The sequence below is a fragment of the Hyperoodon ampullatus genome, assembly GCF_949752795.1.
Source record: "Hyperoodon ampullatus genome assembly, chromosome: 19".
In the NCBI taxonomy this organism is placed as follows: Eukaryota; Metazoa; Chordata; class Mammalia; order Artiodactyla; family Ziphiidae; genus Hyperoodon; species Hyperoodon ampullatus.
Window position 1 is genome coordinate 25,730,951 of NC_136932.1, and position 102,695 is coordinate 25,833,645.

Consider the following 102,695-nt stretch of genomic DNA (forward strand, 5'->3'; position numbering starts at 1 on the left):
TTCTCAGTTCATGTTACGTGCATCTAGCAGTGACATCAGATTTGAAGAGATGGGTAAGAGGTGTGGTCAGGGTCAGCTGGGACCACACTTCTCAGAGATCATCTCCTTCCAGTCTGACAGCAGCTCTGGTAACGGAGGAGCACTGAGTGACACGCCCCAGAGCTGTTCCCTACCCCACCGTTTGCCACCGGCCCAGCTCTCTGGCCACAACAAGATCTTGAAGAAGGTTTTGGCAAAGGACGGCAATGATTTTAATGTCTTTGTCACCCAGAAGCTCCACAGTCATAGGTTCCTATGGGGCAGAATGATACCACTTCTTTAGTCAAGTCAAAATTAGAAGTGTGGCTTCTGGAAGCTGACTGCCAAGGTGCAGGATCGGGCTCCCTCCTGCACAACCCTGGGAGAAGGACTCACCTTCTCTGAGCCTTCATTACCTCCTCGGTTAAATGAGACCAATCATATTACCTATGTCAAAGAGTTCTGGAGAAAATCAGATGCGTTAGTACGCGGTAGGCATTTAGGATGGAGCCTGATGCTCACGAAGAGCTGAGGAAACCTTAGCTCTTGGAAGCCTCGTGTCAATGCCTTGCCTGGGCTTCTTGAATCTGTGCAACAGCCCCATGATGAGGCAGGTGCTTCGTTCCCCATTTCACCAGGGCCCAGAGAGGTGTGGCCACCGACTCCAATGACCTTCCCTTTCCTCTTCATGAGAAACGGCCTCAGAGAGGAAAGCAGCAAAGATCCAGCAGCTCTTCCATAACAAAGAGAGTGGGATCACCAAAAGAGGAAGTAGAGTGCTAATATTCGGTCGATTTCCATGATCCAGAAAGGTGTCTGCAGAATAAAGCAAGCTCTCCCACCCAGTGGCAAGCGCAGCCCCAAGGGGGCCAAGAGCAGCCTCAGCCCCTACCCCAGTGGGCAGCCCGGAGCCACAGGAAGCCGGAGATGAAAAGAAAGGTGGTGTCAGAAGTCGCCAGACCTACCCTGATCCAAAGCTTTCATTCCGCGGCAGCGTGCTTGGCAGCAAAGTTCTGCAGGAGAGGCTGCCTTTTCTTCGAGCTCCTGCGCAGGGCGGTTATATTTTAGGAATGAAAAGGTCCGCTTTGGTAAGAGCACAAATGATCCACGTTTGCGGCAGAACAAGCGGTCACTGACCATCTTGTCCAGCCCCGTTCTCAAACGTTTCCACCTCCTGCACTGCCGACACCTTCCTTGGAGTTCTGCTCAGTTTCAGAGGCTGGCTGTGGACAAAGGAACCTCTCAGCCTGTTTGTCATGTCAACTGTTTTGAAAAGAATGTTCTCAGAATAACCGGCTAACTGTCAGCATGCAGGGCCGGAAGCTTTGGCCAAGTCAGGTCGTTAATACCAATACACTCATCAGCGAGCGGGGCTGGTTCCCGAACAAATTCTAGAGGGGGAGACCACCCAGTATGGTGACCTGAGCGAGCGCAGGCCTAACGGGATCTAGCTTGAAAACACATGGGTTTGAATAAGCCCACAGGTCCAGGAGGGTAGCAGTCCAAGGCCAAAGCTGTCACGAAGAAGCCACCGCTCCTGAACCGGGGGTGGCCCCTGTCCTCCACTCTGGCCAACCAGGACGGACGATGGGGGAAGCAGCCTGGGAGGGTGGGGGGCTTCTGAGGCCGGTGGCTTCCATCACCTGCCATCGGCCCAGCTCACCTCCACCTTCCCGGGGAAATGGGGAGTCTGCTTCGGCCCACCAGAGTTGCAAGGTGCAGGCATTTCCTAACCTCTCCAGCTCCGTGTGACTTTGAACTCGATTTCATCTGGATAAATACAAGGAGTGGGGGAGGAAGCAGATGTGGGCAGAGGAACTTCGAAGACCCTGAGTTTCTGCCACTCCCGGGGGGGGGGTGGTTGCAGTGTGTAGCTGACAGAGCCTGGTGGTGCCCGGGCTCAGTGGGTTACTCTCTGTTTAGCTGCAGGTTCTTCTTCTACAAACTGGCGGGGGGAAGCATCCACCTGCCACAGCTGCTGTCGTGATAAATGAACTATGTGCACACAGGCGCTGGCACACAGAGGGCACTCACGAAAGGCCGCTTCCCCTCCCTCTGCACTTCTAGGGGCTGGCCCGGCGTGGAGACTGAGTCCGCCACTGCCTCACTGCGGCAGAGCTGGAAGAGCACGTATCCAGCTCCAATCACCTTGCCTGAGACAGAAGTGATACGTTAACGAAATGGAATAAACTCGAATACATAAAGCCGAGTACCATTTTCTGATCTGCGCTCTCCCTCAAAGGATTCTGCTGAAATACTGAAGAAAAAGAAAAAGGTCATTCTTGTGGCGTACCTAATCTGATGGGGAGAGGCTGTCAGGACCAGGATCTGGGGGCATTCTTCTCGGATTCTGAGCAGATTGGATGGGTTGCAGATAAGCCTCCACACTGAGCCAGGCCCCGGAACCTTCTAAGACTCATCCCCAGCCCTTTGCTATAAAAACTCAAAATCACTCTTTATGTCTGTTCACCTGACATACCTCCCAGGCTCCCCAAATCTCCCTATTAAGCCTTGTGAAATCAGCCAAACCACCCGCTTGGGGCATGGAAATGAGATATGACAAAACGTTGCCACACAAGGTCATTATTTCTGGAGGACAAAGGTGGAAAACCAAGCTTTTGATAAAGGCTTTCGGAGCCGCTGCTGAACAACGACCGAGCGCCCCAAACCAGCCAAGGGCGTCTCCCTTCCTGCTCCCCTTCCTCTGCCTGTGACCGCAAAGGCAGCCGCCTCATGGCTTTGATATGCATCTTAATGGGGTGGGAGCGGCTAATACTGTATTCCTCTCCCACAGCCGCTGCCCGGCCGCGTCACCCTGCAGTTGGGATTGTCAGACGGTTCTGAGCTCATTGAAGCTTTGTATTCACAGCCAAAGTAAAAAGCCAAGAATTGTGGGAACTACCCAAGTGATCTGCTGAGGGGGAAGGAAACCACTTTGTTTTGAAAAAGACAGCTTTGGAGAGCCGGTCTAAATACCTCCACCTTCTCAGCTGTCCAGAGAGGTAATAATGTGTATGATGCTTTGTCCTCTCCCCGCAAGAGGAAAACGTATCCTGAGTGGCCCCCTGGGGGAAGATGCCGAGCATCCAGCCTCTCCAGAACAAGAGCGGTCCAGAGCCTCCTCCAGAGAGAGCGAAGGACACATCACCCCTTAGCTCTGGAAATGTCACCCGGGAGAAACTCCAGGGACCTCAGGTGAGACTTACATACTGCCATTTAGAGTTCTCTAACCCGGCTGAGCAGAAATCCCAGATTTAAATTGTGCTCGCCCAGGCATGATGAATGGTCTCAGACGGTCTTGGGTTTGTTCTAAGTCCCCTCGCTGGCAGCCAAGCCCTTCTGTGACTCCACACCCTCGCTATCTCAGGACGAGGCATGCTTGCCAGCTGGGGATCCACAGATAGAAAAGCAAACCACCAAGCTCCCATTGGAGTCCCCTCCCCTCTAGTGAATTAACAGGTAAAAATAACACGGTCAAGCAACACTCAACAAGCGCAAAGAGGCTGTTCAGTGTCCTTGGAAAACTCTGGCCTTGAGGTCATCGGGGTCTGAGCTGGGGTCTTTCAAGGTGTGAGACCTTGAGGAAGTTACCCTCTAGGGGATGTATTTTACATTTTCTGTTATTCTCACTATTACCCCCCTTACAACACCTCAGGAATCCGAGGCACAGAGAAGTAATTTGTTTGGTGGTCTCCAAAGAAAGGTAGAAAAGGGAACATCTACTGCTCATTCCATGAAGGGTTGCCAAGTGGATGCGGTATGCAAGGCTACTTTATTTGACCCTTAAAACAATTCTGGAAGGGGGGCTGGAGACCTGTCTTTCTCCCCAGTGGTGCTGGCTTGTCCAAGATCACCTTGCTAGTTAGTCGTGGAACCAGCACAACATGGCGACTGTCTTGGCTACTAGTTGGGCGCTTTTTCAACTCTCCCACACCCTCCTCTGAGAACGGCGGGGTGGGAGCTGGTCTAACAGTGCTCCGATGAACAAAGTTCTCCCTCCGTGGGACTAACCCAAAGGTCGCTTGTTTGGAGGTGGACCCCATCATCCAGACGTCACCTCTCCGACCTCAGAGGAGATTGAGGGAAGCTAGTCGCCCCACCCACCCACTCCCACAGATCAGATCAGTTGCTCTCTAAGTCCCTGAGGAAGGCTGCAAGCAGAACAGACGGGAGGGCTTGTCCCCGAGTGACTCAGGGGCTGACTTAGGGTGTCAGTTTTCTCACCATGTTTCATGGACGCCTAGGTCCACAGGGGTGCTTTGGGGGCTGCAGGGGATGGTGTGGGGGGTGGGTACAGGTACCTTGGGTCCCCCATTCAACCAGAGCAATGCCAGCTATCGCCTACAGGGCTAACTGGTGGGAGACCTGGCTTGTTTACAGTGGGCCTCTGTTTAAGATTTAATGTGAAGCAAAGATTTGCTGCTTTTTTAAAAAAAGAAGAGAAAGAAGAAGAAGAAAAGAGAAGCTTGAGATCCACCTTTCTGGGAGCTTCTGAGAACAGAACCCAGAATTTACCCTCGTGGATATTAGGGGCAGAGGCAGGCAGCCCTGTTCTGGGCCAGAGTGAGTGGTCTCACACCTGGTGCACACCTTCAGACACACGCTGGGTACCTGCTGTGTGCAGAACCTGGGACCAGGTGGTGGGTGGGTGACAGTGAAATACACATGATGGCTCTTGTCCTTTGAGACTTGGAAGAAGCAGAATAAACACCCCAAAGGCAGGAGAAGGGGCCAACAAGTTGTAATTAATGCAGCTATATTATCTTGGAATTTCCCCCCTCTTATTTACAGGCTCTATTTTCCCCAATCAGAGTACCATTTTCCAGGAGGCCAAGAAACACTGCTCGCTCAGCAAATGTTTCTTTTTTTTTTTTTTTTTATAAATTTATTTATTAATTTGTTTTTATTTTTGGCTGTATTGGGTCTCCGTTGCTGCTCATGGGCTTTCTCTAGTTGAGGCAAGCAGGGGCTACTCTTCGCTGCGGTACGCGGGCCTCTCATTGTCTTGGCTTCTCTTGTTGCAGAGCACAGGCTCTAGAGTGCAGGCTCAGTTGCTCCGTGGCATGTGGGATCCTCCCAGGCCAGGGCTCGAACCCGCGTCCCCTGCATTGGCAGGCGGATTCTTAACCACTGCGCTACCAGGGAAGCCCAGCAAATGTTTCTTAAACACTTCCCATATATGTCAGGTATGGGAAAGGCTCACAATCTCATGGAAGAGAGACCAGTAATTCCAGCATGGGGTAATTAACTTTCTTTGGGTAGTAGGGGCCACGGAAAGTGCCAAAAGGAGGTGAAATTTGCATCTTGCAAGAAGAAAGCAGCTCTCCGTAGACCTCCTTTCCTGGGGTCCAGCGCTGCATCCTGCAAGACACCCGTCGGTGATGCCAGCGATGTGAGCCTTGGGAGGGGATGAAGTAAAGGCACGCTGGACATCCAGGTGCTGGTCTCTGAGAGCCTCCTAGAGGGAAGAGTTTGGAGCTGGGTCTTAAAGGAGGAGGAGCCCGGTTGGCTCCGGAGAAGGGAGCGTGTCCAGGCTGGGATCGTGCCAGAAGCAGTGGAAATTAAGTGAAGCCAGCAGGGCCTGAGGCAGAGTCTGGCAATGAAGGGAGGAGGTGAGGGAAAGCCAGTTAAGCTCGAGTAGAGCGAGAGGGAAAAAGAAATAAAGGCATTGAAGAGGGAGCTGGGAGAGAGAGGGAACCAGCTGGGGGCGGAGACGCTTGAATCCAGTACAAGTGGGGTGTTCCTGGACTGGCAGACATGTACCATCAGAAATGTACTGGGGGAGGAGCGTCGCAGCTTCCAGCACAGTTTCTCCGTCCATCCATAAAACAGGGATCAGGTGTTCTTCCCAAAGCGCCGCTGGCTGACACCTCCCTTCTGCCTCGACTGTAAAGTCTGGGTCCTGCAGCCCCTGCCGGCGGATCTGCAGGAGCTGGTGGCCCGCAGCCACCTAGGTGGGGGGAGGGAAGTGGCTGGGGCCTGGCCTGTCTCCCAGCTGTGACCCCCATCTGGGGCTTCTGGAAATCTGACCTGAACACTCCCACTCCCACGCTCACGCCTATAAATTCGTCACCAGGTAAAGGCGCGGATAATGCACGGGGAAGGAGGGACACACACACGCACACCACATATTAAAGAGCCCCCAGGGCCATGTAAGGAAGGCGGGGTGTCCTGGGCTGGGCTGGGAAAGCGGGGAGGCTGCCACGCCGTCTCCCCTCGATCCTCCTGGGGAACCCGTGCCCTGGCTCCCTGCGCTCTAATAATGTGAACGAACCGGAGAGGAGAGCGGAGCGCACACGAGCGCGGACAGCGGAGAGGCGCGGAGGGAGAGAAAATCCGGGCCGGGCGAGAAGGAAGAGCGGGGAGCGCACACCCTGCGGGGGCCGAGGCTCGAGGGGCGGCGCCGAGAGGCGCGGGGCGCGGCGGCGGCGGCGGCGGCGGCGGCGACGCGGAGGGCGCGGGGCGGAGGCGCGGGCCGAGCGGGGAGGGCGGGCCGAGAGGGAGGAGCCCCGGTCGCCGCCGCCCGCCCGCCCGCCCGGCGGCCCGCGCAGCCCGCACTCGCCGCCGCGCCTCGGAGTTTGAGCCCCGGCGCGGCGCCGCCCCCCGGCCCTCGGCCCCCAAGCCCCGGCGCCCCCGGAACGGCGCGCGGAGCGAGGAGGGCGGGCGGGCGGCCGGCGGGCGGCGGAGCATGAGGCGCCCACCATGGTGCGATGCGACCGCGGGCTGCAGATGCTGCTGACCACGGCCGGAGCCTTCGCCGCCTTCGCGCTCATGGCCATCGCCATCGGCACCGACTACTGGCTCTACTCCAGCGCGTACATCTGCAACGGCACCAACCTGACCATGGACGACGGGCCCCCGCCCCGCCGCACCCGCGGCGACCTCACCCACTCGGGGCTGTGGCGGGTGTGCTGCATCGAAGGTACGGCCGGCCCCGGCACCCCCTCGCCACGCGCGCGCGCGCCCAGGCGCACGCACACACACACACCACACACACGCACACGCACACACCCTGCTCGGGGAGCCGGCCGGGAAGGGGTGGGCGCGGCCCTGGCTCCGCGCGAGACACAAAGGAGCCGGAGCGAGCGGGCGGGTCCCCTCGCGGCCAGCTGTGCAGCACCTCGTGGTCCCTCCCGATGGGGACGCCCCCCGCCCCCAACACACCGGCCCTACAAACTCTCCGCTGGCACACGCACACCCCCTCTCACACAGACACAATGAAACACACCGAAACTCACGCGCGCGCGCGCAGCCCGAGACCGGAGCGATCCCGAGGGGCCGCGCCAGCGCCCCCGGGGGAGGCGGAGGCTGGCGAGGGGGCGGGAGGAAGCTAGAGTTGGGGGGAGCGGACGGCCGAGGAGGGAGGGAGCTGGGGGAGAGGTTGCTTGGCAACCGGTGTCTGCGCGATTGCTATGGGAACTGGCCATCCTGGGGCGGGGCCGGCCGGGGGCGGGGAGCGCCAGGGCCGCTCCGCGCTCGCTCGAGGCCTGGCCGAGGGGTGGGAGGGGGGCTGGGCTCCGACCGGGTCTGGGGACCCGGGTCGCCCGAGCCTGACGCTTGCCGAGACCTTGCTCCGCCACGTACTCCTCCAGGGGCCACCGGCCCACTCCTCCCCGCTCGGTGGGGAGGGGAGGGGAGCGTCACCAATTCTCCCCCCACCCCGACTAGGGCAGCGAGCCCGCCGCCGTCGTCCCAAGGCCGGGAATCTGCAGTAGAACTGGGGCGCGCAGGGGCGACCCGCGGACCGCGAACTGCCTGGGAGGGGCGTGGCCGCCCGGTCCCGGCAGGAGGGACGCGGCGCTGAGCCCTCCAGGTGCGCGGCCGGGTCCTGCAGTAGGTGTTGTACGGATGGAATGCCTCTGGGGGCCGGGACTGGGTGTCCCCGGACTGCGGGGACCGCTCCCTCCGGGGGAGGGACCCGGACTCCTCCAGTGGCGACGTGCGCCAGACTTCAGCGCCTCCCGCCCGCCCCGCTGCGGAACTTGGACTAACAGGTGGCTTTGTCCGGGCGGTCTGTTCCCCTCCAGGTTGTGCACGGGTTCGCCGCTTGGTCTTGGCTTTCAGACCGGAAAAGGGGTGGGGGACGTTGGTGGAGGCTTCCTCTCAAAAATCCTTGGACAGAGTTTCCTCCTCCTTTTTCTGTAACCTTTCCGCGTGTGTCAACTCCGCCTTCCGTGGTCGGGGAGGTTCTCCCGCACCCCCAGCCTTCCTTCCTGCAGTTCCAGCCCCTGCGAAGAGTTCGGCGGGGTGGCGTCTTCCTGGAGGTTGGTAGGCAGCTCTGGAAGAGATGGCCCTTCTTCTGGCCGTATTTGGGGTCGGGTGAAAGGAGGCTTTGTAAAGCAGGGTCGCCAGGTGAGGTGGCGCTTGCTCCCTTTCTCCCTCACCCCCATGAGGCCGGTTCTCATCTGGAATCCTGCCCACCTCTGCCCCCCACTTTCTCTCCCAAACGAAGCTGCTTTGACCTTTGAATTTGGAGCTTATTGCCCGGACTGAGTGGAGTCTTCCAGGAGCGGGAATGTGCAATCAATAGTTTGGGAAACAGCCACACAAAGGACCGGCGGGCCCACCATCACACCCTCCTCTTTTCTTTTCAAAAACATCATTTTTGGTGTGCAGATGCTCAGATCAAGAACACCTACTCCTCTCATCTGGAGGATGTACCCATGTCACTGCCTGCCACGGCACCTGAGTTAGACACAGAACAAGGGTGGCTGGGCCCCCGTGTTCTACCTCGCAGGCCCCACTGGGTGCTGTATATGTGGTCCAGTAAGTGAAGCCCCTGTCATCACCCAAGCCCACGCATGTGGGCCCCAGGCCTTCCAGGTTCCCGGTCGAAATTGGAACTCACTCCTCCATGCCGGCGAGCCTGGCCCCTGCAGAGTGGCTCGAATGCCTCCTTTATTAATTTCTCATCCTAATTAGGATTGATGCCGCACTTAGCATCTTGCCAGCTGCCTTGAGCCGTTTGCACTCGATGCTCATCAAGAGAGCCCCAAGCTGATCTGGGCAGCAGGCTCTGCTGGCGGAGGGAGGGTGGGGAGCTGCCATCTGGGGACTTCACCCCAAGAACTGGGCTGCCTCTGTCATCCCCAAGGAGCTCAGGGGTTCTGGGGGCCAAACCAGGCCACTTCCAAGGGCCAGGACATTCTTGGACCAAGCCAGGGCTGAGAGAACTGGCTCAGGATCCCTCGGGGTGCTCTAGAATCATCCTGGCAGTCCTTCAGCCGGGGTGGAAACTGCCAGCTTATCTCACAAAAGCACATCGCAGAGTCCGACGGCCGTCTGCCATCTATGACGTCTCCACCTGCCCGCGAGCGTCCAGGCCGAGACCCGGACGACACATTAACCCCAGGCCACTCCCTGTGGACATGGTCACCTCAGTATTGGCTTCTGTGTGTACAATGCATTATTTCCACCTGCTCTCTAGCAAAGTACCCCAAAGCATTTCATGGGAAAAAATGAAAAGCTCAAACCTCTAAGCTGAAACTAAAGAAATACTGCAGCAGGCAGCTAATAAAACAACAGTTGTGGGCTCCCCTGGTGGCGCAGTGGTTGAGAGTCTGCCTGCCGATGCAGGGGACACGGGTTCGTGCCCCGGTCCGGGAAGATCCCACATGCCGCGGAGTGACTGGGCCCGTGAGCCATGGCCGCTGAGCCTGCGTGTCCGGAGCCTGTGCTCCGCGACGGGAGAGGCCACAGCAGTGAGAGGCCCGCGTACCGCAAAAAAACCCAAACCAAACCAAACCAAAAAACCCCACCAGTTGTGACAGTGGGACTCTGAAGTGTTTGCTGGCACCTCACAAACAGCAGATTCAGTTCCCTGGCTGTTTCACAGGAATGATGTTGTGAGGTCAGGAGAGCAGCCCTCTGTGTACCTAAGGTGTCCGTGCAGGCTGGCAGGGCTGTGGGCAGAAGCCTGCTGCTCCCAGACTCACCACGGCTGACATCACCCTTTTCCGCCCCCAAAGCCGGGTCTCCCCGCTGCCCCTCTATAGGACAAGTGTCAAAATCCTCCAGCGCACAGAGCCTTGTGCACGTTACTGCATGGCACACTCATAACAGCCCTGAGAGGGTGCCCTCTTCACCTCCACCTGCAGCGTGGGGAACAGAGGCTCAGAGAGGGCAAGGCACTTGCCCAGAGGCACCCAGGTAGGAGGCTGCAGGGCCAGCGTCGAGCCTTTGTCTCACTACAAAGCTCTGCCCACTGTGTTGTCCTGCCCTTTCCCAAACATCTTCTGGGTTCCCATTAAAAATAGAACCAAGTACTTGCCTATCCAGTGGAGGAGCCCAGCTCTGAGGCTGGCTTGCGGCAGCATGAAGGCATTTGGAAGTGAGAATGTACAACTGATACACAAATTGCATAACACACACTCTCTTCTCGCTTCTCTCTGTTTCTGTCTTTGTCTCTGTGTGTCTGTCTCTGTCTGTCTGTCTGTCTCTCTTTTCCTACCATGTTCTGGACTAGCCTGTTCCCACCACAAACAGCCATCTGCTCCCTCCGTCTCCTAGAACCCCGCCTCCTTCTTTCTTTGCATCTTTGGTGACATTCAGCCCAAGGCTGGGGACACAGGAAAGGAGTAACAAATCTTTGTGGACTTCTCCACCAAAGCTACCACCCACCAACATTTGTTCAGTCTCTAACGCATTCTGGAATCAGGCAAGGTGTAGAAGGTAAACAGGCATTCCGGAGCATGCACTGTGTGCCAGGGACCGGAGACCTCGTGTAGACACGGGAAGGGAAGGGGAGACTCTGGGCCCCGAGGGCAGCAGCTTATGCGGCAAAGCCCCTGTGCCCACTGGGAGCTCGAGACATTCACAGGGGCTGCCAGACACCAGGGTCCCCGAGCGAGCCAGTCACTGTGCTGTCATTGTGCTCTGGGCCCACAATACAGGGTCCTGGCAAAGTTCAGCCTCAGCAGCACCACCCGCCCAGGTCCCCCATAGACGGAGCTGCCGTCAGCACACTCGCAGCTCGGTCAGAGCCTTGAGATGGCAGTCTCAGTGCCAGGGGTGGCCCCGGGCCTGCTGCTTTGTGTCAGCTCTGTCCTGGGCACCTACTGGGGAGCAGGTAGGGAGACCCTGGCCCCTGCGAGTGAGAGGCTCCTTTGCCCCATCATGCTCACTCCCACTACCCGCCCCCCGCGGGCAGCATCTCTCACCAATGAGTGTACCCAAACGTCAGTCACACCACGGCCCCCAGAGGAAGAGAAGGTACTTGCACTGCACCCCAGGGGCGGGGGAGGAGAGGACAGCCATCGGTGACTACCCCGGGGCACCAGCCACCCCAGGCCCTGCCCAGCTCCTGGGGGGCATGCTTTTCTGGCACATCTGGAACCCTCTCATGGCCGGTCAGCTGGGAAGCTCTGCCTTACCCCACACTCCAGACACAGGCCTGTTCAGGGAGGTTTGGATCTGAATTCCATCCTTTCCCCTCCTGCCCCAGGCCAGGCACTGGGCTGGGCGCTCTTCCTGTCTTTCATTTTCTCTTGAAGTAACTCACAGGCAGCCTGTCCAGTCAGGCCCAGGGGCGTGCGAGCAGAGAGCAGGCTCCCTTCCCGCAGCACCTAGCCAATCAGCTGGTCCCCTCGTCCGCAGGCCCTCCTTTGCCCTCCAGCGTTGCTCATAACAGCCATCACGTCAACCTCCGTGCAGGACTTAACATTAGTTCGTATAATTGCCAGCAACTCTGCAAGGTAAATCTTAATTCTCTGCCTTTTTTGTTTTGTTTTGTTTTGTTTTATTTTTTTCGGTACGCGGGCCTCTCACTGTTGTGGCCTCTCCGTTGCGGAGCCCAGGCTCCGGACGCGCAGGCTCAGCGGCCATGGCTCACGGGCTTAGCCGCTCCGCGGCATGTGGGATCCTCCCAGTCCTGGGGCACGAACCCGTGTCCCCTGCATCGGCAGGTGGACTCTCAACCACTGCGCCACCAGGGAAGCCCAATTCTCTGCCTTTTATAGGTGGAGAAAATGAGGCTTAAGATAGCCACGGCTCCTGGGTGTCAGGGATGCCTGCTGCTGTCTGGATCACGGTTGAGGCTGAGCAGATAAGCCCAGCTTTCCCCCAGCCAGGGGATGCCCTTTGAACCACACAGATTTGGGAAGGGACAGGTAAGGGGGCTGCCTTAGTCAGCTCGGCTGCCATAACAAAATGTGATAGACTCAATGGCTTAAACCACAGACATTATTTCTTACAGTTCTGGAGGCTGGAAGTCCAAGGTCAAGGTGCTGGGCCATTCGGTTGCTGGTGAGAGCTGCTTCCTGGCAAACGGCCACCTTATCCCTGTGTCCTCATGTGACGGAGAGAGCTCTCTGTTCTCTCCTTGTAAGGGCACTAATCCCATCATGAGGACCCCACCCTCATGACCTCATCTCTCTAGTCACCTCCCAAAGCCCCACCTCTGAATACGTCAGGGGTTAGAGCTTCAACATATGGATTTGGGGAGGACGCAAGCGTTCAGTCTGTGACAGGGCTGCTCGTCCGTCTGTCCCTGCTCTGTAGCTGGTGCCCAGTCCCTCATCATTCAGGAAGGGGCCCTGGCAGTCCCTTCTCATGTCTACCTTCCCTTAATGTCCTGCTCTGTCTCTTCACCCTCTGTTCTTCACTCTTTTCTCTCTTCTGACAAGAAAGACCCAGCTGGAGCCAGCTGACTTAGTGAAGAGAAGCTGGGGATCTTGGTGGACCCCAGCCGGACTTAATGGTCTCGCAGCAGAGCCGGCTTTGGAGGAGCCCCGTGTCAGGGGCTTCAGAAAGGCTCAGTAGGAAACCAGCAGCTCTTTAAAATAAATCTCCTGGTGTCAGTCTGCTCAGACGACCAAGACTCTGGGGATATCTAGGATGTAGTAACAGATGCAGAGTAGGAAGGGGCCTCAGGTCATGAGATCCAGGGTGTCAGAGAGCCTGGTGGGCCTCTGTCTCCTCATCTGAAAGTGGGGCCTGGCTGATCTGGAACATTCCTCCCACCTTTGTCTTTCAGCCACACAAGCCCCAGAGAGCCCTGCCCACAGCCTCGAGGTAGAACCAGGTTCAGTGTGGCCTTGATGTGGCCCACAGGAAGCCGGGTTCTACAGGTGGAAGAGCCTTTGAGATTAGTTCAGTGACTCTCAACCTTATTTCTGCTAAGACACACATGTAAAGGATATGTCACCTGCCTGCTGGGCATGCCTCATCCATCCATCCATCCACCCATCCCTTCATTTATTCATGCTCACGGAGCACTGCTCTGTGTCAGACGTGTGGGGCTCTGAGTCACAGGGGTGGGCAGGACGGATGTGGCCCCTGATCTCTTGGAGCCGAAGTTCTAATGGGGTAGCTGACGCTTCCAGGTACTGATGAGTGTTTTGGCGGAAACAGAGCCGGGTCGGGGGGTGCTGGGAGAGGCTGGGGAGGGTGGCCATTGGTCAGAGGCCATGAAGGAGGTGTCAGAGAAGGACCGGAGGGAGCGCTTCCAGGAAGAGGAAGAGGCAGACGAGGCCCCGAGGCAGGAAAGAACCTGGTGCGGGCGGCGGAGCTCGAGGGGTGGGGGCGGGGGGGCAGGGCTCCATCCCTGCGGAGGGGCTGGGAGAGGCTTCGAGGTCAGGGTCAGCACCCTGCTTTATCTGCTTTTTATGACAAGGGATCTGTGCTTGGGGAGGGGAGGGGATGGCGTTGGGATCTGATTTACGTTTTCAGAAAGTCTGCTGGCTACTTTTGGAGAACGGAGATTCGAGGAGGCAGGGAGGCCGCCAGGAGGCCAGTGTGGGCGTTGCTGCAGGTGCCCGGACTGGAAGCCTGGGGCCAAGTGGCAGCAGCAGAGATGGGGGGACGTGGGGGGAAGGCTGGGGCGGGGGCAGGGATTGAGCATAACTGCCTGGACCGGGGGCTCGGTAGCTGGCGAGACAGCCGTGCTCTGTCCACATGGGGAAGACGGAAGAAGGAGCGGGGTTGGGAGAGGAAATAAGTGTGAGCCCGTGGGGGTCCCAGGTTTTCACACTACTGCCCAGCCTCCCACAGCCAAAAGCGTGCTGGAAAGTTCCGTAGAGCACAGCTCAGGGGAGCCACGGTAGCTTGTACCCATCCAGGTGTTGTGGGTTCACCACCGCTGCCCTCACGGCAGGGCAGGATTTCTCATCCTCGGTACCTTGGAAAGTTGGAACGGGATCCTTTTTTCTGTGGGGCTGCCCTGTATGTTGTAGAAGGTTAGCAGCGTCTCTGGCCTCTACCCACTAGAAGCCAGCTACAGCCCCGCCTCACCAAGCTGTGACAACCACAGACGTCTCCAGACTTTGCCAAAAGTCTCCTGGATGGTGGAGGGGGCCCAGGCAAGATTGCCCCCCATGGAGAACCGCTGCTCTAAGGGAAGTGCCATTTCGGTTGAGGGCAAGGGCTGATCTGATTCCCGTCAACTAAAAGGAACTCCACTTATTTCTCGTTCCTTCGAGAAAACACACGGAACCTCGGGGGGAAGGGGGTGTCGGGGAGCATCTCTATTAAGGGGATGACGTGGCATCTGCTTTAGGTGACCGCAGATGTAACTGGTACCCGGCTCCATTCCTTTCTTAAGAGTCGTGAATTGCAGGTGACCCAGCTCATCCTGCCTGTGACGCCCCAGCAGGTGTCCACATGGGTGGGCACTACAGATGTGGCTGGATCCTCCCACTCTGCAAGCAAAGGAAACCAAGGCTGGAGAGGAAGAGGGACTTACTCAAGGTCACACAGCTGGTTAGTGACAGAGCCGGGAGCAGAAGGAGGTTTGGGGCTGCCTGCTTAGGGCTCTGCCCACCCAGCCTCCCTGAGGGCCGGCACCTGGGTGAAGACCAGGCAACTAGGAACCACCGTAGCACGAGGTGAGCAGCAAGAAATACAGAAGGACGAAGGGACTCCCTCCCCCTGGGCCTTTCTCTGCCGTCCTTGCCCCATGGCAAGGGCTCCCTGAGCATCGGGACGGGGCTGGGCTCCAGACAACCCTCCAAATGAAGCTCCAGGGTCTTTGCAAAGCAGACGGTACCTCCCCTCAGAGACCCACGGCTCCCAGCTGGCCGGAGGATGCGGGGTGTGACCTCACACTTAGCCATGCCTGGCCTTGACATCAGGCCTCCTCCTCCGCCCCTCCCCCTTCCCTGGAGCCAGGATGGAGGCAGGGGAGCTGCCCTGTTGGGATGCTGGAACCAGAGATGTGCTTGGGTCAGAAGAGCCCTCTGGCTGTTTCTGCTCCCCAAAACATCAGGAACTCTCCATCACCCCCACATCTACCCACCCCAAACTTCTATCTGTCCTTCAAGTCAGCGTCCTCCGTAAAGTTAACCCCAGCTCTTTCTTCGGGCTCCTTGAGCATTCTGTCCCCCAGCTGCAAAAGGCCTAACTGCCCACGGGCTTGAAAGGGCTTTGGATTCTAACTGGAGCCGCTCTCGCCCCTCCCCCACTCGTCACTCCCCTCCCCCACCTCCGCGATTGCAGACCTAAAGCAAGGTCCCCACTGTCACAGCATCCAACCCTCTGTGCCTCGTACCTCACCAAGCCCACGGAGGCAGAGGTGCCCAGCAAGTGCCGTTTATGTGTCCTCCCCCCACCCCGTTACAACCCCTTGCCCCGCCATTGCCCCTTTTACAAAAGAGAGTGCTCAGAGGCCCAGGGGAGTTTCTGGACTCAAGCCCAGCTCCACAGCCTGGAAGGAAAACAAATTATTAAAAATTGTTAGCCTCCCTAGCTCACCCGCCATCAGCCTGTCACCTCCTGGCCCTGGGGAGACAGACAGGGGCTGCGCGCTTGTCTCAGCTCACTTTTTCCAACCTCTGTTAGTCCACATGGAAGTGGCAGTGTCAGGTGGCTGGCACTGAAGCCACATGGACCTGGGTTTGAGTTCAGGCTCTGCCATTAGTCAGCTGTGTGTCTCAGATAAATTAGCTAACCTCTCTGAACTGCGGTTCCTTCACTGTAAAATAGAGGCATCACTGAATCAACCCCTGGGATTGTTGTAAAGGTTTTATGAGAAAATGCGTGCAAAATAGCCCTCACGGCGCCTGGCATCTTGTAGATATTCAAGGTGTGATTGCCTTCCCCTTATTTCCATATTTCCTGAAACTTGGAAGTTTTCCCTGAAAAAATAAGTCACCCCACCTTTGCAGCTGAGCTGAGTGGGGCCCCAGGTCAGCTCACTGGCCTCCAGGGTCTGGGAATGGAGGAAGCTGAGTGTCCCCGGGGATGTTCAGGCCACTGTAGAACATGGTGTTCTTTCATCACCTCTCAGAGGCAAAACCACGCTGAATGGCTTCTGCGAGCCGTAAAATCAGAACCAGAGGGCTCTCAATTAAGAGTCGAAGGGTCTAGCACCAAGGCAGCGCCCAGAGCGCTTCCCCCCATTCCACTTCCTGGCAGGCACCGGGGCTACAGCTGTGACCTCCAGTGTTGCGGGATCAGGGCTGTGATAAAGGAGGAGAGGGTGCTGGGTGTGGAAACCCTGGGGCAGGAGTCAGGAGACCTGTGCCTGGTTCTGGTTCTGTGACTAACATCCAGACAGTCTTCTGGGTATCCCTTAACCTCCTAGAGCCTTTGATTGCTTGGTTGTCAAATGGGCAAATGACACCTGTCTTTCCCTTCATCCGTCTCTCATCCCTCCCTCCATCCTCCCTCCTCTCTACCTCTGTCTCCCTCTTTCCCCCTCTTCCCTCCATCCTCCTGTGCCCTCCCAGGGTTGTGCGAATACCCAATGAGAGGGTACTTGGGAAAGTGCTGTGAAAAGCACGGTGGCTGCGCTGCCACAGAGGCGCTGCAGAGGGTACAGGATTTCGGGCTCATTTTCTTGGAAACACTTGGCTTGGCCTCTTTTCACCCTGACACCTCAGCGAGGACCCGCATGCTGGTGGCAGCCTCACCCGTCGGATGCACTGCTGCTGGCTTGTTCTCACCTCCAGAGAATCAGCCGGTCCCCTCTCCCCCCGACTTGATCATTCGTGCTCAGGACACACTGATGACCTGCTTTGTGCTCATCCCAGAGCTGGCCACCGCAGAGATGAGAAAAAACACCTTTCCTGCGACATCCCCTTGGGATTCCTTACAGACTGCCCAGACCCACCCACAGCTTTCCCTCCACCTGGCTCCCAGCCGCTGTCATGTCTTGCCTGGATGCCCCAAGGAGTGTCCTGACCTGTCTTCCCGCCCCTCCCTCCCGCCCACCCCCATGCTAGCCCTTCTTCACACACAGCCAGAAAAAGCTTGGAAAAATGGAAATCAGATCACGTCATTCCCTAACTCGATGGCCGTCAATGGGGCCACATCCCACTTGGGATAAAGTCAGGCTCCTTCCCTGATCTGCGAAGCTCCACAGATCTAGCCCCACACACCTCTGACACCTCCCACCAGGGGCTTCACTGTACAGAAGAGTCAGGTCAGGTGATCTCTGAACTAAGTCTGCGTGATGGTTAATGGGACCGGGGCTGGGTGTGTGGCAGGGGAGTCAACGAGATCTGCGTTTGAATCCTGCTCTGCCCTGTGTTAGCTCTGTGACCTTGGGCAGATTCCTTGGCTTCTCTGAGCCTCTGTTTTCTCATCTGTAAAACGGAGATACAGCGGTAGACACCCCCAGCCGATGGAGCCAATCCCCAAGACACAACCAAAGAGGAGTGCCCTGAAGTGGGGGAACAGGAGACTCCTCGGCTTCGGATGGGCTGAGCGCACAAGGCTGAGGGCCCCCCCTCTGCAGGGTGGAGGCGGGGCTGGCCTGGACACAGGGACATGGCAGTCACCTGCTTGATGGATGGAAACAGCTCCCCTTGTGATGAGATGTCAGGCTGTGACTGTTGACCCTAGTGTCTCGGTTTCCTGATGGGACCAATGGCACTGGGGCATTTGTATTGTCTGAACCAAAGTTCTAGACAAAAGAGCAGAGGACAGATTCTCTCATGTTGTTGTATATGATGTAGGAAGTGTTACTGAGATCCTGAAATGTTGGCATTCTTAGATTTGGTGAGGAGATGGTGGAGTAGAAGGGAGAACGATCCAGAAAATTTTAAATCAAGACTGCCCTAGAAAAACCCAAACCCTAGGACAGGAATAAAGACGCAGACGTAGAGAATGGACTTGAGGACACAGGGAGGGGGAAGGGTAAGCTGAGACGAAGTGAGAGAGTGGCATGGACATATATACACTACCAAATGTAAACTAGATAGCTAGTGGGAAGCAGGTGCATAGCACAGGGAGATCAGCTCAGTGCTTTGTGACCACCTAGAGGGGTGGGATAGGGAGGGTGGGAGGGAGATGCAAGAGGGAGGAGATATGGGGATATATGTATACGAATAGCTGATTCACTTCGTTATACAGCAGAAACTAACACAACATGGTAAAGCAATTATACTCCAATAAAGATATTAAAAAACAAACAAAAAAACCCAGACCCTAATAATGGGTCAGGTGCAAAGGATATAGAATGATTGGTGTCACCAGGGCTGTATTCGTGCACCTTTGCGTCATTTCAGGCTCTGCTGTCGCCATCTTGAAATTCTCAATGATTTTTGAACGAGAGGACCCCCATTTTCATTTTGCACTGGACCCCCCCAAAATTCCATAGCCAGGCCTGGGTGTGCTGTTCTGTCCCGAGAGGAGAGAAGACTTTGATTGGAGGAAGGGTGGGCCGGGGAAGCTGGGACTGGAGGGAGTGATGCTGGAGGGTCCTGGGTTTGCACAGAAGTTGGCGGCTGGGGTGGGGGGCAGGGGGGTGTTACTGGAACCACCTCTCTCTCGTTTCCTCCAAGGGCCCCCGCAAACAGTACGCAGGGCCGGGGCTGCCTTGGAGATTGGAGAGCACCTTGTTAGCGTTTATGGGGCATCTGCTGAGTGCCTGGCTTCGTGCTGGACACTGTGGGTACAGAAAGGCCTTGGGGAGCCTACTGTCGGGTGCTGGGGAAGCCACGGGAGAAGAGGCGGCAAAGTGAGGACAGAGCCTCAGAACACATCCGGATGTCAGGGCCTGCTCCCAGGGGTTCCGCTAAGGCCTGTCTCTTAGGGTCGTCCGGAGGATCAAGTGGAAAACACTCACGGCGCTCTGCGTACGCCTGCTTCGCCATAGGCGCGAAACACACAGCAGCGCTTATGAGTGGCGTCTTGGAGGACGTCTGGTGGACGTGGGGCGGAGGGCCCGGAGCCCGGGTGCGTCGGGCTTTGAGTCCAGGCTCTACCTCCCAATGGCGTCTCTGAGCCTCAGTTGCTTTCTCGGCAAAACGGGTACGTTAGCAACACCTCCTGTGCAGATTTGCTTGCGGGGGTGGGGGTGGGGCCGAGGTGAGCTGTTGGTGCTGGGCCTGGGGCTGGAACACATGCCTGACCCCCAGAGGCTTCCCTGCACCTGGGGCTACGGGAGGGCCCACCGTGAGGGTGGGTCTCGAGGATCACACCACGAGTTGGGAGGGGAATGGGACTCCCCGAGGACATCTCAGGACACCCAGGCTTCCTTCCAGGGGCCGGACAGTCCAGCCAAGGCCGTGTCACCAGCTCGTCTGGCCGCGCAGTGGGGGGAGGGTGCCCCAGGCTTGCTTCCGCCGCTGATAACAAGCGCACATTGACGCTGGCTCCCGGGGGCCAGCGTGCCGTTCCCGGCTCGCATCTGAGCCCTCGCCCGAGACATTTGCTCGCTTCAGCAGTTTGGCATATCGTACAAAGGGGCTCTGATTTCCCCTGATGTCCAACTCCTCTTGCATGAAAAATAGCTTTTGTTATCTTTCTGCCCACGGATTCCTGCGTGCGAGTCGAGGCCAGACGCCTGGGGGGTGGAGAGGCCGCACCGGCTTAACCATCGGGAGGGGCTTCCTTCTCCCGCCTCGGCCGCCCCTGTGGCCCGTGGCCGCGGTCCTGGCGATCCGGCTCTCGGGGCGCTGCCTGCGGGCCCCTGGCCTGTCCCCCACCTTCACGCTGGTCAGCCCCTCTTCCCACGCAGTGGCTGTTTGTGATGTGTCCCCAGGGTCCTTGTTTGGGTTGCCTCCTTCCCCACTGTCCCCACCATCACCCCCTCCTCCGAAACCCAGATCCTTTGTTCCCGCCCATCCCCCAGTTCTCCCCGCCCCGCCTTCTGTTTCTTTCTTTCTAACTTGCGTTTCTGATGATTTCTTCCCTTTTCCTTTCTAGTCTGCCATATTTAAAGCACAGAAGCCTTCTCTTCCTTCCTGTTCAAGGCAGTTTTTTGAAAGTTCTTGAGAAATTTACTAGATAAAAATGTATTCTTTTAACTCTGCGATTATTAGGAGGGTTATTAAACCTGAGGAGAATTCTATTAAATAGCAAATTGAGTGAGTCAGAAACCCACGGATGTGAAACCTCTAAAGGTTATCTGGTACAAAATAGATGTGAATATGGCTATGGCTGTTCTCAGAGGCCTGAAAAAAATATTGGGAAAAAATTCACCAAAATGGTTTTTCTTAATGATGGTCATGGGAAGTCTGAGTGGTTTATCTTATCTCCTTCTTTCTTTTTCTAATTTTCTACCCTGTTTGTGTGTGTGGGGGGGAATACATGAACCTGATATTTAATTTTAAAAAGCACCAGGGCCAGTCTCCAGCCCGCAGACAGGTGAATGGCTCAGTATGTTCATTCAGCATCCATGGTGTCTGCTCTCTGTCTGCTTAACTGCATCCAGGAACATGCCCCAGGCATCATGCCCAGTCACCTTTTGTCAGTGTTTTATTTCAGGTCGCCCCTGACATAACAAAATTGATTGCTGGATGAAAGCCTTTTCGAGCCATCCACCATCAAATCTTTATTTCCTGTAAGCACAATTTACACATTGGGTTTCCATTCTTAGACATCCATCTCACGTAATAAAAGTGCCCAAAGTGACTGCAACAGTAAGTGAAAAGCAAATAAAACCCAGATATGTGCTCTCACAAACTTTTATCACATATGTAAAACCAAGTACTTAATATAAAAGCTTGGCCATGAAATCTTCCTTTGGGGGAATTTTTCCGCCTGAGCCAGACTGGCCAAGGTTTCTTAAAATACGAATCCAATGAAGTTTGGACAGAAGATGCTTGCTTTTTTTTTTTTTTCCCTGAAAAATCACCCTGTGGCAAGTTTAAGCACGCTCCGTTGCACCAAAAATTCCTCAAATGCTTTAAAATAGAGGATTCTTCCGTCTCAGAATTTTTCCATTGCCAATTCCATTTGTGTAAACTCTTTAGAAAAGATCTGTGCCTGGTGGATATCGTAGGAAAGGCAGTTTCCACTGTGACCTGTACTGCTGCTGTAACCACACCCTGCTCTTTGCCTGTGAGTCAAGTGACAGGTCAAATGCCAGTGGATGCTGGGGTATCAGCTTCCAGGAGTCCTCATTGCCAGGTTAATGGTCCTTGTTGCTCATTAATGCTGCTTTTAGCCATTAGCGGCAGTTGTGGTTAAGATAAAAGCACCAGCGAGGTCCACATCTGGCGTCTGTGCCCGAGATGGCCAATACTTAAACCAGAAAGTTGTTTCTCGAATCTCATCAGAATCTCTGTGCCTTTAATGGTGATGTCTGTTCCTTCTTGTTCAATCTTTCCTGGAGCTGAAAACAAAGCACTCACCTTCAGCCTTGAAAGCCCATCATCTTCTCGGAAGTGGTGTTTATGCCCGCCTTTGGTCTCCCCATCTCCGGAGGATCGGGAAGGAACTCTACCTTGTTTCTTGCTTTTTGCTTTTAAACCTGGGTGCTTTCTCTAGCTCATTTCTGGCTTTCAGTCAACAAGCCTTTGGGGCGTGCCTGCCGGTGCAAAGGGCTCTGGGAGGGGCTGGGGTCCAGAGACCCGGAGGAGACCCTCTCCTTATCAGAGGTGGGGCGTCGAGTTGCCCACGAGCAGAAGGTGGCCGGGCCAGCCCTGCTCAGCCCTCACGGCGCCCTCTTCCCCCGACCCGGTTACCTGTTTATCCATCCCACACCCTCCCGCCCACTTCTCCCTGTAGGACCCAAAGCACGAAGGGTTATCTGGTGAGCACTCATCGTGTACCAAGCATGACATGTATTATCTCAGGAACTTTCCACATGTTATATCATCCTAATAACAGCCATGATTTATTACTATTTAATTATTTGTCGAACTGTTCGTCATAGTTTGAGCTGTTACCTACACGGCCTTTACTATGTGCCAGGAACTGTCCCAGGCACCAGGTAGCTAGATAGACGGCTAGATAGCTGGATGGACTGACTTAGTTAATCCTCAGCCCCCCATGAGTGAGGTGCTATCACTACATCCGTTGTATACATGGGGAAACTGAGGCACAGAGAGGTTAAGCAACCTGCCCGAGGCCCCAGAGCCCACACATGTTGAGATCAGGATTCAGACCCACGCAGTCTAGCTCCAGGTTCACCCTCCTCGTCCCTGGGCTGTAACAGTGGCAGCTATGACATCTGAATATCTCTTACGTGCAGGCGCTTTGCACAGTTTGTTTCATCCGTGCACCGTAGCGAGGGTAACACTTCCTGTGTGGGCAGTGGGGAGACTAGGGCAGGCTTACCCGCCTGGGACACAGCCAGCAGCTGAGCCCCAGTCTCGACTCCAAAACCCGCCCCCAGCTTTTTCTGCAGCCAGCTGCTGACACCTCCCGTGCCCGCTGCACGCTGGGGAGAGAGGCAGCCTCAGGCTCCCTGAGGAGAGGCTGTGGGGTAGTGCAGGTTCCGGAACCCAGGGGCCACACGGACACTGGGGGCGGGGGTGATGGGGGTGGAGGGCTGGGTGTGAAGACAGAGCAATACCCACCCCATAGGCACAGCCCAGGGGTTGCCAGACGCTGGCTGTGGGCCGGGCTGGCACGGCAGGCTTCTGGGAAGAGGTGGGCACAGCATCGTGACCAGAACAGAGCACGATGCCGGGCCCTGGGGCTGACTCATGCAGCCTGGAAAGGAAAGATTCAGCTGTCAGACCGAGGGCGGCTCTTAAGATGGGGTGCTCTCATCAAAGAAGGTGAAAATTGTTCTGCTCAAGACAGCTCCTTCACGGAGGCAGTAAGTGTGCACTTCAAGCCCCCGGAACCCACGTCTTGCAGGGGATGCCACCTGTCAGCAGGCTTTCACACCCAGACTGCGATTGTTGGCATTCACGTGGTGACTCCCGGCTCACAAAAGGCAGATAGAAAAGCAGTCAGATCCTACTGTATGCTTCCATTCATATCAAGTTCAAATGCAGGCAGAACTAATCTAGGATGATGGAGGTCAGCCATGTGGCTCCCTGTGTGAGGGTTGGCTGCCAGGGCATGGGGTGAGAAGGAACCTCCAGGAGGGTGAACATGGTGTCTGTACCTTGATCTGGGTGGTAGTTACACGGATGTGGACATACAACCATCAAGCCGCACTCTTAGTATTTCTCCCTGTATATTAGCTCAATAAAAATTGAAAACAGACAAATACAGGTCTGGGGTGACAAAGACCCCTCAGGTGGCCTGCCACCAGCCCTCACCTGCCCCCATGGCTCCTCATCTACTGGCCTGTGTTTTCTTCAATTCTTGTCAATCCAGCAAATACTCGTTGGGAATGTGTGTGCTTACCCGTGCTAAGTTCTGAGGACTCAAGGATTCATTCATTCATTCATTCATTCATTCCACTATTATTTTGGTGCCTGGCCTCTTGGAAATGCTGCTTGACCTGCTAAAGGAAAAAGTCTTCCTGTTTCAGCGAGTTCTGTGGTTCAGAGCTGCTCAGAATGACAAGACCTCCCACTTGGACCTGGCATGATCTATAGTCTCTCCAGGAAACTTCAAGACCCCTAGGGAGACCTTCTCTCTTGGCCCAGCCGCTGTGATTTTGAGAGACTGTTTGGTACCCTGCCCTGGGGGTCTCGGCCACCAGCCCTCGTCCTGCCCCATCGGCCCCCGGAGCTCCGCCAGCATATGTTTTAAGTTTCTATTCAAATCCAGCAAATATTCATTGGGAATTTAAAAACCAGACCCCAGACTGAGTCATGGGCACCCAAAGATTCATTCATTGATTCATTCAACAAACATTTATTGAGTGCCTGCTACTTACCAGGCAGCCTTTCAGGTGGTGGGGAAATTTTCTTTCACAGCAGTAAATAAATAAAACAGACAACAATACACAGAATGATTGTATTGTCCCAGGGGAGACACACAGTAATTGAGAAAAACCAGGAGCGTCAGGGTGAAGGTCGTGATGACAGAGTGGCTGGGGGGGCCTCGGAGGGAGAGCTCTCGGGGACCATCGTGTCAGGCAGAGGGACGGCAGGTGTCACGGCCCTTCCAGAGCCTGTCCCAGGCCTGAGCGGCTGAGCAGGGAGCAGGAGGTGTGGGTCAGAGAGGGGACCATGGCCATGGGCAAGCACTTGGCCATTTACTCTGAGGGAGGAACCAGGGAGGGCTTGGAGCAGAGGCCTGAGGGGCTTCCACCCGGATTCCAAAAGGATCGCTCTGGCTATCACGTTGAATAGGGTGGGGCCTGCCCTTGGGTGGCTCTTAAGTGGGTGGGGCTCTTCTGGGACCCTTAATTAAGAGAAACTTGTCATGGGGCTCTCGATTCCACAGAGAAGTCAGGGAAGTCTTCCCGGAGGCGGTGACATTTGGTCCGTGTCTTGCAGAACATGCACGAGTCTGCAGACAGGGGGAGCTGAATATGCAGAGTCTCGCGTCTTCGTTCGTTCACAAGTTCATTCACTCATCTATTCGTCCTTTATTCATTCAGAGGACATTTTATTGAGCACCTGGGTAAAAAGTAGAATCCAGCCCTGTTCCTCGAAGAAGTCAGTGTCCAGTAAGGAGTGGGAAGACAGAGGGACAGCCAGATCCATAACACATCCGTGAGGAAACGCAGCAGGGAGCTGCAGCCGCACAGAGTGGGCGGGGGGCAGCCTCCGTGACACAGGGTGCGGTCACAGGAGTCTTTCTGGACAACGGGTCATCTGAGCCAGTTTTGAAAGATGAGCATGAATCCACTGAGAAACAGGAAGGAGGAGAATTTCCAGGCAGAGCACCAGCATGGGCACAAACCTCCCACGTCCCAGGTCCCAAGTGGGTACTGCAGAGGCGCGGGACACAGTGTGTTCTAGAAAGCCAAAGAACTTTGGGTCTGCTGAAACCAAAGGCCAATATGGGAAGAGGCCCAGGAGCCAGTGTTAGGAGGAAGGTGGGGCCCGAAGCTGGAGTCCTTCGCACACGTCAGGGGCCTGCATTCGGCCCCCGGGCACCCAGATTCTGTGGCTCTACGACAGAAGATGGGGAGGAGGGACCCAGGCTGGAGGCAGGGAGACCTGTTAGGAAAATGCGGGGAGAGTCCAGACCAGGGGTGATGAGCCCTGAAGGAGGACAATGGGATGGGGAAGAGGATGCATGTGAGTTCCATCTTGGAGATGGACGGGTGAGCGGGGGGAGAGCCCATCACAGGGTGACCGTGGACGGTGTGTCACCAAGACGGAACACCTGGGAGGAAAGAGGACTTAATGAGCTGGACCTTATGAAAAGTCCAGCTCCAGGGCACACGAGGGGAACAGCGGGGCCCCTTATAGCAGCTGGTCTATAGGAGACCGTACAAGGCTCTCGTGTCTTAACTAATTTCTCCACTATTTAACTATCCCCATTTCACAGATGGGGAAACTGAGGCACAGCGGCTGACAGTAACTCTCCCAAGTGGCAGAGCATGTAAACGGCAGGGCTGGCCCTGGGCTTTGAGCCCAAGCTCCTGACCACCAATCACACTGCGAGGCAACCCTGGGGAGGCCCCCGCCCCCGGGATGCAGGGTGAGAGCTGGAAACTTCTCTGGGGCAGTGAGAGGAGCCGTGAGGGCTGGGAGCTGTGTCTCAGCAGGACAGGGGTAGCTCTGCCCCCAGGCCCCCGTAGGTGTGGCTTCTCACGGAGGCCTCCAGCCGGCCTCCCCACACTGGTCACGCCTCTGTCCCGCAGTGCTCGCTGGGACGGACTGTAGCGCTCAACAGTCGAGAACGAAGCCCCAGAGAACCCGGAACCCAGTGACAAGAAACGCTGCAGCACGCATGAGCGCATAAACAGCATCCTAAGTGAAAGAAGCCAGACGCAGAAGCTGGGGCTGCTGTAACAAAGTGCCACACCTCGTGGCTTGAACGACAGAAATGTATTGTCTCGGTTCTGGAGGCCACAAGCCCAAGATCAAGGTGTCGGTAGGCTTGGTTCCTTCTGAGGCTCGGAGGGAGCATCTCTCTGTGTCTCTGCCTGAGCTGCAGTGGCCGCCAGCGATCGTAGGTGTCCTCTGGCTTTTTGACCTCCGCCTTCATCTTCACAGGACATTCGCCCTGTGTGCGCGTGTCTGTGTATAAATGCTCCCTTTTTATAAAGACATCAGCCATGTGGATTAGGGCCCATCCGAATGGCCTTCTTAACTGTCTTGGCAATGACCCTATGTCCAGATATGGCCGGATTCTGAGGTCCTGGGAGTTAGGACTACAACAGGAATTTGGAAGGAAAGGGACACAATCCAACCGTCAACACTCACATATCGTGTTATTCCTTTTATACAAAATGTCCGACATATTCGTAGAAACAGGAAGCAGATTAGTGGTTGCCAGGGGCTGGGAGGCGAGGGGAGTGGCAGTAACTGTTTAATGGGTGCGAGTTTCTATTTGGGGCGATGGACACGTCTGGAACTAGGAAACAGGGGCTTGGAAAGATTAGGTAGCTTGCCTGCAGACAGACAGCTGCTAAGTGGGTAAGATGAGATTTGCCCCGTGGCTCGTGTTCTTTCCACTGCAACTGGGTTCAAGCGGACGTTTCTTTGGGGCAAGCTGTTTAACTCCTCCGAGCCTCATCTTCCTCGTCTGCAAAATGGAATCCATGTATCAACCCCAGCCTCTACCCACGTGCCAATGCAAGGAGACAGTGCACAGTAAGAGCCGCTGGTACCGCCTAAGTGCTTCGCCGTTTTCATTCCTCTTTCAGTCGAGCTCCAGGACGACAGAAGCCACTCTGTGTGTTTAGACAGAGGAAATGTAACGTTGGGAGAGACGACCCAAGTGATGCAAGAGCTGAGAAGCGACGCGGGCACCGTGGGGCGCCCGGACATGAGTCACTACAGGCGGCCCTGCCGGCCGGACAGTGGAGAGACGGCAGGACGAGGTGTCTTCGCCAGAGGCCAGGCCATTCAGCAAGCGTCTGGGTCTTGGGGGAAGCAGGGCCCACGGAGGGAGGGACTTCCCGGGAGGGGATGGACCCCCAGAAATGGTGCAGCGGCTGCCGCAGACCGTGTCCGAGGCAGCGGGGAGGGACGCGCCGACCCCTCACTTTCTTCCCTCACGTCCCAGGCACCCGCCCCCCACACACCCCGGGCAGAGCTGCCCGGGGTCACAGGGCGAGGGGCCTGGGCGCGCGGTTCCCAGAGCCGCGGGCCTGCGGAGGGTAGACTCGCGCCTGGTGAGCGCGCGCACGGCTCTGCCCTGGGGAAGCGGCCGGCAGCGCCCCCAGCTGCCAGCCCGCCAGCGCGCAGCGTGACCGCGCGAGTGCCGCGGGCCAGCCCTGGTTGCCGCGTGCCGGCGTGAGGACGGCGCCCGCCTGCAGCCCGCCCGCGCCGTCGGGAGGAGCCGGCTGGGGCGCGAGCGCCCGGGCGCAGGTCTCCCTCTGCCCCCCGGGCCCCGCGACTCCGCCGGGCTGCTCAGCTGAGCCACCGGACGGACGGACGGACGGGTGCGTCTTCCCGCTGTAACCCCCGCGCGCGCAAGAGAGGGGCAGGCCGCTAGAATCGGCCTCTGAAGAGAGGAAGCAGCTTCCCTGTGGCCCTCAGAGATCCAGCTCCACCCCTGGAGGTTTTGCCGCATCTGCCTGTCGACTTTGTAGCTCGGCCGGGCCTCCCACGGGGCCAGTCACCCGGCCCCGGGGCCCTCGTCTCCCGTCGCCTCCGTGATTCGTTTGGCCCCTGCAGCCGGGCAGCGGCAGACAGCTCGCGGTCTCCACTGCTCTTTAGAGGGTCCCCAGTGACACGGGACCTCAGGGGGGCTCCTCACGGCTCCAGGACAGAGTGTCCTACAAAGGCCTGGGTGGAGGCTCCCCATTTCTGGGTCTATCACGTGAAAGGCGCTGAAGAGACAGGAGATGAAAGAGAACAGGAGGTTGCTGAGGGACTTTTACTCCCAGCATCTTTAGCACTGGGGTGCGATTTGAGTTGAATTGTGTCCCCAAAAAGATAGATTGAAGTCCTAACCCTGGTAGCTGTAAATGAGACCTTATTTGGAAACAGGGTCCTTTCGGATGTCATCAGGTTAAGATGAGGTCATAACCAGGATGGGCTATAGGGCCATAGACTGGATCCTTAGAGGAAGAGGAGGGACACACAGAGGGAGAAGGCCCGAGAAGACAGAGGCAGAGATGGGAGTGATGCAGCTTACAAGCCAAGGGGCACCGAAGATGGCTGGCAAACGCCGGAAGCTAGGGAAGGGCGTGGAGCAGATTCTTCCCTGGGTCTTTGAGAGAGGGCAGGGCCCCGCCAACACTTTGATTTTGGACTTCTGGCCTGGTAAGCTAAGAGAAGACGTTTCTGTTGTTTTAATCCCGGTTTGTGGTGCTTTGTTACGCAGCCCTAGGAAGCAAATACAGGGACGTTAGTTCAACCCTGCAAATGGCTACCCAGTTAACCAGCCTCCCAGAGTGCTGCCCAGGTCACTCTCAGGAGTGAGGAACCTTGAACAAAAGAAATGCAGTTTTGTGAGCAGTGGTGTGTTGAGAACTCGCGGTGCAGGCTGAGAAGGGATATGGGTCGTCTCGTTGAACCTTCCCACCAGCCCTGTGATGTAGGTACCAGTATTATCCCTGTTGACAATTGAGGAAACTGAGTCTCAGAGAGACGAAATACTTCTCCCAAGGCGACATGAATATTTTTATTCCTTTCTGGCTCTGTGGCTATTTTGAAGGCTGGACTGGGCAAAATGGACTTGTTTGGATGAGAGATATGTTTGTTTCCTGTGCCTCTTAACAAATTACCATGAGCTTAGTGGCTTAAAACAACAGGTGGATTGTCTCACAGTGTCCTCGGACCGGGAGTGTGCGCCGGCTTGGCTGGATCCTCTGCTCGGGTGCCCCAAGGTTGTCATCAAGGTGTCTGCGGGCTGCGTCCCTTCCTGGGCCGGGCTCCTATCCCTAGCTCACTGGTTGCTGGCAGAATTCGTTTCTTGTGGCTGCATGACGGAGGCCCCGTTCTCTTGCTAGCCGTCAGCTAGGGGCCTCTCGCCTCCTAGGGGTGCCCAGAGCTCATTGTCACACGGCCCCCTGGCAGCTCACAACCTGACAGTCTGCTTTCTTCCAGGCCACCAGGAGTGTCCCCCTGACTTCCTCTTCCCTCCAGCCTGCCCGAGTGGAGCCTTACGTAACACCACCCAATCACCCTGTTCACAGAGGCCGCCCACACTCCAGGGGAGCACACCAAGGGGTGGGGTTCTGGGAACTATGTTAGGATTCTGCCTACCAAGCTCAGATGAACTTGACTTGGAGACCAAGACGAACTTGAGCCCTGGCTCTGTCCCTGACTGGGGTGTGACCTTGGAGAATTTCCCCCACACCCTTTAAGTCTGACTCTCCTTGTTTACAACAGCGGGATGACAATACTAGACTCCAGGGGGTGTCATGAGGATGAGATCAGTGAAACCATCAAGCACTGGAAGTTGCTAGGAGCTCGGTAAATGGCAGCTCCCGCCCCTCCCTTTGCAAGGGCGGCTCCTTCACAAAGGAAAACATGGGCTGGGCAGAGCACGTGGAAGGCACCTGGCCCTGGAGCCGGAAGGCCTGGCTGGGCTCCAGCCTGATCTCAGGCCCGAGTGTCTCTCAGTTTCTGCTGCCCCTTCCCCTGCTCGCAGACAGTAAGACTCACTGCAGCTTTGTCTGGAAAAGTGAAGCTGAAATGAGATCCCCGAACAGAACAGACACTTTGGAGAGGCTTTCCTCCCTGTGCAGTGTGAAGCCTGGTTCCCCTCTTCCCAGAGGCCTGATCCCACAGGGGGACGGGCGCTGTCCCCTCCGGGCGCCGAGCCAGGCAGTGGCAGCGGGGAGGTGGTGGCAGGTGTCTTTCCTTCTGCGTGATCGCTCGTTGTGCATTTGGTCCCTTCAGCCCGTTCTCTGTCGTGACCCTCAGGAGAGTCTTGTACAGACCAGAGATTTCCCACCTGGACAGGGCATGGACCTCCCTGGGCAGCCCCCAGGCATTAGCTCCGGAGAGGACCTGACAGCTCTTGACCTCGTGTTCATTGATGATTCTTGAGCAAGTGGACAACCAGCAAGGCGTCTTGCCATCCGAGGGCCAGAAACCTTCTATGTTTAGGGCATGAAATGGCCCTGAGGTTTTGAAGCGAACAGAAATCAGAGGTACCAAGGCACAGTCTTCAGGCCGAGCTTTCTGTGCCACCTCAGAGGAGACTTCCAGGCTGAGATCCCTCTGTCTGCTCGCATCTCCAGCCTCACCTCCCTCCACGCCTGCTAGAATGCCATGGGGCCCTCCCCGAGGGAGCTGCCTGCCCACCCAACTCGGTCTGTCCTCAAGACTCACCTAGCGGCGGCCTTCCCCAGGAAGCCTTAACCACATTCATTCGTGCATTCGACCTAGCACTGATTCCCCCAAGCACAGGGTCTATATCAAATAAGAAAGTCCTCCCAGCTGCACAGAACGGACCCAGCCCTGCCACCATGCCCATATTTCTCAGACTGAGGGGTCTGTGCTCGGAAGCCAGCTAAAAGCAGCCCTGCCATGGGTGGGTTGGGAGAGGGTCAGACAGGAACCGCCTGTGTGCACCCCTCTGAGGCCTCCCAAGGCTCCCAGAGCCTGACGTAGAGACCACCGGTCTAGTGGGGACTTCCTGAACAGGTGACAGCTGGGAGGGGGCGGTGGTGTTTGCATTGCTTTCTCTCGACAAGATCAGCACGAAGTGGGCTTACCCTGAGGCTTCAGAAGCCAAAGCTTCAGGTGCTCCCGTGCAGGGGCCCTCCCTAATCCCAGATTCTAACTGTGTATTTGTAATTGTGTGTTCTTTTTCTTTAAGAGGGCCTGTCTAATTACACAAACTTCAGGGCCCAATGAAATCTGGTTCTGTCTCAGTTGGGCCGTAGGTGGAAACGTGACCCATGCAGGACCCTCCGGAAGATGGGGTCCTTGTCTGTGGCGACACCAGGAGGCCCTTTATGAAAGAAGGTTCAGGGGCCCAGAAAGTACATGCGCCCCTCTGTGGGGAGCCCGCTGTCCCCCAGGAGGTCTTCCTAAATCCAATTACATGGGGACAGGGATGGGGGCTTCTGGCACTGAAACAGGGCCGGGCTCTCTGGATGGAATCGGGGGTGCCTCCTGGCCGAAGCCAGCCCACTGGCCCTGTAACCTCACTGCCCCCAGACCCCAGGCCAGGTAGGGTCTCCCAGCAAGGACTGTGGGTCTTCCCTCTCCTTTCTCTGTTCTCCGGCTCCCCAGGCATCTGGAAAGCACGCTGGCTGGCCTTTCCGACTGCAGCCGCAGTCCTGACCCCCATCAGCAAACGGAGCCCTCGGAACCTGGCTGCCTCTGACTTCCGCAGGGAGACCCCCGAGGGGACGCCGACCCCCGAGGGGACGCCCACCCCCGCGTCCAGCAGCGCCACGTGTCAGCAGCTGGCCTGGGGTCGCCGGCCCGGGTGTGGACTGGTCAGGAGAGATCTCATGCTGGCCTCACAGCCCAGAGGCTGCCTGGCTGGGTTCATGGGGGCCGCACTGTACCGCTTCCGGGCTCGGCATTTGCTGAGTGGTTTTCCATCATTTATTAATGAGCGTTGGCAGCAGCCTGTGAGTTAGGGCTCGTGGCAGTCGTGGCTCTGACAGGCTGGGCAGGCCAGGCCGCCTGCTTCCGGGGCCTTGTCATCTGCCCTGTCTGCTCCTGCCTGCAGGTCACACCCAAAGTGCCTGTCTGCGCAGAGCAAAGCGCATGCACTTGGGGAAGAAGGCAGCTTCTCACCCCCGCTGGGGCTGGGCTGGGCCCTGGGCGGGTGCATGCCTGTCCATCCACCACCCCTGCGATGGTCATCCAGCTGGAGTTTCCGGGCACCCACTCACCCACACACCTGTCCACACACAGGCAGCTGGGCACGTCCTATCCGTCGAGGACCAAAAGCCTTTTAAGGTTGGGGCTGACGTTACAAAGTGCTTTCCCTCTCAGGGCAGGCGCACGTGGAGAAACCATGTCAGGCCCTGTGCCGAGGTCCTCCCTGCTTCACCTCATCCTCACCTGCGGAGGTGGGGCCTGGGATTATCCAGGCCCTTTGGAGCAGGAAAACAAGGCACAGAGGAGTTAAGCCACTTGTTGAGTACGAACAGTAATAGACTCAGCTGACTGCCAAATTGGCTCCCCCAGTGGCCGGGTCCTGGTGAGCCCTGAGCTGGGTGTCATGTCAGTAGAAAGCATGCACCTTGGAACCAGATATTTGAGTTGAAGTCCTGGCTCTCTCCACTTGCTCTTCATAGCACTTCCTGGAGCCTCAGTTTCCTCCTCTGTAAAATGGGGACAGGCTATAAGTAGAACAGCAGCGTGTCCAGGGCCGCATGCCCAGCTCTCGGCTTCCCTTCCTCCTCAGAGGCCGACAGGGGGCAGAGGGTGAGTGAAGAAGTGATATTTCCAGGATGGGGGGTGGTGAGGAATGGGGGAGTCAGGGCATCGATATGAGGAGGGCGGGAATAGTCCCTCCCCACCGCCCCCGCCAGGTTATCCAGAGATTCACGGCCTCGTGAGCGCCGGTGGCAAGAGCGACTTTGCAAAGTACTTCAGGCTCCATCTAACATCTTTATTTCTTTTTAACAAATTTCCCCTGAGGCCGATTTCAAATCAAGTTTATTCTGGTACCTAAAGGTATAAAGCCCATAACTCAGAGGCATTAGATCTAAAATATTCAGGCCTCTGAGGCTGTGCTGCCCTGGGTCGAGGCACCTGAATGAGCTTCATTTTCTAGCTGTTACTTGAAGCCTGGAGGTGGGTGTTGCGGGCTTCTGTCCACAGACAGGAGCGGTCCTGCCAGGCGCCGAGGGATATGCGGTTCCTGCTTCTGGATCCGGGTCTCACCGGGGGTGGGGAGGGGGTCGGGAAACGGCTCACTGAGTGACCCGCGCCCTGCCATCCCGGGGTGGCTTCTCACGGTGCCGGCTGAGAAAGGGGAGGCATGGGGAGGGCAGGGTGGGAGGACCAGACCCTTCCAGACCTGCCAGGGTCAGGATTTGTGAGTCCACGCCTCTCTGTGGGGGCCAGTGTTTCTTCTGAAACATCAAGACTCTAGGATTTAGGACAGTGTGTGTGTGTGTTGAAAATGGGATCCAGACAGACCTCGGAGTGTTGCCTTTCTCCTGCGGCTCTCACTTCAACCTTTGGTTTTGGAGTGGATTAAAATGGAGCTTGTCTGAGAGCCAGTCATGCTGGATCCCAGCTGTGGTTCTCAGAGCGCGGATCTCCAGGGGATCCTCCTCTAGAACAGTCACATTCATCATGTTACCCTCGGCTCGCGCTTCCTGCAGTGAAGTCTTGGCCCAGGAGGGTCGATGACAGCAGCGCTTTCACTGGCGTCTCATGAGCAGACACTGCACACGTCCTCCCACTGCTTCTCAGGACTTGTTATGGGGAATTCTGGGGGCTTCGCTGGAGGGGAAGACAGTGGGCAGTGCAGCGTGGGTGCTCTCTCCACCTTCCCACGTTGACCTGGAACCAGGGGCCCAGGAGAGAGCAGTGCTCCCCGACTTCCCCAGCCCCATGGAAGACCCCTTTGGCGGCAGAAGTTCAGTGCCATTTCGCCGACATGAATCAGGCACCTGGGAGCAGGAGCTGGAGGTTCAAGATAGATAAGTCTCAGACCTTCTGGCCTTCTGGCTCGGGGGAGACACAATTTCAATACAATGCAGAAAGCAGCAGTGATAGGGGAGTGCGCAGAGCATTATGGCTGCACAAAAGGGAAGGGAAGCGGGTCCAGGAGGGCTTCTGGGAAGGGGCGGCGCTGGCCCTGATGACCTGGGGAGTGTACAAGGTGGAAGTGGGGGGGAGACTCCAGGCCAGGGAGAGCCGGAAGCGGAGCAGGGCTCTGCAGAGCGTGACGGGAGTGAGGACCCCTGTGCAGTTGCCGGAGGGTGCGGCCAGCAGGGGACGCAGGGTCCAGGGGGAGCGGCCCAAGGTGGCTGCCGTGCCCGAACCCTATCCGGGGGGGCGCCCATGGCAGGAAGTTTCGAGGGAGGCTATACAAGGTTGCCCGTTAGGGGAAGGCCGTGCAAGCCCAGCCCCGGCAAGGTTGTGGGGGTGAAGGCGGGGAGGGGTCAGAGACATCTTCAGAGGTGAAACTGCTGCAAGACTGGCTGACGGATGAAACGCAGGCAGGAAGGAAGAGAGGGCCCCCAGCGGGCGAGGGCGGGAAGACGAGGGGGAGGACGAGGGTTGCCCAGGGCAGGGCGATGGTCTGGCGCGAGCCAGGCCGGGTCCGGTCCCTGTTGGACATCTGGGTGGCAGTGTCCACCTGCTGCTGCAGGCTGGGTCTGAAGTCAGAGAAGCTGTGGATGGATGGGGAACCGGAGCCCCCAGAGTGGTGGAAGGTCACCCGGGGGCTGTGAACACGGGAAGCGAGGGCAGCAGAGAAACTCCGATTGCCCCCCACCAAGGGAGGAGCCCGAGAAAGAGCTCGAGAAGGACCATCTGGAGGAAGTCAAGAGAGCGCGGGAGAGAAGGGCCCGGGAAGCCAGGAAGGGAATCCCATCCGGGAGGAGCTGCCAGGGTCAGGGGTGTTGAGCCACTCCCTTGACTGGTCAGGGCCCAGGACACTCGAGGCTCCTCTGGACAGAGTGTCCCGGGGGGTGGGGGGCGCGTCCATCCCGAGGCCCCTGCGTTGGGTGTCCCCAGGGTCAGGTCTCAGAGGCATGTTTACGTGCTTTCTTGAGCCCTGATCGGTTCTGTTCCTTCCGGTCTGGGCCTCCTGAGTGTCACCCCAGGCAGGCAGCTCCTTTCCAGCAGCAGCATGGGGTTGGGCTCGCCTGGGGCCCGGCCTGGGGACCCGCCCGGTGCCCTCCGTGCCTCCTGCTCCAAGTCTCCAGGTCCCTTTCGTTTGCATCCTTCTCCCTCTGGGGCTTTGCTTCCCCCAGAACCCTCCTGCACACATTCCCAAGAGACACACCCATCACCTCAGTCCACTTGGTGTCTGCCTGAAGCGGAAGCCAGTTAGAGGCAGCCCTCCTGAGATGGCCCGGGGCTGGCGGGACATTCCACCGTAAGGCTGGGCCTCCCTCAGCCCCTGCCTGGCCAGCTGGTGCCTGTGGGTAAGTATTATCTAGCACAGCGGTCCCCAACCTTTTGGGCACCAGGGACCGGTTTCGTGGAAGACAGTTTTTCCACAGACGGGGGCAGGGGATAGTTTTGATATGAGTCTGCAAGCAATTGGTATATGGTCTCTGTGCCGTCAAACCTCTCTGCTAACGAGAATCTGTATTTGCGGACCCTCCCCAGCGCCAGCATCACTGCCTCAGCTCCACCTCTGATCATCAGGCATCAGATTCTCACAAGGAGCGCGCAACCTAGATCCCTCCTCGCGTTCGCAGTTCGCAGTAGGGTTTGCGCTCCTATGAGAATCTAATGCTGCCGCCGATCTGACAGGAGACGGAGCTCAGGCGGTAATGCGAGCGATGAGGAGCGGCTGTAAATACAGATGAAGCTTTGCTCGCTTGCCCACTGCTCACCTCCTGCTGTGCGGCCGGGTTCCTAACAGGCCACAGACCGGTACTGGGGGGTTGGGGACCCCTGATATAGAGTGTGTGTGGATGGCGGTAGGGCTGAGTGGTTTCAGGATTTGAGGGATGGCTGCCTGCGTCCTAATGCCAGCTCTGGGCAGCCCTGGGCAAGTCACTTAACCTCTTGGGGCCTCAGTCTTTTCATCTGTAAAATGGAGTCGATGATAATCGCAGCCCCCACAGCAGAGAGTTGTAGTGAGGACTAAGCTACTGGGGATGGTGGTAGTTGTCCTGGTAACAGGGGTAGTTAGCATGGGAGCAGCTGCTTGACCCCCGAGGGTCCCCTCTGCAGACTTTTGTCCCGTGTCCCTTGTGCGTCTGGTAAGAAACCAGAGCACCTGCAAACTGTTCCGCTGGGGGAGGCTCCAGGTTCAGGCTGTCTGACAGGGTGCCCTCTGGGGAGCAGGGCTTTCCGTAGATGATGTAAGGAGAGGGCCGACCCCGCCCCCCGACTTTCAGTGGGCCTGGAGTGGTGAGTAATAGATTAAGAGATGAGATAAAATTGAGTTCTGTCCAAACGCTGACTGCTTCCTAATGAGGTGACGGCTGGGACTCCTCCCCAGCCTGACCCCGGGCTCCTGCTGAGCAGAACCCTGCTGCATTCCCAGCCCCTCCTCCTTTTCTTTGTGTCTCTCGACAGCATTTCTCTTGCTTAACGGTGAGATGCTGCACTACGGCTTCCTGTTAACTTGTATTCTCCCCGTAAATGGACTGCTTGACTCACACAGTTGTTCCGCTCTGTTTTCGGGGGTTTCTCTGTCATCCTCTCGCTCCCAGCCAGCCTGTACCTGCTGTGTCCTGGCCCACCAATGCCCCATGCCAGCCCTGCTGGGCCCTGGAGGGAGGGAAGCTGGCTTTTACAGTTTGTTTACTTTCATGCAAGCAAAAGCCCCAGGCCTCAGCTCCAAGCCTCCTGGAGGAATGGGAGGGAAGGTGAGCCCTGCCTGGGAATGAAAGGGCCTGGGGCCAGGGGCAGGGCACCTGCCCTGGAACCCGAGCCAGCAACAGAGACAGGGTGCGGGCGTGGCCTCTGGGACCCGCTGGGAGGGGCACAGGACAAGTGAGGGCTGGTGGCCAAGTCCTCCAGGCCCTGAGTCTGGGCACAGCCTGGGGGAAAGGGGGCACAGCAGCCTGGGAAGGCCACTGCGAGAGGGCGCCAGTGTCCCTGAGCCAAGGCTGCTTTCCCCGGGGGGCGGGGGGCGTGACTCTGAAGATGGGCGGGGCATCCCCCCCCTCTCTGCCCCAGACCAGTGGGTAACCTCGAGTAAGACTTTGTCCCAGAGCCTGGATTCCAGCTGCCTCCCTGTCCCCCTCCCTGGGGAGGGACAGACCTCCTGAGGATCCCAGCTGATGGCTGGTCTAACACTCTCCAAGGCTCCCTCTGACCCCGAGGACCCACCGCCTCCAGACACCACTTGGCCTCCTCAGACACACCCTGACCTCCTGACCTCTCGCCTCTGGGCCTTGGCAGTGCCGTTCCCTCTGCCTGGAGCGTCCACGCTGCCTTCGCGGTGCCAACTCCTGCTCACCCTTCAGGGTTCAGCTCGAGTGCCAGCTCCTTGGGCAGCTTTCCTGACCCCGTTACAGGCTCCCCAGCACGCTGGTGCCAAGTCAGGGATTCTGGCCGACGCCCCGCTGTAGCCCAGCACCGCCGGGGGCCTGGCACGTGCAGGCCCCAGAGCGGGGGTGCAGAGTTGAATTGAGGGGGGCTGGGCGTCCGCAGCTGCTCTGCCAGCATCGGGGGTCCTCGTGGGGATGCGGGAATGGAATGGACACGCTCTGTCTGGCTCCAAAGAGAACGGAAGGAACAGGGTCCAAAATCGTGACGCCTTCGCTGGGAAGTCGCCGACAGTGGACTGGGCACAGGCTGGACATTGGGCGCTCTGGGGGTTGGCGACAAAGGGACGGGCGCTGGGTGTGGCTCATTAGCCCAGGTGCTCCGAGTCCGGTCTAAGCCCATGACTCGGTGTCTCCTGACCGAGTGCCCTGGCAGCCCCGGTTCCAGCAGGTGAGGGAGGATTTAAACCTGGCGCTCTGGACTGCAGGTGCCGGTCTTGAAAACTGGGTTTGAACCCAGTGTCTGGCTGCCCAGGAGGAGCTGTTCGCAACCTGGGGAGACTCAGGAAGCGGATATGCACCCCCTGCAGCCCCCAGCCCCGCCCAGACTGTCAGAAAATGCTGGTGGTCGGCAGGTGTGTGCCTTCAGGACACTGGCGCTGGGGCCCCGGTTCCGGAGTCAGCCCGGGGCAGGTGAGAATCCGGCTCAGCTGCTTGGGGCTGTGCTACCTTGGGGAAGTTACCTGCCCTCTCAGAGCCTTGGCTTCCTTGTGTGTAAAATAGGTTCCTAGCAGCTCCTATTTCATAGGTTATTTTGAGGCGTAAATGAGAAAATGGAAAGAGCTTAGCACAGGGCTTTGCAGGGAGTCGGTGCCCAGGGGAAGCCAGCCCTTGTCTGTCAGTCCATTGGCCATGGGCCTAGGGGGCAGCAGTCATCTTGCTGGGCCTTCTAAGGGTCGGGGGGCTTTGCACATTCTGAGCTGCAACGTCACGGGCATATGAGGACAAGGAAGAGAACTGGCCTGCTCCCCTGTGATAGGACCAGCTGCCTCTTTGTCACTAGAGCAGGGCTGATTATCATAATAACAGCTTACATGTTGTCCCAGGCACGGTGACATTTACAGACTGCATTAACTTGTTTAATCTGCCAAACAGCCCTCTGAAGTTTTTTCCCATTGATGATCCCCATTTCACAGATGGGGAAAATGAGGCACAGAGAGATTAATTAGGACCCAAGATTACACAGCTAGTAGGTGACGTCAGAGTCAGGACTCAACCCAGCAGAATGACTTCAGAACCTACCATCTCCATGGTATCTAGCCTTGGGATGATCGAAAGGTATCATCTCGACTCGTAGCCCCTGCATGGAGCACTGCACTAAGAAGGCTTTAGACCGTGATTAAGGAGAAAACCACTGTTACGGATCAGCAGTGTCTGCCGTGGGCTCGGGAAGGGAGGATTCAGCTCTGTGCCGGCTGCTTGCACGTCATGAACCACAGCACTATTGACGTTTTGGGCGGCATCGTTCCTTGTTGGCTGGGGTGGCGTCCTGTGTGCACTATGGGATGTTTAGCAGCGTCCCTGGCCTCCACCCACCAGTTGCCAGTAGCACCAATCCTCCCTCCCCGCCAAGTTCTGACAATCAAAACTGTCTCCAGACATTGTCTCCTGAAAGGCAAAGTCTTCCCTGGTTGTGAACCCTTGCACCAGAGCAGGCAGTGGGGGCAATGGGCCAAACAGCATTGAACTTGGAGTCCAGAGACCAGGGTTCTAGGCTTGACTCTGGCACCATCCAGCCTGTCGCCATAGAAATGGCCCTTCGTCTCTCCAGGCGTCAGGTTCTTTATGTGTAAAGTGACCAAGATGAAGTAGATGGTCCCAAGGGTTCCTTCTAGAAGTTTATAATTCCACACTATGATTCTCCTTCCCTCACCCAAGCCCTTCAGTTAAAACTCTCAGGTTATTGGAACATAACTTTCCAGAGATGCACAGAGCCAAACCAGCAGAAAAGCCTGCAATCTGCAGCGAGCTGCTTTGCCCCTTGGAGCTTCATATTTGCTCATTAAAGGGAAGAAACGAGAAGAAAAAACCCTGAACCTTGGTATTGAGATTTCATCCAAGCAGCAGTTATCAAGCTGATTCAAGTAGAAAAATCACAGAGATAATAAGCGCACACCCATTTCCCTGTGTTAGGAGAGAGAACGAGCTCTCCGGGAAATCTCCCCGGCTCCGTTCAATTATGAATCTCGGCAGGAAGCCTGGAAAATCCTGGCAACCCCGGAGCGAAGGGTTGAAGGAGGTGTGAGGCTGGAGAGTGAGACAAGGGACACGGATGGTGAGAGAGGGAGGCCGGGGTCCTGCCTGCGGCCGAGCGCCAGGGAGCTGGGCTGTGAGGTGGGGCTCTGGGGTCCTCACAGCAGGCGTTCCTTGAAATAGCAGCACGTATGTGGGAGGAGACTTGGGTCGAGGGCTTGGTTCGTGGGCCACCAGCAGGTAGGAAGGCTCTGTTTTATAGAGATGGAGGAGAAGCCACCGCGAATGGGAACGTTGTCCGTGCTGGTCACACATTCTCCCCTTATTCCTCAAGGCAACGGCGCCAGGTCTGTGGGGATCCCACTTCACAGACGAGGAGAAAGGAAACGACCAACTGACCAGTGCAGCGAGCGTTTTCCCAGGTGACGGTGATCTCAAGAGGCTGAAATTCACAGGCCACGTGCTTCCACGTGGGAACCTGGGGGCTGACGCTCGGCATTGCTGTCCCCCGGTATCCTGTACCCTCTCTCCCCGGGGTTCCGTGGTTGCCCAGAAACCTGCAGTCATTTTCACGTCTTGTAAAAGCATCACAGACCTGCCCTGAGGAATAAAGTATGACCTGGGCACTCGAGAACTGGGTTGGAATCTCTGATGAAGGTGTGGCTTGTTGTGGGTCAAGCTCTCCTGCAGGCAAAAAACCAACTTCTGTCTTAATCCCAAAGGAAGACTTTACTGGGAGTATGTGGAGGGTCCCAAGGGATTAAACGAGATTAACAGCCAAGACTGAAAAGGGTAGACTCTTCCGTAGCTGGCCTCATGGACCACCAAGAGCTCCCCATTCGTGAGCACCCAAAAGTCTCTTTGCCCTTGCGTCTCCTCTGCTTCTGATCCAAAATCCAAACCCCTGAGAGTGCATCTGATTGGTCCAGCTCGGGCTGCATGTGTGCCCAGGATCCCTGGCTGGGGCAGGGCCATGCAATGCAGCCGCTGGGAAGTGCGGGGGGCACTCTGTGAGAGACCCATTCCCAGAGCAAGGGGCTCCACGGGCATACCCCAGGGGTCCATCAGAGCCTCAGGATGGGCTGAGCACCAGGCCATGGCCCGCCCTTCTCTCCCCATCTCCTGCCCCAGCCCACCTGTCTCAGCACAAGATCCGTAGAGTCTAGGACCTCGGGAGATGCCTCCGTTTACCAGACTGTGATCTCTAGGTTCCAGGCTTAAAGAGACGGAATTTGGGGACAGAGATCGTCTCTCTGTGAATCCCACCAACTGGGGGGCAGGAGCTTGCACCACAGACCCCAGTCCCCTGGTGGACGCTGAACCAGAGTCCAGCCCCGTTGAAACGGGTGCCATCTTGCTCCCGTTGCCGATGACAAGGGTGACTTCTTTCCCAAATCCTCCACTAGCCCCACTCCGACTGTCCCGTCGGGGGAAATGCCCTTTGGACCTAGTAGCTCCCCTAGACTGTTGGGGAAGCTAGGAAGGATCTCGGAGAGGGAGCCCCTGTCTGCCACCTGCTTACAGACCGGAGTTGAGGGTGGGTCCAGGTGTCCGCGGAATCCATTCTCCCCTGGTGGGTCTGACACGATGCAAGTTGAGACGTTCTCTCCTCATGACTGACGGTGAGCGAGGGGTGAGGCGGGCTGACCCGAGGTCCCCCCCTGGCCCACGCTCCTGCCCGCGCAGGTCCTGAGGCTGCCACGGTCTGTCTGGCAGCTGCAGGAAGCTGCCGGCTCTGAGCCAAAGTCTAAATGTGTCCCTCCTCCCAGGCACGGCAACGCGAGGGGGGCGATGAAGGGAGTGCTTGTTAATCCCAGGGGGAGCTGAGCCTGCGTCTCCCAGGCAGCCTGGCTCCTCTGAGACTAAAATAAGCCGCCCAAGAGGCCCCAGGATGGGGCCCTCCAATGTAACAGGTCGCATTTCCACCAAGTCGGGCTGGGAATAGAATCAGAGACATGCCAGGCTGTGAGGGACAAGGGGTCCCTGTGTTAGTCACGGGGACATGTTTCCAGCTTCGGGAAAGGCACGGCGGCACCTCGGAGCCTATGGCGTTGCATCCAGGACCCTCGCAGGGTGATCCAGGCCACGGCGTGACTGCCGCCCACCTGTTCCTTCAGCCTCAGCCCACCCACCCTGTGCCTACGCTCTCTTCCGGAAGCTCACTCCCCAAACATGCCTCTGGGCCCCCCCTCGCTGCTCCCCCCAGCTGCCACGCTCCATCCTCAGCTCTATGAACGCAGCCCGTCCCCCGAGCTGCCCCAGACACCAGTCCAGCACCAACCCTCGTTCCTGAAGCCCCCTGAACCTGCAGCTTCCCCTGTAGCATGTGTCACTAGCTCCCTGTTCTGAGGTGATGTGGACACTTCACCTCCCCAACCAGGCAATGCGTTCTTGCTGGCCGGACCCGTGCCTCTGGGCCCCCGCGGGGCCTGGCATCAGTAGATGGATACTGAATTAAAGGAAAGAGTGGGCAAAGGGTTGAATGGATAAACGAGGTCTACAGGGGCTTCCCTGGTGGTGCAGTGGTTAAGAATCCACCTGCCAATGCAGGGGACCCGGATTCTAGCCCTGGTCCGGAAAGATCCCACATGCTGTGGAGCAACTAAGCCCATGTGCCACAACTACTGAGCCTGCGCTCTAGAGCCCGCGAGTCACAACTACTGAGCCCATGTGCCACAACTACTGAAGCCCGCGCACCTAGAGCTCGTGCTCCATAGCAAGAGAAGCCACCGCAATGAGAAGCCCACGCACCGCAACGACGAATAGCCCTGCTCACTGCAACTAGAGAAAGTCCCTGTGCAGCAATGAGGACCCAATGCAGCCAAAAATAAATAAATTAATTAATTAATTAATTAATTAATTAATTAAAAAAAAACAAACAAAAAAACCCCGAGATCTACAGCCAAATAAAGACCCCAAACAGATCCTAGAGGGACAGCGAGGCCCTTCAGTGTGACCTATGAGCTCATTTTAGAAAGGAGAAAAGAGCACGAGGGAAACCTGTCCCGGGCACTGGGGCTCAAAGCAACTGCGCAGGCTGTGAACCCCAAGCACTTGGCCATGGAGAGGACACGGGGCCTCCTCCCCAAACTCCACAGTCTGGTCTGAAGGCAGCTCCGAGAAATGAGAAGTTTAAAAATATAGACTTACCCTCCACGTCATCACAATTGATATTCTCAAAGTGCTCTGACCAGCATGGGCTAGGGTTGGGGTTATGCCCCGCTTCCACTCTGAAAGGTGGTAAAGACATTTCCCATCTTCCCGACGAGGAGAAGCTCTCCTGACCTCTCCTCTGCAGCCTCGGATGGCATGCTCTCTGAAACTCTGGCCTCCTCCTTCAGACCCCGTCCTCAGGTGTCACTGGATGACTGTGTACCTGGAGAGCTCCAGGACGGCAGAGATGACGCCTGTCTTGTCTCTTCTTCTTGATTATCAATGAAACAGAAACACGCCAAAACGTAGAATGTCTGAGAAGAAATCAAAGTGGACTTACTGCCCTTGATGCAAGGTGGGTCGTCCTCTTTGGGGATGGCTCTCCTCCACAAAGGATTCAGGGACCCAGGCTGTGCCCGTCCTGTGGCTCCACCACCCCCTGGGCTGGCGGGGGAGGCCGTGGAGAGGGAGAGGTGCACCCACCTGTCCAGGAAGGACGCCTATCACTTCCACCCGCTTCCCATTGGCCAGCTGGGTCCCATGGCCCATCTACCTGCAAAGGAGGCTGAAAGATCCAGTGTAGCCCTGAGCCCAGGAAGAAGGAGAGTGAGCAGATCCTCTGCCACATCTGAGTCTCCAGCATCTAGCACGTAGCAGGTGCTCAAAAATGTAAGCTGGATGAAGGAACTTCATAATGCATAAGGTCGTAATGCTTAACAGGGTCTCACAGGGTCACTTGCAAGCCAGGGAGCTAAGGCTCCCCCAGGAAAGTCCAGCCCAGCCCTCGCTGCCACTCCAAGCCTGGCAGTTCTCTGCAGGAGCCCGGGGGAGAGGCTTCCCACAGCCTGCTGCCTTACAGCTGGAGAGAGGCCAGCCCTCAGGAGAACACCAGCGTGTGCCAGCCGGGAAATCACAGTTATTAGGAGGTTCTTTGGAGATAAGCATGGAAGCGGAGAGATGATGAGGGGGCGTTCAGAGGGGGAATTACAGGGAGCTGGAGGTGGGGCGGGGCCGGGGAGGCCTGGGGCCTGGCTTTGTGGCGGCAGCCGGGGACACGGACGCCTGGCCAGTTGTGTCTGCCCCTGAGGCGGTGTCACGGGCCGAGTTGCGTCCCTCCAAGTTCGTATGTGGCCGTCCTAACCCCAGTACCGCAGGGTGTGACTGTGTTTGGAAATAGGGCCTTTATAGAGGCTAATCAAGTTAAAATGAGGTCATGAGCGTGGGCCCTGGTCATATATGAGTGGTGTCCTTGTGAAAAGAGGGAATTTGGAGACAGACAGGTGTACAGGGAGAACACTGTGTGAAGGTGAAGGCAGAGATCGAGATGATGCTTCTACAAGCCCAGGGATGCCAGTGGTAGACAGCGAACCCCTAGGAGCTGGGGACGGGGAGCGGTGCGGAGGATGCCTCAGAGAGCCCTGGGAAGGCACCGCCTCTGCCCGCGCCTCCTTCTAAGACTTCTGGCCTCCAGAACCGCGAGGCCGTGGATGCGTCTGTGGTGCTTTGTAACGGCAGCCACCCTGCCTCTCTGTGCTGGAATGGTCGAGGTCACTTCCATCCTGGGCTCCAGTCCCTCATCTGCAGACACACCTAAGACCAGGAGCCAGGGTCTCCCCCAGACAGGCGCACTGCTTGCCGTCATCCCGGGCTGCCCTTTCCTTTCGCGCCTGCCTGCCACCCTCACCCAGGCAGCTCCCTTCAGGAGAGGCTGCCCCTCAAGCCTTCCCACCCCGTCGGCCTCATGGCGGCTGTGCGGTTAAGTCCCATCTTCTCAGCCTCCCTGTGGGACCTCCACCGCATCCCGGCCTCTTCTGCCGCTGCATCCCCATGGCCGCTCTCCCCCAAGGCCAGGCCACCCGGGGTTCCAGAACACAAGGCCGGCCTACCTGTCCACTTCTGCCCTTTTGTGTATATGGACCCCTGTAGCGCCCCTCTGTACACATCAGCACCTCTGGAAAACCCTAAGCTGCCACCGGAGCCAAGCTCTGCCCTCGCACCCTCCTCCACCTCTCCCTGACCTCTCTGTCCTGACTGGAGGGGGCCCACTCTTGAGAACCGCCACTTCCAGTACAAGGTTAACCCAGCCTCGAACCTGAGCCAGTGCCCTTAGCCCAAGACTCTGGAAGAACAGGTTTCCCACCAATAAAGAGTGTCGAGGACCCATGTTTCCCCGTCACGCTGCAGCCAATCAGAACTACCCGTAGCCCTGAGGCCACACCATGCCCTTCTGCTTCCCGAGTGTGGGAGGGTTAGGGCCCGGACTCTGGAGCTGGGCGGCCCCGGTTCTAATCCCGGCTCGGGCACTTGGTAGCAAATGGTGTCAGTAATCGTCTCTGCGTCACAGGGTTAGTATGAAGACGAAGTGAGTTCACAGATGTCAGGTGCTTAACTAGTGCCTGGCCATACAGGTGCTAAGTGAACACTTGATGTTATATTCTTACCCTGAGGATAACACTGTCCCCTCCCCTCCCCACCTGTCAGCCCAGCCCTGCACCCCTCAGCCCCTCACCTCCTCCACAAAGCCCTGGGTCCTTTCTGGCAAGGCCTGTACCCACCTGGAGACATACAGGCCTCCAGGCCTGCCGGGCTGTTCCCGCCCTTCCCATGGGGGGTTAGGGTCAGGGGCCGGGCAGCTTTGGGGAAACACAGGAGGAATGCAGGCCCAGGTAGGCTCTGAGCTCCCACGGCCCACCTGAGACACGGACTTGGTCCATCTGGCCTTGGACCAGGGCTGCGGCTGGTACGGACAGTCTGACTCGGGTCCAGTGAGACCTCCCTGATCTGGACCAGTTAGGACACGGCCACCTCGAATTATTATAAAGTCCAAACTGATAGCTATTTAGAATACTTAATGTAGTTTGATTATTTTCCCACACATAAGATGATTTGAACAAGGCTGCTGGAATGTTTAAAGGTCCACGTGGGGTTCTCACCCTCACCTCCTTCTCCGGTCTGAGTGGCTTTCACCAGCAGCCGGGCCTCGTCTGGGCTTTCCCATTCCTCTGTTGACCAGGGATGACAGGGATGTTCTGAAGTCACGAGTCTGAGCACTCCCCACACCCCACGCTGCAGAAGCACCTGTTCCCGGATGCGGGCCTCACACCGGAGCCCCGACCTTGGCTTTGAGCTCAGCCTCAACTCGGGGACAAGAGCCCAGGATCGAAAACGCCTCACATCGCTCCCCTGCTGTCCGACCGTATCTCCCCCTGAAACGGCACAGCTGGAAACCCATACAGAGGGCCAACTCGACTCATGTTCACCCGTCCTGGAGCTCAGAGGGGCCTTGCCGACCGGGCCTCCGCCCGCCCTGCCGCCCAGAGCTGCCTCTTCCAAAGTCTGAGGACGCCAGTTGCCTCCTGCTCCACTGTCAGGAAACCGTTGCCTTAAAGCTAACCCAGCACTCGCGGTTGTTACCTGGCTTCACTCCCTGATGTGTCTGGGGAGGACCCACACCGCGTAAGAGCCCTTTCCGGCACTCGCGAGGATTCGGAAGGGCGTGGGCATCGGGCGCTTGGGAAGAACACGTGGTGAGACAGCAGGAGCTGGGTTCCAGCAGCTGCTCTGCCATGGGCGCCCCGAGCATCCTCTTCTCTAAAACGAGGCAGAGACGTCTTTCCTTTACGGCCTAAGGTAGGGCCTAGTGCTCAGACCTGGGCCTCTGTCCCGGGGCTTGGGAAGGCAGGGCTTGTGACATCTCTACGGCTCTTTCTTGCATCTTCAAAGGTGTGTTTTTACAAAGATGAGATGGGCTGATGGGCCAGCTTTCATCTAAGCCCAAGCCAGGGCCTGTGTGCAGGCGGGGTGTCCCGGGTGGCCGTCCTGGGGAGCGGGCCTGGGGGAGGGTGGGAGAGGGAACCCAGGTAGAGGGAAAGGCGGTGCGAGGGGCGGCCCTGAGCTGACCGTCACTGGTTTGGTCCTGCTGGGACCCGCCCCCAGAAGCAGGTAGAATGGGTGGAGGACGGGAACACCTATCCACCGGCTGCCATCCTCCTGCTCCAAGGTCACCCCAGGGCCGGGGGGCCCTCGCCCCCCAAACCTCCAGCTCCAAAAGCGAGTGAGTGTGTGTGCAGTTCCCTCTGGGTGACCTACCCAGTGCCGCAGGCAAAAAAGCAAGAAGCAACTGGAGCGGCTGAATCGAGGTTCCAGCAGGAGACACCCCAGGGAGGTGGTTGCTGCTCTGAAGGGCTGGAATAAAGGCGGGCAGAGACGTGAGGGGTGGGCCCCAGGGGGCCCGTGCATGCTCAGCCAGTGCCCGCTGCTTCAGCATCTGTGAGGAACAGGTGAGGTCGTGCCTGTGGAAGCGCTCTGCCAGCCGCCGTAAGGGGTGACACGAAGACCACCGTTATGATCAAGTCACCGCCTAACATCCTTTCCTCCAGCGCTCCCCTAATGGCGACCGACCTCTGGGGTGGCCTGTTATGGAGGCTTATGTCACACGCTGAAATGACTCGCAGGGTAACCAACTCGTCCCGGTTTGCCTGCGACTTTCCTGGGTTTAGCACTGAAAGTCCTACGTGCCTGTCGCCACCTGAGTCCTGGGGGTCGGTCACCCTCGCGGTCTATCAGGGCACAACCCCAGGGCACGACCGTCACTGCCCAGAGGCAAGCAGTGGGGATATTCACCCACGGGGGCCAAAGGTCACCTACACACATGTCCCCCTGACGGGTCACCCGCCACTCACCAGCCTCCACATCTGGGCGGCCCTGCGGTCACTTCAGACACAGCCCCACGTTTTCCCTGGAGTCAAAGATCCGGTTTCTTTTCTTTCTTTCCATAAACCTCATTGGTTGTTTTCAGACACTGTAGAAAATTTAGAAAATACAGAGGAAATGTAAAGAGGAAAATCTGAATTCACCGAGAAATGAAACAGTGGACACCTTTTAGGATATTTCTTTCCGGATGTTTCCTAGGCTTAGAGAAATACCTCTAGTATGATGTATGTAGATGAATGCATATGTTAACATCTGCACACAAAATAGTCCTAGAATCTTAGAGCAGGACGGACTCCTTTGGGCCCAGTTCCCGAGCTTTAACAGATGAAGAAGTAACTCGTCTGGGGCCATGTGTCTCAAGAAGTCTCTTCACACAGTGGTTCCCTGACCCGCAAAAGGAGAGGACCGCCGTGTCCCCGGGAGCACAGGCCACGACCCCGGGAGCGCTGCGGTATTCCCGCGGTGGGGTCCACATGGGATCTCAAAATTAGCCAACCCCCGGCTCATCGCTTAGCAGATAGCGCAGCAAATGGCCCGATTACCGAGAGAGCACGTGTGAAATGGATTGGACATGGCGTTCTCTCTTACTTCTCACATCAGCCATTAATTTTCTCCCCTATTAAATGCCTTGAGGCCAACACTCACAAAATTAAATCTGACAGGGATAGATGTGAAGTCCTTCGGACTAAACACTCCACTCGACAAAAAAACAGGTTGGGGGAGGTGAGGCCGCTCTCATGAAAAGATCCTGGAAGGCTGAGTACGGGAAGAGCAGGTCCCGAGAACAGAAGCACAGGATCCCGAGAAGAGGAGAGGCAGGGCTGTGCTCCTGGGCTGACCCAGAGCAGGGGGCGGGGCTGGACAAGGGTCTTGGAAGCATCAATAAAGAAACGGCTGAAGTAAATGGGGATAGTTGGCCTAGAGAGGACGCTCGTTTAGGGGACCTACCCCGTTCTCTACTCGAGGTGCCCTCCTCCTCCTCAGACCCCACTTCTTTAGACTGGGGCCAGGGGACGCGTCTGGTCCCGACCGTTGGCAGCTTGCCAGCCTCCTCTCGTCCTCAACCTTGGGCCTCACTTTTTGTGCAAACCCTGGATGGCTGGAAAACTAGCTTGTCCTTCATCCTGTTGGATACAATTCCTCTCTTCAGTGGCTTGAAGGGTTGACACACGATAGAGGCTGGGTTCTTTCATTCCCAGGGATTATAGGTAATACCCGTGGATAGGTTTTTGTGGAGGCTGGCAACCTCTCAGGAACGTGAAGTTAAAGCTGTTTGGAAACAGAATGCCTTGGGAGGTGGCGAGGTCCCTGTCGCTAGCTGGAGGGTACAAAGAGAGGATTCGAGTCCCTGGTGGGGAACCTGCTCCAGAGGCTTTGGAAGCGTGAGCCTGAGAGACTGCGCGAGTCTCGTTGCAACAGGAAGACGCTTCTGCGGATGCAGTACACGCAGCTTCCCAAACACTGCGTGTGGGCCCCTGCCGCTGACAGAGGAGCAGGAAGGGCCAGCACGTCTGTTTGCCTTCCTGCAAGGCTGGCCCCCAGTGAGTGAACGAGGCGTGTTGCATTTCCTCTCACACAGCAGTGCTCCTGTGTTAGCGTCCTGGGGCTGCTGGAACAGACCATCACGAACCAGGAGGTTTGGAACAACAGAATACAGTTGTCGCACAGTTCTGGAGGCCCAAAGTCCGAAGTCGGGGTGTCAGCAGGGCCCTGCCCTCTCTGAGACTCTGGGTACGTTCCTTTCTTGCCTCTTCCTAGCTTTGGCCGGTTGCCTGCGATCCCTGCCATCCCCCGGCGTGTAGCCGCATGACTCCAACCTCTGCCTCTGTCTTCACACGGCCTTTTCCCTTGGGTCCAGGTTTCCCTCTTCCTATAGGGACACCAGTCATTGGATTTAGGGCCACCCTAAGTTAGTGTGGCCTCATCTTAACTTGATTCCATCTTCAAGACCCTGTTTCCAGATGAGGTCCCATTCACAGGGACCAGGGGTTAGGACTCCAGCATGAGTTTTCTGGGGGGCGTGGGGTGCAGGGGCTGTGTGCAGGGGGGACACAGTTTAACCCAAGGCAATGCTCGTTCCTTCAGTCTGTGCACAAGAGCTTGGTGTGGAGGAGGAGTGGAGAGAAGTTAGGAGAGGAGCGGAGGGGCAGGGGAATGCGGGAGAGCGAGCTGTCAGCACGCTCTGAGCAGAATCCCCTGCGGTGAGATGCATCGTGTGTACACGCGGCCCCAAGAAAGGGAAATGTCTCTTCCTATCGTATAGTTGGACTGATGAACCATAACTGCACATGGTTACGCAGCCACTAAAAAGAATGTGTCAGAAAATCTGTTATGTTGGGCAGTGTGATCCCTATTTACAGTTTCTATCAAATAGAAAATATCACCCTAAATGCAGAGTGGAGGTTTGCAGAATACATCGGAAGGGCATTTGGAACTAACGTGTCTACATGCAAGCTAGTTTCAAAACCTGCTTTCTTTTCTGATCGAATATGTAAATTTGCTGTTTCCTGGCAAAGCATAGTTTTAGCATAATAAGCGGTGCAGCAAAAGCTTTACTTCCCTAGTCCCTGTGCTATTGCCTTCTAAGACTGTCAGCAACTTTTGGATTAGTATCAACTTATTATTTTTTTTAAATCTATAGGTATTGACCTAGAGAAGTGTGTATCATTATTACATGAAAAAAGTAGGTTACAGAGTAAAGTGTATTGTATTATTCCTTTTGCAAAATAAGGGATATAACCATCCTGGAAACCAGCTTGGCTGTCCCTTATAACAAACACGCAGCTGTCACGTCACCCAGCAATTACTCTCCTGGGCATTTAGCCCAGAGAAATGAAGAGTTAGGTTCATCCCAAAACCTGTTCATAGCAGCGTTATTGGAAATAGCTGGAAACCACAGGTGTAATAGCTGGACATAATCCAGATGTCATGAACTGTAGTACATCCATGCCGTGGAATATTGCTCCGCAGTCAAAAGGAGCAAACTATTGATACTTACCACAACTTGGTGAATCTGGAGAGAATTATGCTGAGTGAAAGAGACAGGCCCAACAGGTTACGTGCTGTAAGATTTCATTTATAGAACCTTCTTGAAATGACAAAACTGTGCAAATGGAGATCATCTTAGTGGTTGCCTTGCGTCAGGGTCAGAGCCTGGTGACCGGGATGAGGTGGGCGTGGCTATAAAAGGGCAACACAAGGGGTCCTCCAGGTGGTAGAATGTTCCTGACTGTAGCAGTGTCAGGATCCTGGTTGGGATGTTCTCGCTGGGGAAACCGGGTGAAAGATACATGGGATTTCCCTGCAGTGTTTCTCACAACTGCGTGTGAATCTACAATTACCTCCAGGTAAAAAGATTAATTTTTAGAAAACAGGGGGAGCCTCACACACATGCACACGTGGGAAGACTCACAGCTGACTGTTGACCCCTGGACATCAACTCTGAAGAGAGATTATTTACTTCTTGTTCAGCCTCTTAATGTTTGACTGTTCCCACAAGCGTGGGGGACTTGGTGATTTTGTTTAGACCCGTAAAGTAGCCCCAGAAGTGTGCAGGGGGAGAGGGAAGGAGGGCAGAGGGCACTACCTCGCCCACCCACGCCTGGAAGACACTTGCCCAGCATCTCCACGAACCTCCTGAAGCTGGGGTGCGACCCGCGCTGGCCATCCTGACACCAGCCTGCCCTGGGGCTCCTTCCTCTTGCTCACAGGTACTCGTGGCTCTCCACCAAAGAGTAAGAGCCACGGAGCAAAGGGTGGGTGATGTCTGGGTCCCAAAGCAGCAAATCTCCCCTAAGCCATCAGCACAGGCCAAGAAGTGCCTTTCAGTATCGTGTCACATGACTCTCCCGAGATTCCCTAGATGAGGCCCGTGGTTGTCCCCATTCTCCAGAGCAGGAGACTGAGGCAGGTAGCTAAAACGCTCACGCTTGACCTGGCTCAGACGACACTGTGGAAGTGTACCCCACTCAATGCGCCACCACTGACACCCTCAGACTGTCCCCCACTGTCCCTGACCAAACCCAGCCTGCCCAGCAGTGGCCTGGAGACCAGCCCCCAAGCTCTCTGAAGGCAGCAGCTCATGGGTCCAGCTGAGGGGAGGCTGGGGGGCAGCTGACTGGTAAACAGGAGGTGCTGCAGGTGCCCCCAGCTCGTCGAGGCCCTTCTCTGTGGGAAGGACGGGGACGGAGGCTGGCCTGGCGCGGGCCCTGCTCCCTGCACCGTGCGCCTGACCAGGAGGTCCGGCCGGGATGTGGGAGGGTCAGCGAGACGCTCAGCAGCTGCTGCAGAACGAGAACGGCCTCCAGCTGAAAGCAGGTGGGCCCGTGCAGGGGCCAGGACGAGCTCCTTGTAGGGTCGGGGGCCCGGCCTGGGTGTGCGGGGTGCTGGCAGGACAGACCCCGGCACCCTGTGCCCCCCGACCTGCGTCCGCTTCTGCACCGCGCACGCCCACACTGCAGGGGAGCAGGCGCTGGGAGAGCTGGCAGAAGATTCCAGAAGGGAGGACTGGGTGGTCCTCCTGCCGTCACTAAATTACTCAGGGTGTCCTGCGAAGGCTACTTCTCCGAGCAGGGAGGGAAACCAGGCAGCAGAGGGTCTGGGCCTTTCCGGGAGTTTCTCTTCCTTCTATCACACCCAGTGAGGGGATTACAGTCACGTTGCCGACCGTGTGCAGATTCGGCCTGTAACGTAGGAGGTATTCACCGTACCTGTGGGCTCGAAGGAGAGGGGAAGACAGACAGACAGACAGACACTGCCGCAGGGAGGTGGGCGGCCGCTCTCATCCTGGCCCACAGCCCCTCTCCCTGCAAGGGTCCTTCTCACCTCTGGCCGCACTGGACTTCCCACCCTCCCCAGATACACCGTCAGCCCCAGCCCTGCCTCTTCACAGCCCCGCCTCTGCCTGGCTGGCCCCTCCCCCATCCCCCTGGGAAGGTCTTTGTCACCTTTCAAGCCTTGGCTCCGCAGTCCCCTTGGGCCCTGCTGGCCCAGGATGTTCTGCTTGAGGCCCCTCGTCCCTGTGTCCTGGTGCCCCTCACTCTCGCGGGTGTCCAGACGTGGACCGTAATGATGCGGCCAGCCTGGGGCGCGTCCCCCGCTGTGCGGTCCTTCTCTGTGCCCCACGGCCATCGGAGCGGCCCTTCTGCGCCCTCCACGCCCAGAGCCAGGCACACCCAGCCAGCGAGTCTGGGGAGAAAGGACGTGGAGCCCACGGAACACTTACACCGTTCTTTCCCTCGCTCCCTGCAGGGGTCTATAAAGGGCACTGCTTCCGCATCAACCACTTCCCAGAGGACAACGATTACGACCACGACAGCTCGGAGTATCTCCTGCGTGAGTGCGGAGGATCCTTCGCTTCCTCTGTGGGTGGAGCGGGGGCCGGTGGTGGGCAGCCAGCTTAGGGGGAGGAAGATGGGCCCCAGGGGGGCGGAGGGGGCAGGTCCCTGGGTGCTCCCCTCACTCCCTTTCTGATTCCGAATTGTTAGTTCAGAGGATGGAGTGTTGTTCAAAGTTGCTGTGTTGTGCTGGGTGCCCCGGTGGAGTTGCTTGGCTGATAGGACCACGCCCGGGTGCGGCCCGGGAAGATGGAGCGAGGGTGGGGGGATCCCTGCTCCCCAGGGCCGCTGTCTTCAGAGGAACTGATTGCTGTGTCTGGTCCAGAGGTCAGGACGTAGGCTTGCCCGGGCCCGGCATCCTGGGGGCTGTGACACCCCAAGCATACGGCCCTGCCAGCCCTGGACCTGCCCACCCCTCCCCACCCCCACCCAGCATTCTAGTCTTGAAAAATCAGATTAAGTCGTGCGCTGAAACAGCCATTGGGTGCCAGGCAGCCTGTGGGAGAAAGTGAGTAAGAGGGTGGGTCCAGCCTCGGGTATGTGGCCCTGAGTGTCTCCGGCACAGACCGGTAGAGCCCATGAGCTGCCCCTGCCCGGGTCCTGCAGCGGAGCTGGCCCCCAGACTGGAACCTGGAACTCAAAGGACGAACCCCTCCCCACACCCTAAATCCAGATCTCGTCCGTGGGCACCTCCCTGGGAGAAAGGATGGAGCCTCAGCCTGGGGAGGAACCTGGAAATGGAAAAAACGGCACCATTTTGAAGTCATTTTCCCCTTTTGCATTAGCCAAGACGCACGCAGAGCTGCTCCCAGCAGCTCCCCCGGGGGCTCAGGCCAGCTTCATTTATGGAATCGATACCAGTGTCCTCAGAGGGAGCACGATTCACTCTGCACCTGCTTATGGATCGTTCTTTTCTAAGAGAAAGGATTTTGGTTCTGAGTCATCTAGAACAGCGTGCGGTTCCCCTGCAGCCTGGGGCAGCGTCAGGCCTGGAACCTGAAATAATTTAGCCAGATCTGCCTCCCATCCCTCCTCCCTCACCTTCTCCTCTTCCTCACGCCTGTGCTCTCTGCTTTCTGCGGGCCACCACTGAACCCAGCAAATGATAGTCCATAGGGCCGCCACAGATGGCTGTGCAGGTTGCACACTGCACAACTCAAGGGATGTCATTTGCATAGACTAGCGTATACATTACACTCTGTGAGTTGCATGGTGCGTGGCCTGCACAGCCATCTGGGGTGGCTGCTGGTGAAAGCCAGCCCTGACGCGGGACCTCCCCTTGTTTGCTAGCCAGGGCAGTCAGATGGTCCCCGAGGCTCTGAGGGCAGATTTGCTAACCTGGCCACCTTGGGACTGCGCGGAAGCAGCTCCTGGAGAAACACGCCATTCCCTCCCCACTTCCCACATGAACTTGCCTGAGGTTAATCGGCGCGGGCTCTGCCTCTTTACTCCCTTGCCCTTCCCCCCTTCATGGTCCCCAAAGTGCTGGAATCTCTTTCTGGATGGGCCTCATGGCACATCAGCCCAGAGGTCAGACGATGTGGCTTCCTGGGGTCCCAGCAGGAAGCAGAGGGGACACTCGGATGGGATGAAGGAAGGGCATTTAGTGAAGGACTAATTACAGAGGTGTGGGCGGGGCTAAGGGAAACTTACAAGGGGCGGTGAACACACCGCGGCTAGCAACAGAAGGACCCCTTACAGCCCTCGGCCTGAAGAGGTGGGAGAGGCAGGTATGGACACTTGCGCCAGGGGAGCTGTAAGGACAGGCCGCCTGGCAGGGGCTGTGGCCTTTATGAGAGTGCAGCCACCTTATCCTCGTCCTCATCTGCAGGAAGGAAGCCAGGGGAATAACCGTCTCCCCTGCACTCTCCTCCCAAAGCCGGAGTCGGGGGACCCTGATGATCCGGTCCCTGGCATCAGCCTCCCAGGACCCAGAGCAGGACGGAGAGAGGTGGTCCGAGGACTGGGAGGGGCAAACCGAGCATGTGCTGCACACTCACCAATCCAGCTTCAGGCTCCTGCTGTCCTCAAACCCTACCAGTGGTGCCCCGGGGCAGGGCGTGAGGGCTGGGAGGGCCCCAGCAGCGATTTTCCCCAATAAAATGATGGCAACTGCACATCAGCAATCAAAGCTCATTTGGGAAGGAAATGTTTCCTCATTTGTGCACCATGGGGAGCCAGCGGGGTTCATTCAGGAGCCCATGGAAGAGAAGGGGTGATGGCTTTGGGGCCTGTGATCTCAACTGCTGGTGGGGAGGGCAGAGCTGACTCTCCATCAGGGAAGTGGTTTTCCACTCAGGGGCTGCAGAAACAACGAGAATTGGCCCTGAAATCGAGCCCCAGAGTGCAGGTGCCTGTGAGCTTGGAGCCAGAGGGAGTGGGCAACATTCCAGGACAGATCAAGGTCGCGGTCGCTGCGGCCATCCGGCCTGAGTTTCCCTGATTCCCTGCCGTTTCTCTCTGTTGAGCTCGCTGGCCTCAGGGGCTCCCGTTCCTCTTGCCCTGGGCCTGGTCCCCCTTCTCCAGGCTCCGCATTTCGGGTTGGGTGCGTGGTTTCTGTGCTAACCCCAGAGTGCTGGTGTCAGGGCTGCTGGGAGCCCACGGCGAGCCTGAGGGCGAGTGAGGAGGAGATGCCCACCCTCTGGGCAAACACAGATCCTTGCCAGGGCTTGATGTAGCCACAGGGCCATGGGCTGGATGTCGGCCCCGCTCTGTGCAAGACCCAGCCTGCACCGCGGTTGGTGCCTGCAAGTCTAGAGCTCCAGGTGAGCCCACGTGGCAAAGGATGGTGCTCACGTGACTTACGCGGACAGGACGGACGGCTCTGGGCCAGGCCCGACCTTGGAGATGTTAGAGGCTCCAGGCTTCCCTCGCTGCAACCCCTCTGACCCACCTGCAGAACGGGGGCATCGAGGGGGACCCGGTCCCCCTTTGCCGGCCCGCACGGATCAGAGGCGCATTTCAAAAGCCCACAGGAAACCTCCTCCCAAAACCTGCGGCTGTGAGAAGGCAGAGGGAGAAGGAGGGGGAGGCGGAGAGAAGAGCTTCATTTACTGCCTCAGACAAGCCCCTCTCTGTGCAGCAGGGCGCACACTGGTGGGCTTACAGACAGGGAGACAAACGCTGCCTTCAGAGGCTGAAAGGCCGCAAACGAGCTCAGCTGGCTCAGGAGGGGGGCCTGCCAGTGCCCCCAGCTCACCGTCCCCTGCCGGCCCCCAGGGTCCACGGAGCCGGGATTTCTCCTGGGCTGGGAGGCCGAGCTCGGGGTTCTGCTCACGTGCCCCTTCCCTTCCTCCCGCCTCCTCTCCCGGCCAGATGCTCAGGGAGGGGGACCCGCATCCCCTAGGGCCCTACTAAGCACCTGATGTACCTTATTCCATCGGACTCTCATCACAACACTTGCAGGTAGTGTGTTCTTTTCCTAAGGCCGCTGTAATAAATTACCACAAACTGGGGGGCTTAGAACAACAGAAATGTACCCCCACACAGAGTGGAGGCCAGATGTCTTCACTCAGGCGTTGCCAGGGCTGTGCTCCCTCCAAAGCCTCTAGAATCTTTCCCGCCTTTTCCAGCTCTGGCAGCCCCGGCATCCTTGTCTTGAGCTGTATCATTCTTTCTTCTGTCTCCGTCCTCACGTGGCTTCTCCCCACGGGCTCTTCTGCTGTGTCGCTTCCTCTTCATATTAGGGCGCTTGTCACTAGACTTAGGGCCCACCGTAACCTAGGATGGTGTCATCTCAAGATCCTTAACTTACTCACAGCTGCAAAGACTTTTCTCCAAATCTGGTCACACTTATAGGTACCAGCAGTTAGAATGTGGACATAGATTTTGGGAGGCCACAATTCAACCCCTACAGGTAGGTATTACTACTCTCCCCAGGTTGTAAAAGAGGGGAGTGAAGTGGTCTGAAGCTAGCTGCCCTGGTCGCCCCGCTGGGCAGTGCACAGCTGCAGATCTAGCTCTGTGGGACGCCGCAGTCCGTGGACATGCTCCCCTGTCCAGCCACCTCCTCCTCGGTGACCTCACGAGGTCCGGAGCTTCTTGGGGTGATGACGCTGGTGTTGACGGAGATGGGAGATCAAGGCTGTCACTTAAGAAGTGTGTGCTATGGGCAGGGCCTTTGCTAAATAAGCCCATTAGATGTGCAGAACCCACCCTAGACATAGGTCTGTTATGAACTGCGTCCCACTACTAGGGAAACCCAGTGTTAGGGAGGCCCCACCTTGGCCAAGGCCACACAGCCAGTGTGTCACAAAGCAGGGTACCCAGGCCCACCGAAGGCAAAGCCTGTGCCCTCGGCCGCCCATCCGAGCTGCCTCTCTCGGATCCACTCCCAGCATCCCGGAGGCTTCACGGAGACGGTGTCCACGAGCTGTGACGGGCCGTCTGACAGTGTTTTCGTGCCTGTTGCTGTGGCCTCCCTGGTGGCGCTGAGGGGGTCTCCCCCCGTCTGGCTGATAGAAGTGGGGCCCACATCCAGGGAGAGCCTGAGACGTGGGCAGATGTGATTCCAGGCCACGGGGCGCCCAGGGGGAGTGACCAGCAGGCCGGGGCCGTCACTTGGTGGTCCACCCTGCCCCCACCCCAGCTCCCTACCCACCTCGGGTCTCCAGGGCGGGATGGGAATCTTCAAAGTCAGCGGAAGGGCCTTGAGAGCTTTGGGGCCGACGCCCATGGCCAGGCCGGGAGGACGGCCAGCCCCACGGCCCTCTCTCTGTGTCTCCTGCTGGCCAGGCCTCGTGCGCGCCTCCAGCGTCTTCCCCATCCTCAGCACCGTCCTCCTCCTGCTCGGCGGGCTCTGCATTGGCGCCGGGAGACTCCACAGCCGCAAGAACAACGTCGTCCTCAGCGCCGGCATCCTCTTTGTGGCCGCAGGTGAGCCGTCCGCTCTGGTCCCCGCTGCACAGAGCGCTCGTCTGCGGCGTGCGGTGGGGGTGACGGGCGGCAGGTCGTAACATCGCCGTGGGTGACGCGGGTCCAAAGCACAGGGCGCCGGGTAGGGAGTGGGGAGCAGCTGCTTAACAGGTATGGGGTCTCCTTCTGGGTGATGTAAATGTTCTGGAACGAGCGGAGGTGGTGGTTGCACAACACCGTGAATGAACTAAATGCCACTAAATTGTGCACTTTAAAGGGTTAATTTTATGTTACGGGAATTTCACCTCCATTAAAAATAAGAATAACTGGTCCAGGTGCGCAGAAGGCCACAGAGGGGCAGCACTGGTGCCTTACAAGTCCCTGTCGGGGAGCCTGGCTGAGTTGGGGGTTGGGGCGGGCCTCAGAGGGATGCTCAGAAGCCAAGGCCTGAAGGAGTTGAGCCGGTACAGACAAGGGGGAGGGACACAGGGCCGGCGAGGGGGCAGGAGCCCAGGGTGCCCGGGGCAGAGTGAGCGAGGGGGTCGCGGGGGGAGCCCCACCTGCCCACCCTGACTGCCCGGGTCTCCTGGCTCCGAGATGGGCAACAGCACCTCTGCGCCCCCCAGAGCTGTGGGTGAGAGCAACCCATTCCCTGCCCAGTGGGTCCGAAACGGCTTAACACAGTCGCTCCTCTGAGCCTGGCCTCAGACAGCGCGCTGCGGCCGGAGGTGGGTCAGTGCTCACGCCTGGTCCAGGGGAGAATCCAGCAGCCTGAGTCCCCGGGGCTGGGGGCGTGGAGGGGCGTCTGAGGAGCAAAGCTCGGCCAGTGGCGTCCTCAAAACTCTGGGCAGCCCGGCGGGATGAAGATGACGGTGCAGCAGGACTGGAGCAGCTGACTTCCTAGGCCTCGTTCCAGTAAATCAGCGTGAGAAATGTCACAAAGCTCCGCCCGCAGCCCTTTCCTGAATTGTCATCAAAACTCCTTGCGCTGTCCTAAGGGCGTTCTCGCTTTCAAAGAGCCTTTTTCTCACACCGGACCCGTGAGGCACAGCGGAGCGAGGGTCCCTGTACCTGGTCTCTGAACCCTGAATCGGCCCAGTGGCACCGTGTGGGTGACAGTGAGGCTCCCAGTCATCAGGCGGGGCTTCCCTCACTGGCCCAGGAAGGGGCCTGCGAGGGGCGCGGCCCACGTAAGTCCCCGGAGGTCATCTCATCCCCATCTCTTCTCATGGCTTCTCTTGGAGAAGGAAGGTGACTGCCGTTTGCATCGCGGAACTGCGGGCCACAGCTACTCAGGGCCAGGCTCAGAATCTCAGGGCCAGGGCTCCTGGCTGGCATGCTTGTGCTTTTTCTCCCGCCCCACTTCAGTCTTTGTCTCCTTCCAGTGCAGTAAATATATGTGTGTGTGCATCTGCGGGGGATGTATGTGAGTGAGGAGTGTGTGTGTGAGCGTGTGACTGTGTGTGAGTGAGTGTGTGTGTGTGTGTGTGAGCGTGTGAGTGGCTGTGAGTGTGTGTGAGCGTGTGACTGTGTGTGTGAGTGTGAGCGTGTGAGCATGTGAGTGTGTGAGTGTGTGTTGGAAAGGAGGATCTCCTTAGGAAGAAGCAGCACGCTCCTTCCTGGCCAGGTCCCTATCCTGTCCCTTCTCCTCACCTTAGCCCTGAACGGGGGCAAGGCAGGAAGGCAGGGACACACCCCATTCTCCCTCCTCCTCCAAGCAGGCAGATTGCTCAAGGTGTGGACTTGAATCCTGCTGTGGCGTTTGAATCCTGTCCCCTTTCCTTTCCCGAGGAAGGAAAGAAGACTTCCATTAACACCAGTTGCCAGTGCTGCACGAGTGCACCCCCATCACTCCAGCTCCTGAGGAGGTGGTCACGTGGCCCAGGCGGTTTCCCTGAAGTCACCCGGCGGCAACGACAGGCTGAGCCCAGGGCTGTCAGCCTCTAAAGTGCGCTGCCCCCTGCATTGCCTGTTCCCCCTGGAGGGACCTTCTCAAAGGCATCTCCAGATGCCCTGGGTCTCCAGAGGGGCTGTGGAGCCCGGGGCGCAGAGACACTCAGCTGAAAGCACAGGTCTAGCCACAGAGGAGAGGACGTGGCAGCGAGAAAACACAATGGCCATGCAGGCAAGCAAGGGGCTGTTCGTTGGTTCCCATTTATTCCCTGGATCAAGGAGCCCCGATCGTGGGCCAAGGCAGCGCAGACCCAGAGTCACGCCCAGGGCCCGGCAGTGAGGTGAGACGAGCCGTGGATAATTCTAGGTGGAAAATGATCGGAGCCTCAGGAGAAGTCTGGTCTAAAGGCTGGGAGAGTCAGAAGAGGACGCTGGTAACTTCTTTGGGAACATGGAATCAGTTGGGATGTGATCTACAGAGCATTCTTATGACTTGTGCAGAATAGGGGAAGGGGAGGCAAAGCCAGCAGGCGGGGAGGAGGGATGGAAGGAAGCAAACCGTGATTGTGAAAACCCGTGTCAGTGGGGGCTCTTCTGGAGCACAGCGGAAGGGGAGAGGAGTCCAGACCTACAGCTGGATCGCTGAGCCCTTAGCAGGACATACTCCAACCCATCCACGCTGGGATTGGTGCAGTAGGAAGATGCACAGAGGACCTGGGCAGGGCATAACAACACATTACGATAAAACACAATAGACTGTGATAGAACTCAAAGCATGCTCTGTGTGTGCTGGGCGCGGTGCTTTCTATGCAGTAGCTCGTTGAAACCACACACCCACCCAGTGCAGTGCGTGCCACTGGCATTCCCACTTTGCACATGAGGACCCTGAGGGGTAAGTAATTCGCATAAAGTTCCAGAGATGAGAGTTGGTAGAACCAGGATTCAAACCCAGGCAGCTCGGCTCTGCTCAACCTCACTTATAATGAGAGAAAATCACATAAACACACTAATGGGTTTCACCTCCCAGACTGGCAAAGATCCAGAAGTTTGATACTATGAAGTATAGGCTGATGAGACATTTTGTGCCGCTATGGAGGGTGCTTGAGCTGGGACCCTGAATTCAAACACAACTATGCACAACTCAAGATCGTGGGGCAGAAAAAGGACATTAGTGGAGACCCCAGTGAGATCCGAGAAAAGTCTGGAAGGTAAATGGATAGTAGCACACCAGGTGGGCTTCCTGGTTGTAACAAATGTACACGGTAACGTAGGACGTTAATGGGGGAAAACGGAACGGGAAGTTGGAAAGGGGGTCTCTCTGTACTGACTTCACACCTTTTCAATAAATCTAAAATTATCCCCAAATAAAAGTTTGTTTTTAAATGCACACACCCAGTGAGGCAGCAGTTTCACTTCAAGGAATTCATCACATTTTTACTCACGTGTGTGTGGAATGATGTAGACATAAGGCTGTCTCATAGCCGAGGGCTGGAAGCCACCTGCATGTCCAGAGCAGAGGCCTGGGTAGATGCCCCTGCGGCGGGGTTGGTGCCATGAGCAGTTAGAAAGTCAGAGACAGCTCTTCCTGTCCTGATAGGGAACTCTCTCTCGGGTGGAGACAGTTGAGTGAAAAGGCAAGGGGCCAAAGAGTATTGTGCAAAGAAAAAAATGGACGAGAGAGAGAGAGAGAGAGAGAGAGAGAGAGGTGGAGGGAGGGAGAGCGACTGGATATGGATATGAGAAGGATATACGAGAGAAGATAACAGTAGCTGCCTTAGGAGGGGAACTGGGTAGTAAGAGCCTGTGTTTTATTATATACTCACCCAAACTCTGTACTTCATTAGCCATTCAAAATCAACTACTTTTACTTGAAATTAGCAACCAGAACAAAGACATACCCACCAAAAAGGGGAGTGGCCACATCCCCTGCTCCACCCACCTGCCTCCTGCTCCACCAACTGCCTTCTACTCCGCCCAGCAGCCCCTGCTCCGCCCACCTGCCCCGCCCACCTGCCCCTGCCCAGCTGTGGGTCTCACCTCTCTCTGCCTTTGTTCCCCACCCCCTCCTGCTTCCCTTTCAGGCCTCAGTAACATCATCGGCATCATCGTCTACATTTCCAGCAACACGGGAGACCCCAGCGACAAGCGCGACGAAGACAAAAAAAACCATTACAACTACGGCTGGTCTTTTTACTTCGGAGCCCTGTCTTTCATTGTGGCTGAGACCGTGGGCGTCCTGGCCGTAAACATTTACATTGAGAAAAACAAAGAGTTGAGATTTAAGACCAGACGGGAGTTCCTTAAGGCTCCCTCCTCGTCACCCTACGCCAGGATGCCGAGCTACCGGTACCGGAGACGGCGCTCGCGGTCCAGCTCCAGGTCCACCGAGGCCTCCCCGTCCAGAGACGCATCTCCGGTGGGGCTGAAGATCGCCGGGGCCATTCCCATGGGCGAGCTGTCCATGTACACACTGTCCAGGGAGCCCCTCAAGGTGACCACGGCCGCCAGCTACAGCCCCGACCAGGAGGCCGGCTTCCTGCAGGTGCACGACTTCTTCCAGCAGGACCTGAAGGGAGGCGTGCACATCAGCATGCTCAACCGGCGGACCACCCCAGTGTGAGCTGCCCCGTCCTCTCGGCACCGGCCTCTCCCCCGATGGGCGGCTTGGACCCCACAGGGGCATCTGACCCTTAAGACGGACCAACAACAGACTGAGGCCACACCCCACCCTCCCGGGTCTCCAGAATGGGTCGCGGGCTGGCTTGGAGCGAAGCCCCGGAGATGGGAATCAGAAGCAAGAAGGCTGATTTTATCCCCCAAGAGGCTGTTTTTATGCCCCGGGGTTCTGAAATCTCCCAGGAGGCCCCAGAGCTCTCCTGAGGCTGCACAGCCTTGCCCCACCCGGGAAAACAAAATCGAGCCATTATCTCCTTTTGGAAACAAATCTTCTGCCAGAAGAACAGGCTTTTGGGCCTTCCCTCCCTGCCCGGGCTTCACCAGGCCTGCAGGGGCCTTTGGATGCTGGTCAGCTGCTTTTGAACCCAAGGTTCTGGCGTCTGTGAGCCGCAGGCGAGGAAGCCGAAGTTTGCCCCCTTTCCCTCCGTCTGTCTGTCTGTCTGTCTCTGGCAGCGGCCGCTTGTTGGGATAACACCGATGCTGAGGAGAGAGCCTGTGACCACCTGGTGCTCTGGCCTTTGTGCTGTCCGGGGCCGCTTCCCTCAGCCTGGGGACATCGAGGCCTGTGGAGGAATCCGTGGGGTTTGGGGGCATCTTTGCTGGCCTGGGCATGAGGTAAAGGCTCTCCTCTCTGCATCTGGAAGGTTCTGCCTCACATGGAAAGGGCAGAACTCACTGACTGTACCTGAGAGTCAGGAAGATTCCACGGGTCAGAGGAAGGGTGGCCTCTTACTTTGCCCCCCCACCTCTGCCCACTGGCTTGAGGAGCAGCTGTGCCCCTCCTCGGGGGTCATAGGGACAGACCTTCCCCCCAGGTGTTTGTCAACAAGAGCCTGAACCTTGTGCAAGAAAGGGAGACCCGAGGGCGAACAGAGACCCAAAGATCAGGACAAACCCCCGTTTCCGGGGTGGTCACTCATCCTGATTTCTTGCAGAAACGCCAGGAGAGCAGTTACATTCATTCTCTCTTAAAAAGTGGCGGCAGCCCCTGCCCCAAGCCCTGTTACTGTCACTTCTTGTGCTCTCGCCCCGCCCCTGAAAGCACTCAGCGAGGAAGTTTGGATGAAAGGGCCGAGCACCTGGGAAGGGAGGCGGCAGGTTCCATGCTTGACGTTTTTCGAACCGTTTCTCCCCTCCGGAGGCAAGCAGATAATGTGGAAGTGTGTCCGGGCTCAGGGGGAAAGCTTTCTGGAACACGGAGCTGAGCCTCTTTTATATAAACACGTGCTTTCTGAAGACAGATCCTTTCTTACTTTTTGAGACCTGGTAATCCCTCTGAAGCAGTTGTCTGCGATGCCGGTAGCTGTCGTACTCAGAAGTGACAAGCAAATTCTTACCTCAGCCACCTGCTCGTGGACCCCCTGGGCGGACTCGGCCCCAGGAGTTCAGATCCGGGTCATGGTCGTCGCCATCCTCCGCCGCCCCCAGAGGGGACCTCCACACGTCCCGCCCCCAGTGACCGCGTGCCGGGGCCCCTCCGCGCTTGCTCGAAACCCTTCCCTCCCGTCGAGGTTGGCTTTGTGTGGCTTGTCCAAGCATGTACAGCAGTGAGTGCTGGAGTGTCCGGGCTCGTGGCCTGCCCCTGCCCGCCCTCCCCCTCCCCCTCCCCAGGCCATGACACCATCGCACCAGGCTAGAAGGATGGGGGCAAAATCCGGGGACTCATCCCCCAGCAAGGTCACTTCCAAAAGCAGGCAGCCTTGTCCTTTCTTCCACGTAAGCCACCTTCCCACCTGCTGCCCTGGAAGTTTCCATCATTTCGTGGAGAAAGCTGTGTTCCGATGAATCCTACCTCTTGCCCAGTCCCAGGAAGAGAAGGCAGGGCCCACTTTCGGGACCAAGAAAGTAGAAAGAAGCGACAGGGGGGACAGAAGAGCAGGGAGCGGAGCCCCCTCAGAGCCTGTGCTCTTCACAGCCTTTCCCCCACCGCTGCCCCAGGTTCTGGTCGCCCCCTCCTCCTCGCCTGCCCTCGCTCTGAGACCTGCGCCCACGGGGGCACCGGGTGGCCTGTGGCCCTCACACTCCCCCGACCCCACGCCCTCTCCATCCTGCCCCTGTGTGTCTCGCCACTTAAGCCCCTGTGAATCCCGTACCTACTACTGGTTTTGGGTTGTTAGTTCTGTCTTTTTTTTAATTAAATAAAAACATTTTTAAAACGTTCTCTTCTCGATGGGGGAGGGGGGAGGGAGGAGGTCCCTGCAAGTCTTCGTGGGCACTTAGTGTCCTCAGGTCTAGGAGATGCTGGGGACCCTCCAGGAGAAGGGGGAGGCGAGAGCGGACCCTGTGCTGGTCAAGGCCAGTTTCTCTGGGTTTTGTCCGGGTCACTGGCCACCTCCCCGGCACCACCAGCTGGCTTTACGCTCCTGGGTGATGCCATGGAGGTGCCTTTTCACAGAGGAGCCAGAAGAGGGACAAGCCACCCCTGGTGTGGGGGAGGCATCTGGGCAGCTGAGCAAGCCAGGCCTGTCTTTAGAGTCTGCAGGGCAGGCGCTGGCTGGACACAGCTGCAGCCTCAGGGGCACCAAGCTGCCTGGTGGGTTCCTAAAAAGTCCCATAACCAGCCTCCTTCCCGTCCCAATTCCAAAACGAATGAGAAGCAGATAGAGAATTCGTGTCCCAGAGTGTGAGCTTCTGTGCCTGGAGGAACTGGATGGGAGAATGCAGCTCCAACCAGAGGTCAAATGGCACGGAGCCACCCAATCCCAGGCATGGCAGCTGGCTGCCCCGGCTCCCAGCCACCGGGAGGAGAGAAATCAGGGATGGAGAGGGGGACCAGAGAGACCCCTCTGATCAAGATACTGCACAGACCCACGCCAGTCATGGTGCAGCCCGCCAGGCTCACGCTGGCAGGTGGGCACTGGCTGTACGTCCACCCACCCCTTGGACCGCCTTTGAGGATGGATAATCAGCATCCTTCCCTGGTCCCACTGGAGCTGCACCCCAGGGCACCTTCACATCCAGTGACATGTTCCCCTCTCTTTCAGGACCAAGACGGTGAGTTTTCTTCCTGAGAGCCGTGGCCTTCTCTGGTCCTCTTGGAGCCAAGATGCACTGGACTCTTGAGCTTCCTTCAGGAGAACGCTGGTGTGTCACGAAGGCCTTTCCCAGGGCTTTGGGAGCGAGGCTGAGGGCCCAGTGTCCCCACATCCCGGCCCTTGTGGCTGCAGGAACCGGCTTGTCTGAACTTTCAGCCCTGGCTTTTTAACCCTCTTTCTTCCTTCCTGAGACAGGCACCCGGGGAAACTGACGTTCCCAGGGGTGCTGAGCCACCCGGTGCTGGGGCAGGGGACCTCCACCCTGTCCCACCCCCTGACCCCTGCCAAGCTCCGGGCTCACGGCTCTGCCAGCCTGGAGCCACGACACTCGGCGTTGGCACCAGGGGCCAGAACTTCTGGTTATTTTTAGCCCTGAGGAGATGCTTTGCAGCGGTCCTGGGCGGACTCCCGTGCAGCCTGCATTCAGCGCCGCGCTACGGCCTCCGTCCAACGCGGGGCTCACGCGGTCTCACGTTTCAGTTCAACGAAAAACTCTGTCTCCATAACCGGCAGAGTTAGAGCCGCGGGAACCGACACGGAAGTGGGTGGTCTAGGGCCCAGAGCCCCTCTCCTGCCCTCACTTTACCCTTTACCTGTGTCACTCCGCGTAGCCTAATGACGTCGCCAACCACCCCGAATGCAGAATGGCTTAGTACAATGGAAGTCTATTTGTCACTCATAGAGTCCGATCCATGGGGCGGGTACACTGTGTACAGAATACACACTGTAATTCAGAGGTTCAGAGACCTGCCGTGGAGGCTCTGCCATCCACAACATGGGTGTCTAAGGTTGCCCTTGGCGTTGACATCTAGCGGGCAGATGGAGAAGGGGGAAGGCAGGTGGTCTTGTGGGTAGAGGGTGTCGTGAGAGGTTTTAATGGACCAGGAAGTTGTGACATCCCCTTCTGCGCACATGCCACTGGCCAGAGCTCAATCACGTGGTCCCACCTGAGAGCCGGGAGACCGGCTGTGTAGTCTAGCCAGGGACAGAAGGAATACAGTTTGGGGCACAGCTGGTCAGTCTCAGCTCCTGGTCTGGGTCTTTGGGCATCTCCCTCTTTTGCCTCCCCTCCCCGATCTTTTTTGGGAGTGCCTACTTGAAACTGACCCCTTTGCCTGGGACTGCATCAGCCTCTGTGTGTCCAGAGCCCCTCCTCCAGCTCCACAGTTGAAGTCGGGCCTCTTCTCTGCTCTGGATGCCCCATCTGTAAAATGGGTCCATGCTACTTTCTTCCTAGGTTAGAGGAGCAGGCTTGAGCTCAAGCCTTGATATAAACAAGAATCTCAGGATCACTGGACATCAAGACCAGCAGGAGTGGCAGGTATCTTAGGAATCATCTCATTCAATGTGCTCATCATAGAAAAGGAATCAAGTCCAAAGAAGGAGGTGAGGGAGATGGAAGGGAGAGTAAAAGGAAGGAAGGAAAAAATTTTGAAGATCTTCATAACAAACTCAAAAGGGAGACACCACTAGCCCAGTGGTTCTCAAGTGCGGGGGTGATTTTACTCCCAGGGGACATTTGCCAATGTCTGGAGACATTTCTGGTTGTCACAGCGGGGGAGGGGATGCTACCGGCATCTCGTGGGTGGAGGCCAAGAATGCTTCTCAACACCCTGCCGTGCACAAGGCAGCCCTCCCCCAACCCCAAGAATAATCTGGCCCAAAATGTCAATAATTCCCAGGCTGGTTTTACAATGAGGGGAACCGAGGCACAGAAAGGGTGAGGATCACACAGCGAGTTTTCAGCACTTGCATCTAGGCTGTGGACACATTAGGAAAACTCGCTTATCTATTCTCAGTATGTCCTTTCCCTTCAACACACTTCAATTTCTGCCTTTCTCCTCTTCACTTCTGAGCCAACAGTTTTGAAAACAGGAGTTGGGGGTTGAAGAAGGAAATGGGAAAAAGGCCACCTTTCCCTGGGTGAGGGTAGGTGTGCCTTGTCCCAGGGTCTGGGGACAAAAATGCTGATGGAATTGAACCAAAGGGCAGTGGTAGAGCAAGCCCAGACTCCTGGCCCAGCTGAACACTGGGCCAAACCACCCACTGCCGGCAGCTGCAGCCACGTCGCCAAGAGCCAGAAAGACAGAGGTCAAATCCTCCAGCCACCATTGGGCAGCACCGGCCAGTAATCCAAGCTCTCTCAGAGCCCCAGTTCCCTCCTGTCAGATGAGGAGGGTAACGCTTCCCTCCCAGGGCCGCTGGGAGAATGAATTAGACTTTAACTTAAGCAGACATTCATAAATACGCCAGCTTGGGGACTGGCCTTAGAGTGAGCTTTCAGGAGCGTCTGTCGACTAACAACACTCAAGGAATTTCCCCAAAAGAATTATTCTAGAACAGCCCTGGGGGGAGGGGCTATGAGAGCCGGGCCCGCAGGGTGTCTGTGCCGGCAGCACTTTGGCTGGGGAGAAACCCGTCATTCAGCCGATCCAGGCACTGTGTGGTGCCCCCGGGTGGAGGCTTCTGTCCCAGTGGCTTCCCTGGCTGGTGCCCATTCATTTCTGCCCTCAGTGGTCCCCAGGCTGTGTGGGCAGAGGTCCTGTTTTAGGTCCCTAGCATGCAGTTGGCAATGGGAGAGGCCTGGCGGCGAGGAGAAGAAGATGGGGGGCAGGCCTCCCTGCAGGGAGCTCAGAGCCAGCCACGTGACTTCTGCTGCCTGCGCCTGGCTCCTAATATAGCACCCCTGGCCGCCCAGCCCTAGAGTCGGGCGGGGGAGGGGAGGCACCGAGGGGAGGGACCGAGGGGACCTTAGAATCCAGAGCGGGAGACGGGGCAGATACACCTGATACTGATATTTTTAAACTTGCAGCTTCCAGTAAAACTGCTGGTGCCACCTCAGGAACAGAAGTCTGCAATCAAAGAGGGTGACCAACCCTCCTCCTCATGCCCACAGCTTCAGGAAAGGGGGCTTGGAGGGACCTACGTCCTGACCTTTGTCCCTTGATAAGCGTTCTCGGAGATACGTTAACCCCTGTGAGATCTCCAGAGTCCACAAATTAAATAGCAAATAACTAGGTGCGTTTTAAAACAAATAATACTCATGTTTTTCTCATTCTAAGAGTATTACATTTCACCTTAAAAAAAATCTGCAACATGCAGAAAATTTAAAGAAGAAAACAATTCCAGCCCAAATCCCATCACCTAAGACGTAAGCACAGTTAAGGTTTCACTGCACCCAAATGTACATGGGGTTAATACCCTGCCCCTGTTCACTGTTTTTCATTATGAGAATCTTCCCATGTCTTTAATTTAGATTATGCCTCGAAAACATAATCTTTAATGACTACATGACACAGAGATCGCACCATTTATATAACTATTGCCAGATCCGGGTCTCTAGATCTTAAACAGTGTCTGGATGAGACCAAAGTTCGGGCATATTCAGGCTGCCTTTGGTTAAGGTCGGGTGACTTCTCTGGGAATTCCCTGCCAGTCCACTGGTTAGGACTCCGTGCTTTTACTGCCGAGGGCCAGGGCTCAACCCCTGGTGGGGAAACTAAGATCCTGCAAGTCGTGCAGCCAAAACAAAACAAAACAAAGCAAAATGATCTGGTGACTTCACACGATGAACTTCTGGCCCAGCTTTGTCCTAGTGGCTGGTGAAAAGACCAGGCTCCTTGTCCACCACCAAACACAGTCAGGATCTTGTCTGCGTACACACAGGGGGTCTGGGCTGTGGCGATCATGGCCTTCCTCCTCCACTCCCTGCCAGGAGGCTGTCTTCACACTGAGTGCTTCTTGGAAAGCTGGGGCTGCTTCTTTCAATTACAAAACCTTCCAGTCACTGAGTGTATTAGCTAGTAAGGCTATGTAACAAATGACACCAACACTCAGTGCTCTTAAGCAACCATTAAACACGGTCACAGAATCTTATCTCTGCTTGACAGAGGCAGGGTCAGGCTGGCTTAGCTCTGCTCCTGTGCCTGGGGCCTCGACTGGAAGACTCAGTGCCCGATGGTGGGGGCTGGAGTCATCTCAGGCCGCTCGGCTCACAGGCCTGGTGGGTGATGCTGGCTGCTGACAAAGACCTTGGCTTCAGTTTTCAGCCTGAATGTCTACACACGAGGTTTCTCATTACACAGTGGCCAGGTCCAAGGGCAGGGGTCCCCAGAGCAAGAGGGAAAGGTGGGAATCTCAGAGGTCACAGAGCATCACTCCCACTGCACTTGAAGCGTCCAGTCGAAAACCTGCTTCAGGTCAAGGGGAGAGGAAGTGGACTCCACTTGTTGACGGGGAGTGGCAGGTTCTGGAGGAACGTGTGAGAGCAGGAATGCAGCTGCAGCCATTTGGGAAGATGCACTCTGGCCCCCTAGTCTCTCCAGGCTTCTCCACCGGCCGACCCTCCTTCCACCCTCCGTCTCCACTGTGTCCTCTGGAACTATCCTCCCGGGACAGATGAACCCTTCTTCTCCCCCAAGGACTCTCCTTTCCTCTGTCCTCCTGCTGGGCTTCCCTGCCAGGGTCCCAGTGTAACACTCAGGCTGCCCAGCCCCATCCTCAGTCCCAAGAGGTGTGGAACTGGAAAAGGAGAAGGGAGATCTGAGGGACCTTAGGATCCAGAGGAAGCTGGGGGGTAGATACACCTGATTCAGACACTTTTAAACTTGCAGCTCCCAACAAAACTGCCGATGCAACCTCAGGAACAGAAGTCTGATTTCAGAGGAGGTTATGAACTCATGTCCTTGGACTTCTAATTGCAGGAGAGGAGAGTGGGGGGATGGTGACACCTCCAAGCCATCACTCCTCCACCCTCCTGGGGAAGAGCCTTCTCAGAGGGCCTGCGTAGACCACTGCGAACCCTTTCTCACCACTGTCATCTCCTGAACGCCCTCCTGGCTGCCTCTTCACATCATCAGAGGTTTCGCCTCTGCCGCGAAGCCCTCCTCTGCACCCCAAGTCCTGCCACATCAACGTCCACGGGGCCAACACTCCGACTCCTGGCCTCTCAGCTCTCCGGCCTGCTCACCTCCAGGGACCACCTGACCTTCTCGTGTCCACTCGCCTTCATCCCCAGCCTGGATCTCACCATCTCCCCTGACTGTCCCCCGCGCTGGATCATCAGGGCCCCCATCCTCCTCTGACCACAGCTTCCAATGCACCCAGTTCCTTTTCCCATCCCCCCACTATACCTGCTTTGCAACCTCATCAAGCCCTTCAGGGTCTTGACCTCTCCATTTTCTCCCAACACGGTGACATTTCCAGGTCACAGGGCGACCCTAACCATGACCTAACCAATCCTAACCAGACCTGACAAATCATCCTTTAAACCCACCCTTGCCCTCAGTTCCCTCGGCCTCTTCCTTCTAGTTTTTCCCCCTGGAAGAGCCCCAGCCCTCCTCAGTGTCACCTCCCACCTTCTCCATCCCTGCACCTGAGCTGCCAGAAAAAATCAAGGAAATCATAAGTCAGTGCATGTGGTGCACAGAATAGTGGCCCCCCCCAAAGATGTCCGAGTCCTAATCCCCGGAACCTGCGACTATGTCACCTTACGTGGCAAAAGGGACTCTGCAGATGTGACTGAATTACGGATCTTGAGACAGGTGGATTGTCCTGGATTATCTGGGTGGACCCCACACGATCACAAGGGTCTATTTAAGGGAAAGAGGGATGCAGGAGAGTCAGAGAAGGGGATATGACGATGGAAGCAGAGGTCACGCGATGGGATCTCTGAGTTTGCAGACGAGAGAAGTCTGGGCCCCCGGACAGAGGCAGAGACCGTCCTGGGCTCACAGGTTAGAACTGGGGACGGCAGTCCTGAGGCGAGAGAAGGTCCATGCTGAACCTTGCAGGGAGGGAGATGAAGCTGCGAAAAGACGTTGAGACAACAGGGTGGCGCCTTGTTTTATAGTCTCTGAAGACATACACCCAAGGCCATTTCTCAGCCTAGCGAAGCCTGAGCTCAAAATCAGATCAACGTGTTTCTGAAGAGGGTCCCCCCACCCAGGTGTGCCCTGGTCCCGGCTCCAAATGAGGCCCACTTCTGGGAGGTGTTTTCCTTCCCTCAATTATGTCTGGTCCTTCTTGGAAAGAGAGCAGTCTTTTGGGACACATGGAAGCTGGTTCATCTGGACGAGTGAAGTGCAGACAACTCCCGATGAGCTGAGTGTGGCATCTCTACCCTAAAGAATGTCTGTAGAAAATGTCGGATCTTCCTCACGCACTTGATCACAGAGGTGGCAATGGTGCCCTCCTGGGCTGCCCCTCAGCACCTGGAAGCACATTAGCCTCTGGTCCCAGCTGAACTGGGTTAGCCCGAGCTGCCATTTCTTATGCCTCTGTGGCCATGGAAATGTCCTCTGGCGCATCTAGTGGAGTCAGTTATCTGAGCTTCTGTCCCCTTCCTTCAGCCCATCTGTCCATCCATCCATCCGTCATTCAACAAACCTTTATGAAGATCCAACCCTGGGCTCAAATCCAGGGTGTTCTCTGAGGGAACGCAGAATGAGTACATAATATAGTCTCCAGAAGCTTACAGCCCATCAGAGAAAGCTGATCCATCTGTAGTCTATAAGCAACAATCGTAGCAATAACCAAGCTGGACAAGTTGCCTACTGCATCAGGCGGCTCAGGCTGCCGTGACAGAACGCCACAGACTGGGTGACTTAAAGAACAAAATGTGTTTTCTCACAGCTCTGGAGGATGGAAGCCCTAGATCATGGTGTCAGCACGGTTGGGTTCTGGTAAGAGCCCTCTTCTGGGCATTTTTTGCCTTCTTGGTAAGTCGTCCTGTGGCAGAGGAGAAGGAAGAGCAAGTTCTTTGGCGTCTGTCCTTATAATCCACCACGAGCGCCCCACCCTTGTGGCCTCATGAAACCTAAATACCTCCCAAAGGTCCCACCTCCCAATTCCATCAGGTTGGGGTTTGGGCTTCAACGTATGCATTTAAGGGGGACCTAACTCAGTGCACAGCATCTACCGTGGGCTGAGCTGGTGAAGTGCATTATCTCAAATCCAGAGGAAAAGGCGTTTAGAGGTTAACTGGCTGAAAGCCACGCAGCTAGAGGCTGGCAGAGCAGGGCTCCGACCGTGCAGCTGGCTGGCTCCCGCACCGACAGACCAGTCCCCGGGAAAGGGCATGGCCTTAGTGGAGGATGCTGGCGTGGCCCAGCTCCGGCCTCCACGGAGCCGTCGCCCCGGCCCTGCACGGCCTGGGGAACAGAGCAGACAGCCTGGCCGTGCCTGCAACCGCTGGGGCTGCCAACCTTGAGCTAGACTGACACAAAGCCTACTCCAAAAGAAAGAGCGCATCCATCTTGCATGCTTGTGCTGCTGGGCTGAGGGTCAGGACCCCTGCGTGTGGCACAAACCTGCCCCGCACTGAGGCCTGGCGCAACCTGGCTTCTCGGAGGGGCCTGCGGTGCTGCTGTGGCCAAGGCTGAGTGTGCCCGTGGGCCAGGCCCCCTGAGGGCGCTCTCGGAGACCTCGGGGGACTCCTGGCGCTGGTAAGCTTAGGGTGCCATCCCCACCACACCAGGAAATGTGCTTCTTCCTAGATGGTCAGTCCTAAAACACCAGCATCTACACCTGCTGCTTGGCTGGGGTGCCTGACACACCATGGGTCCGCATCAGGCTACCCAGCGCCCCCTGAGACCCCGGCCGCCTGGGCCCTGAAGCCGGGCCCACAGGGGCGATGCGAGGGGCCTGAGGCTGCGTGTCACATCCCAGCTTCCAGGAGTGCTCTCGGCGGGGCCAGCTGCCTGAAGACACACAGGCACTTTCTGAGCTGAAGCAAGCCGTGACATGTGTCGGCAAGTCACCGGGTTGTGATGGGTTGGGGGGTGGCGGACATGGAGAGGAGGGGGGCAGAGGTGAGGAAGGTTCAGAGAGACGCTGTCGGGAGATTATAACTTGGATGAGGGGCTGGTGTGTGATGTGGAGGTTCAGGCCAGTCTGTGGCTGGAGGCCCGAGGTCTCCGCCCTGTGCTTGTTCACGGGGGTCCTGGTTTGTGACGTCCTGTCTCTAGGCCACAGCTTCCTTAATCAGTCACAACGGGGTTCAGGACACGCTGCCCCAAGATATGGTACCTTGGCATACTGCACAATTAAACTGAAGGAATTTGAGAAAGAGCAGGTGCAGGAAGGCCTCTCTGACCCTCCCCTGAAGCAGGTCATGAGACACTCACGTGAGAGGTGCTCTCCTTATACCCAGAAGAAAGAAGCAAACGCAGAGGAGCATCTGAACGAACAGACCTTGCTTTTCCCCCCACCAGTTTCCTGCCCTTCGCTCAATCCTTTTATCCTGTTGTATGTCCCACTCTTTTTTTAAAAAATATTTATTTATATATATATTTATATATTTATTTATTTATTTATGGCTGTGTTGGGTCTTAGTTGCGGTGTGTGGGCTTCTCTCTAGTTGTGGTGCATGGGCTCCAGGGCGTGTGGGCTCTAGTTATGGCGCGCGGGCTTAGCTGCCCCGCAGCATGTGGGATCTTAATTCCCCCACCAGGGATCAAACCCGCATTGGAAGGTGGATTCTTTATGGCTGGACCACCAGGGAAGTCCCTGTGCCCACTCTTCATCACACACAGCACGCATTAAAACTCTCAGGTTTAAATTGTGAACAGCGTTTCTCTCTGGATGAGGAAAAGGGTATTACAGACAAGGAGTACAAAAAAAAACAAGTATCACTTTTCTTCTCCATATACATGTATGTGGTTGCATTTTTATAATGAACATGTTTTCATTCAGGGAAAAAAAATTAAATTATTACAATAAATACACTACTCAAAAAAAAGAGGCTCAAGTTTAACAGTCTCTTTAGGTCTTCATGTTTTACGAAGACTCCTGTGCCACATAAAGCTTACATTAGGACTTCCCTGGGGGCACAGGGCTTAAGAATCCGCCTGCCAATGCAGGGGACACGAGTTCGAGCCCTAGTCCGGGAAGATCCCACATGCTGCGGAGCAACTGGGCTCATGAGCCACAACTACTGAGCCTGCGCTCTAGAGCCGGTGAGCCACAACTATTGAAGCCCGCACGCCTAGAGCCTGTGCTCTGCAACAAGAGAAGCCACCGCAATGAGAAGCCCGTGCACCGCAACGAAGAGTAGCCCCCGCTCACTGCAACTAAAGAAAGCCCGTGCGCAGCAACGAAGACCCAACGTGGCCAAAAATAAATTAATTTTAAAAAACCCATTAACTTGCATGCTTTTCTCTTGTCAATTTGTTTTTCATTAGGGTAGAGGACAAAGATATTTTTCCTCCCCTACAGTCAGAATAGATCTCGAAATTTCCTCCCAGCTCCAACCACTGGTTAAGAGTTTGGGCTCTAGGTTCTGAAACCTGGCTTCACCATTTACCTGCTGTGTGACCTTGGACAAGTTACTTCATGTCTCTGAGCGTCTGGGTCCTTATCTGTAAAATGGGAGTGATAGTTGTCTCCACCTCACGGACTGGTGTGAAGATTAACTGCAGTGGTATGGAGGGGCTTAGCGGAGTGCCGGGTAGGTAGTAAGCACTCACTGAGGCTGAGCTCTCACTATGATCAGCATTGTCATTAACAGTCTATGATCTCGCGGCTGGACCCCTGAATGTTTCTCCTCACACAGGCAGTCTTTCTGTAAGCTGTGTCAACCAGAGGCCAGGATTTTAGAGGTCAAACCCCTGCCCAGCTCAGGGGTCTCTTCCTGGTCATGCATCAGCTTCTTGGACACACCCCAAAAGAGGCCCCTGGTGACTTGAGAAAGGAGATGCAGAAGCCCGGGAGGCGTGTAGGGGCTCCAGCCTGGAGTGCCGGCCCTGGGGTGGAGGGGGTGTGGGTAGGCGGTCCCCAAACCCCACGTGTCCTCTGTGGCAGCCACACACCCCTTAGCCTCTTTTCTTTTCTTTCTTTCTTTTTTTTTTTTTTTTGCGGTACGCGGGCCTCTCACTGTCGCAGCCTCTCCTGTTGCGGAGCACAGGCTCCGGACGCACAGGCTCAGCGGCCATGGCTCACGGGCCCAGCTGCTCTGTGGCATGTGGGATCTTCCCGGACCGGGGCACGAACCTGTGTCCACTGCATCGGCAGGTGGACTCTCAACCACTGCGCCACCAGGGAAGCCCCCCTTAGCCTCTTAATAGTCACCTGTAAATCGACCTACTTCTGCTGTTCCTACTTAAGTATACTTATTTTGTAAATGACAATGTAACTGGAAAATCTTTATTACCTGCCATTAATAGAAGGTAAAACTAAAAGGGTACAGTGACAACAGCACCACAGTCAAATCCAGCTGGGTTTTTTTGTCCTCTCGAGGCTAGTCTTGGATTTGCAAGCATCAGAAAGGTGTTAAAGACTTACTAACCCCAGACAGAGCTTTTCTTCTAGACCTCACTGGGGGGATGGAAAGAGAATTGATAAGGAAAAGTGTGGGATGATGCGAGGCTCAGGAACCACCGGAGATCTTCCTGCCGTTTGGGGCATGGTGGGGTTCAGGGCTGGAGCGCTCGCCTGGGCGGTGGGCTCCAGAGGCCCCAAGCAGGGCATCCCCGACGTGTCCCTCGGCCGGCTCCCCCCAGACCCCCGGGACGAGGATCCATTCACCCCCCCCACCCCCCGGTGACCGGCCCGCCCGGTGCAAGGACAGAGGCTACGCAGTCTGCGTCCCACGGGGTCCTTCCAGCCCCAGAAGGAAGATGCTCGCACAGCCGGGCCCCGGCTGCCTGCCCCTCGCCCCTTCCAGCTCAGGTCCCCCGCGGAGAGCGTCTGCAGTCACATCAGGGCCATCTCTCCTCGCCCCCACCCCCACCCCACCCCACCCAACAGCGTGCTTCTGGCTCCAGGAGCGAAGACGGCCCTGAAACCCGAGGAGCAGCCGTCCTCGGCGAGGCGCCGGGATGGGCATTAATAGAAGCTTCTGCAGGCCGCTGACACGTCTGGGCAGCTGCTCAGCCCGGCCAGCGCCCCTCCGCCCACGGCCGGCCCCCTCCGGCCCCGCCGGGCACACTGAACAGCTGCCGCCGCCCCAGCGCGACCGCCACCTGCCCGGGAGGACGTGGCCGCCGGGCCTGCCCCAGCGCCCGCCGCTCCGTGGCCGCCATGTCCCAGACCAAAGCCCCGAAGGTCCGCCTGACCCTCCTGTGCATCCTGGCGGGCATCGTGCTGGCCCTGGTGGCCGTGGTGACCGACCACTGGGCCGTGCTGAGCCCCCACGCAGAGCACAGCAACGCCAGCTGCCAGGCGGCGCACTTCGGCCTCTGGCGGATTTGCACCAAGCGGATCATCCCAGGCGACAGCAGGGACAGGAGCTGCGGACCCATCACCCTGCCTGGGGGTAACGTACCCTCCCCAGACCCCTCCTGCCCTTCCTGGTCCCTCCGGGGAAGGTCGCCCGCCCGTGGGCCCGGGGGCGCGAGCTGGGCGGCGTGTGGTTCAGCCGGTGGCCCGCGCCAGGCCCGGCAGCGAGGGCGTCCGGCTGCAGCTGGTTGCGTCCGGCTGGGGCTCGGGGCTCGGCGCCCAGGGCGGAGGTTTGGATGGGCGGACAGAGGCTCAGGAAAGGAGCCAGACTAGGGCTCCGGGTGCGCCCGGCCCCACCCTCTCCCTGCAAACACAGGCCCCTGTCCTCAGGTGAAAGGGATCCCCGGCGCGGGGGATGGGGGGCGGTTCATTCTCCAGCCTCCAGGCTGCAGTGTAGACAGGATCGGCCACAGAGCTTACGGGGCCCTGTGCAAAATGAAAATGCAGGACTCCTTGTCATGATTATTAAGAATTTCAAGACGGCAAGAGCAGAGCACGAAACCAAGTGGGAGTCCCTCCTGGGCACGGGCCATGAGCAACGGCCCGGCTTGCATGTTTGTGAGGCAGGACCCGGCTGTGCAGCAGCCACCTGCCTTTTTGCCAGAACTGTGGGTCCTTTGCGCATCCTCCCTGACCTAGGACCCCTTCGGAATTAGAAAGTGTTTCCTTCCACTGTGATTTAAATGCCGTCCTCGATTTCCTGCCATGTGAGCGAAGCGCACATTGAAGGAGAGCTCTTTGTCCAGAACACCCTGTACGAGGGTGACTAGTCTGTTCTGCAGACGTGGAGCCCTCCCCATTCATAGCGAATAGAGTGGGTGCTGAGGAATCAGAGGCCACGACCCCCAAAGGACTATGGGGGTTGACAAAGCCCATCACAGCCTCTGCTTCTTCCTATAAAATACGGATCTTGGGCTCAGCAACATAAAGTCCCTTCCGGTGCTTACAGCTGTCACTCCAAGGTGACAGTGGACCAGGGTGAGTGCAGCATCCCACCTGGTTTTCAGAATTATTCCCTCTGTTATCAGATGGGCTGTTCCTGGAGCCCTTACCTTCAAGAAAGTCACCGCTAAGTCCCCGAAGATCTTGCGGTCCATGTGGGGAGGAACGTGCCCAAACCCCTTTCCGCCACTTGGCTCCTTTCTCTTCCTTCCCCTCCTGCTGTGGCTGCAGGAAACCCCTGCCCTGCTTGCTCCTACCCGGAAGACTCATAAACACCCAGCTCTCTTGGAAACACCAAGTCCCAGGCCTGAGGGCTTTAACAGGCATGGACATGTGCTTGAAGGGTATCACATAGCCCAGATGCCCACACCCCTCAGCCACTGCTGAGCACACCCATAAACAGGTGCCTCATCCAGCCAACCCCGCTGTGCAGGGCAGGGCAGGGCAGGGCAGGGTCTCCAGGGAGCACGCATGGGAACGCACTGTTAAGATCCTGTCCACCTGTTCTTGGCGCCAGCCTTTTAAAGCCTGGTGAGTTTACAGAGCAGAAGAAGACAGAGGTGAGGTGAGTCTATACAAGGAGAGACAGGCGGGAGGGAGGCGAGTGGACCAGCCACGGGGGACGAGCCGGCATGGTTTGGCCTTGAGCCTGAGCAGAGTCTGTCTCCAGGCTGTCTTATCCTGGTCCAGAGAGAACCATACCTTCCATACTTATGAGCACTGCCTTACCCCCAACAAGCTTCCGAAGTGTATTCCTGCCTTCTTCCCTCCTTTCTCTGCAAGTGGACTTTTTCCTTCCCCACCCACCCTTCCTGTGCTCTGTTGGATCACTCTTTTCCAGAGGGAGGAACAGAGTTCATTTGTTTTCGCTCATTTATTAACAACAACATCAACAACTGCAAATACAAACATAGCACTGTCTGCCAAACATTTTTTTTCTAAATATTTATTTTATTTATTTATTTTTATCAGTGTTGGGTCTTAGTTGCAGCACATGGGATCTTCGTTGTGGCAAGCAGGCTCTCTCGTTGTGGCGTGCAGGTTCCAGAGCACGTGGGCTCTGTAGTTTGTGGCACATGGGCTCTCCACTTGAGGCGTGAGAGCTCAGTAGTTGCAGCACGTGGGCTTAGTTGCCCCGCAGCATGTGGGATCTTAGTTCCCCGACCGGGGATCCAACGTGTGTCCCCTGCATTGGAAGGCAGATTCTCAACCACTGGGCCACCAGGGAAGTCCCCCAAACATTGTTTTTTAAGTGCCTTACATATATTAACTTTAGATGACATCAGAAAAAATGTCAGAGTAAGAACCTCCAAAAATCCTCTTCTCCATAAAAACAATGAGAACATTAGCCAAAATGGTCAGAATAGACTTTTTCAAAACTCTAGAAATTAACCAGTCTTGCAGCAATCCAGCAAGTGCTTATTCAAGAAAAACTGGTGAATCTCAGTGGGAACAATGAGCTTTGTGGTGTCTTAACGTGCACTATTCCTGTTCTCCCCTCCCTGACTCTGTCATAGCCTTGAAAACCAACAGCTGTGTGAGAAAAGAGAGAGAGAGAGAGAGAGAGAGAGAGAGAGTTAGGAGGAAAGGAAGAAAGGAAGGAAGGGAAGGGAGGGAGGGAGGGAGGGAAAGAAAAAAAAGACTAAGGCAGAAATGTAGGCTATTTAGCTGAGTGCTTGGTCCTCTGCTTAGCACGAAGCCCCTCAGTAAAGACTGGGAGATGTGTTGGTTCCAAGCATTTTAGGAAATCTCTGTGAGCTGACCACCAGACCAATTGAGCAGAGATTTCACTGACCGTACATGAATACAGACTTCACAAAATTAATTCAGAAATATCACTTAACAAGCAACCTACAGCCACAGGAGCAAACCCTGGGGAAGGGTGGACATCTAATTTCCAGCATTGCTACATTATATTGTTTAAAATGTTGAGTTTTAAATTTTAAATTTAAAAAGTTACAAGGCATGCAAAGAACTAAAAAAGCATGGCACATACATGGGGTGGGGGTCGGGATGGGGGATGCAGCCAATAGACCCTTAAGGAGGCCCAGATATTGGACTTACTAGATAAAGATTTTAAATCAGCTATGTTAGATACAAAGAACTGAAAGAAACCGTGTTTAAAGAACTAAAATGAAGATGAGAATGATATCTCATGAAATAGAGAATATCAATAAAGAGATATAAACGATTTTTAAAAGACCCAAGAGAAATTCCGGAGTTTTGAAGTACAACAGCTGAAATGAAAAATTCTCTAGAGGGGTTATATAGCAGATGGGAGAAAAAAACCAGTGAACCTGAAGATAGGTCAATTGAGATGAGCTAGTCTAAGGAACAGACAGGAAAGAAAAACGAAGAAAAATGAACAGAGCGTCAGAGACCTGTGGGACAGTATCAAATGTATTAACATATGCATAATAGCAGTCTCAAAACAAGAGGAGAGAGGGAGAGAGATGGGGGCGGGGGAGGAGCAGGAAGGTTACGTGAAAAATAATGGCTAAAAATTTCCCAAATTTGATGAAAAACATTAATCTACAAATTCATGAAGCTTAATGAACTCCAAGCAGGATAAATTCATACCTAGGCACATCGTAATCAAACCATTGAAAGATAAAGACACAGAATTTTGTAAGCAACAAGAGGAAGCAACTCATCACATACAAGAAATTCTTAGTAAGATTAAACAGTTTATTTTTCCTAGAAACCATGGAGGCCAGAAGGCAGTGGGATGACAGATGATGATAGATAGATAGATAGATAGATGATAGATAGACAGTAATCAGGATCATCAGATCCTCACAAAATCCTTTACAAGGTCCATACTATTATCATCAGCCAATCTTACAGATAAAGAAAACAAGGGACTAAGAAGTAGAGTAACTTGACCAAGGTCACACAATTACCATGGCAGAGCATCCGGGACTCATACACCTAAAATTCACCTTAGTTGCTACATTATACTACTTATTACAACCACCCGGTGAGGAGGCTTGGATTCTACAGGGGGTCCTCATTCTACGTGTGAGGAAACTGAGGCTCAGAGGCGTCTTCCCAAGGCTAAAGTCTCAAATCCAGAGTTTCTTTGCTCTGCAGCCCCTCCCCACACCTTCCACTGCACATACAAACACCGTTCCCAAAAGCTGCTGACCCAAGCAAACACATTGGAGACCAACTTTGACATGACATGATTTAGAGGAAGCTGCATCGAGAGCTGGTGAAATAGAGGAACATTGTCCATAGAAAGCTGGAGGCTCTGAGGACACAAATTGTCTAATTTGGGTTTTCCACTGACCATGAGTCTTAGAAGGACTGCCACGCACAACATCAGCATCTGAGGTCAATTCCAATGTCTCCAGAATGAGAGCAGGGGCTTCCCAGTTGTCAGAAGAGGTTGCCTGTCTGAAAGCCCAAATGAATCCTCAGAAGGGTCATCCCTTGCCCTTGGGCTGGGTGGAGTGTTGTTTCTTTTCAGACTCTCCCTCTTTAGCACAAGGCAGCAGCAGTGCCCAGTTTCTCTAGTGGCCCATCTTCTCTTCCAGTACGTGGGGCAGGACTGGAGCCAAATGAAAGAACATGACACTCCTGACCCCAAGAATCTCAGAGGCTCCCTTTCCCATCCGCAGGAGGCCATGCTGGAGACCGGCCATAACTAGACTTTTCCCCCATACAACAGCAATGCTCTGAAGCTCTGGGGTCAGGTCTTGAGGATTTCTCCAACCCCTTTCAATCAGAGGGATGGGGGAACACAGAGCACAGAGAAACCACTAATTGGGAGCATCAAGAACTTCTTTTAGGGCTTCCCTGGTGGTGCAGTGGTTGAGAGTCCGCCTGCCGATGCAGGGGACACGGGTTCGTGCCCCGGTCAGGGAGGATCCCACATGCCGCGGAGCGGCTGGGCCCGTGAGCCATGGCTGCTGAGCCTGCGCATCCAGAGCCTGTGCTCCGCAATGGGAGAGGCCACAACAGTGAGAGGCCCGCGTATCACAAAAAAAAAAAAAAAAAAGAACTACTTTTACAAAAAGGGTGAAGACAGCCCTGGCATTGGTGCAAGTAACAAGTGGGTGACACGTTTCTTCTGACCCCCAGAGCACTTGTTCCCTTGGTTTTGTGCAAATCAACGAGGTTTTTTTTTGTTTGTTTTTTTGTTTTTAATATATTAAAGTCTGCATGAACCAGCATTGGGTCGATACATTCTCAGTGATAACCCAGAGGCATCCCCTAATCATACAAGCTGTTCCAACTATCAGAGAAAGATTTATATTAACTCGAGTTCAGCTTGGAGTTAAATGTGCCTCTGTTCTAGTTCTTTGAAATTGGCACAGATATGGTTCTGTGTAGATAGTCCCTCCCTTAATCAGAATCTTTGGTGAGCTGAATAGTCCGACCCCAATAACTGATTTACGACATTTTTTTAAAAGGAATAATCCACTTAAAGTTTTTAGATCACTGCGTCTTACGACTGTCCATGGTAGACGTTTCTGAAACACAGAAAAAAAGAAATGCAAATATGAAAATCACTGTGAGCCATTTGCAGACGCAAGGAGGCTGGAGGAGCCTTGGAGCTCAATTCTGGTCCCAGGTCACCACCCAGGCGTTGGTACCTACGCCAACCAGGTCCAAAGCACTTGTTCCTTCTGCCCAGTGAAGGGGCTGGAGCCCAAGAGGCAAAGCTGCAGGTGCTGAGCAGGCGGATGTAGACCGGGCGCAGGGGGCAGAGGCGAGCAGGCTCACGGTCTGCACGCAGGCTCTCCCTCCCGCCTGCTACCCACGCAGGGCCCATCTCGAATGTCCCTGCTTTACAAGTTGCCCTTGATGCGGTTCCCCCAGATAGCACCCAGGCTAAGGGGCGGGCGTGGGGACTGCCCATCCCAACAGGACCCTGGGCAGTTCTTGAGTGACACTGGCAGGTGCCCGAGCTGATTTATCCCGAACGGGACCGCAGAGGGGCTGTGGTCTCCAACGGGCAGCCACGGGGCCCTGCAGCGGACGCTTCTCCTGGTTCAGCGCAGAGGCTGCTGGCCTTCCTCGTGTGCTGAGTCCAAGAGAGCAGACGGGGTTGGCTCACCCATCCTCAAGCCCGAGGACCAGCCACATGAGAGAGAAGCTGAGCCTTCCAGGTGCCCTGCGTGGGTGCCCTCCAGCGCCCATGTGAGAGAGCACTGGAGAGAGGAGGGGAGGGAGGGGAAGACTGCACCTGGGCCCACGTCCCCACCCCCGAGTCTGCAGGGTGGCTCCCCCGGGAGCCCGGTGTTTGTCTGATGGGGGGCTGACACCTCGAACACTACCTGTGCAAGAGGAGCCTTGGCAACGCGGACCTGCCAGACAGCTGGGCCTTGGCTGGGCTCCCGATGGGCCTTTATCTCCGGGCCTTTCGTGCCGAACGAAGGCTTTTAACTGGCTTGTGCGTCGTCAGGGAGGGAACTGACCGTGAAACAAACTTGAATTCAGTCAGTTCTTTTCAGAGGGTTTTCAATGACGACTGAGATTGGCCCTTAAAGAAAGAAACAGAAGTTTTCCTCTGTCCGGAGGGAGACATGAGGAGACCTGTGACTTCGCACGAGCCATTTTGAAGCAGGGATTCAAGAGAATCTATAGCTAATAATCTAACAAATATAAGAGGGTTCCATTATGCTTTAAAATAACACCAGAAGCTGCGAGAGAGAAAAGCACAGCATCACTCCTGAATCACCAGCAGCAGTCACACACCCCAGGTAACTCAGCTCAAAAGGAAAGTGATTTAAATATAGAAGCTCAAAGAAAAGGCTGTTTACCTCATGGAACATTCACTGCTGCTAAACCAGGCTCCATCTCCTGGGGTCACTCTCTTCCTGGACTTAGGGGAGCAGCAGTAACCCTGATATTGGGGGAGGGGAAATGGAGGCCACAGGCTTCAGTGGAACAAGATTATACAGGTCAGGCAGACGGAAGCCTGGACCCCAATGAAAGCTATGACTTCGCAAACCTCAGGTTTGTTTCCAAAAGAAACTAGGCATCAAACACCTGGTGATCATTTGAATGTAGGTAAAGAAATGGATGCACAAACTAGATGCCACATAAACTAGGAACGGAGATGTTTTTCTATTGAGGTTCAAGGATCTGCAGGAAAAAGAATTCAATGAAGGGCCTCACAGAAATAAAAAGCAACCTAATTTAGTTTTTTTAAAATAAAGAAACAAAATAGTATAAAATAACCCATTCATCTACTTCCTAAATCAAGAGTATAGAATATTAAACTGTATTCAATAAGCAATAAGACTATCCTTTGATTTTATAGTATATCTAGTTAGAAGAGAGATTAAAGGAGAAGAACGGAAGAGAAATTATATTGAAAATCAGTGTGAATTTCTTTGTTCTGAGTTCTTCCTCTGCCCCCCATCAAATCCATATTTTTGGTCCTACTGCCAGCACAGATCTTCTATGGCTTTTCTGACACTAATCAGCTGGGCCAAGCAGCTCACCTGGGGAGGTCTTATCTGGGCTGTTTCTATGGCCACAGGCATTGAGGGCCTAATGAAATGAGCTTTTGGTCACGTTTGGCCCTCAGTTAGAGGTTCTCTGCCCTTCCCCCAAGTCCATATAGAGGGCCGACTCAGAAAAGCCCTTTGAAGGGCATTTTAAGGGGCCGGGAGCCAGGCTTCTAAACCTGGATAAACATCAGAATCTCCTGGAAAGTTCTTGAAAAACACTTTGCTTCCCAGGTCACACCCAGTGCCTCAGGGTGGGCCTGGATGCAGATAAGAAACCCAGCCCTAGACTGGATGTGAACCAGGGTTTCTCAACCTCACCACTACTGACATTTGGGGGCCTGTAATTCTGTGTTGTAGGGGACTGTTCTGTACATGGTAGGATGCTCAGCACAGCCCGGGCCTCTACCCACTGGATGCCGGTAGCAGCCCTGCCCAGTTGTGACATAAAAATGTCTTCAGACACCACCCAGTGTCCTCTGGGGACAGAATCAGCCCTGGCTGAGAACCACTGTTTGGCCCTTGCTTGATCACGGGTCCTGTACCCCCTAACAGATGAGTTGAGCTCTGGGCCTCAGTTTCCCTGTCTGCCTAATGGGCTCAGTACCCCAGTGCTCTCTGCCCCCTGGACTCAATCAGCCTCAGCTCCCTGATGATCTCCCAGCCTCTTATGCAACCCTCTTTCCTACCAATGTTTTGGTCTAAGGGTTGGTGAAAGATGTTTGTTTCAGCCCAGAGGCAGGGTTTGGGGAGCAGAAGCCCCCTGGGGAACTGCACCCGCCCTCTCTCGGCTGAGTTCCTGCCCCGGCTGCAGCCCTTTCTCTCAACTCATAGGCCGTCTCCCTCCTTTGCAGAGAAAAACTGTTCCTACTTCAGGCATTTTAACCCAGGCGAGAGCTCGGAGATCTTCGAAGTTACCACTCAGAAAGGTGAGCCTGTGTGGAGAGCAGGGAGGGGAGGAAAAGTGGCTGCCGTCACGCTGCTGAACCGGAAAATCACAGGTGCAAATGCCCCGACTTCGGGATCTTGACGAAGAGCAGCCCCTCCCGATGCAGCTGAGCGGCAGCCTGGTCACCCTCTGCGCCCCGAGACAGCATCATCCATCTCCAGGCACCCTGAGCGTCCCTGCATCAGGGCTCGGGCGAGTTTGTAAAAGAGACTTGCCTGGTAGCTCCCAAAGGGCAGAAGGAGTCCATTTTCCCACAGAGCCCAAGGGACGCCACAGTCACATGAGCTCTGACAATGGAACAAGGACGCAACATCCCGGTGATGGTCTGCAGGGCTGGCGGCTCAGAGTGTGCGGGGAGTCTGTCTGAGTCCCTCCCTCGCCTATAAGTCGCTCTTCGAGAAGCAGAGGGTGGGGACTGGGGCAGATGCGTGAGGGCCCCTGAGGCACACGTGCCCTGGGGGGCCTTGTGGGACCGCCGAGCTCGGAGGCACCCCCTGGACTGAGTAGAGACCCACGTGTGCATGTGTACAGAAGACTGCACGCGGCATGGGTATGCACACACACGCACACGCACACATGCACACACATGCAAACACGCACGCATGCACACATATGCACAGGTGCACACACTCTGGCACACACAGACGCAGATCCTCTTGGGCACCGAGCTCTGTAACAAGCCACACTCCGTCATCCGTCCAGAGGCTGCTTGTCAGTCCCAGGACAGACCACGCCAACCTGAGTGCCACCTTCTGCCCTGACACTCGGAGGAAGGTTTCTGCTCCAGAAAGGTCTCCAGCCGCAAATCTCACGCTTCCTTCCAAGGCCTCTGCCCCTGGAGGGAGGAACTTCAGTTTGGTGCCTGACCTGCGAGAAGGAATTAGGCCGTGTGCACATCCTGGTCCCACCCCTTAGCCACTGTGCGACTCTGAAGGAGTGATTTAATCTCTCGGACCTTAGTTTTCTCACCTGGGAAAAGGGAATAGTAGAGTGTGGTACTGCCACTTACCTGGCTGTAGGCACAACCAGTGGTGATGAAAGGTGCAGGGGATGAGGCCCCTTCTGAGGTCCCGGCATCCCTGCCCTCTCGTGTGCCACAGAGTATAGCATCTCGGCCGCAGCCATTGCCATCTTCAGCCTGGGCTTCGTCATCGTGGGAACCATCTGCGTGCTCCTGTCCTTCCGGAAGAAGCGGGACTACCTGCTGAGGCCAGCATCCATGTTCTACGTCTTTGCGGGTAGGATGGGGGCTCCTGTCCGGGTGCCGGGTCTGCGGGGATGCTTCGACCCCATTCTCATGCCTGCCTGGGGCCTCGGTGTGGACAGATTCCCAGGCTCCACCCAGGGGCAAGCTTGCCCAGGGCTTCAGCCACGGCAGGTGGGCCGGGAGGGGTTAGATCTCGGCAATTTGTCCATTTCTTACCAAGACTTAATCCTCAAGGCACGGAGGATGCTAATTACTCACAAAAATTTAAATTAACTTTAAAATAGTGCTAACGAAAGAAGGAACGAAAGGCCGTTAAAGGCAAAGGGCGCACTTTTGCAGCTTCCCGATTGGAACCTCAGTCTCGGGGCCGTTTCATGCCCCCCGCCCCTCCCCCGGCCGGGCCTCCACCTTGAAGCCCACGCGGAAGCCCCAGTGGTCGCGGGGGTGGGGGGCGCCCGGGGCCCTGAGTCCAGCTCTGCCCCCAGGTCTCTGCCTCTTCGTCTCGGTGGAGGTCACACGGCAGTCGGTGAAGCGCATGATCGACAGCGAGGACACCGTCTGGATCAAGTACTATTACTCCTGGTCCTTCGCCTGCGCCTGCGCGGCCTTCGTCCTCCTCTTCCTCGGCGGCCTTGCCCTCCTGCTCTTCTCCCTGCCGCGGATGCCCCAGAACCCCTGGGAGTCCTGCATGGACGCCGAGCCCGAGCACTAGCCCTCCTGGGCCCCGACCCTCGGGGCTGTCCCCCAAGGAAGCTGAGTCCAGCCCAGAACATTCTAGAAGGAGGCGGGAGCGTTACTTCTCCCCGTTCCCACCTGCCCCTCCCCCCCGGCAGCACAGCTGCTCGCCCTGTCTGAGCACTTCCCTGGGCAGTGAACCCAGCAAGGGGCGGTGGTCCAGACCTGCCCCACGCAGGAGGAAGGCAGGTGCACAGGCGCTGGGAGAGGCCCGACCTCCCACTGGAGTTCCCGGCTGTCCTTGATAAGTCCACCGACTGTCCTCTGTGGCTCGTCTACCTGTTCTGGGTGTTCAGCTGTGTGAATGGCCAGACCCTCTCTCCTTCCTGGTGACCCGAACAGCCCCTCCTTGGCTTCTGGGAGACCCAACAAGCAGTTTTTAACTGGTTAGACTCTGACTGTGGTTTGAAATAAAACCTCTTCAAAAACTTGCTTTTTCCTTGGCCTTGCGTAGAAATTGTTGGGTTCCTGACCACAGCCCAGGGGCCCCTTGACCCAGCAGGGGAAGTGAAGGCATAGCCCCCGGGGATGTTGAGGACTTTTGTGCGGATGAGAGGGACAGAGGGTCTGCTTACCAACGAGACTTAGAGGTTCTGAATTCCAATTTGTAACTCTGGGCCCTGGGATTGTCTTTGGGAGAAACCAGAGGCGGTCTGACTAGCCAAGGGCGTTAAAAATAAAGAGGGTTATTTCCAGAGCTCCTGGCATGCTAGGCATCCCAGTGCTAACACAGCACTCCAGCCGCGCAGCTGCAAGGGTCTGATTTCAGACACTGGGTTTTCGTTGCAATGAACATCAGGAAGCAGGGCTTAGCAGCTAGACACGTAGGACCACCTGGAGTCTCATAATTTACACCCTTGCGCCTTCAAACCTCATCGTACTCGGCCAGCCCTCAGAGATGGTAAGTCAGACACGGTGGGCAGAGAGGACCCCCCTGCCCTTTGCCTCCATCGTGCACCAGAGGTCCATGTCAAGACCTTTCTTGCAGAGAAGGGTCAGCAAACCACTGGCCATGGGTCAACCTGGGGCCCGTTGCCTGCTAAGAATGGTTTCTATGGTTTTAAATAGTTAAGAAAAATCGAAAGAAGAAAAAGATTTTGTGATGTGAAAATTTCATGAAATGCAAATTTCAGTGTCCATAAGCAAAGTTTTCTCAGAACTGCCAAAGATAAACAAGGCCACAATTAAACTGGTCAGGACAGATTTTAATCAGTCAGGCACTATTGCAGCAGGAAGAGTCTGGGATGAATTGAACTCAACTGTGTGCACAGAGGTGACCGGGAGTCTTAAAGGGTGAGCGAGGGAGGGGTGAGGAGGGCTGCACAGAGTCGGAGAAGCCAAAGACCGCGAAGGGCTGGAAGGGGCTGGGCGAACTGGAGATGATCGAGGTTAGGCCCCGACCCTCTCACAGAGGCTGGGAGACAAGGGCTCTGTCCTCAGGTGTTGGCTGGAACAAACAGCAAACTCTTCAGGCAGCCTTGAATTTTCTCAGGCAGACACTTCAAGGGGGGCTGGGGTCATCCTAGGGGTGCGGCCTTGAGCTGTTAGAAACTATGTTAGTGTCTGTTCGCATCGTTCTAGGCCAAGGTGGCGTGGAGAGGAGGGCTGGGAGTGGCCTGGCTGGAATCTTGTCCAGGAGCCAGTCCGCCAAGACACAGCCACGCCCCTCCGATGGCTAATTCCTGCTTCCAGGCCGGGTTAAGACTGGCCTGCAATGTCAGAAATACTTACTGTCTGGTCCTGCTCTGAAGTAACTACTCTCATCAGCCAGCTTATTAACCCCTAGCTGTTCGCGTCTGTAAAGTGAGAGGAAAGAAACTCGATCGTTCTGCTGAGAACAATTTAAAAGGGAGGACCCGGAGGCTGGGGCGTCTGGGTAGCGACCACGGTGGGGCTGGTGAAGATCGCACTCTGACATCTCAGGGCTCCGGGCTGCGCTTGGAGGGGCCGACAGAGTCCAGCCCAGCCTGCTTTTGAGTCCGGGAACGTGCACATGCCCCATGCGTGGCTGTGAAGCCAAAAGGGTCAAGGAGAGCAGGGGTGACACCAGAGGGTGGGCGCTGCCGAGAAGGGCGGGTGGCGGGTGAGACCCAGAGGAGGCTGCTCAGCCCCCCGTGGTCCTGCAGCCAAGGGCGGGGCGCGTCCCGAGGATGCGAAGGTGGAGCCTGAGAGCCACTTGCTCCGGGTGAGTGACTAGGAGATCAGAGTCTGCGCCAGCCTGGGCGTTGGGGCCACGGTTTGTGAGTAAGAAGGGTGTTGTCGTCCCACAAACTCTGTTTTGGAGTCCAGTATTATTGTTTTTATTATTATTATTACTTTTAGGGGAAGTAGGCTGGTGTGTGTTTTGTATTTCCACTTAGATAGCTGTATTTTTAGCAGCCCAAATCACTCTGTATGGAATATCCACTGAATATTCCGCTCCATCGCAGAATACATTGGTTTCCCAGCGTCCAGCTCTTTTGAGAGACATGTAAGCAGGCCTGGAACTGCTCTGCAGAGGGGGGTCGGCCGGCTCCAGCCAGGCAGCACACAGCCGCGTCTGCTCCAGCTTCTGCTGTGGGAAGAAGACAGCTCAGCTCGACAGAGCAAAACAGAGCCCAGCGTTGAAAAACAAAGAGATCAACGAAACCAATGAGGGAAGACGTCTTTTTGTCTCCAGTCCGCTCACCGATGCTCGCTGGGAAGGACGTTGTGATGGGTGGGGCTCAGGATTCGGGGTGTCCCTGGGCTTCACTGTGGCACTTGGCCAGGGGGCCTGCCGATGGGCCCGCAGCAGGACACCGTGCCACCGGCTCTGAGGTGGGCAGTTAGCAGCCAAGCGGGACGGGCACGAACGGAAAAATCATCAAACCCTCAGGTTCCAAAAGCTTTCACTTTCTCAGCTGTCTAAGATTCATCAGATCCCATGAGGTAAGGGAGCCAGGACGAGCAACTCAGTCAAGATAAATAATATTTAAGTGTGAGACTTTTTAAGAAATGTGGTGAAACAGACACAGCCTAAAATCTACCATCTGAATTATTTTTAAGTGCCCAGCTCAGTCATGTTACACATCATTGTGCAGCCAGTCCCCATGACGCTTTTCATCTCCTAAACAGAAACTCTGTCCCCTTTAACAACTCCCCGCCCATCCCAGCCACCATCTACTTTCTGTTTCTCTGAATTTGACTACTCTGGTGCCTCATATGAGTGGAATCGTACACTATTTGTTCTCTTGTGTCTGTCTTATTTCACCTAGCTTAATGTCCTCGAGGTTCATCCATGTTGTAGCCTGTGTCAGAATTTCATTCCTCTTTAAGCCTGAATAATAATACTTCACTGTATGGATACATCAGGTTTGTTTACGCATTCAGGCATCAATGGACACTTGGGTTGCTTCCACCTCTTGGCTATTGTGAATAATGCTGCTATGAACATGGATGTACAAATATGGCTTTGGGAGCTTGCTTTACGTCCTTTTGGATAGGTGATGTGTGATTTTTTTTTTTTTTTTTTTTTTGCGGTACGCGGGCCTCTCACCGTTGTGGCCTCTCCCGTTGCGGAGCACAGGCTCCGGACGCGCAGGCCCAGCGGCCACGGCTCACGGGTGCAGCCGCTCCGCGGCACGTGGGATCCTCCCAGACCGGGGCACGAACCCGTGTCCCCTGCATCGGCAGACGGACTCCCAACCACTGCGCCACCAGGGAAGCCCCATGTATGATTTTTTAAAATCAAAATTATTGCAAAGTATCCAGGATGAAGACAGCATCAAAATTTTAAATAGAGACTGGATCCATATTAACTGATTCTTCCTTTTTATTCCTCTCCTGTGGCCATTGTACAGAGGAAAAAACTGAAGACCTCAGAAGGACTTGCTTCCCAAGATCTGGTTAACTGGTGCCAGAACAGGAATGAGAACAAGGCTGATGGTTTCCCACCTGTGTAACCAGGGTCCTGTCCACTCCTCACTTAGCCTCTGCCCAGGTAACTAGGGGGACCGAGAGACGTGGCACCCTCTCCTTGGCTAACACATAATGGGGAAAACCCCTAGTGGTTTGGTCCTTATTATTCCCTCCTTGGGATTGTACATTTCCATTCTGTTACCTCTATTTTTCCTGACTGCCCCAATAAAGAGGGGTTTTAATCACATCCTACTGCAATATTTCCCCTGCTGGTGTGACTTGTTCCATTTTGATGAAATATTTTATTTACCAATTCATTTCTAATTTATACCCTGCCTGCTTTCAGGAAAGATCTGAAGTGGAGACAAGGTATGAATGAATCCACGATGTGGAACCGATTAAGCCTCGGGGCTGCAGCTGCCGTGGCCTCCTTCAGGCCCCGTTTCACAGCCTCACTCAGTAACAGCCACCGAGGCCGCAAGTTAACGGCCACCCCGGCCATCGGTCCAGCCTGGCGAAGAAAGTTCCTTAAGGTAATTGCCATTACAAGGAGCGATACTTTGTCTTCTTCCGCCTTTGCTCCTGACAAGTTTCTGGCCTGAATGTGAAAGCCCTGACCTCCTGGAAATGCTCCTTGATTTGGCTTTAAACCCGCCTCTTGCTCTGCCCACGAACAGCCCTGGTAGCCCCAGGGATGAATGGAGTTCGGGGGATTGGTCTGCAAGCACAGTCTGAGCGTTCTCACCCCTGACTTTGAAGAGCTCAAAACAAATATCCAAGTCACTGATTTAAACAGCTAACACCCTTCCCGCCCGGTCCTGCCAGGCTGAGGCAGTCAGAAGCCAACCTACACCACGCTTTGAACAGAGGGTCTTAGGGTGACCCCGCGCGTGCTTCAAGCACCAAATGAAGCTAACAAAATAAGGACACAGTCTACCGAGAAACGTCCAAGAGGCAGGGAGGTGGCAGCGTATGATCCTCTCCATTTAAGGTGGAGGAAAATGAGGAAAGGGAACCAACGGCCAAGTTGGTTGATGGAAGCTTCTCTCCCTCTTACTTTCTTCAGGTAGTTAGAAGGCGTCTCACGACCAGAAACGGCAGCCTGTAAAGCGTGCCGAGACGCGCTCAGGATGGCACAGGCTCCGGTTGACAGTCGTCACTCTTGTCATTTCCTCATTCAGGGTCTGCTTGAAGCACAGGGCGGAAAGCTTATCCACTGCCGACCCCAGGCCCGGCGCACACTAGGCACCTGAAAGGTTGGAGAGGGGGGAGGACGGGAAATAAGTTGCTCCGGGGGACGCATGTAGGGTTTGGTGTGGAGGAAAGACGAACAGGGCTGTGTCCCATCTGAACCGACCAGGGCGCTGAGCCAGGGTCTCCTGGGCTCAGGTGTCCCCTCAGTCGCCCTCATCTCGAGGCCCTACTATGCGCTGCCTGCACATAGTAGGGGCTGTGGTAGGAAGAATCCAGACTAGGGCTGCTGTCAACCTGCTCTGGGCCTCAGTCCCTCACTTGTGAACATTAACAAACTCCTGCGAGACCAGAACACGTGTTAGGCTAACTCATCGTTATGCTCCCTCCACTTCTGCGGTTCTCTACATCTATTAATACCAGGAGATGCACGAAGTGGTCCCATACTTCAGGAAACATAAATCTCACATTTTAAAATTCACCATGAAACACACGTGAAATGGTAAGACGGCCTTTGACCTGGCTGAGCGCTTGACATGTGTTCTCTCTCCTAAGCCTTGCAACAGCTGTGTGTTCGCTTTTATTCCCATTCAACAGATGAACAAACTGAGACTCAGCAAGGCTGAGTAGCTAACCTAGAGGCACACAGCAGAGGAAAGAAGGAGAGCCAGGCTCCTGTCTGCTTCCTTCCAGAAGCTGAGCTGTTAGCTGTCTTGCTGGCTAGTATGAGACAGTCTTGCCAGGCCCCAGTTTTCTGGAGAGACCAAGGGTTCCTGGAGGTTCCCTGTGAGCTGTGCAGATATTGGACTCCAATTTATTCTGACTGGAACAAAACCCAGCGTGGACTTACCTGTGTTATGTGCATCATTCTGGTATGTATATTAAAGACCTTCAAAGAGTGGAAACGTGTGCTGTAATTTTCTCCTGAGGAAGCCTTAAAACAAAGTTTCTTCGGCCATTTCTCTGCATACATTTCAACTTCTTGTCTGTGTTTCATGAATTAGGATTGTCAGTTCTGCATTGGTCTTTGGAAAATTCAGGCCTGTGCATGTCTGCTCAGACACAACGGTGCAGGCAAATATACTACTGTTTATCTTTATAAATCACAACATTTGCTCACATTGCCCAACGAAAGCAAGGAAAATAAATTAGTGTTAGATTTAGATGTCAGACTGCATCTGTCTTTCATAAACTCCATTTTCCAATATTTGTGTTCCTCAAAATATCATCATTGCCCTTACAAATTGATTTTACAAAAAACTGTTACAGAATGTGTTTACTAAATAAATTTATAAAAGTAAAAAAATATGTTTTGTATATTACATATTTAGGGCTGAGAAATTTAGGTTCTAACATAGGACTTTGTTAGAAAAAAGAATGCTGCTGCTTAAAATTTTTGGAAACCACTGACAATCGTTTAATCACTAGGTGATCTTTAAGCTCCTCTAGTTCCGTTCAGTGAAGCAGTCCAAACTTGTCAGAGTTCAAGAAAGAAAGATAGTCTTAAAATAGAGTTTACATTGCTTGTCTCACGGAAGGCCAGGGAGGGTCTCTGAGGGGGAAGTGCTATGATAAAGGCATGAACAGAGATGCGCATGAGAGACGATGGCTAAGGGGCAGAGGCTACAGGCAGGGAAGTAGCTAGAAAGCCTCAGGTAGGGGAGTAAGTGTCCCTTCCTTCAGATCTGCCGCCCGGTCTTTTGTCTCCCCCGTCAACCGACAAGAGTCTCGAAACCATGATCCTTCTCCACGTCTCGTGTCACCGCCGACTGACTTTGCGTTCATTTCCCGAGCCACGCGCTGGTCCCATGCCCCGCGCCACGGAACGAGCCCTCCTGAAGGTCACCAGGGACCCCTCCGTTGCCAGTGGCACCCTACGACTCCTTTCTGTAGGAGTTTGTACTTCGGGCCTCTGCTTCCGCTTCCTCCCGAAGACTCGCTGAATTTTCCCTCCGTATCGGCCCTTCTTGCGGTAGTCATTCTGCCACCCGCCCCTTAAACCTGCATGTTTCCAAGGTTTTTGTCTTTGACCTTCTCAGCTCATAATACAACTCCCGAGAAGTTTCACTCCCTTCCAGGCTGTCAGCTGCCTGGGGCCACGGTCCCCGCCTGTGTCCAGGCCGCCTCTGTGCCGGTGTCAGTGCTGGTGTGCTGCGGTGCTTCCCGCAGGGACGCGCACCCTAACCGGCCCTCCCTTGCTTGCTCCCTCATTTCGATGGCCCTGCATCCCCCCACCCACCCACGCCGAGAAGCCCTGTGGTTTCTTTGGCTCCTGGGCACACCTCACAGAGTCCACTTCCGAGACGACTCGCAAATCCACATCTTGTTCCCCTGCCGCCGCGAGGCCCGGCTCTCCTACCTTGTCTCTGCCGCTTGTGCCCTGAGCACTGGCCGCCCCGGAGGATGTGGTTTCCCAAACATGCTGAGCCGGCTGACATCTCTCCCACAGGGTGTCCATCACTTAAGCAAGTGCACACTCACTGAGTGTGTCTGGTTCCTATTCTGAGACCACCCACTGTCCTCGGTCTGTGGCTCCCTCACCACAGCTCCCATTACTCTGACTTTGATTGTCTGGCTTCCCTCTTAGAAGGACCCTTGTGATAACACTGGGTCCATCCAGATAATCCAGGCTAAGCTCCCGTCTCAAGGTCCTTAGCTTAATCATATCTGCTGAGTCCCTTTTTCCATATAAAGTACTAGGTCCCAGGGGTTCGGCTGTGGACATCTTCGGGAACCGTTATCCTGTCTACCCCACTAAAGACAACACTGTGTGAGGAGCACTGTGCTAAACCAGGACATGACCTGGTCCTGGACAAAAATCAGGGATGGTCCCTCGGGAGCTGAGAGTTCAATCGTGGGTGATTTGAAAGTAAGGCGTAAGTGCTACGCAATTTAGGTGGGCTCCTCGGCCGCACGTGGCCCGCCCCCTTTCTGAAGCTGTCGGAGTCCTGCTTATTCCCCAGGACCCAGCTTGGACATCACGAGGTGACACATCCTCCAACCACTCCGTGCAAAACCTATGCTTTCTTCCTTCTTGTGCCCTTAACGTTGTGCTCATATCCCCAGTTCTGACCCGTTCTGTGTGGCTCCCTGTGCCTGCCTGCCTTGCTGGATTATATTTTCCTCTGAATCATCCGGCAGCTAGAACCTTCCCCAGCCCAGTCACATGCTCTGCACAGCGTACAGCATACAGCGCCCTCGGGATGTGTTGGTACATCGGACGAGTGCATGAACTAGAAAAGGGCCGGGAGGAGTGTGTGCAAAGATGCTACAAAGAAGCATCAGGAAGTGCAGTAAGAAGGCCTCTAGAGCTCATTCGGGATCTGGTCCCCTGGCCTCAGGGGTCCCTTGCTCGGCCTGAGCCCCTGTGTTCCCTACAGCGGCGCGTGCGGCTGCGTATCCCTGGGTGAGACGGTCTTCTGAGCTGGAGCACGTCAGCCCTTAAGAACGGATGGGTTTCTGCCGTACACCTGAAACTAACAGAATACTGTAAATCAACTGTATGGCAGTTAAAAAGAAAAAAAGGAACAGATGGCTTTCCACAAGGGCTTTGCTGGATGATTCAAAATTACCTTTAATGACACTAGATCACAAATTTTTTTCAAAATAGTGTCTCTTCCACTCTGTTAACAGAACCAACCCAGTAGGAATTATCTGGGTCTTAGAAGGCCTCTAGAGTCACAGGGAGATTTGATTCCTCAGGTAAAGCCTCTTTACTTACACACCTGCCAATAGTTCCCTGTTGCTTTGGTCCCAGGTCACCACTCCCTTTAAGCCCAGTCACCAGGTTAAGAGGACTTAATCCTCAAAACTTTCTCTTCCAAGAGGAGCCTCAGCCGAGAGCGCCCGCTTCTCTTTCGCTTTGTAAAAACACGTGCATGTCTGGGTTCCAAAGAGACAGAAGACCTAACAGCAGGTGGGCTTGCCGAGCAGGCCCAGAGACAAGCCACCCACTCCCCGGACTCCAGGCCCTTCCCTTTTGGCTGCCACTCACAGCAGGAGGGCTTGTCAGCTGAGGCCTCCGATTACATTTCCGTTCAATTAGTGAGCAAAGGGCACTGAACCACATTCTCCTCTGTTTCCCTCTGCAGGGGAGCCCAGAGTGGGAGCCACGCCCACTTTCCAGAGCTCTCGGATGGTTCACCCCATCGTCTTCTCAGGAATTAGCCGTGCAGTTTCCCGAGACGATGGTTCAAATCAATTTGCAGAGCGTCTGTTTTAATGAGCTAAGAATGGGGAGATACCACAGACTTTGCAACTGCAGCTCCTCTCCAATCTATTTATCTCCCTCTGTGGATGTAAAATCAACCAGAGGTTCAGACAGAGGGGAATTTCATCACTTTCCCAGAAGTTTGCATGTAGGAATATGCCTACAGACGGGGATACACTAAAGTAGGCAGCATCCACCAAAACTGACGTAACCGTGGTGAAGTTGTCAAACCAAGGCTTCTAACAGTGATACCTGGTGAATGCTAATGCTTTGTCATCGCTCAGAGAGCAGAGCGGAGTAGGCAGGGATGTGACTGCACAGGACAGCTCACTCCTGCACCCCAGGCCATCACCCCTGCCCATGGTTATCATCTGGCCACACCACAGTGGCAAAGGACATGGGGAGGGGGGAGTGTCCTGAAGTTCTTCTCTCAATCAAACCCTCTGAGCCAGTTCAGCAGGCATTCGAGGGCCTGCTCTGTAAAAACTACAGTCAGTACTGTAGGTTTTGGGGTCTTAGGACAAGATCTCTGTCACCCAGAAACTCACAAACTCCTAACTCTAATACAAAAACTGTGATAACATAGATATAAGCCCATTAAGGAGGCACAGAGGATAAGGGAACTAATTCCAACTGGGGAGTATGGGAGGTGGAACTGGCGAGTATGGGAGGTGGAATTTACAGAGTCTTGAATAATAACTAACGCTCCCCAAAGTAGACCTGGGGGGGTCTGAGCGCTGAAGGGAGTGCTCCAAACAAAGTAGAGAAGCAAGAAGGTCAAGGGTTCATCCAGGCGAGGAATGGCAAGCTGTCTGATTTAGGGGACTGTGTGCAGTGCTCAGGAATAAGACACGGGGGTGTCTCCAAAGTGCAGCTAAGAAATTCAGGGTGCGATGGGCAACCACCGAGGGCTTCTCAGGAAGAGTGGCACCATTGGATCCGTTTCAGAAAGGTAACTCGGGCTGCAGTTGTTAGGATGAGCTGGAACTGAGGCTATGCAATCAAGATGGGGTCTTCACGTCCGAAGAGAGGATTTCCATCCATTTGGGAAGTGGTTCGTTAGGACAGTACCACTGTGTGAATCAAGTGGCAGAGCCCATTACAGACCCAGGGCTCTTCAGCCCCAATACCACAGCGGCATCAGAATGTTCCAGTTTAACCAAGCTGAGTGCAAGCAAGTCTCCATTCCACCACCCCCTCCACGAGGCCAACTTTCCATTCTCACGCTTGACCTGCACTCCATACAGTTCTTGCCTTGCAGTTTTGATGAAATTACATTTTCCCAATAACTTTCACACTAATATCATTCGCAGAAAAACGCTTCAAAGGCTTCAAATAATGCATAGGAATTAACACCTGAGACAGTCTCTTATTTGCATTTTCCCACTGATGATGGGGCTTCGTTTACTCTGTCAAGCAGATGGCAGCCCAGGGAGTCTTCCAAAGCCATTTGATTTATCTGTAAAGAAGTGTGTTTCTTTCCAAAATCCAGAGATGATTTATATTGTATCAGATCAAGTCAAACAAAGCAAGATACCTAGCTTAAAAACGGATTCACTGCAATGAGTAAGAATTAGAAATTGTCCTTATGAAAGGCTGACTGCCCTATCTTCTTACATTTGCACACTTGAAGCACAGAATATTCAAGTTAGATTTATGGTGCCACATTAATGGGGTGTTAAAAATAAAAGAGCCAGGGCACACAAAGCATCCTTTGGCCTGCTAATGCTTCTCAAAATCGTATCATGGCAGATGCAAAGAATTATTTCCCCAACAAAAATAAGACCCTGACTCAGGGCAATTTTCTGCACAGCCGGCATCTGGAGGGGAGGGGCAGGGGTGGGGAGGGAGCAATGCATGCCATGCGCCACTGTGAAGTGTGTTATTATTATACCTTCATAATATACTGATACCAAGTAGGTTTACAAGTTCTGAAATGAATTCTGGGCTCCACAAGCCCAGCATCAACAAGGGACTTGTTGAGACCAATTCATGATCACTATTTTTAATTCCTAAGAACCACGTTGAATGACAATTTGAAAAGGGCTCATTTTCTCACTGATCACTGATGATCTTTAAACTTTCAGGTAACACTTGAAGCCTTTAGGCCTTTGCTTCTGCTGAAGTTCAGAGATACAAGTAAAGTTGCAAACTTCTGGAAACTATAGAGTCACAATTTTACAAATGAATGTTGAGCTCTGTTACTTTAGCTGGTTTTACTGATTAATATCATGAATAAAATCAAAGTGCTGTGCTTAACTTCTGTCAGACCTTTGCTCTTAAAAGGAAGCAGAGGATTGTGGTTCACACATAACAAACAGATCTCCAAGTTATTAAAAAGGCATTTTATTATAAATACATTTTAGTTGTAGCAGTAAAATACATTTTGTGTTACCATGAATCTTTTAAAACAAAAGAACTTCACTGAGACAATGATCACAACGTAGGAATTATAGACCTCCAAACTGAGAACTTGTTCTAAGGAACCAAAGCGACTGAAGTAATTCTAAAACTAAGTTAAAAAAGAAAATGACAAAAAAGGAAGAAAATAAAAACCCTAGAGAGTGGCTTTGGGGTTATTTTATGGTACAAAGTCATTTTTACTTTTAAGCATAAACTCTTTAGGTATTAGAACTCTCAGATGAGGTATCATTAACTGCAAAGAAAAAAATAATAATTTTGTTATAATTTTGCCATAAATTATGATTATTAGATGGCTGTACAACTGGTACTTTTAAGAGATGGAAACTGATCATCTCAGTTTTATGTAACCTTCCTTTGGAAGGCTTGCCAAAATAAGACCCAGTATAAATTTGCCAAGTGATTGTATGAAGTTAGCTGAACAAGTTTAGATAAGAACTGTATTCTTGAAGCATTAAAAAAACAAAAACAAAAACAAAACCTGTATCACTAATGACAGAACCCTTTAATAAGATGCAAAACCCATTACCTTTATAATTGAGAGGAGAGGTATTTTAATCACTGGATTTACCTAGGATACAACTACTACACTTAACCAGTACCTTCATGGGTTTCAAAGAATCAGGTGGGATGACTGGCACAGAAAGCGGATACAGTACAATGTCATAACACGGGTTTATAGGAAGTAGGCATGGTCTGGATATGTAAAAATCCAAGACTCTTGCTCTGTATGGGGTGGGGGGGGCAGGCTGAGAAACGTTCAGGTGTAACTGACACGTCAGGACTTCATCCTGGACCAAAGAGCCCTCTGACTAGCTGAAAGACAGAGAGGTCTTCACATCCAAGGCATCGTGCAAAGAATAAATAAACTGAGCCTCCCTATGAGTGGGAATTGGATAAAGGAACCTGTGCTGAACATACAAACAACCCCACCAAAGGTTACCTTGCCTTTCAAGGAGGAAGTACTGTTTCAAGAATTCCAAAGCTGTGTGTTCTATGATGCTTATCATACGGTCTACATCTAAGTCATTCTATAATCTATTACCTTAAAAATAATTTCTTCTCTTTCTAGTGTCTCAGTAAATTCAGAGCCAAACAAAAAACCAGAGGCAGAGACCAATACCCCTCAAGCTGCACTCCAGGGGGAATATTAACAACAATAGCACGCGAATTTTAAAATATCCAAAGACCTGTAGGTTTATTATACCGTAGGCAGTTTCTTTCTCAAAAATAACTTGCTCATACATGTGCACCTATGGTTTATGAATAACTCATGCTGTGTAGGTGGTAGATTCCTCTAGACTTTTTTTGCAAACATATATAGGTTTTTTTAAAGGTAGCAAAGTAATCAGAGACAATTATCAATTTTCCGCCATATACAACAATTCAGGCTCCCCTAACACCTACCGGCATGGCAGAGAATCCAAAATAACTTTAACCTGAGAAACACATAATTGGAAAAGCAAATCCTTTGCCCTCACCTCCCTCATCCCCCAAAACATAAAAACTACGACTACATCATTTGGGGATTATCTATCGTTTTCCATGCGTCAGGTCACTGCCATCTTAGGACGGGGCCTCCGGTACCTAGGGCCTCGATAAACGCAAAGTGCATTCTCGTGACAGTCAGATGGCTTCCTTCCACAATCCTCATCTCCGCGTGTATGGAGCGTCGAGATTGACTCTAAGCGCTCCAAACAAATGCACAGCTTCCAGACCAAAGCCCAGGCTGCAGTGTACACAAAACCAAACTCACCCTACAAATGCGAGAGCTCCGGCCCCGTCACGGGGAAGAGCAGCACAGACCTCAAACGGGGTGAGCACTGAGGGGCGGGGGTGGGGGTGGTGGTGGTAGCCGCCCCCCAAAGGGCCCGGCACTCCACGGAGGTCTTTCTCCATGAATGTCCCCGTTGCGGCATCAGAATTATAAAAATGTCTCAAGAGATCAGTTTTGTACACTGAGTAAATAAATGCATGACTGAAAAGACCCTCAGACTTCCTCTAGACCCGTGGTTCTCAAAGTGTGGTACCTGGACCAGCAGCATCAGTGTTGCCTGGGAACTTGTTGTAAATGCAGATGATCAGGCTCCAGACTGGAATCAGAAACTGTGGGGCAGGTCCAGCAGCCTGTATTTTAACAAGGCCTCCAGGTAATTCTGACGCTGGCTAAAGTTCGAGATCCACTAGCTCTATCCTGCTCAAAATTTGCATATCTTAAAACAGGACATATTTGTAAACAGATACTCCTTCTATTCTGTGTTGAAACCTGTGGAATTTGCCCCTTCCCCTCAACTGCTCAAACATAAAAAAAAAACAAAAAAAAAACTAATGATGAAATTTATTTCAAAACATCAAAACAAAAATTTTCAGTAATATTGGTTTCCCCTCCTATACACAGTTCTAAGGCAGGCAGTCACATGCTAGTATGCAAAATAAAACACAGAAGACACCTCATATATGAGATGTAGAAACAGCTAAAAAGACTCCCGAAGAATATAATGAAAATTCCGTAATATTGTTTAATGAACTTATAGAATTATATAAAACTTACTATGCTTTATGCTTAATATTCGTATCAAAATAAAATCTCTCTGTTGAACAAATTGCAAATAAAGTCTGGTCTAATACATTACTGAAACTGTAAGTATATGAATGTCTCTGGGTTTTCTTAACACTCCAGTTTTAGAAGCTTTAGACTAATACTGTATAACTGGGTTTAGGATTTAACCACAGTTCACATTACTAAGCCTATATTCTTTTCTGTTAGGTACCACCCTTCAAAAAAATCTAGAAGCTCCTGTGACTGTTTCCTTAAAGTTTATTCCAAAGTAGATATTTTCAAACATTTCAAAAAATTTAAATGTTACATTAAAATTTTTTGTGATGTTTAATCTCATATTCTAATTTAAAGTAATAACAATGCCACTTCCTGAATGTGCTTTAAGAGAATGTTAAATGTCAGTAAGATTGATTCACTCCTTATAACAATGGTCTTGAAATTGCTAATTAAACAGGTATGAAAGTAGTGTGAATTTAGCAGCTTTACAGTGAAACCTCAGCAAATAAATATCCAACCCCAAGGAGATGGAGAACTCGAGAAACCTAATATAATAAGCACTCTGAAGACTAACATGCCACTTTTTCCTGTTACCTTTATGTGGCGGACATCACTAGCTGATATTCTGAACAAGAAATCATGGTTAGAACAGTATCCGTTATTTCTAATTGCTCAATAGTGTGTGGGTCAGGTGGCAAAAAGCGGAGTGAACAATCAGATCCATTAAGACATATCCTTTGAGATTTAGGAGCGCACATAAGGGTGGTGGCAGAAATTGAGGGTTTCTCAATAGTTAAAGGGATGGTTCGCAAGAAACAACGTCTGGTAAATCATAAAAGACAAAGTACTACCTTTGTGGAGCTAGAAGAAAAACCAGAGCGCCTAAGTAACATTTAAGGTAGCAATTTGTATCTTGCAATACATTTAAAGTTTTAATCTTGTATTTTTATAGGCTTTTTCTGGGTTCTCTTTTTAAAAACAACTCCAGTAGGAAACAATTCTATCTAAGGATAACAGGTGTCTCTTCTTAAAATGGCGATTTCAGTAAATTTAATTTTCTTAGTAACAATAGCTGAAATCTGAAATTTAACTTGAAATTGGTTTTCACACACTGGCTCTTAGGCAAGGTGACTCTCTCCAGCGCAGGTCGCTAGGGATACATTCCTATATGTTTATAGCTTTGCTCTTGAAATGTATATATGTGGAAAATATTAAACATGTAAGATCGACTATACCAGAGCAAGATAACACTATATCTTAATTATCTCAAGTTAGGGAATTCAGTTACTTTCTCAGCAATTTCAATGCCACCATAAAAAAGGAAACTATTTTCACAAATAGGTCTTGGAGATCGCTATGTTTAATTAGGTAATGCTTATTCAGTGGGAATTCTGATTATTTTACTTATTCTGCAGTTCTTTGAACTGAAAAGACCAATTGATGTTCACACCAAACTCAAACTTGTTCTAGAATCTCTGATGAAAAAAACCACACAAAGCAGTTTATTATTTCACACATACAAAATGACCTGGAGAGAAAGCATATCTGTCTGAGGAAAGGAAAATGAAAGTCACGTTGTTTAAATGGTCAATAATTAAATGCTGATTTATCAAAAACAAAGCTCTGCTATAACAATTTGGCAAAGCACATGCCAAATGGCAACCAAAACCCCTTTGAAAAACCCACCAGAAAATATCCATGTTACACTGAATGAGGCTCATTTAGATCTTAACAGAAATTCATTTTTAGATAGGGAAAAAAAATTCAGCATGAAAACTCTACAAATTCTATCAC

At 54.9% G+C, this 102,695-nt stretch overlaps 2 protein-coding genes across 2 annotated transcripts; both read left to right on the forward strand.

The window, feature by feature from the left end:
- Positions 1–6,713: 6,713 nt before the first annotated feature.
- On the forward strand, positions 6,714–62,038 carry CACNG4 (calcium voltage-gated channel auxiliary subunit gamma 4; the record flags this gene model as incomplete). Its single annotated transcript, XM_079726015.1, has 4 exons — positions 6,714–6,940; positions 52,586–52,669; positions 57,406–57,546; positions 61,500–62,038. Exons 1-4 carry the CDS (start codon positions 6,721–6,723, stop codon positions 62,036–62,038), a joined length of 984 nt encoding a protein of 327 aa, XP_079582141.1. The 5' UTR covers positions 6,714–6,720.
- Positions 62,039–76,148: 14,110 nt separating this feature from the next.
- Positions 76,149–86,620, forward strand: CACNG1 (calcium voltage-gated channel auxiliary subunit gamma 1; the record flags this gene model as incomplete). The annotated part of the gene is made up of 4 exons (XM_079726166.1): positions 76,149–76,383; positions 84,607–84,681; positions 85,802–85,939; positions 86,394–86,620. The coding sequence occupies 4 exons, from the start codon at positions 76,149–76,151 to the stop codon at positions 86,618–86,620; spliced, it is 675 nt and encodes a 224-aa protein (XP_079582292.1).
- Between the last annotated feature and the right edge of the window lie 16,075 nt (positions 86,621–102,695).